This window comes from Ambystoma mexicanum, chromosome 9 (genome assembly GCF_040938575.1).
Source record: "Ambystoma mexicanum isolate Mex_15411 chromosome 9, UKY_AmexF1_1, whole genome shotgun sequence".
Lineage (NCBI taxonomy): Eukaryota > Metazoa > Chordata > Amphibia > Caudata > Ambystomatidae > Ambystoma > Ambystoma mexicanum.
In genome coordinates this window covers 1,160,605,058-1,160,749,236 of record NC_090931.1, presented here as the reverse complement: position 1 = coordinate 1,160,749,236, position 144,179 = coordinate 1,160,605,058, and positions in this window count along the sequence as shown.

Sequence of the window (144,179 nt, the reverse complement as noted above, 5' to 3'; positions counted from 1 at the left end):
GCCACATGCCCTTTCCCCTCCCATGCGCAGCGGCCGTGCGTGTGGTTGGGGATGTGGGGGCACCACCATGTCCACCGGTAAGCCATGCCGTATTGCAATGTTGTGCAGGACACATGCTGCCACACAATGATCCGGCACACTACTGGGCGTGCATATAGTAGTTGTCCACCAAAACGGTCAAGGGAGCGGAAGCGTGACTTGAGAACTCCGAATGTGCACTCCACTATGACCCTGGTTGCAATATGGGCTGCGTTGTATCTTACCTGGGTGGTGTGGTGGGGTTCCGTATTGGCGCCATCATGTAGGTGCTCAGAGGGTAGGCACTGTCCCCTGGTAAGGTGATAATGGTTGTCATTAGTTGGGTTTGTGTATTTGTCTGTGTGTGACATGAATGCATGTGCACAGGCATTTGTACTCACCTAGAAGCCATGTGTTGCCTTGCTTCCCAGCTTCAAGGTCCCGGTTCAGGGCTGACATTCTAAATATGAAACTATCATGGGTGGACCCTGGACAGTTAGCATAGACAGAGGTGATGATTCCCTTGGCATCGCATACCACCTGCACGTTGATGGAATGCCAGTGCTTGCGGTTTCGATAGATGTGCTCAGTGGCCCTAGGTGGACGTAGGGCCACATGGGTGCAATCTATGGCACCAAGCACTTTGGGGAAGTGTGCCACCCTGTAGAAGTCCAGGGTCACGGCCTGCTTTTCTGCAGATGTTCTGGGCATTTATATGTGCCTGTGGACTGAGGGGCGCGCAGTGATGATTTCCAACACTTGGTGTAGTCAAAGTGACTGCGTGGGCTGTGAGACGCCCCCCACTATGGCAGTTGTCCGCTGAAATGATCGAGTGGCCAAAAAATGCAGTACATTGAGCACCTTCTCCAAGGGGCTCAATGCTTGGAAGCACAGGGTGGGTGATGTTAGTTAATCCTCCCACTCCCTGATTAGCTCTAGGATGATATGAGGTGGAAACCTATACCTGCCATAGACCTGGTCATCAGGCATCCCAAAAAGGCTGGTCCTGGGCAAAAAAAAGTGGGGTCTGGCTATTCTCCTCCTCCTGTGGTGTCCCACTATCACTGCTGCGAAGAACGGGACATTCATTGTAGCTGTATATGCTTGTTTGTTGTTTGCGCACACTTTTATGCTGTGCGGGGGCGCTTCCACCTGCTTTCATGTGGCGGACGTAATTTTCCCTATTCGATTCCATGAATACGTGTTGTTGACTAGCATGTGGGCGTTGCGTGCGTTTCCCAGCGGTACTTCCCACATTACGCCTACATTTTCACACGTTGGTCCCCATTCCCCATGTTCTGCCCCATTTTTAGGTGTGTGCGTGAGAAGTTGTGCACGTTCCCCCGTTCCTGGGAAAAACACACGCAGCCCCTTCCATGAATCGCATATGTGCGATTTGCACGCGTGCGCCGGCTTTTTCACGCTTGGGTCATCAGGCATCCCAAAAAGGCTGGTCCTGGGCAAAATAATGCGGGGTCTGGCTATTCTCCTCCTCCTGTGGTGTCCCACTATCACTGCTGCGAAGAAAGGGACATTCATCGTAGCTGTATATGCTTGTTTGCGCACACTTTTATGCTGCGCGGGGGCGCTTCCGCCTGCTTTCATGTGGCGGACGTAATTGTGCGTGTGCGTGTGTTTTGACGTGAGCGGGTTTTCCCTATTCGATTCCATGAATACATGTTGTTGACTAGCATGTGGGCGTTGCGTGTGTTTCCCAGCGGTACTTCCCACATTACGCCTACATTTTCACACGTTGGTCCGCATTCCCCGTGTTCTGCCCCGTTTTTAGGTGTGTGCGTGAGAAGTTGTGCACTTTCCCCCGTGCTTGGGAAAAACACGCGCCACCCCTTCCATGAATCACACATGTGCGATTTGCACGCGTGCGCCGGCTTTTTCACGCTTGCGCCACAAATTTTGCCGCACATTTATTCCATGAATTACCCCCTAAAAGTTCTTTAAGTCAGCCACGTATGAGGGGTCAGAAATGCAAGGTTACCAACTGCTAGTCATTTTCTCAGTATTTGACATTTTATTAATGATAGAAAATGCAAAGAAACCTAAATAAGCCTACTCTACCAGGGAGTTCCCTACCTAGTCTAGGTTCTAACAGAAAATCTCCCAGCATACACAAAACTGGCCCTCACACTAAACAACAAAACATTCAATGCAAAACAGTATAAATACATGATTATCAAATATCCAGTGACATGGACAATTTACACTTGTCCTAGGTAGATACCTTTCCCATGAATATCCAAATAAAATCCCTACCAAGGCAAATAAAAGTCTTGAATCAATCCTTGAAAGTTCCAAAAACAAAACAAAAGTTCACCCAAACACAAATCCACTGGTAAGAGTTTTTTCTCCGTTTTTTGAAAGATTCTGATTCCAATTTCCACAAGGAAAACAGCACCAATGGTAATCCTGATTAACCTCCTTCCAGCAATGATCAGGGTGAGCCCAGAAGTAATGTGAACCACTATTTTATTCCATTCACCATATTTAAAAACAGTTATGGTTAAACAAACAAACTTGACCTCCGATACATCACACACTCCTCCTGAAATCTTTCCTGACGTAACAGATTGTTAGAGATATGTTCACCACCATAGGAAACTCCATTAAATCAGACTCCCCTACAAATCCCCTGTTGTGGGGAAGGCTGTCTTAAACACAGCTCCTTACAAATACTAATAAGGCCACAACACAGTCGTGCCAACAACCCAACAACAATACAGTGTTTATCTACACCACTGTTGACTGGGCTGATTGACTGAGCATGTATACTATTACACAGCCCCAAGACAATGAAAAGGGGTCATTCTTCATTGATAGAAATTACTTCCTGCAGAATGTGCTGATAAGCAATGTTCATTGCTTGTATATATGTACTGTACATTGTATCTTTTCCTATGTCACATGTTAAATTGTTTGTTTACCCATAACCGATTTTAATGGTGAATGGAATAAAATAGTGGGTCACATTACTTCCGCGCTCACCCTGCTCATTTTTGATATATATTCACCCTTCCTCCTGGATACATCAGGAAATTGCCAGTTTCCCCTTTAGCCATTATAACCTACTTCCAGGACAGACTTGTCAAAAGTTCCATTGAAAGTACCACTTCTGCTTCAACAATTGTTCATCATTTTATAGCCTCTGTAGCGTCTTTGGTGTAACTGTTCTAGCATGTACCCAATATGCCTTGCATATCTGATTTCTTAAATTCATGTACTACAATGCCTACATTTTTCCATGTTCCTCATCACGCTTACTTACCATTGTGAACATATGTGTGTCTATTACATTGCATTTCCCACTACGATCTGTGACTACAACACATGGACCTGTCTAGTGCCTAGACTCATTAGCGAAGTTAGAACCTATCAATAGCTGTTTTACCTCTATCCTACTCCAGTGCCCAAATCGAGTGACTGCCTACTGTGCAGCCTTGGGATCTGGTGCTCTCAGCCTACCTACCTGAGACAAAGCGACAAAGTATATGGTATAACATCCTCTACTCCATCAGAATGCATTTTAGCACGACTCTATCAACATACATCCCACTGCTGTTATTACAATTAATACTGGTAACTATGGACCAATTTAAACATGTATCCTGCCCTACTCTCCATAGAAACTCTAGGCTCTGTGCTAGACTCTCCACCCTCTACGAACCACAGTTACCTAGCAATGTCTATTTGAACCCCCGCACCATCCTCAAAAACCAGACTAGGAGCCCAATGCATCCTAAACCCCAACTACCTGTTAGCACCTTAACGAAAGAACCCATCCTGGTTAACTCTAACACCAATTGTCTACCTAAAATAACCTCCATAATAGGAGCACTGATCAATGCTAGATCAGTCATGGCCCACGCCACTGAAATAGCCGACCTCCTTACATCAGATAACCATGACCTTCTAGCAGTCACAGAAACCTGGTTACATGATGCAGCAGGTCCAGCCCTCTCCCTAGAAATACCCAAAGAGTACCAACTACTAAGACTAGACCGCCCGAACACCAGAGGTGGTGGTTTAGCCATCATCGCCAAATCCAACCTGAATGTAAGGTTAACAACACTGCCCAGCCTAAAATCCTGCGAACTCCTGACCGCTAAATTACTGATATCCCCATGCCAAACTCTATCTATCTCATTTACAGGCCACCAGGGACCCTAGGCCCATTTGAAGAGGAATTATCCAGCCTCTTAGCGAGTAACACAAAAAAGGCATCCCAGACAATGATCCTTGGTGATCTTAACCTAGGTCTTAACGACCAAGATGACAAACAAGCGCAAGTTATTGCTATCATGCTTGAGGGACACGGCCTCACCCAAAAAGTTCTCACCACCACCCACGACAAAGGGAGAATATTGGACTGGGTAGCCACTTCCAACTGCCCCACCACTATCACCAAAATTACACCCCAGCCTTGGACTGACCACTTCCTCATTAATTTCTAACTAACATTTAACAAGATGATGCCAGAATTGAAAAAATAATGGCACCATCTGTTCCCACTAGACCCAGAAAAAAACATCACACCTGACTATATCTTACCCCTGCTCCTCCCAACCATCAATGCCTTGCCAATTGATTCTGACCCAGACACCATGGTCAAAATATACAACGACACCATGGCCATAGCCTTGGATACCGTTGTCATGATGCCTACCCCCGGGGAACCAGACCAGGTCCAGCAACCCCAGAAGCAGGCATCAAGTTATTTTGAGCAAGCCCAAAAACCCCTGCTAGGGGCTGTTTGGGTGTGGTCCTGGCGCCTATGGTGCCAGGCTCATATTGAGAGTCAGTCCTGGCGCCATAGGCGCCAGGCTCATAGAGTAGAACTTACCTGATGCAGACCATGCTGCAAGCTTACCTGATGCAGACCATGCTGCAAAGCTCCAAGCCAAATGAGGCTTGGAAGGGACTATTTTACCTAGGGACTATATTTTACTTGGGTGGAGCTGGGAAGGAATACCTACCTGGGACTACTTTGGAGGCTATTTAAGAGCAGCACACGCTTCGCGTTATTCTGCATCCAGCAGCGTAACATTCACTGTGCCTGCAAGCCTGCATCCAGTCTTCTGCCACGCCCGCCTCAAGTCTGCAGCTCCTAGAAAAAGGGAGGAACAGAAGGAGAAGAGGTTAGAATAAGAGCAAAACCTTCGATCCTAACTGAATTTCAGATCCACCGCGCCTTCGAGCTGGAAGAAAGAAGCATTTTACATGCGCCGCCTCGCCTGCTGCAGCGCGGCGCTGAACTCACCGGCCTTCGCAGCATCCTCACGATCCACCGCATCCTTCTGCACGTTGCCGCCGCACTCTGGCACCTAAGGGGAACACAAGAACAGCAAAGGTGAGCCAAGGGAATAAACAGAGGCAATAGTAACTACCCCCATAGACCTACCTGATTACCGCCGGGGGTACTATTCCTCTTCATGGGTCGGCACAGTCTTCATTGCATCCTCGCCGTACCCCGGCCCCTAAGGGGAACAAAAGGGACAACAAGGTGAGACAAAGTGACAAAAAAGGGGAACTGTTCTCACCACAATAGACTTACCTAATTTTACCGCCGGAGGCATTATTCCCCAAACTTCATATTTTCTCTCCACACCTGAATAAGGGAGCAAGCAACAGGTTACATTCTGGCCTTATTTTATTGAACTGTGTAGGATAAGCCAAATCCTTACCTGAACTTCGTCAGCTACCACGAGGAACTCTTTGCTGGGGTCAAGCTGCAAACTGCAAGGAATCGGACATGAGTGAAAGTCAGACATGTGAACTCTTTCAAACTACATACTTTTCGGAGTCAATATTGTTCTGGAACTCACCAATTCCTTCGAGCCAGTGAGGCAACTGGTTATCAACGCGCTCCTGCGCTCAATGCAGGATGGAGAGCTCATCTTTTCAAACCATCAGGTGAGACTATAAGACGGGACATCAAAGGTGATCTGTGGGGAGAACAGCGGGGGTGGGGGGATTTACTCTCAACTCCATGGGTGGTTAATCCCCTTTCTCCATTTGCAGAAGAATATTCCTATGGGCCAAGCAAACAAAGCTAGGTGGGCCATTCCAGTCCGTCGTCTCAGCCCTACGCGTCACATTGGTGGAGACTGCAGCTGTCCAGTTCAGATCGACGCCTCTGTGGGAGCCAGGTGAGCGTAACAACCGTTGTCCCACTGAAGAACTGTAAAAGTAAACAACAATCCCACCTCAATACCTGGTTCACCCCTCACCTAAAAGAACTGAGATTGGAAAAAGGAAGCTTGAAACTGTATGGCAACACACCCCTCCAGCTGAAAACAAACTTAAATTCAAACTATGCACTACTAACTACAAGAAAGCAATCATCCAAGCTAAAAAAGATGTCTATAATGATAGAATCTCCAAAGCATGTTCCAATACAAAGGAATTATTTGCAATCCTGCAAAAACTTGAATCCCCCATACCACCACCCAATAACGTACCCAAAGACAAGCAATGGTGTACCAATATCCAAAATGCCCTCGCAAATAAAGTGAAAACACTACCATCAAAAATAACCATAAAAAAACCTTGCTCCCTCTCAGCAAAACTCCCAGCACGCCCACGCCCAAACCTAGCCTAACACCCTTCAAATTCGCTAAAGTTTCCACCCATGAAACTGAAAAAATCATTGCCTCACTAAAACCATCCAATTGCAAAGGCGATTACTGCCCAACCTAGATAATTAAGGATCCTGCCAGAGACCTTGCCCCCTTCATCACCAAACTCATCAATGCCTCCTTCTCATCTAGCACCATCCCAAGCAGCTTAAAAGAGTCCTGGGTTTTCCCCTAGCTAAAAAAAAACAAACCCTAGACCCTTCCATCCCACCAACTATAGGCCCATCACTACTTTCCCTTTCCTCCTGAAGATAATTGACAGAGTTGCCTATCTCCAACTCCAAAAACACCTGGAGACTAACAAACTCCTTGGCACACGTCAATCAGGCTTTAGACCTCAGAACGGCACTGAGACCGCACTTATAGATCTTAAAGCCCAAATCGACGAGCTCAACGACAAAGGAAACACAGCTATGCTACTCCTCCTTGATCTGTCGACATCTTTCGACCTGGTGGACCACACAGTACTCTGCAACCACATATCGTCAGCAGCCCACTTCTCAAGTGAAGGTATAGCCTGGGTCCAGTCTTTTCTCGATAATTGAAGCATGCAAGTCTTCTCCACCTTAGACTCTGCAGACCCTATCCAGACAACATATGGAGTCCCACAGGGCTCCTGTGTCTTGCCAACGATGTACAATATCTTTACTAAACCTCTATTCGACAAATTATGCAGATGACACCCAGATCCTCATCTCCCTTTCGGGCAATTTCACTACGGATACAGCTTTAGTAAACAAAACTTACACCCTCATTCAGGCATAGATGGCAACCTCTGCCTGAATGACGAAAAAACAGAGATTCTTATTCTAGGCTCACCCAACAATCTAAAAAAAACTTGATTTCAACTACAGCTACTTCAATATCAACGGCAATATACTCCCCATCGCCAAAGAGGTGAAGACCCTTGGTTTCTATCTGGACTCCACTTTGTCCCTAAGGAAACAAGTGAACTCCCTGGCCTCATCTACTGCCTATACTGGTAAACTTATTAAAGCATGCAGACCCTTCCTCTCACCAGCTAGCTGCATTATCCTAGCCAATGCACTGATCCTCTCAAAACTGGATTACTGCAATGCACTCTATGCAGGTGCAAATAAATACATCATTAATAAACTTCAAACCTTGCAAAACAACGCGCTCAGTACGGCTCTGAACCTCCCAGCCAGAAAGCACATTTTGAATCTGCGTAAAAACTACAACTGGCTAAAAATCAGCGATAGGATCACCTTCAAAACTGTCACACTAGCATTAAAATGCCTGAACAATGCATCCCCCCCATACCTTAGGGATAGAATAATAAGAAAAACCACTGCACGACCAACCAGAACAGCCAACTCTTTCTGCCTCCAAACCCCTAGAATCCGACAAAAAAAAAACAGGAGGCAATAGCTTCCCTGTGCAAGCAGCCCAGTATTGGAACGCCCTACCAGTTGAACTAAGAAGGGACCAGCCCTACAACAGCTTCAGGCACCAAACCCGCACCTGGCTTCGATGTAATGACCTTTGAAACCTGCAACCCTGTACATTGTGATCTGATGCCATACGTACCCCTCCACTCTCACATGTAAAAATGTACATAATGTACTTACTGTTTATAATATGTTACCCTCTATCCTTACATGTAAAGAATGTACATAATGTAATTACTGTATATAATATATTATACCAACAACCTGTAATCTGCAACCTGTAACCAAGTTCTAAGTATTCTTGTTATTTTGTGCGCCCAGCTACCATAGGGTTTTCTGGGCCCTTATAAATAAACAAACACACAAACAAACTTGTCAGGATGCTTCTTCTGAGGGTGTTGCTTTAGTTTTGAGAGCTCCCTTCTGCTAATGGCACTGTGGAAGCAGGCTCCTTTGCTTCACAGTGTACTACTGCTTCAACAACCTTCAATCAATCAAATGTCCTCTGGCAATACTACCAGCAACCAAAGTTCTGTTAGCTCTGCTGGAACTTGGTACTATACAGATTTATTAGGCAACTTAAAGACAAGACTCTTTTTCCTCCACAGGTAGGCAAGGCATTCTTCCTTCCTATGCCATGAGAAAGGGGCAGCCGTGTTGCCTTGTCTGTCGGTCTTTCAGCAACCACTGAAATCTGCCTTGATTTCTAGACTGACTCTCTCTCTCATCTCCAACAGTCTCCGCTTTACAGATTGTTGATTAATTCTTTTCATAAGCACAGCTCCCTTCCTCAGTTTTATGTACACCTTCCTGGTTCAAGCAGTTACCCAAATATATTGCCACTCTTCCACCCTTTGAAGACCCTGTCACACTTGTATCAGAGGACACTGGATTGTAACAACATTGACAACTTCAAAATATAGGTGGCTTTTATCTTAATAGGGTTGTTTCATGTTAGAAAGGATGATGCCTACTGGCTTGGATGTTGCTTGCTCTTCTTGCTATTTCAACAACTTCTACAACTACAACGTACCTGTTCTGTATTTTACAAGATTCAGGTTTCACAATGGAAAAAGATTTAGGTACACACAATGACACTTTGATAGACAATCACACTTCAAAGAACTGTAAAGTCTGGCGTTCCCTTTTCATTCATACAGAATGCTGCTTTAACATGGATCAGAAATGATATTAATTTGTATGCGACCTTTCATTGATGTAAGAGTTCCTGTAACAATTTGAGAAAGTCAGCTTCTACCGTTTGAGTGATTACAAAGAATGTTCTCCCTCTTAATTGGGGACACGTACGCAATCTCTGGTAAGGTTATTCAATGTAACAATGGAACATAAAAGGGTTTTCTTATACACACAAGCACTTTGACTTGTGTTAAACATATGTGGAGTACATTTTCTTTGTTGTAAAGACTTCCCATGGCAATGAACAATTGTGACTTGCTCTTACTTCGACACAAGTTCCATTTGAGCTGGTTACAGTTACTGGCAAGTAGTTTTCAATTAATTGGAGTACAGAGCTTCACTCACCAGCTCCAAAAACACTGTGGTTGCGGGTGGCTTCCACTTCCTGACTTTTCTTCCTGCTACTACCACTTCAGGCACTCTTGGGACCCACGCCCCTATGCAGCACAGGTGTCTCTGATCCATCCTGGACCTCAGAGAGTCTCCTTCTCTTCTACTTCCCTCGGATTACTTCTACACATGGGCGTCGGGTAGCTGCACAACCTCAGCTCTGCAGTCACAGCTATTAGGTGCAACTGGGGAAAACGTTAACTTCAACAATTCCCTTCCAGTGCAGCCACAAACATACAGGGTTTGTGAACAAAGCTCCAACTCAGAACTTGCAGGTGAAATCTGCTCTTCTCTCATCCGAGCATCCTTAAGTAGTCACACTTCCTTGTGAACTGACAGCCTCATGCTCTTCTCCTTTTGCTACCAGTTCCAACCTTACAGATCCTGCTCCAGCTCCTTTGTACTTCTCCTTCCTGCAGCAGCCTTTTATTCCCCTCAGGTGGTGCAATTGACTTCAGGTGCAGGCCTTTAGAGTTAATTACCTGGCACTTGCAATGGCTATTAGGCTTACTTGTCTTTCCTTTCCTTCTGCGTGCCTCCTCAGCCCTCTTCTTCATCATAGTGCCTGAGGGATTCTGGGATGTAGTTGATTTTGAGGAAATGTGTCTTTTGCCACATCTTTAACAATTATAAGGTGGTTTTAATTCCCTTATCAATTTTAAGAGAGGGATTGTGAGTTTTAGTCTTATTAGAGACATATGGTATAGAAAAGACAACACTTCCTTCATTCCCTTTTGTGTACCCTTAGCATTGAGGGCAAGGTTTATTTTCAGGGATGCATAGGACCAGTTCTGCAGATCTAATATATTGAAGAGTTACAACCTTGGAGCTTACCAAGTCCGTCTTCCTAGAAGGGTGATATACATTAAAGTGGCAATAAGCCGAAACCTCCTCTGACCTATTGGTAAGAGTATCCCTTTCATAGGAAAAATACTGTGCCTTGTAGGATTATAGGAGAAAATGAAATGACATTTTTCCCTCCTTTCTGTCCATTTCCATTTGAGAAACCTTATTTATCTCTCCATATTCAGACGTCCTTAGGAGTGTGGCTACTGTTTGCCCTTCCATCCGTGGATCATCAGAGTTCACACTACAATCCTCCAAATGAATACGCGTATAAATATCACATGATAATCTGTAATTTTCTAATTTTGGACATTGGTGGGTATTTGGCATGGTACCAATCTTTTTAACTTCCTCAAAAATCTGTGGCTCAAAGAACTCTTCAGGTGATTGATCGGTACCCTCCTTTTGAGTACTTATTCTTTTTGCGTGTTTTTTATTAGCATCTTGATTGTTTAGGGAAGGCGTTTTAACATCCACACTTACTCCCTGATCCATTATTTTACCAATGCATGAGTTGTCTTTCTTAAATCTGTCTCTTTGTTCTTTTGGAATTTCATGTTTTTCTTGTTTTCCTTTTTAATTTGTGTACATTTCCAACATTTGATTTAAATCCAGGTTAAAACAAACCTCTTTTTTAGATGTTTTTGCAATTTCTGCCTCATGTTCATTTGCCGGTATTTTCATTTTTAAATCATTAAGCATCTCAGAGTCATTATACAAAACCAGATCAGGGAAATCTGTCTTTTTATTATTGCAGGTGTCATAAATATTTAGTCACTTATTATTGGAAGCCACCCGGTCACTAATATGTCCTTCTGCCCCCTCCTTTGATGGCTGTTTTTGGCCCATGCAGAGCTTTCCTATGTGTTCAGCCAACATTTTTACTTGGGCCTCAAGACACTGGAATCTTTCCATCTCTCTAGAATCTTCTCTGTGCGGCCTATGCCGATATTGGTTATCAGCTCCCTGGTTAAATTTATTCCGATATCTCTCAGGAGAGTGATTCCTATTGGAGTTGTTTCTGAACTCTTGATTCATGTGGGGCGGGGAGCAGGGTGTACCTATCCTTTGGTTGTAATCCCCTGGCGGAGGTGATTAATTGTATTGAGGTGGGGTATAATTCATACTCTGCCTCATGTCCTGTCTCTGATTTTGTGAGTATTGTCCCCTTTGCTGATTCCCATTTTCAGTAAATCGATCCACATACCGGGGTCTATCCTGGTTGCCATATATCATGGTGTTGGGGTCAAATCTACTCTGTGTCCCCGATGTATGGTAGGGACCATTACTTCTTTGATCCTGGTTTTGTCCATGATTATTGTTCATACCTGACATATCATGCCGATATCCTGCCCAGGGCCTGTCTCCTAGGTACCTAAGGCTAATGTAGCTCTCCCTATTACTAGGATCATGTGACTGAAACATTGGTGCAGAGGGTGGCAACCTCTGATGATTACCCCTCTGTTCGGGTGTCACATTATTTTTGCCTGGACTTTGAGCAGACACAAGTGACATTTTAGCTGATCTGATCTCTATTACTGTTGAAGAGGATTCTTTAGATTTTGGTCTAGTATTTTTCATTTTATCACTCTCTCTACCCTGACGGTATAGCACTTCATATAGCTTTATACTTTGGTGCACAATCCACTCAAGGGACTTCTCACGATCAAATTTGCAGACTAACTGTGATATAATGTCTTTCTGCAACCCATAGAAATAGGCAGTTTTAAACTCATTGGAATTGGCATCAAAAGATACATCAAAGTGAGAAAAAGCTCTTTTTAAGTCTTGCAAAAATTGGTGAGGGGACATATTTGGCCCAGCCGTAATCATGTATGCAACTTTTGTTGCTTCCTGTAATGACTGGAATGGAGAAAAATTATGTCTAATCTCTTTTTCAAACTCTGCCCATGTCATGTTTTGCTGTTCATTTAATCCTCTGATGATACTGGCTATGGGAGCATCCAGAGTTAAGTGGAAGTATTGTCTATATTGTTCCTTAGGTATATGGAGAGCTTTAAATATATTGTGCACCACTTCTAAGTGGTCCTCTATACAGCACTCCCCTCCATTTTTGAATGGTTTGATCGGAGCCTTGATTGATTTTATTATCTTGATAGGACTACTTGGCGCTATGTTTGGGATTGCACTACTTTGTGATTCAACCCTTGTTTCAGGCGCATGGGATTGTTGGCGGCCCCAATGGGTGTGTCAAACCCCCCCAAGGCGCTTCAAACCAATCTCAGGCACCGGCACATCCACTAGGGCACTATCTCCCTGTGTAGAAATAAAATGCACCTCAATTCCATTGAATGTGGTGCCTTGTCGTTTGTCCTGGGACCTGGAAGCCGATCTGCCTCCTTACGCAAGTAATTATTTTCATCACCCATCTTATTAATCATATTTTGCATATCGCTCATTTGCATTTGGTATTCTTTAAGCTCTTTATCTCTCTTGTCTCTTCCTTGAAACATTTTAGTTATTTCGTGTTCAACATTCTGAAGCTCACCTTCTTTCTCAAAATGTTCTTTTTGTAAAATTTGCATTTCCAAAATAACTTTGTCTTTATCTTGTCTAATATGATCTATCAATCCTTTCAAGTGTTTTAATTATTGCTCACTATCCTCAAACTGTTTCTTCCTTTGGGGCAATTGAGTATCGCGTTCTTTACACTTTGGCTGCATGTCCTTTTGACATACCTCCAGTTCTGCTCTTAACGTTTCCTCCTGTTCACTAGCTCCTTCTAGTTCAACTTTTAATCTGCTAATCAGCGAGGCATCATTTTCTTGCATTCGCAGAGAACTATTTAAAATGAACAATGTCTTGGCACATAGCCATATCAGACAATCTTTCTCTGCATGCTTATCAGCAGCATTTAACAATCTTAGAAGACAGATGTGAATTATGCTGCCTTCTGCAAAAATGTTGTCCAATGGTTCTTTCTGTACTTCCCTGTAGATACGGTCATGCCACTCTATGTCGTTATTTGATGACCACGTCCCATGTGCATATAATTTTTCCTCCAGATATTGTACCAACTCGGGGGATGTGGCCTCCATTTGAGACATTCTGACATTCACTTCCGGTTTCACAATGCTCTTATAAAATGAGTTCCCTTTAATGCACGTATGGTAGTGTGGAACACACTTGCCATGCCCAGTAGATGCTCTACAGTCACTTTCCCGGCCAACACACTATTATTTGTAGGAAATGTTGTCTTTTTGGTTTAAATTCAGGATTTGGCAGTATTTTCTTACTGTAAAAATATTGGTGGTAATTTGGCGGTATAGTAGTCTTACATTTAAAGTGGACCTGGTATCATACTATTTTAGTGACCCTACCTTGTTAGCTTGTATTGGTGGTATTTTTAGCAGTATCTTGCTTTGCGGTATTTCAGTTATCTTATTCCTGTGGTATAGTGGTGAGCATGTTTTTTTTTATACTATAACCCCATTATAAAAACAAACCTTTCCTTTCCATTAGAATATTTTCTATTTGCCTGTAGAGAGCCTACATCTCATAGTACCCAATTAGTTTATTCATAGCACCACCTACAGTTTGTGGCTGGTGTTAATGGTTTATGTACATCCAGTAAACTATGTGCCGGATTAGGGACTCCTTCTCATCAGCATGCAAGGAAGGAAACATTCATCGCACTGCACACAACTTTCTACTTTGTATGTGTCTATTACTGACTTTCTCTTTTTGCTATTTTAGTTACACTGGTAAATTGGTAAATGCACTACTGCATCCATATGAACCCCTCTTTTTTATTGCATGCCATTTACAAGTCACCAAATCTTACCATGTTATTTACAGCATCATCTGCAAAATAAAAGAACACAACAGAACAAGCAGGTATTTTGCAAACATGAATTGATGTTCCCACACTTTGAATATAGAGAGAAATAAACATACAATGATTTCTAACTTCTCTGCACTGCAAAAATCCTAGCCACACACGCACGGCATACAATTTAATCCTCACTTGGCACAAATCTCTTACCAGGGCCAGTAATCTGATTCCCGCACGACCTTTCTGTCTTTTGCAAATCCAGTGTCAGTGCGAAACTCCTCCGTAAATATGTGTGGGGGAGCACCAACTGATTAGATTCAGTCAGCGCTCGACCCACTTTAGACAACCCCATCCGTCCATCTCCTGAACCCAGCATGCACTGCCAACCCTCCCCCTTTCTCTTTCTTAGGAAAAGTTTTACTCAGCCCTTTATTGACGTGGCTTGTCTGCCTACAATTCCTACCAATCATAATGAAAACAATATGCTCTGTGCCAGTCTTCATTTTCAAAACAATGAAATCTTCATATCCAAAGTAACTGTTTTGTTTTTGCTTCCTGCATCTTGCATATTTTTTGTTCTCCACGAGCTGAAGAAAACGCTGGTGCTCATTTCCTCATGTAAAAATGAATTTTAAACAATGCACCCAACACATGTACTGTACCTCATTTTGCATAGAAGACTACATTATCATGTAAGAACTTAGTACTTTATTTAGGTATGTAATGTTAGTCTGTTATGTATTCTAATGTAGTCTTCACACATAAAGTATACATTGTGCACCTCATTATTTTAACCTGGCAGCACACTATGTTTTTCTCTGTGTGCTCTGAATATCTGCAGTTTCAAACTAGGCCTGGCTGTGTACTTTGTATGATAGCAATAAAGATATATATTATATACTGGCAAAAACAAAAATTATATGCTGCCAAAAATACTATACATGTCCTTACAGCCTTATCCCATGGAAATATCTCTCCACTATCCTGTGCCTTGTCTCCATCCAGGTGATCCTCCCGGAGTACACCCCCCTCCCATTATTGGGATCAGGAAGTGTCTGCCCTCTCCTGGCCACCTGGGAAGAGACTTTAGCCAGGGCTTTGGTGAGGGATCCACTTGGTTCCTCACACACTGTAACTCATAGTGATATATGCAGGTATCAGTGATTCTGAACTAGAAGAGGCCCGATGTTAGCCTATTGTGGAACATAAAAAATATAGAGTTAGAATATAAGGGTAGCCTGTGTATTGCACTAGAAAATCTGATGACTCCTGTATTCCATGCTTAGAAGATGGTAAAAGATAGCTGGTCTATTTGTGCTTAGGATAACCTATCTATAGTGCCTAGATTTAGCATATGAGGGTAGGTTGTCGTCTTCACACTGTCCACCAGATCACATGGCAAGATCAAAGTTAAGCTCCACCAGAGTTTAAGGTATTTATAAATAGATTACACTGGTGGACATCTGCCGCAGGCATGGCTATCCATCCATACACTTTAGAATGCAGCTACAACTATGACATATTCAGTCCAGCTGGATACGTAACAGTGTCACCCTTATACTAGACTTGCTTCAACAACTCTCATTAGAATACATTGACAATCTATGACAATTTTTGGTCTTGCTGGGCACAGAATGATTCTGTTGCACTAGTGCTATGGTATGACCTACCTCAGTACACGTCCACATGCCTTACCTTTTGGGGTGCTTACTTGAGCCTAGCCAGCCCACCTAATTCCTAATCTTGTCAAAATGCATTTACTGAGAATTTTGCCATACCTGGACTTTGGTCCCAGAGTGTGTTCCTACCATAAAGTGCGCAGAGGCCATATAAATGGGAGAAGCCGCTATATGAATGACAACTACAATGGAATGCAATAGCGATGTTTGTAATATAGAAATTATTCAAAAGCAAATCATTATATTGAACAATTGCATTCTTGATAAATGATGAATAGTTCTGGTCTTGAGAACCTGGGATGGGTGAACCACGTATTTAAGCAGAGGAAATACAACAGCAGAGTATTATTTTATGTTGTCACCTGTTTCAAATTACAGATGAGAAGTACTCTTTTCCTCAGCCATCATTTTTTGGGACTGGAGCAGGCATCTGTTTGTGGGTTATTTATGCATTTTGCTGATCTGTGAAATGATGTACTTTATAGATTCCTGTATCCTGAGCAATTATCAGTTCCAATAATCTAGTATCATCATACTTGAGACTAAAGGAGTAACCACATATTTCAGAAAGAAGTTTTAAGGTCTTAACTATCAGTATTGACATGTCAAAAAATATATGCAAATGCACAAATGAGGACTTGATCAAATTCTCTAGGAGATTGATCCTCAGTGCACATTAAGTTTGTAATGGTTTATTGAGAACCCACCATCAACACAGGGGGTTACTTCCCTCCCCACTCAAGTGGCTACGCGACAAACTGTTTAACAGATTATTTTCTTTTGCCCAATCTCAGACACATATCATTGCCCTTGGATCCCTCTCCCCCGAGCTAATAATGAGCCAAGTACCAGGCTGGTGTACAGGAAATGTATTGATATTTATTTAACTTAACAGTAATAGAAATCAGCTCAAAAATGTCAAACACCACTTTATCTGTGGCATAACGCAATCAACTTCTCATAACACAAATAAATGACAAACGTGAGTTAAAAAGAAACAATCACAATTCTTTACTTTCTGCACATTTCACTTCACAAAATAATTACACTGATCAATAACAAAGGCACTTATCATGTAATGTTGTGTGATTTTGAAGATTGGTCATTATGATTTTGCCCACACTTTTGGTTTAAAATAAACACAGGGTGATGTATCGGATTGTTTTTTACACCCCCCCACCCCCTTGCTTTGGTCTATGTTGGGAAGTCAGGCAGAAAAATTGGAATGCTTTGGGGAATTTTGGATTTCAGACCCCTCTTACTGAAAGGCCTGTGTTGGGGAAGCTGCATAAAAAGGTTCGACTGACTTAAGAACAAAGACACCCCTCTTGCTTAAAGAGGTCGTGGTCAGCTGGACAACAAAGATTACCCAATTAAATTATAGGCTATTATTTTCAGTGCACACTCGGAAGTGAACTTTGTTAATTTAGAATTTTAACAAAATTCACCCTGTAGTGTTTGCACAAATGGGGAATTAATTAAAGGAATATTTTTGGTTAAATAGGCTAAGGATCTGCACAGTTTTGCCCCCCTACCCATTATAAAGGGAAAGGATTGAAGGCAAGCAGACTCCCCCACCTTTTGGTTTCCCAGGGCTCAGTTCGACTTATATAGCAAGTCTCTGGTTAACATTCAGGAAAGCCAGCTGCATCTACGGACACTCTGGAAAGATAGGGCAGGCGTCTGGTCACTCCACTCTCAAAGATGGCCTCCCGCTCTCCACCATAGGACCCAGTCAGCTTTGAGGCCTTGCTAGAGATAGATAGCTCCACCCTCAGCAATCTCCTCTGGAGTCTTATGGTAACTTTCAGCAGTGTTCCTGATGGTCTGTCTCCTGCCTGTCTGTCTTTCAGTCTCCTCCCTGTCCTAGTGCAGTCCCCCAATATAGCAGCAATATACCACCAGTTTTACAATCTTGGGGAATTACTCTGCAATAATGTCTGCCACTAGGATTGGACAGGTACCCATCTCTCTCCTCCCAAACCCAGCCTCCACGTCAGAATTGGTTTAGGGGTCTGGAGCAAAATAAGACAATTCTCATTTGTAATATCCCTTTGTTCTCCTTTCAATGTTTTGGAAAAAAAATAGTTATGTATCACAACTTCATAATTTTACTAGCAACTGGCATACAAACATATTTTCTGATTCAGCTAATCATGGAGAATTAGATAAGCCGACCACCAAATCGGTACCATGTAGCACGGTCACGTGGCACCTTTCTGCCATTTCCATTAAAAGCACAACAATTATAAATATGTAAGTTATTATGCATATCCCTAATTTCATTTCCACCCACTAACCAACTCTCACATTTGGAACATGTTTAAATCAGCAAGAAAGACAACTTAGATAGCCATTACAGTTCCATGAGTCACAGGTAGATGAATTTAATATGCCCCAAATCGCCTGGAAATTACATAAAAAATGGTACATAGATGAAAACAATCCATCTGATGATGGCTGAGAAAAATGCCTAAATGATAATAGTTCTTTTAAATTAATTGTGAATCTTCATGTGAGACAAACAGCCCTCCACCTGCCACCTGGCCATTTGTCTTCAGTGGGTCAGCCTGTGATGAGAGTATTTTTTTTATCAGTCTCCTTTGTGTTGGAAGATTGTTCTTTGAATTGGGCGTGCCCATTTTCACACATATTAGTCATGCTTCAGCCAAGAGCAACTTTTTCTTGTAGTCAATGCTTTCAGAGCCAGCAGGTCTGGAGGACGCTGAATTTCGACACCTTTAGCAGGACATTTTTTTCCGGTTGGTCATTAGTGACATCCTGGCTGGGAGTGGAAGATTTCCTTGTGAAGCTTTGCCCACAGACAGCAAAAGGGTATGCCTGGGGCCAACATGTTCCATGAAGACAACGTGGCTCTTCAAATGCCAAATGTCATTGGAGTTTTGTAGGTGAAACATAATATGCATTGCTTTTTGTCAACCTGAATATCATGTTTTGTTTCGCTGGCATTTTTCTGAGAGCAGTGATACTTTCTTTTCACTGTTTAAAACAGCTTTCATTTGCACACATCTGTGCAGGATGTTTTTGATTTAAATGTTTAGAAAACCTGTATTCCATGTGACAGGGATCTTTGATTCCTCAATTTTTTGCAAATTAAAATGCTACTTAAACATTGGTAATGACAGATAGGCCCCCTTCCACACAGATATTTCATTTTACTTGAAAAACAAAAACAGAGGTCAGGCCGTTTTTGTTTCAGTGTTTAAAATCTTGCTATTCATGTGGAAGGGACTTCTGTTTGGGGCTTTTAGATACACCCCAAATGCACCCGCCCCCTGTTCTTGACTCTTTGTTGAGAAAGATCAGAGCAGAGTGAGGTTTCATTAGGTGTAATTTCCTTCATCTGCCCTTCCATCTGAGGGTTGGGGGTATGGCATGGCACCCCCTTTTCTTCCTTTATTTGGGTTAAAGGGAATGGCACGGCACACCTTTTCTTCCTTCCTTTGCAGGTCCCTGGGGTTCTCACTGGATGCCACTCTTTCCTCTAGGCTGGAAGTTAAAGAGGTTAGTTCTCTAATAAAAGATAGAAAGAGAGTTTCAGTACTTTTTACACACATATTTCCATAGAACTTACAACAACAACATCAATATACAATTACAACCTGACATTTTCACCATTTCACAAAACACATTTTATTTATTTTCTGCATTTGTACAATAACATCAAGTAAATTACTCCCTGGTTGAGGTTGACCCATTTCTCTTCTGTCTGTTCTCCTTTTGGGATGTGGATCTTGTAAGCAACAGGTGATATTGCATTTACAATTTCAAAGGCACCATGCCAAGATGGCTGGAATTTCTGTTCTTTGGCCTGATTCCTTTGAGAATTGTACAGGTAACCTGTGTCACATATTTCATACTCTTTCTTGGTGGTCTTTAGATCATAGTATGTCTTCATTCCTTCAGCTGACCTTTCTAAATTGCACTGAGCATAAGCAAAAGCATGCTCAAGGTGATTCCTTGAATTTTCAATGTACTCATGAGTAGTGGATGCATTTATCAGTGTTTGCTCCTGAGTCCTATTGAGCAGATGCTGTGGTAACACCATTTTCATCCGATCATGAGCACATATGGAGTCATCTTTGTTGCAGAAGATGCTGTAGACCTAATAGCCATCAGGACAAGCAGCAATAGGATTTCCCAACTGGGTCCAGAATCTGCCACAAACTTCTTTAAGATACTCACAATTGTTTTATTGTGTCTCTCTACCTCCCACTTGAGGCCAGGCGGAAGGCAATGTGGAATTTTATTTTTACCCCCAGAATCTTCCACATCTTCGCCATCATCTCAGTAGTAAAATTACTTCTTCGTTCTGACTCAATCCTTTGTGGGAGGCTGAAATGAGAGAAGCTGTGGTTGATTATTAATGCACCAACCATCTCTGCCTTAAAATTTCGGAACTGGAATACATTCAACCCACTTCGTGAACAAGCATGTCACAGTCAACATGTATTTGTTTCCTCTAGAGGAGCAAATCACTTCCCCAATGAAATCAACTTGCAAATCTGACCAATTCAGTGTCATTCCCCTTTTTTGTAGTAGACCTCTGTGTGTGAGCGAACTGGGTTGGAATTGAACACACACAAGACACCCATTTAGGTAAGTGTTGAGGTCCTGGCCGATGTGTGGCCAATAGGCAACCTCACACAAGATTTCTAATGTCATATGAAAACCCCTATGATTGGCAGTGGCCACGTAATGGGCGTGGTTCAACATCAGACTTTGGAATGAGGTAGGTACCACCTACTGGTCACTGCCAGAGGGGCTCTCCTCACCAACAAACCATCTTGGATCTGGAAGATCTTGGAAAACTTCATCAACAACCGGAGATCCTCTTTACCGGCATAATCCGACTCTGTTAGAGGAAAGCTTCCAGGGTCCTCAATGTGTCAATACAATTCCCCAATGATGGGGTCCTATTTCTGTGCAGTGGTCAAATTTGCATCAGGGGTATCTTTACTCCACTGGGCCATTGAGAATCCGCTGTTAGCCCGAGCTTGTGACCTGGTGACAGCTGCCATTTGGATTTCACCTAGCAGGGATTCCTATTTCTATGAAATCTGTAGGAATAGGGGTTCTGAATTTTAACAGTTAGGTTCATCATTTTAGCATGTACATGTTAGTGTGGATTTGAACTCATTACTGGACTCAAGAGTGCGAGTCTCAGGCAGAAATAAATAGATGCGAATGCACAGAGCACATGCTTGAAATTGAACTTTGCTTTGGGATGATATTTCAATGAACTAAACATGCTGAAACAAAAAAAAAATTAAAGATACATTCTACTGAAAACCATGTTTTGTATTAGGGAAGGAAGCACACGAAACATGTATCTTTTGCTCTCCAGCAATGAAATCATGTGCCATTTCAGTGGAATAACCTGCTCAAGGGGAGGTATGTTCCTTGCTTGGCAAAGGGGTTTATCAAAAAGGGTTTTGATGCAGACTAGCATTCATTCATCTTGGGGCACTGGGAGACGAAGGAACAGAGGGATGGCTAGGCAGATGGAATTCAGTGCAGGCAAGCTGTCTGATGCTGAATCTGTCCTGATGTGGGTTGACCCTGTGTAGGCAGGCGTAAAGATTGGGGAAGATTTCCATGCCAAAATGAATCAGAAATACAGCCAACAAATCTAAGTATATATGTAGTTAAGTGAGGGGCTTCTGTTGTGAATGATACCCGGTAGTTTATGTTAAGTAGTTAACTTCATTTTAGGTGCTGTTTATTTTTAACAGGCATGTAATCCTGTGTTTATATTTCTCAAAGTCATACTCTGTCCTTTAACGTGTATTCTCTTGCCAGATTTCACGATGCCAAGCAATCTGCACAGATAAAGCGCTGAAAGCTATTGCAAGAAGATATGAAATATAATGTGGGCATAAGTGTCATTCTGTGTAACTTGCATATTTCTATTTCATGATAAAAAAAGATTCAAAAGTAATTTAGCAATTTGAGATAGGACCAATTGTACTTGCGCTTTCACTCCTTTTGGTCTGTTGGATAAAAAACACAATTTGAAACTTTCTTTTTTTTGTTCCTCCGCAAGTTTTTGTTGTAAATATGTGCTGTTTTTTTTCCTTGTTGAAAGAAATAGTTAAATTGTTAAATTGTTACGTAGTGTGGTATTGTACATAAGGTACCACAGGAGGGGATAATCCATCTATCCATAGTGTACCAAGCCCAGGATGTTGTTTGTTGTTAGTGACCCTGGTAAAAATAATTATTAGGCAGTAATCGGAAATAAGTATCACCACTATAAGAATACCCCAACAGGTTACCGCAATATATTGCCAAAGATGCCAAATGCCACCAAATACCACCATAATAAAAAATACCATGAAGTAATAGATCTAACCCCAAAATATATCTGACAAATTCCCCTGCAGAGCTCTGGTTTTAGCTAGTTGGTCCTCCAGGTAATTCCCAGTCATATCTGGTCCCTCTATCTCGGAATGACCTCTTATCTACTTCCAATAGATGGTCATCTCATTGGAGGTCACCAGATCGTCAATTGATTGGATCAGTTTGGCATGCTTTAGGGGTTAACTGTTGGCACAAAGCATGGCTTGATTCTTCCAGTTAATCAGTTGCTCCACAATCCCATTCCTGACATAATAAGAGTCAGTGATTATGACCAATTCAATGAGTTGTCAGTACACTGCAGTGAGGATGGCTTGATAAACAGCCATCAACTCTGCAACCTGACTACTTTGGGGTCGTATTTTATAACCAGAAGAGGGTTCTGTGGTATCCTTCACCCATGCATTCCCAATGCCAGCCACCAGTTCTTTTTCCCTGTTGTTATCAACATGGTTGGAGCACCCAACGGTTTAAACTGTGGGTATCCTCTCACACGTGTCTTGTTCATAGACCTTGTGTGGGGAAGTTAAGTACGCCTCCATGTTGTTGTTGGTAATTAGACTTTTGTCCTTGGGACCATATTTTTTAGCACAATCATGCAAGTCCGCCAACTCTTGAGCTAGGGGACTCTTCTTGTTTTGGCCAGATCTGACCTCCACAAGAAAGCCTTGCATGGACAGAATCCAGGAAGTAATTCTGGAATTACTATCATTCCCGGCCTGGATTCTGTCCCTTTGTAGATACTGCAATGGTTGGTGAGGCTTCTCGACAATGATGTGCTCCTACTGTATGAATTGGCAGTTATTTTTCAGAGCCCACACCGTTGCCAATAGTGCTTTGTCGCAGTCATTGAGGACAAAGTCTTGCTTGCGTATGAGATTACTTTGTCATGCTTTTGGTACAATACCTCTGTTAGGAAAGTATCTGAGAACCCCATCTCCAAAAATAACTCCTTGTTCTTTATGGGGTCAGCCAAACAAGGAGCCTGGGAAAGGCTTCCTTTCAGTTGTTTAACTGCCTTGGATTGTACTGGTCTTCTCTACTCACGGGTACTGTCCAGTAATGGTTGGTGGGGTCAGTGGCATTGTACACCTTTGACCCTTGGGTCTGGATCAGTCCCTGATCCATGTAGGGAAGGGGCCATCTTGACATTTGGACCCATTTGTTCCACTCCATCAGATCTGCACATAGAATCCATTTGCCGTTTGGTTTGAGTATCCCTATTACCGGGTTGTTGAAGGTAAAGTGGATCGGACTAATTCTCCCACAGGATTCTAAATTCTTAATAATCTCTGTGATTGTCTCCATGGAGGCAAGAGGTAACTGATATTGTTTCACTATTACGGGAGCCATCTCAGGGTCCATGGGAATGGTGATTCAATGAATGGATGTGCATCCACAGTTATATGAGTCCACTGAAAAGATATCTTGGAATGCCAGTAAGCCTGTTCTAGCTTTTTTCTTTGTTCCTCGGTCTTACAGGCATCAGCAAGATTGATCCTTCCTCAGCCATCTGCTTGAAACCTAAAAAGAAAATAGGCTTGGCAATTTCAACACTATCCTCCAGTTGGGTGGAGAGATCTCTAGTAATGGTGTTGACCTGAACAGGGGATTCAAAGTAATGTTCCTTGATTCTGAACACTACCTCCTCCTAATGTCACAAGTCACCTCATCCACACTGTAGGGGCAAGAAGAGTACACCAGGAAATTCCCCCCATGCCTAGTAAAAATCTTTTCTGGTGGAATACTGCTGTTGATGTCAAAACAATTGTTTGGGATTAGTCCCATGAGTTTATTACCTAAATCAATAGAATAATATTGGGCATCAACCGCCATTCAAATAAAGGTGTCTACACACAAAGTGATACTTTAAGCGTCGTTGTTATCCACCAATATTCAAATGATGATGTGTTCTAGGTCTAATAGAGGTGTCAGATTTAAATATAACCCTTGTTGTTGTAGGTGGGAATTATTGAATTATATATGTAGCCTGATGTTTGAGGCTGTGTCCTCGCTTAATTTTGAGAGGAAGAGTAAATTGTTGCACCTGTCCTGGAATGGGAACCTCTTCTCACACTTGAACTTCTACTGCATAAGTCAGCAATTGAGCTGACCAGAATGCTTTATCAATTTTGTCCAAGCCCATGATGTCACTCCCCAGTCAAGGCCAGGCTGTATTATTAATTAGGTCCAAATTGATTGCAAATCGGTTGAGAATGCCAGTTCCCAGACAAAAGGCGGAAAGGACATCTCTCACGACCCAACAATTATGGTCTATGCTTTGTTGCCAATGGAAATGTTAGCGTATACCTGCTAGGCAGGAGATGTTTGGAATTTGTGGTTTCCAGACCTATTTACCATTTGTCAATCAAATTATATGTGGCAATGGTCTCATCTTTTGGGAGTTTCCTGAATAATTCTTTGCTGATGAAGCTCCTTCCATTATTCAGGCATACCCTAGCAAGCACAAATTCCTCCTCCTCATTTTCCTGAAAGGGGAAAAACAACTGCTCGGCCTTTTTCTGAATGTCTGTTAGACTTTGAGCAGACTCTTCTTTGTCTGGTTTCATGGGATTCAACGTTTCCTCTGATTTAGGACTACTATACATTTTAGGGGATTCCCTTCCAGTGTGGATTGCCACTTTAAACTGGGAGGAAGGTTGATGTTTAAGAATGGAGAAGGGTTTCCATCACCAACCTACAAAGATGACAGTGATGTCTGGGATTTGGTTATTTTTTAAATGGTACTCTACATTCTGAGAGCATTGATCAATTATGTGACAGGTTTACATAATTGGTACTCATTTTTTATTTAATAGGGTGGTTAGTTTGGGTGGTTAGTTTGAGTCCACAGGACCTTGTTTACACAGCCGAGCAGAGGTGATAACCTCCTCAGAAGATCATTCCCCAGAGAAAAAAGGTGTGCCCTCTGGAGTCACAACGATCACCAGATGTTTCAGCTGGTGCTGTCCAATATCTATGTCCAGATCTGCAGTCCCTTCAACAGAAATATGATTCCCGTTGAAATTTTGGAGTTGTCTGGGAAGTGGTGAGAGTGGAATTTGATGGCCCTCTCTCTGTCCTGAGTTTATTTGGTCAAAGGGACCTTTTGACAGGAGGATGGCTTGGGATCCAGTATCCACCAGAGCTGAAAATTCACACTGACCTTGCACCTTCACTGGTACATAAAGTCATCCTTCTTTCTCCTCCAATGTTCAAAGAAAGTGTGACTTATTTGACAGACCGGTGGCCATTTTCTTAATATTGAAGTCAGGCAGTGTGTGATCCTGGGCAAATTACTGTGTCACAGTTAGGGAATTTGAAAAACAACTTAGCAGCTCGCAATGGGAGATGTTGGGGAATCCTCCTTTTTCCCGGCTCCTTGGCTGTCCCCCGTTACCTGGCAACAGTTCTCAGAATCTGTTTGGGGAATGGAAACCCCCTTCGTTTCACTTCTGTGTGGCTCACATTGTTGGGGTTGAATAGTTTCTGGTTCTGGGCCAGTCTGCATAATTACCTGGTCCAGCTCAGGGTCTTTTGAGACCCATTTTTCTTTGGGAGGGATCACCCATTTTTGAAAGAGGAGGTCTTCTTACCTGAATCCTCCAGGGATTATTCTCTTTCAAAGAGCATAGTTCCTCTCCAAAGTGGGCTCTTCTTACGCCTCTCTTGTACTTACCCTTTGCTCTTTGGGTTCTAATATTTTGCGGGTTGAAGACACTCTTTCAGGCTGAGAGGTTTTTAGGGGTTCTGTCTGGTGAGAAAGGAAGCTTCCTCTATGGCTTGGCCCTCTGGAGGTGGGGGCCCTCCACGCGGGCCCCCACCTCCAGAACCTGTGGTCCCCTCCCATCATTTCCCCCCTGGGGTATCTGACCTGGGTGTTAGGAAATTCTGGGAAGCAGGGTTAGGTTGAGGGTTGGACTGAGCCTTCAGCATGTGCCCCAGGTCATTAGTCAATTGCTTGAACTGTCTCTCCAGTTGCAAGACGTTGTCGGGTCATAGGGAGGTCTCAAGTCATACTTCTGCTGCTCCTGAAAGAGGTAACTATCCCTTCTCCCGGAGTCGGTCGGGTACTGAAAATTCCACCCATGATTTTCCACCCTGAATCTCCCGTCTTCCGTTTTAAGGAATTTCTTGTCCTGGAACCAGGGAGAGAGAGGAGGATTGTTTTGGAAGTTCTGGTTTGAGGGGTATCTGGGGAAAAAGTTCAGATTGGGAAGTGGAGTGATACTTCTCTCCTGAGGGAAGTTTGGAGGGAAGTTTCCCGGGTCAATACTTACCTGATTAGTTCCCCTCCCTTTGGCCTGGTTAGTGTATACGTACCCCCGGATTGGTTTAGTACCCTTATGCCTTGGATTTATATAGGTGGCAGGGTCAGAGGGATCATTGTTCTGGGCCCCCACCTGACTGCCATTCAATTGGGCGGGGTTGAGAGATTCCTTCTGCTTTCCATTTTGCTTGTTGGCAGGAGGGTTACTTTTAGCCCCCCCATCTCCAGATCAAATGGAGGGGTCATTTCTACCTCTGCCATCTTTGCCATCTTTTCAGCAGCACGAGTATTAGATAATTTTAGGGTTTTGGCAGTATTTTTACTTTCAGCAGGCTTTTGGACTGCATAAAAAATGGTGGCCTTTTCAATCACCCAATCCAGGGACCTATGCTTGTGAAAGTCACGCACCAACTGAGTCATTATGTATTTGGGGAGAGTAAGGAAATATATAGTTATGAACTCCCTACTATTGGTGTTCACCCGCCGGGAAGTCTGAGCAAATGCCCGTTTCAACTCCTGGACAAACTCCCTATGCGCCTGATGTTCCCCATACTGCAAGTTATAAGCAGCCTTGCGGGCCTCTTGTGGGCTCCTATGGGTGGAAATCTTTTTCAGAATGGTGGCCTTATAAATGCACCATCCATGATGATACTGGTCCTCCAATCCTGCAAAGAAACTGGAGTACTCAGGTGAGAACATCCATTTAGCAAATGCTATACAATTCACATCATTACTGATCTGGAATGATGCCATCATCATCTCATAAAGTTCTAGGTGCTCCCATACCGAATACTTGGCATTGCTGTGGTATGGGTTCAGGAAGTTCTTTATGGCTTTGATTTGTCTTATTGGGTCTTTCACAAACCACTTGCCCTGCTTCACTGTCTTTTTCTTTCTATGCACCTGAGTCAATTCACCTTCTGACTCAGAACTGCTACTGGTACTCCCTTCCCTGTCTTCTAGGCACTCCCTATCTCTATGAGACTGGGATTATCTCCCAGAACTATGGGGTATGGACTCCTCTTGCCTGGATCAAAGTGAACTCTCATTTTACCTAAGGTCCAAAGTAAATAGCACAGATATGTTTTAGGATGAAAGCGGAACTGTTAGCTCATGATGAGAAAGCTTGAACGTGTGCTGTGCTTCGTACTCTTACCTTGTCCCGTGCTCAAAATGTGGACAAGGGAAACCCGACTACTGCATCTTCACTTATTATTTGTGAACACTCCTTTTTTGTTGAAGGGACTGCAGATCTGGACATAGAAATTGGACAGCACCAGCTGAAACATCTGGTGATCGTTGTGACCAATGGGCAGTGCTCATGGCTTGCAGGCATGGCCAGTCTCTACAATCCATGGAGCATGTGCTTCGGCCATGCCGCATACCCTAATAAGCAAATCAGAGTAGACAGTTTTTCTTACCGAGGGCTAGACCCATTGCCCAGCACCATAGTTATATCACTATTTATATACTTAGACACTTTTAAAAAAAGTAAAACACAGGACAGACTTGCAAAACCATGCTTTCAGGTCCTTCCTGATGTTCCTCATGCACGTTTGCTGCAATCCCATCCAGCAAATCGGGTTGTAGCTATGAGCAAATTTGTTCCCCATTCAAACCTACAGCAAATCGGGTTGTAGCTATGAGCACATTTTTTCCCCATTCAAACCTATCCCGATTTTGAAAAAAACCTTACCACATAGCCAGTCCCTGGGGGCCATGCTCACTTTTACCCCATTGCTAGCCCTTCATAGCTATGGTCAGTGGCCATGGCCACAGTCTATATCTCAGTCACCAAAGGTATATCACTATTTTGTGTAGCTACATTATAACACTTTTCAAAAAACTAAAACACAGACACATTTGCAAAACCTTGCCTTTGGGCCCTTGCCAATGCTCCTCACACCAAGTTTGCTGCAAACCAGTCAATTTTTTTTTAAAGGGCTAACATGTATATACAAAAACTTGTCATATAACTTAGCCACCACTTGACAAATCGATTCAGACTTTGCACACACATTCAAGGTAGGGCATACGAATGCCATGCAAACTTTTGAGTAGATTTTTAAAACGGCACCAAAGTTATAAGCCATCTAAAAATGTCAAGATCCCCCTCTAACTCTATCCCATCTTGGCAAAATCCCACCAGACTTTGAAAAACATTTAAACTTGGGTCCAACATCTTTTTGCAAATTTGTATGCAGATTCCTCAAACAACACCATATTTATAAGACGTTCAATCTTTTTGGGACATCCTCTCTAATGTTGCCTGCTCATGGCAAAACAGCACCAATTTGAGCAGAAGCATTCAAGGTTGTATCTAAAATGATATTCCAAAATGACATCCAGTTTCATTGACTGGCGCTCAAGTTCTAAGTCATCCAAAAACTGCTTTTCAACAACCATATAATGCAGAAATACATATGGATATCCTCAAACTATTGTCAAGTTTGCAAACACTCTGCAATAGCCCCAACCATCTGAGATGTTTGCAGACTTCGGAGAAGAAAAAACACCTGATGTTTGGCTTTTTTATGGCCATATGCCATCCCATCATCATTGCCCCTGTACTCGCCATGGATTGTTTCATTAGTTTGACAATTGTACTGTTGTGTTTTTTAGTATGTTAGTACCACGATGTTTGCGCACTATGGGCGCAGTTGGAGAATCCAACATGGTGTCCGTTTCAGATGTTTTGACTCACCTCACGTTTTTAGTTGACCAATCAGCTGGTTCATTCAATGTTCATGAACATCACACAGCTCTTTGTTTGGTCCAGAAGTTTCCGGGGACACTAAATCAGGAAGTGAGTCTGCGGACTGGACGCAGATATAACTCATTTATTTTTGTCTACTTTTTGTCAATTGTAAAAATATCTACTGCATGGATTTACAGCAAACTTGGAAAAGCACGCTTTTGGGACCAAGCTGCAAGCTTGGTGTAAATGCATCCAGCGGTTTGGGCTGTAGGCATGAGCAAAAAATGTTTTCCATTATGTCAATGAAGATGTTTAAAGTTTTGGGAACCCCCCTATAAAAATAGTAGTTCCCTTATTGATTATATCCTCATTTCTGGACCCAACTGGGAGCAAGTTCTTGACTTTGTAGTGGATGATAGGACAGAAAGTGACCAATTCCCTCTTATTATGAGATTCATTGGGGACAATGGCCCTCATTCCGAGTATGGTGGTAGTCATGGCGCTTTTTCCGCCATGACTGCCTCCCATACCAGTACCGATTCCGGTTTGGTACAATGGGGACTTAACGGTCCATTCCGACCTTGGAGGGACCGGTAAGTCCCCATTTACCAAACCATTCCCCTTTCCCATTTGAGCCCCCATAGGGCTCAATGGGAATGGGGAGGGCTCAAATAACGGGCCGGCATATCCCGAGACAGTTATTTTCGCCCAGGTCCCTTAACGGGTCCCGTCCTTAACACCTGGTCAGACCAGGCATTAAGGAAGGGACCCGCTAAGGGACCTCGTAGTAGGGCAGTAAGGGATTACGGCAACGGTCTCCTTACTGGTGCCGGTATCCCTTACCGCCCTACTCGGAATGAGGGCCAATATGCGATTAGGTATCTCTAGTACACAGGCAAATTTGCAATCCGTGGAGGTCTTTGGACATGCCAGGAAATCAGTAAAATGGTCTAACTATTTAAGACCCGATCTGAAGCATAACCTTTATTGCGCAGTTCTTGAAAATCTTCAATTTATCTGCAATATGGACAACAATGAATTGGAAATCCTCAGTGAATATGACAAACTGGCTGCTGAGTTAATTCCATTTGGCTCATTCCCTGTTGAAAAAAAAATAAAGTATCTGCCATACCCAGATCAGGCTAGTATGATCAAGCCTGTTAGTGCTAAAGCTAAAATGATCGAATGCTCAAAATCTGCGCTGGGAATTGACAGATCAAAACTTTGGACTCGTTGTGCACAATATAAGAGCTTGTTGGCTATTAAGAAGAAAGAGCTTGTCCAATGGAAATGGTCTGCCCTCTTGAACACCAACCAAACAAGAGACTATGTACTTTTTTGGAAATTGGTGTCCGATAGAGATTTTAGTAGTGATCACGGATTGCATTGTTGTGTTAGTGAGGATGACTGGTGGTCACATTTTTCAAATGTATACCAGGATTCTACCCAACAATTTACCCTGTCAGCCCAGGTTTTCCCTCCAGACACTGGATTATTTTCAGTGTCAGTTGAGGAGGTAGCGATATCCCTGAACCCCCTGAAGAGTGGAAAGGCCGCCGGTCCTGATATAATTCCTATTGATTTGCTAAAAGAGGAGGTGGTGATCTGTGCACCGGTTTTAACTAAAGTATTCAATGCCATATTACATTGAGAGAGGCAGGGATTCGCCAGACAGCAGTGGCAGAAATGTTCTTGAGCCAATGTGGCAATTTGCCTGCAATCTCTGCAACTGCACGTTTTATACACAGGGCCTGGCTATTAATAAGGAGGAGTTTGGGGATGAATGGAGGTAGTTCTGAAGCTCGATGATGTGGGCGAGGCTGCGAGATTCTCTTTTATTTTTATTTTTCTATCCTTGTCCCACACTGCTATGCTATCATCTGAGTGAAGAATTTCTGATGATTTTTATAGGTCTAAGTTTCACACAATGTATCAGTGGATTGTACTAGTTTTATCTATTCTTAAATTTGTCTTGATTATAACCTAATTATTTTTACAAGGTCTATGTTTTTGTTTGTACTGTATGTGTTGGGGGACATTTCACCACATGTTGTTGCATTTTAGATGTACTTTTATGGCTTTCTGGCCAAATAAAGTTTTTATGTATGTATGATTCGTCAAACTGCGCCAAAGTTACAAGCCGCCCAAAAATTGCTCTTTCTATGGGTTGAGCAACTTAACCATAACTACAGGGCTGCTTTCACAGGCCATATAATATGGGCCAAATTTACTAACCACAACCTTTTCATGTATATATTATGTGAAAAGCCATTTAGTCGTGCATGTAGTGCAAGATCCGTCCAGATTTGCACATTTACCAAGTCAGACACAGCAAAAAAGTGGAAACTACAGCTTGCCTACATTTTGACGTAAGTCACTCCTGATTCACTAAGAAAAAGCATCTACTTGTTAAAATCCCCAATATGATTTCCATCAGTGGAATACACGCCATCATAAGTAAATGTGTCAAGGAAAAATTAAGTCAAACATGACAAACATGTGCACATTCCATGTAGAGCCAACCAGGGCAGAGAAAGACTGGAAACCAAAGCACTTATCCGGGTCATAGCTAGTGCAATCTTTTCAAAGGCAACCAAATTAGTATCCAATTGTGAGGCTGCAGCAGATGATTGCATCGGGATGTGGGACCCTGCCAAGGGAACCCACCAATTGGTAAGCTAAAGGATTGATACAATCACACTGTGCATGCACACAGATGATAATTTTGCGGCTGAAACAATTGAGAAAGACATTCCGCACTTGCAGAGTTATATTCGAGAACTGAGATTTACACAACGCACTGGCGATCACTATAGAGTGTATTAGTACCTACCCCACAGCAATGGGCATCACAAGACGTTTACGCCTGAGAAAAAGACCTATGGTCGAAACACGTATCGGCAGTAACCAACATACCTATCTTTCTGATAAAAAAAAAACTTTTTGTGTACACGCGCAGTGTGATTGTATCAATCCATTAGCATGTGCACATGCCACTCACAAATAATATTCCAGTGTACCCCCATACTTTTGCCAAACATCCCTATCGTGACCCTGCAAATCAACTTGCGTACCTGCGTTGCGCACCACACTTAAACACCATCATGGTTTAACTTATTTTACTCCACACACATCGCCCACGATATGAATTTGCTTGGTAAATACACTCCAACATACACTCTCGGGGAATCACACTCACTGAGACATACAACAACCCCTACTCACCCATCAAAACAGACAGACCCTGAAAAGAATGGACACCACCACCAAAAACACCCACCAAAAATGGTCACCCACCAACATGCCCAGATGTCAGAGGGTACACTGCATATAAGCCCATAATCTGTGTCCCAGAAAGATATAAACACCCCAGAAAGCGCCCAACTGGCACGTGCACCTTGCATGTCATAACCTCTGACTGCGAGAGTGTGGCATTGAATAGCAGAATGTCTGTCAAATCTCACATCAATGTCTGGAGCCCTTGGATCATGTCAGCATGGCCAACACAAGTCAAGAAAGACACAGCAGGAACACGACATACACATCACACACTGAATAACACATATTGAAACATACACCATGACACAAATACACAAAATGCACCCAGCGACATGACCACACATGCCACCACATCAATACTCTCTATATACTCTGAGAATCCAAAGGGTGTCTCATCGGCTAGTCCCTTGGGATCTGTCATCCAGGTGGCCGGGGCACGGCTATCACTATTGGATCCAGACCTTGGCGGTGGACCAGTGCAGGAGGATAACCTGGATGAGGTGTCCCTAGGGAGTGGGAGTGGGGCACCTGGAGGAGGTACACGGTATTCCTGTACCCATTTCCCCGTAGAACACCCTCATTCCATGTACTATTGCAGAACTTTATCCCCCCCTTCCCTACACACACTCTGCTGCACGGACAAAGCGCTTCAAGGAAAGACAGACTCACATACAACCAGTCCGTTTTACATGTCCCAACATCAGGATCAAGCAGAGTCAGGATCTTAACATTAATGACTCGCACCTGAATCCTGTTACCTTTCCGCACTGGGATAAAAGGCAGAGCATGAGGGCACCCGAAGAGCAAGACCAGAAAGACAACCAAAGCAAGCAAGACAAGCAGAACGGAAGGGCAGGAAATCCCGGGAAGGTGACACCAATATGGAAGCAGAGCAGATGGGAAAAGGAGGTGAACAAAAGGTTGTGGTCCTATCAGCTGCGAGGTGAAAATCGCTACAGAATCCCAAAGGGGAAACTCCCTGCCACTGCAGAAGGTCACGGCAGAACCTCCTTCATGTACGGCATGAGGACTTGAAAGGAGGCTAGCCTCGCTGGATCAGAAGCCTTGACGAAACTGAAGGTTTTTGATAAACTGTATCAGCCGCTGCAGGTGAGTGAAAAGGGAGACTAGGTTGTGATGGTGAAAGAAAAGGATATTAACGTTTGCAGTGCTCATTCGGTTTGGGAAACCATGAGCAAAACTACATTGTAGCAAGAATGAAGAATGCCAAGATTGTGCATGTGAGACAAGTCACGAGAGAAAATAAGTGAAAGGATGCGAATAGTCAAAGTGGTTATACGAGGAGAAAGTCTAGGGCACAAGCGCCCAAACAGTCGGAAGTCTTTGACAAGTAGTGAAAGGAACTGCAGATACCGGAAGGCCTCGGGAGTGGAGGCCGGTATAGACCTTTGATCTGTATCCAGTATTGTGGGTTGCACGTAGGATGGCAGCCGTGAGAAAGAAAAGCTTGATTGTGAAAAGTAAATGCAATTGCTACAACATAACAGAGTGGTCCAGCGAGACGTGATTGCCTATCAGAAGTCTCTATATTGAACTGGCAAGTACATAAAAGTGAAAGCATGAAAGATTGTAAAGAAACAAGTGTGATGCTGGCAGTTTGAAGGCTTGCGCCCGATTGAGGGAAGCTAGAACTGCCTACAGAGGAATGTCTGATCCCAGAGGAGGGGGACCTGAGTGAACCGTACAGAGGAATGTCCAAGCCTGGTTGAGGGGCACCTGAGTGAACCAGTGAATGTGACCCAAATATGTGTTTAAAAAGACGATAAGAATTCCTGAATACTATAAGCTAGTAGAACCCATTATAGTTAACTGAACTGTGATTTGCAGGCTAAAGTTAACCCGACGGAGGGATTCCAATTGAAAGCAAGGGGAAGTGACTCTCTTATTTTGATAATTTGACTGAACAGGGGTGTAAAGATGAAGGTGAACCCAATGAAGGGGTATCCTCCATGGTGAGGGATTGGGCAAAGTCTTGTGTTTCCAGGCAAAAGAGATAGATTTGAGGCATCCTGCCTTTTCGGAAGAAATGGCTTCCTGATCCCTATAGACTTAAGGGTTGCTCAAAGTCATGCCACTGTTCTGCCTTGTCCCGTGATGCAAAGTGGGGAAGGGAGTGTATTAGTTCAGCAGTCCTGAACTGCTGAAACCCTGTTGGACATTTTAATTTGCATTCCACTCTTTTGTTATACATATCATTGTTCCTCACCCTTTGGTTAGATAGAGTAAGGATTTGGAAATTGGATTATTAGTATAGGCAATTTTGTTGACACAATACCACTAAGAGAGCGTTTGTTTTACTTTGATGGTTGTAGCTTGCTCGAATCCGAGATTTAGGTTTAAATTAGGCATTTTTCTCAGCCATATACTGTTTATTAGTAGCCGGCAAGAGTCAAGCAGAATGCAACACGCATTCTGATTGGCTTTCGCCGGGTCCTTACCCGGCCGACAATCCTTTGATTCTCAACCGGGATTCCAGCTGCCTCGTCCTCGGCGGGGGGCGTGGCAGCCCCTCAGCCAATGAGGAGGCTCGAAGCGGGGCCATCCCCGCTCCAAGCCTCCCCACGGCTGAGAGGATGCCTTCGTCCCTCGCTGGGGACTCAGGTAAGCTTTTCTTTTCTTTTTCTTCCCTTCCCTCCCTCCTCCCTGCCCTCCCCACCCCATGTACCTGCTTGCTCCTGCATCCCCAGTGGGAGACGATAGCAGCCTCCAGCAGTGTGGAGACTGGGAGCGGGGCCATCCTCGCTCCGTGCCTCCACACGGTTGGAAGCTTCCATCGTCCCCCGCCGGGGATGCAGGTAGGTTTTTTTTTTTTCCTCGCTTTGCTCTGGCCTATAACTATGGGCCCCGGGGCGTTACCTGAGTCGGTAATGACCCCGCCGCTCGGGTCATATTGCTTAAATAAACACCCTTGTATTGTACTCCTTGTGTCTGTCGTGCTTCGGATAACCATATCTTCCTTACAATACACAATCAGCAAACAAGGGGCGCTGACCATGTGGTGGACCCAACACCTGCACACTCACTCAACCAACCCAGTACACATGGTTGCCACTACCAAACTGAATGACACACCCTTATCATATCAATTAGTGTCAAAAGCCTCAACCTCTACCTCTGAAAATCAATATGAACCACCACACCAGGGGCCACATTTGCTGCTTAGGTCATGGTGTTCTGAAAGATGAAAGCTGCAAAGAAGCTCTGTCACAAGATGAACTTCACCAAAAGAGAGATGGATCTGATGGTTGAGTTCACCCGCAGCAACCAGACCACCATCATCTTGACACACAGACACTGCAACTGTCATGATCGCAGGAGTCAATACCCAGTTAGACCCTTCCATGGCCCATGTCTCCCACTCCATCAGGACACAATAGAACACCAAGAATAGGGGAAGTGGGGAGGACTGGACATCATTGCTGTGTGGCTGGCACCAGCAACAAGCTCATCCGCAACATGGTACTGAATAGCCATTCCAAGATGGCCACCTCAGAGTACACTCACATGGAAACCAGCTACCATTCATACAACAATTGTCAGAGCAGGCTTCATATGCTCTGCAACCAGGGAGTGTCCCAGGGCTATAAAAACCACACCCACAGGCTCACTCACTGCTTTGCAGTGCATCCACTCTTCAGTAAGCAGCTAAATGCCTCGTCCTGACCTATGCCTGCAAGGAAAAACCTGGAAAGAACTCAAAGGAGATGACAACAGGAAGCAGCACACATGTGCTGCATCAGTGAAAGCCAGCCAAAATAGCCAAGAACAGAGAATACAGCAGGATGCAGCATGCCCTCCTCGTGCTAGCAGGTCAGCTAAAGAAACAAGAAAGGGAAAGGCCTCCAAGGATGAGTAAGTAGGCGCCACATTAAGGGAGAAAGCAAAAGGAAAACAAAAGAAAGCAACAGCTGGTAAGCACTTGACGCATTGTAAGAGCGTCAGGACTGGGATACTTACTAGAGTTGCTCACCACAGTGGGCTCCAGCCACACTGCCTCCCGCAAGCACCACCGACCGGTGACCTGCAAGGCGAGAGAGGACTAAAGTGCACTTGCACCCATTCAGCTAGGAACAGAACACAAGGAGCCAAACCCACAAAAGACTTTCTACAGAAAGGCAACAAGGCAAGACAAACACAGATACTGAAAAAAAACCTTTCCACAGGCAAGACAAACATAGAAACTGAACCCAGAGAAGGAGGGTTCTCACACCCAGCTGCATGTGTGTCGCAGCAGGTCTGGACCACAGGGATCAGTGAAACAACTGGAACTGGTGCAAGGCTCCGCTGAGACACATGTTACTGTGAGATCAGTACTTCCCCAGCTGGCAGTGGGAGTGGGTGAGGAGTGAGGGAGGCAGCCAATATGATAGTAACTGCCCCCCTTGTTTTAGGTGTCCGTAATCTGAGCCAATGTAACATACTCATCAACATTCCCGCTCACATTTATTTATTTAATTATTGTTTTTTTATATAACGCTTATACACAGGTGAAGTGCTTCAAAGCGCTTGAAGGTGGGAAGGTAACAAGGGAATGCAGTAATCATTCTTAGGCCTTGAAAATTCTGAATATTCTAAACAGAAAAACCAGCATACTAGGCTTGGCGACATTTCTCGTAGTGAAAGTCAATGAAGTGGTAAAGATGAAACCAAGCTTGAAATGAGGGAAGGAAAAATGGTAGGGGGGCAGAATAGATGAACAAACTGGTCTTAGTACATTTTGGTCATGCATACGTACAGTTGGAGGTGCAGAGATGTGGAGGGGACGGTGGGGGGGGTTCTACGTGATTTCGGCAACCTATTTTTGGTCGTGGTACTTTTCATCGCCGGATTTTACATCTCCAGAAACCCTGTTTTTGTTTTTTTTTTTATTCAGGGGGGGATCCCCCCAGACCACCCCCTTACTATTATAATAATACCCCAACCCCAACAAAACATCCCCCAAAATAAAAAAATTAAAAAACTGGGTTTCTGGCGATGTAAAATCCGGCGATGAAAAGTACCACGACCAAAAATAGGTTGGTGAAATGCGTGTATACCGGTGGGGGGAACCTAAAGAGTCTGATCCAGCAGGGCCCTGGGTTAAGTGCAGAGAGGATGCCCTGCTCAAGGGGCATACGCTGAAAGTGCAGTAATGTTGAACAAGTGCAGGGGCCAAAGTGAACAATGATTGCAACTGTTTCCAAGGGAACACAATCTGAACACACAAAATTCATCAACCATACACTTTTCATGTACTCTAGTGGCCAATGGTGCAAAGAACATGCCACAGAACCACACCAACACACAGAAACACATACTAATGTTGCTTTCACATACTCCACTGATTGCCAAAGTCAGCATCAGTATGTCCACGGGGGTCAATCATACATGGATGACAACAGTAGGTTGATGGTGCAATGGGAACATGCCTGAGGACCCGATGCATGCCAGTAAATAGCAACATGCCTCAACAGTAGTGTTGCAACTTTGTATCCATCATTAGCATGTGACAGACGACATGTCTCCTTTTCTTTCCACTACCCAGTCATGGACTATAGAGGAAGGGCCCCCTGCAAAATGATCTGGCAAATTTGAGGAGGGAGAAGAATACCTACCTGTCTTTAGCTAGGAGGACAAAGAGAAGGAGGACTGGGGGACCACATCTCCCCCACAGAGATCGACCGTGGTGCCAAATCACCTTCTACCAACAGGTAAATGGGTCTCCAAATTTCCCCTACAGCAGAGGAGGCAAGGCCAGAGATGCCGCTGGCTGAGGACAGCATGCCCCTCTTGCAGGTGGAGGAATACCATGATGGCATCAGCCATTGAGATTCCACACACCTGCCCTTGCAAGATAGTGCCTCATCCATGTAGTGCCCAGGTACCTCGGCCACAGCCACTTCTGCCATCAAAACCCACCCTCAGGCTACACATCCCCTGCTGCACCCTGCCGAGCCATCGGGGTTGGAGCAGCATGAGTGGCTCTGTGTCTACCTGGATCAGCAGCAGCTGAGGCTCATGCCAGTGGCCGAGGTAGGGTTCAACATAACTCAGGAACTCGAAGGCATGTCCAGTCAACTTGATGCCATTAATAAAACTTGCATGGCCATCCTCCGAGAAAAAATCATCCTGGGTAGCACCATGAAGACTGTAACTGGGGCATTTTTAGGAGTGTCTGGCAGATTTATTTGATGTGCTGCTGCAGTGGCACGATGCACTGACGAGGAGAGCTGAGATGGTGTACAGGGCTGTGCAAGTAAATGGCACCTGCATCATTTGCTACAACCTGTCTGCAAGCCAGCCACTTGCCAGAGCTCCATTCAGCTACTAAACCACAGGTCAAACTCTGATGTAGGAGTCCCAAGAAGTGGCCCCCAACTCCTACATCAGACTCATCTCACTCCTCTGCTCCTACAACCTTCCGTCTCCAACCCCACACCCCACTGCCCCACATTCCACCAAATCTTGAAACCCTTACACCGCATACCACTACACACCCCTGCACCACACACACTTGCACACAAATAATATATTTATTGCACTGAACAAAACAAATCATCATCACAAATACTTGTCTGTCGCGACTTGCAACAGGCAAAGGCTTACAATGCCCATGAATGGAGGGAAGTTCTAACTGTGGATGGTGTGTCCTGGGGCGAGACACATTGTGAAAATGTGAGCAAGTTGATACATCCCACACGTACACTTCTCATTACACATCACTACACATCAATTTGCAGCAACGCTATGGTCCTTGTACTTGCAGTTGTCATGTATCCATACAACACATCCACGCATCAGTGTTGTGACATCAAATGCTGTGCAGTATTCCAGTCTCATCCCATGTCGAGCAGAATGATTATACTGAACACTGGTATATACACATGGTCCATGCACATGGGCTGAGCAAGCGCCATTGCATATGCAGGAGTGACTAAACAGAGTCTATCATTCACCTCAGGTGACCATGCCACATACAATGTACCACTACATGCAGTCGACACATTAAATATGCTATGTTATCTGAATTTATAGCACGCACTTTCGCCCAAGGGAATCTTGGCACAAGGAAAAGTAAGGATACAGCCAGCTACAGTGGCCCTAAAATAGGAAGGTTTTCAGCGCGTGTCTAAACTGTAGGTGGTTCACAGTGCCTGTGAGGGCCGATGATAGCCCATTCCAAAATTTGCTGGCTGCATATGAGAAAGCGCGGCCGCCCACATGGGCCAAGCAGCACTTTCAAATTACAACTAGATTGGCATTACTTGAATGAAGTAACCGTCCCGGGGGGAATTATAGTGGGGGAATTTATCCTGAAGATAGTCCAGCCCCTGCCTAAAAAAGGCACAATGCACCAGGCACAAAGATTTAAATTTGATCCTCTGGCCCACCGGGAGCCAGTGAGGAGACCGAAGCACAGGACATATATAGGCTCCATAGGGGGAGTTGATTGCCACCCTAGCTGCTAGATTTTGCAGCAGTTGTAAACTGTGTATCAACCCCAAAAGTTGTGCTAATAGAGTGCATTACAGTAGTCAATCCGACTTATAATTAATGAAGCTACACTCGGAGGAGAAAGTGTCCAGTCTTGCACACAGCGCTAACTTGAGGTGACGTTGATAGGTCAGATGACAGAAGGATCCCTAAGTTTCTAACCACCTTCACTGGGACAGGGAGCTCACCCAAGATGGGGGGTCAGAAGGAAGAAGATCACACAGCCGTAGCAGAGGGAGAGCCCACCATATAATTCTGGTCTTGTCCCCATTCAGCTTCAGCCAGTTCTCACTCATCCAATTCCCCACTGATGACAAACACTCCTGCAGCTCATGGCTGCAATCACTTGGTCCCCATCAAGTCGGACAGGATCTGAGTGTCGTCAGCATAGGAATAACAGCGAAAGCTATGAGAACAGATGAGGCGAATCAGAGGCTAATATAGATGTTGAAAAGCATGGGGGACACTGCTGAACCCTGTAGAACACCACAAAATAGTCTGCGAGAAACAGATAGGAAAGGAGGTAGAGAGAATGACTGACTCCTGTCAGTGAGGACAGATACGAACCAGGCCAGGATGGGCCCAGAGTGGCCTGCTGTCTGCAGGCGAGATAACAGGATGGAGTGGTCGGCTGTGTTGAATGCTGCAGACAGATCTAACATAATCATGGCACCCACTTTGCCCTGATCCACCAGCATGGTATCGACCATCGATACCAAGACACTCACCGTACCCCGTTCAGGTCAAAACCTCGATTGAAAGGAGTAAAAAAATAATGAAGATTCTAGAAAAGAAGAGTGAAGGGGCGCTATCAGAGACTCTATAAATTTCATGAAAAAAGGAAGAAGATAAATAGGGCAAAAGTTAGCCAACACTGATGCATCGAGGGAGGGTTTCTTTAGAAGTGGAATCACAACAGCTTGCTTCAACTCGGCGGGATCGTACCCACTCGACAAGTAGAATTCACTGCCTCCATGACCGAAGAGATCATGGCAGGCATGGTTGTTTTAAAAGTGGCCAATGGGATGAGGTCAGGCTGGGTTGCAGACTAAATGTGCCCCACTGCCTGCAAGACTTCATTGGTTGAGAATTCGGGAAACTTGATCCATCCCGTACTGTCGGTAGCAGCTGTTTCGCAGGTTAAACCCATAGCTGCTTACAGCATGGAATGTTATTACAAATGTCCACCACCTTAGTATAGAAAAAATCAGAGAGTCACAGAATGTTTGCGATGCCCGTACATTAGGGGAGAAACGGGTGGCCGGAGAAAAAAGTTATTTGGATTGATTAAGAGCTTGCTCAACCTTACCAGTGCAATAAGTTTGTTCAGCTATCACTACGTCCTTATGATATATTTTAACAAAATGCAGAAAGGAGGCCTTTTCCGCAGATCCATGCGCACAGCGCCATTTGCACTATGCCTGTCTAACTGTCTAACTCGCCTGTCTAACTCGCAAGTGAGAAGCTTTAAATCAATGAGTGAAACTTGGCTCGGACTGGCATTTACGTGCCTGAACTAATTTAAGCGGGTCTTCATGATTAGCAACATCGAATAGGATGCCTGAAAGTGAGGAGATGTCGTAATCACTGCAGCCCTGCAACAAGCAGTGAGGACAGACTGCCTCTGATGGTGAGGTGAAGAAAGTAAATAAAGACTGCGCTAACCGAGCACAATCCTTAGAGCAGAGCACAACTGAGTCCAGGCACCCTCTGCCACAAGTCAGCCTACAAGGAAATCATGCCAAACTGTAAAAACAAAAAGAAATTAAAATAAAGGAATATAAAATATCAGTGCTAACTGGTAGCGTTAGTGTGTGTAGGCAGCGCACAGTCACGCGCCGTAGCCGTGAGTAGTATCTAGAGCAATTAAAAGGAAACTAAATATATGGGTCATAAAAGCATTAAAGCAAAAAGGTTGAGTGCACAGCTTGCGGTCACACCTTCAAATCCGCCAGTACATGAACAAATATGTGACATACTCACCTATCTCTGGTCCATGACACATGTGCATACATGGAATCTCTGGTCCTGGCATATCGAAAACACACACATGTAACACAGATAATGCCAAAGTCACACAAACATGTGTCACGCGCAGAAAACTAGGACCACAATGTGTGCAGACCGGACTCACAGACATTCAGCAGTCCATGAGTCAGCAAACCCTTCAACACAGGATGTCACTCAATGGAAATGTCATGATTCCGGACATTCATTATCTTGCCTGTGTCTGATGGGAATCATGTACATGACATTTGCACAGTCAGAGCTAACACACCCAGCCACCACTGACAGTCAGCCCCCCGAGAGAATGCAATGCCTATCATGGCAGGCATCCACACTAGTGGACTAAGTCTGCTGCACACAATTTATCATGGACTGGTGACAATCTATGTAATGACTCATAGGAAAACATGGCATATGCAGATACACGCTAGTGGCCGGCCATTTTCAAGTTACCGCATATCACAAAAGTGCCCATGTATGTACCACCGCACATACTTGAATGACAGGGCCAAACTGTCTCCAGCATGTGAACATGTTCCACTGTACAAGGCACTTTCCTGACAGTTCAGTGCATGCTACTAAAACCACTGTTTCCAAGTAGAAGAAGCATAAACAGTGGTACAAACACATGACAATGCTGCCTTGTGTGACCTTGTGCATCTGCATGTGTGCATGTGAATGCTTCCATCCTTGCTTGGTACAGTCCAAGCTCCCTGCCGGCATCACTCCTGGTACATGTGTGGAAGCCATGAATGCACCCAGGCAGAGGCGTATTTCCCATCACCTCATGGCGCAACTTTCATCTCAGTCTGGCGCCATGACAGTCTGATCATGAGGATCAGGGGCAGACAGACGCCACTAAAGATGCAAGTTTTTCAACCACCAGAGGAATATGTTTGGTGGGTGCACCACAAGCTCGCAGAAAACCACCAAACAAACTGGCACTGGTGCACCCTGCTGAGTGCTACGTTCAAACTGCCGCGGCTGAGAACAACAACAGCACTCTAACACAAATCCTCCCCTGACTCTGGACGAGGAAGAGGGAGAAGAGGGTGACTTCCAACCATATGTTAATGTTAATGTTAAAGGACATTTGTACCGTGCACTATCACCACCGTAGTGGTGCCTTGACACTCTGGCGGTTCTGAAAGAGGAGGGGAGGTTGAGTTAGTGGGAGGAAGCAAAAGTGCAAGAGAGCAGTGATGTGCTGTTGGCAGCCTCAGCCCGGTGGGTCCGTTGGCTGGGCCTGGGGTGTTTGAGGCCGGTAGTCGTCGTGTACTGTTGTGCAAGGCTATGTGTGTTTTTGTTTTGTTGATGCAATGTAGTGAAGTTTGTGCGGTTTGTTGTGCTGTAGGTTTTGGTTGTGTTTGGTTTGGAGTTTGAGAGGTGTATGCAGAAAGGGAAATTGTTATGGGAACTGTGGCGTCCCCAGTCGGGAAGGCACTCCTGCCTCGCTGTCAGCCATTACTGCTCCCACCATGCAGTCGGCACTTACCACCTTGAACCCCACCACAGAGCAGGATGACAGTCCATCTTCCAGGACTGACTCATCCAACAGGGGTTGGAGGTGCTGAGGGCAGAGGTGCTCAGTAAATATGGACACCTCACAGGTCGCAGCTCACTTCACACCGAGGTGCTGCATGGGCCACATCCTGGGCTACGATCGCACATCACATCAGCATGCCTTGGGTCTACAGGCACAATGCAAAGGAGATGCAGTAGTGCTGGGACAACCTCATGTGGGTTACTGACATAATGGCATGGAAGATGCGGGAGGCAGGCCTGAAGATCCATTGTAGCCCATGCTGCAGGGCTGCATCAGTCCCCTGGAACTCTTGATTTGTCCAAAGGACCCCCTGTGTGTTGGGGGTTACTGGCGACCCCCCAGCGCTGTCCACAAGCACCGACTCCCCCAAGGACTCAGCCGCACACGTCCTTGTGGTTCGGGCTTCCCGGTCGCTCTGCGTGGCCGGCAAACACCCTGTTTATTTATACTGCATGCGGCGGCGTGCAACGTTACGCCACCGCGTGCGCTCACCGTCATCGGGCAGCGCCACACTCCTCCTTTTTCGGGAGGACAAACAACAAACATTAAACAACTATACTCTGCAAACCAAAACACTGTCTATAAAAACTTCACATGTCCCGTTCTGAAAACCCCTTTATTAACATCCACCCGAGTCCCCTTACTTAACCGTTCCCATTGTCAGGATGATCAGATACCTGTCCCAAAATGTAATCACTGAGGTGAGCAGGTTTCCCTCGCCCAGTCCTCTGGGGGTACCTCCTACTCACCTCTGGCACGGGTGATCGGTCCACAGGCATTCCCCGGACCGGGGACTCGGGCATACATGGTGATTCTCCTTCATCATCAGGGACGACCTCCAGGTCCGGATCAGGGGGTGGATCAGTCCTGGGATCCCGCAGCTTCTTAAAGAAACTCATGTTGCGAGTTACCTCAGACCGGCCATCTGATGCAGTCACCATGGATCCCTTGACCGCAACAACGTCCAACGGCTCCGGTTCGTACGGTAGGGAGAGCTTCCCATGGGGATGTCTATTTCGAATGAGGACCTCATCACCCGGCTCCAGCCGCTGTGGGCGAAGTCCCCTCCGAAGGTTCTCTTGCTCAATCCTTATTTGCCGGTCAGCCTCGACCTGTTGATTGTCAATCAACCCCGGTTCTTTCTCTCCCACCTCCGGCAGTAGCCCCCGAGGGCACCGCTTGAACAACGCCTCAGGTGGGGCCACTCCCGTGGATGCATGCGGTGTGGTAAGATACACCCTCAAGAACTGATAGAGGGCTCTTTAGAGGGACTGTCCTTGGCCCTGGGCGATCCGAAATGTCTTATTCAAGGTTCTCATCATCCGTTTTGCCTCACCATTTGCTCTCGGCCAGAGAGGCGAGATCTTCCTGTGCACCACCCCGTAGCTCTCCATCAGTTCAGCAAACCGTTCACTCTGGAACGGCGCCCCGTTGTCCGAGCACACCGTATGTGGGAAACCATGGGCTGCAAACACCTTTTCCACAGCCATCACGACATGCTCAAACGCCACTGACTCTACGAACTCCACCTCGGGGTTCCTCGAGTATTCGTCAACCAGCACGAGGAAGTGGGTGCCCATCGTGGTGGAGCCAAAGTCTGCATGAACGACCTCCCACGGGTGCGTCCCTCAAGGCATCGCCTCTATGACAAGTTCCCGCTGCAGGGGTGATGCCGCCTGACACCAGACGCAGGCTGCCACAAAATTGTCCACCTTCTGCTCCAATTCCAGGAACCACACTTTCAGCCTTAAGCGTGCTTTGGTCTTGGCCGCGCCCTGGTGACCACAGTGTGCAAGGGCGATCACCTCCCCCACCTTAGACTGGGGCACCACAATTCGATCTCCCCGGAGTAGGAGGCCGGATGTTGAGAACGACAGCTCTTCCCAGACCTTTCATAACTGCTCCAGTCCAGTTCTGGCCTCCTGGGTGCGCCCCGCTAGGGCCTCCAGCACCGACTTCCAGGTTCCCTGCTGCATGGATTGCCTCAGTATCCTGAAACACTCGTCCTCTGCTGCAGCTGTCTCGAGTTCCTTTAAGGGCATGGTATTCGGGATGGCCGCCTCCACCACCACCCGGACATGCTCTTCGGCCTCCTCCGCACAGATGTCATAGTCCTCCGCTCCAGGCGCCCCCGGGTGTCTAGAGAGATAGTCTGCTGTATTGTTCGCCCCCGGCCGATACACCAGGGTGACGCCATATTCCAAAAGGGTGAGTATCCATCTCTCAATTCGTGCTGGAGGCTTGGAGGATGGACCCGCCAGAATGGGAATCAACGGTTTATGATCCATCACCACCGTCACCGGGCGTCCAAGAACGTAGAGCCGGAAGTGCCTGCAGCCCCAGAGTACAGCTCGTGCCTCGCGCTCAATCTGCGAGTATCGCTGCTCCACCTCCGAAAGCGCCTTGCTGGCGTATGCCACCGGGCGGACACCCCCATCATGTTTGATCTGTGTCAGCACGGCGCCCAAACCAAACGGACTGGCGTCGACAATGATCTCCGACAACGCAGGATCAAAGAAGGCCATGGTGTCCTCAGCTGCCAGGGTGCCCCTGATGTCGTCAAAGGCCGCTTGTTCAAGTGGGCCCCAGTTCCAGATGGTGTCTTTTCTTGTCAGCACCCTGAGCAGTTCCGACCTGGAGGCAAGGTTCTGGATGAATCGTCCACAGTAGGTAACCATGCCCAGGAAACTCCTCACATCCGACACGGATTCTGGAGGCTGCACCTTTCCGATGTCCTGACCTTCTTAGGATCAGGTGACACCCCCCTCCTTAAACACAAATCCAAAGAATTCTATTGATGGTCGCAGAAATTCACACTTCTCCTTGTGCAGGGTGAGGCCCAGGGTGTGCAGTCTCTCAAACGTCTTCGCCAGGTGTCTCAAATGGTCTACCTCTGTTCTGGCAAACACCAAGATGTCATTGCTGATATTCAGGACGCCCTCCAGATCTGCTAGGGTGCCCCTGATAATGTTTTGAAACACCTCTGCCGCCGAGGACACCCCGAAGCTCAGTCTTTTGTAACGGTACAGACCTTGGTGGGTGGTAAAGGTAGTAATGTACCTCGACTCAGGGTGTAGGACGACCTGGTGATAGCCCGCTCGGAGGTCCAACTTTGAAAAGAAACGAGCGCCTTGTACCTCGGCAATGATGTCATCTATCGTCGGAGTGAGGTGTCTTTCTCTTTTGATTGCTTTGTTCGGCAACCTCATGTTCAGACAGATCCGGACGGAATCAGGTTGTTTGGGTTTTCGTGCCACCACGATTGGTGATACCCAGGGAGTTGGACCCTCCACCTTCTCTATGATGTCGAAATTGACCAAGTTGTCCAGCTCCTTGTCGACATGTTCACGGAGATGAAACGGTACCCTGCGATGCTTCAGGGCGATGGCCTGCACGGATTCATCAATGTGCAGCCTCACCGGATCGCCAGCCATCTCTCCAATCCCTTTGAATAGTGCGGCATATTTCTCCAGAAAGTCATTGATATCCTCTAGATAGATGGAGTATGCAAAGCTGACGATGCCAAGGGCCTCCGCCGCTGCACAACTCAGCAAGGTGTTGTTGCTCACTGGTGTCACATAGAACCGTGCAGTGATTTGGGCTCCATCGTGCTCCACCTTTGCCACGAAGATGCCGTCTAATGGGATGGGGGCAATGCCGCCAAACGCGAAGATGCGGGCCTTGGGTGCGGCCAATTTGGGAGGCCGGTCCATGGCGTCATGGTGTCCACGGGCCATCACGTTGACAGATGCCCCCGTGTCTACCAGGACCGGAACTGGAGAATGGTTTACCTCCACCACACATCGTGGCTGTCTCCGGTTCCTTCCTTTCAGGACCTCCACACTTGAGACAAAAAAAATGTTCTCTTCCTCATCTTCGTCAGCCTCCTCTGCCTGAACATCCTCTTCACCCTGGTCTACTTGAGCGACGTTGGGCGGTCGACCTTGGCGATTGAAGATGGGCCGGGCGGGGCCTCACGGCACCAGCACAGGCATCGCCGCCTTGCACACTCTTGAGAAATGGTCTGGTAGCCCACACCGTCCACAAGTATTTTCCGGCCGCAGGGCATTCCGTTGGGTGGGGCAGGTCGTAGCCACACTTCTGGCAAGACTCACCCACCCTCCCAGCTCTGTCTCGGGGGCCACCGCCAGGACTTCTGGTGCCCCTGCCACCACGCCACATCGCGCACACCTCCTCGGTTTTGATGGAGCACGACCCAGCCTCCATTCTCGCTGCCCTCGCCTCGGACACCTCATGGCACCTACCCAGTTCAAGGATGCATGGGAGTGTGATTCCAGCCTCCCTTAGCACTTGTCGCCTGAGCTTTCCTGAAGAACACGCCTGTATGAGCATGGTCCTGATCATATCTTCAGCATCACCCCATGCGCAGGCCAACGACAGGCGCCTAAGGCGTCCATAAAAAGTGCCCAGAGTCTCGTCCTCCTTCTGTTTGGCGGATAGCATCACAAAGCGCTCATAGTCCGCGTTGGCTAGAGGTAGAAAATGCTCTTGAAGGGCATCCTTCACCTGACCATAGGACCCATCCCCCGGCGGAAGAGACTCAAAAATTTCCTGAACTGAGGGCCCTGCTGAATATAACATGGTCGCCAGTCTAGAGTCATCATCAGTGACTTGAGCGGCTCGAAAGTACATGTCCAGGTGGTCGCCCCACCTCTTCCATCTGGGCCCCAAGCTGGAAGGTGGGCCCGACACATCATACTCCGGAATGGGCTGCAGGGCCGCCTGTGCACGAGGTTGGGCCATGGCTGTAGGGATTTGCTGGAGAACGGGTACCACCGCTGGCTGCACAGGAGGTAGCGGACCTGCTGGCTGCACAGGAGGTAGCGGACCTGGAGGACCTGCCTGCCCACCCAGAGGCTGCTGCACCTGCAGTCCTGCTGCTGCTGCTGGTGCACCGTCTTGATCCTCAGTGTCACTCATGAGCTAGAGCGCACAGGCACCCCCAGTGTGGGAGATGGGGGCCGCAACTCGGACTCAAAACACCACCCTGGAGGACAAACAGTCACTGCCACACACCTCTGTGATGATGAAGAGGATGGAGATGGTTCCAGCCTGATGAAACACATTAAAGTCACTGCAACACACTTCTGTGATGATGAAGAGGATATAGATGGTTCCAGCCTGATGAAGAAGCATTAAAGTCACTGCAGCACACCTCCGTGATGATGAAGAGGATGAAGAAGGCTCCAGCCCTCGACTATTCTAAAAATTGAGGCAAGAAGAACAATGGGCTATGCAGGCCCAGCCATGTCAGCCCTCCTCCTTGCTTGCACTCGACGTAGGAGACCCAAGAAAATGAGTGTGTATGTATAGCTGCCTGCTATCATAAGTTCCAAAAATTTGGTCTGGATTCCCTTCAGAGGCCAAACCGGAGCCTCATGAAGTTCCACGGCCTGGAAGACAAAATGGCCGCCAGCCGCGTGGGTGACGCACTACCCGCGGCCTGAAAAGAAGTCGTGATCCGACCTCGTTTCGGTGAAAAAATTGTATCAAAAATGATCACCGCCGGGCCCGGGCCTCGTCTCCCCCACTTGTCGCCACTGTTGGGGGTTACTGGCGCCCCCCACCGCTGTCCGCAAGCCGCGACTCCCCCAAGGACTCAGCCGCACACGTCTTTGTGGTTCGGGCTTCCCGGTCGCTCTGCGTGGCTGGGAAACACCCTGTTTATTTATACTGCACGAGATGGCATGCAACGTCACGACACCACGTGCACGCCCCATCATGGGGCAGCACCACACTGTGCATCCTCAGGCCTCTGCATATGCCTGGTAGGTGTTCTCAGAGGTATCCACCTGGATGTGTGTGCCACATGCATGTTCACTGCACCTCCGACCAAGATAGCGCTGGTTTGGTATCCGCATGTGAAAATGTGTCTGGAATGTGTTGCCTGTGAAGACATTTTGTGTCCTCCATATGGTTGTGCTGTATGTCCCTATGTGTGAGCATTGCCTCATCTGTCCCTTTCTCTTCTTGCAGCCTCTGCTTCCATGAACTCATTGCTGAGGATGATGTATGTGTGACACTTCATGTTGTGTCAGAGCTGCAAACCATCCACAGGATGCACAGAAGGAGGAGAATGGCATAGGTGGAGACATCTGAGGTGGAGGCTCCAGGTGAGGCATGAGGTGGCACAGGAGTGGCTGCAGACAGGGAATATGGAGCCATGTAATATCAAAGGGACTACTGTAGATCAATATGCTGTGGCTCATGTGCCTCCTCCTGCTCCACGTGCCACCACCCCATTCTTCCATGTGTCTGCCAGCCAGCTGCATGAGGCCAGCTCTACTTCCTGGAATGATTCATTCACTTGTTCCCCTGTGATTCCTGCCCACCTTTAGGAGTTTGAGCAAGCACTAGTGTGCCTGGAATGTACCCCTCCTACTGCTCTGCATGGGACATGTCAATGCCTTGCGACACCTACTGGGGAGGGATCCACACTGTTGGATTCGATATCTGGACCATTTGTGCTGGCCTCCTCTTTCCAACCTATGGAGGTAATTGTGCCTAACCCAGCGACCGCTGGCACTGGACCTTCAGTGGACCAACCAGAAGCCACCTTGAGGTGGTATTTTGGCCTTCAATGCACAGTTGCTAAAGGTCCTGAATAAGGTGTTAAGGGAGGTGAGGGAAGCAGAGGTGACACAGTTACTGAAACAGATGGCTGTCAGGGATGAGGTTTCAGGTGTGAGGCCCAAGGTGAGGGAGCGGGGGCAGTTGTGAATTGAGGGAAGCTTTAAGTGTCCTCCAAGAACATATGTTGCTGCCACAGACTTGTAGTCATACGCTGCACAACAGGGGGTGCATAGTTAAGGTGGACTTGCTTGAAATGTGATTGTTGAATTTCAGGGGTTTTGTTGTGGTAAATCTAATCACCTTAAATCCCTCTTAACCAAGGATTATTTTTCCACTGAATGTCACAAGTTTTTTTGCTATGTATTTGACAAGTTAAATCTGATCACCTTAACTTTCTCCCCAAAAATGTTTTTCCACTGAATTTGAAGGGTTTTGTTATAGTAAAGTTCATTTGGGGCCCACTAGACATGGCCTTTGGTCATGGCCAGTGGTCACAACCTTTAGCTGCGGGCACTGTCCATGTTGCCCTGGCAGGTTTCTTTGGAGCCATTACCCAGGGTCTTCGGCCATGGCCAGTGGCCTCACGTTTCAGCCGTGGCCACTGTATATGTGCAACATTAGGTTTCTTGCACCAATATGTTTCTTTGGGGTCCACGAACCATGGCCTACGGCCGTGGCCACTGTACATGTTACACCAATAGGGTTCTTTGGGGCCCATTAGCTATGGCCATTGAGCATGGAGAGAGGCCTCTGGTGCATCCCAGGCAACTATACATTTTGCACCAATACATTTCTTGGGGGCCACTATCCATAGTTTTGGTTGTGGCCGCTGTACATATCACACCAATAGGCTTTGGCTGTGCCCAATGTACATGATGCACGAATAGGATTCACTTGAGCCTACTAGTCATGACCTTCAGCCATGGTCACTGTACATGCTGCACAAATAGGCTTCTTTGGGGCTACTAGTCATTGCCTTAAGCCATGGGCAGTGGCACAGAGACCCATGTGTCCATGCCTAGTAGATGTTATCATTCTAGCATTAACATTTCTTTTTTTTATTTACCCTTTTCTGATTCTGGCAGTATTTCCCCAGTATTACCCCGATAGTGAGAAAAACAAAAAAGTCCCCTGATATTACCCCAATAATGTTAACAAACTGCACATTGGCCAGCAATGCACTCTCCATACCTGTGGTATTCCCCCGGTATTACCCTGGAACTGCAAAAACTCTTGCAATATCAAAAATGCTTCCCTGCCCTCACAGGCACTGACCAAGTGCCCCCTCCTCATTCCATTGTCCCCCCCAAACCCCTCAGTTGTGTTTCCCTCCCTAACCCTCTCCTGTTACCCCCTATCACTCTTTGTTTCACATGAAGCAGTTTCATTCCCTATCACGTCTTCCGATGTAGCATGGGTAATCTAGTGGGAGTCCCTCAGTATTACCATGATCATTAAAAAATGTCCAAACTTTACATGATGTCCTCTTCCCCCTTCCCACCTCGAGCATGATCTAATTTAATCCTGTTTCGTCATGCAAATAGCTTTTTTGCACTTTTATTTTCACATTCCACAGGTATTACTGCAGTAATTGCTTTCATGGAGAAAGAAAATGGTGGATTTTATTTCTGAAAAGTCTCTCTGCTGCAAACCACCATGTGAGATATACCTATATATTTGGGAGAAAGGAGCACCCTCTTCCCCATCAAATATTTTGAAAACTACTGGACAGAATAATCCCGATCCTGCCGCTAGAAATTAATTCAATGCTTTGTTCCCAAGTTATTTTTTATTTGGTCCAATTCCGTCTACGTATTTTGACGCTTTGGCTTGACAAAATGTTTACTTTTTTTCTGTGGGAAAATGAATGGTAGCAGGCCAAAATCAGTGTCTGGTTGTCGTCTTAATAACTTTTTGAATTTTTTAAGAACTTTTTCGAAAAAACGTCTAGTCGGGGGGGACCCATGATAAAACTTTTGTTTGGAAAATATCAGTAGTATTCATTGCTTTATTTCCCCTTCTTCATGCAATTACTGAAATCACACAATTTTGCATTATGCCCACATCCCTCTTCCTCATACCACTACACCAGAGGTCTACATCCTCTTTCTCTAAAAAATACTTTAGACCACAGCTCCCATTATCTATACATTCATCTTCCACATCCCACTTTGCATGTATAATCTATATTATTACCCTACAACATATCTTCCTCATCCCAGTAAGCAATATTAATCTATATCATTATGCGTATAGCATTCTCCCTCATGTGGCTTCACTAATAGCAGTGCATTAATTTCTGTATTTCCCCCTTCCTCATAGCATTAAAGAAATTGCACTAGTTTGCATTATCCCACATTCATCTTCCTCATACCACTACACCAGATGTCTAAGACCTCTTACTCTGCTAATATTTCCACAGTTCCCAATAACTATAAATTCCTCTTCCACATTCCTCTTCACATGTATGTTCTATATTACTACCCCAACACCCCTCTTTCTCATCCCAATACCTAATATGAATCCATATAATTATCCATACACCATTATTCATCCAGCCAGTAAAATAACACCAATCCAAATTATTACTTGCATATTCATGTTCATCATCCTATTACTTTTTGGAAGTCCATATGCCTTATTCCACTATTTAATATTAACACATATATTTACTCATGCAACGCTTCTACAACATTAAAGTACGCACTTTATTTTGCCCAGCAGATTGAATAGAATACCTACTAAAACTGATCTCTATAGAAAACAAAGAAATGATCGAGCAGATAAAAATAAAAGAAAGTCATATACTCACCCTCCACTAAAACAATGTATAGAAAATGTACAATCAAAGAACAAGTAACTCTACTCTTATAAAGTACAATAGCAGTCACCACTAACAAAATATTGCTTCTGCATCAAAACCTGTGCATAGTAATAACATGTGTCTGAAAATGAACCTCATATCTAGCAATTTCAATCTAGATACAATGAAACATTAAAAAAAAATCAATTTTGCAAAAGAAATGTCCTGGAGCAGAGCACTTAGCAATCTCATAAAAAGATCTGAGATGTCACATTCCTCACTTCAAATTTGCCAAAGAAAACTGTTCCTTGTAGCTTTGAATGACAGTGCATTCAAACTAAAAAGTAAACTATTTATATTAGTTTTAAACAGAAAAGAACCACTAACTAAATTAATAAAATAAACTACAAAAAAACCTTCTAAACCAGCGTAGTGTGAACATAGATAACTTTTTGAAGCTCTGTCCAGGTGAATGGTTTGGCACCAGTAGCAGAGAAATGCACTGTAAAGAACAATCATACAACCAACAAGCAAACCCAATTGCCACTGATACTAACAGAAGAGGCCATGAAATAGTAGGGTAGACCAATATGGCAAAAGAAATATGAAATGTAAAATCTTCTCCAACAAACTTTCAACCAAATGCTCGTCAAGTACACACAGGTTGTCAAATGTACAAATGGAACTGCAGCTCAATATGCAATGTGTGCCAACAGTCATTCAAATGTTTATAACAATTCCTCGATCAATGTGTTAAAATAAAAGACAAAAGAAAAACAATTTTACAAAACATGGACTCCTGTACAGTGTCCATCCACACTTTACTATGAGGAATGCATTTCAGGAACAGTTTGTAAAATCACCTGCCATCATATAGAAATGTTAGCAACACACCATTCTACCATACAAAACCTTGTGTATACTTTGTACTATGCAAAACATCCTGCTTTAGAATTAAAAACAATCAATGATAATCTCCTCTATGGAACAGCAAAAGAAGTGTTAAGACAAATAGAAGACTAACAAAGTAAATTATTTTGGAATGGAAGAATAATTAGAAAGCACAGTTAACTTGTAAAATCACAGTTAACTTGCAAAATATTAACCAACAACGTTCACACACTGACCTTCTTACAAACACATTAAAAATAGAAATAGCAAGGTTTGACAACATGTCTGCTGAAATTCCAGACAAAGTATGTGCCTGTTGTCAGTGAACTTTCTTTCTTCATGGAACAACACTATTATTGTTCCTATCTATAAGACAGGGCATAGAAACAACCCCAGTAGCTATCACCCAGTTGCTCTGATAGATTCAATGAGAAATGTATTAACTAAATTGGTGTTAAAATATTTGTCTGACTGGTCTCAGAGAAACTATATATTTCACATCCTTCAAACAGGGTTCAAAAAAAGGCTTCAGACCTCATTGAATTGGCTAGTTTTTACCTTGCATTATTGGCATTCTCTAAGAAATAGAAAGTGCCCATTGTATGTTGCAACCTTAGATATGTCGGCTGCCTTTGACAAAGTAGATAGAGAAATACTCTCATTATGGAAGATTTTCCACTTGCTCTGCAGAAGGCCACCACCTTCCCTCATGAACTGGGACCTCTGGAAGTAGGATGGTTGTCTCATGGAGACAAACTTGTCCTCTTAGATTTGACACCAATTGGGCTCCAAAAGGCATTGAATGTAACAGAGTGGTCCGCTACATAAAACAAAGTAGTAAAAACCCCCTACAAACCGCAAGTCCAGATATATAACAGAGTGAGCAAGTACACACATATTTCTTGAACCATCAATAAGAAACCTATTAGGGCGGTCCAAACTTGTGTCTACTTGGGGCTCACCTTTTCATCATGCTGCCCTCTTTCCATGATTAAAGAAAAAGTGACTGTAAAACTGGAGACCCTGATCGTTCAGATGAAGCTTATAAATGCAAAATAATGCTGCTATACGCTAGGGCCATTGCTGCAATTTTACAAGTGAAGGTTGCTCCTAAGATTCTCGATGGACTTGAATGTCTGCCTATTTCCATCAAGAATTGGTTGTATTAATTTGAGGGCTGGCTTTAGAGAGCTGCTTTGGGGCTCCCTATGTTGGTTCCTTTAACAGTGATTTGGTGGGAACCAGGCATTTTGTATATGTTATATACCTATAAATATAATAGACTAAGATTGTTTATGAAGGTTAAAGAGACCAATGGCACCTCTTTATTTAGTAAAGTAAGTGCAACATACAAGTTGTCTGTTGATGCCTTCATAGTCAACTTTATGGAAGGATGTGAAACACTCTTGGAGGAAGCCTCTGTGGACTGCAAGAACAGTCCTATGTCCTTAAAATCGAAATTGAAAGAATGGGATATGATTGAAAACTGGGAGATGATACAGAATTATATGTTATATGAGGATTTTTGAACAAACTCTATCACTTTGAGGCCTTCACGCTCCACCTTCTAAAATCTCCTTCTAGAACATTCAGAACGGCTATGCTGAAGTTTAAACTTAACTGCATGCTAACTCTAGAAGTATTAGGCCTGAGAATTGGTTTAGTTTTGAAAGAAGAATATGACTCTGTAAACCTCAACAGCAACCCTTTGACATTTGTTTTTAGTTTGTGAAATGCTGATTGACCAACTTGTGTATTTTTTATTTTGTATTTTGGAAGGTTTGTACACTATACCAATGCAGTTTTTAGTGGTAATCTGTGGGCATGTTTGATGAAAGGAAAAACATTGGGCCTCATTACGAGGTAGGAGGTAAGGGATTACCGGCACCGGTAAGGGTGCCCTTGCCGGTAATCCCTTTCATCCATATTCCGAGGTCCCTTAGCGGGTCCCTTCCTTAACGCCTGGTCTGACCAGGTGTTAAGGATGGGACCCGCTAAGGCACTTCAGAGCTAATAACGGTACCACAAATTGCGGTACGGTTATTAGCTACTTCCCCATTCCCATTGAGCCCTATGGGGGCTCAATTGGGAATGGGGAATGGTTCTCAGAATGGGGACTTACCGGGTCCTCCGAGGTTGGAATGGCCCGGTAAGTACCTATTCCGAGTACCCGGACCTGGTATGCAGTAAGGGGGTAGCCATGGTGCTAATAGCACCATGGCTACCTCCTACCTCGTAATGAGGCCCAATGTTTTCAGATTTCCCATACAGTCCTGTACCTGTTAAATTATCTGAAGCATTATAGGACCTTCACTCTCTATTTGACAGAACTTTGATACTAATGTTGTACAATTTTTGTCAAAGGGTTTTGTCATCTGGGTATGTCATCCTAGAGGTCTTTTTGCTCAGTTGTCTCAGCTTTGGTGAGAAAGACTGTGACATAACTTGCAACTGCAGTTGAATTGTCTGCAATTTCTTGAATGTCTATGTTAGCAATCAACAAGACTGCAATGATAGGATTGTAATCATTGATGTTTCATCTCTGTAGAGGAAGAGTCAAATACCCCTACCAGAAGATCTGCCCCCATGTTGCCTATATGTTTAGAACCGGAAATTGCAACATGAGCAGTACCAGTGAGGATGCCTATGCCGCAAATAATTCTTGAGACACGGTATCCACTGAGAAAACCTTATATGCATTCACGAAGAAATAATGGTCTTCTGGATTGAGTCCCAGAAGAAGAATGAAAATAAACAAGAAAGAGGACTGGTGACATCATGTGAAACAGAACTAACACACCCAGAAAAGACACAAATGAAGAAAGAACATGAACATTCTGTAAGATCTGAGGATGAGGTGTCGAAGTTAAGCAACATTTCGGGATCAAAGTGAAGATGCTCATGCAAAGAAACACTGAAGAAAATGCAAAGTCATTACTTGAATAGTTTGTGGCAATTCCCCAATGGATATACATAGGAATGTATAGAATCTGGATGTTCCACAATGCACTTTAGCAAACTTGAACCCTGTGAATGGAAAGGGCTTGAGTGTGGCGCAGTTGGAAGATCACTGATGGTGAAGGAGAATTCAAAAAAGGCTGGTGGCCCAGCACCAAGAGTCATGGCGAAAGTGCGCCTGGTCGTCTGTCAGCTACATGAAAGTGAGAAAGAAACAGACTTCTGTTTGAGGTGGAATGAAAAATCACTGAAGGCATCAAAAGTTCATCATTTAATAGTATTATATGCAATGAAGAGCTTGAAAACAGGGTCTCCAGTCACATGGTCAGATCGAACTAGACTTTGGGTCAAGCTACACTGAAACCAGAACATAAGACCATGCCACACTCCCTTTTATTCTCAGGCACAGTGAGGTTCTACAAGGCCAAGTTCAAAGCCTAATTGAATGGCAGACTGCAAGAGTGATGATAGATGTTAGGCGTATTGGGTGGGGAGGCATGACCAGGCTGAACCTCCTACCACCCGGAGTAATAAGCTTGCGTGCTGTTGGCAAATGGAATATTCCAGAAGGGTACAAGCATGCCAACAAATGATAGAGGGCCACATATCAAAGAGCCCTATAGTTTGTGTAACCAATATGTTGTCGTGTATTTTGTGACGATGAAGATGACTTGCACTAGAGGGGGGCTTAGTTGCCCAGCTGCTATTAGAGACCCAATCACAACCTCCACCAGTATGGAACGTATACCTAGTTGTTTCCATTAAGCTTATCACATCCCCAAGTAGGTTTTCTCAGTTTGCCACGTAGTGTGACGTGAATGATGATGAATTGTTGCTATAAATGTGTGTTTTTTCATGGAATATGTTGAGAGAGAAATTGAGCAAACATTTGTTGATGTCCGTTGTAACTCCCTGTTTTAGATACTTGTTAATAAAACAGTATTAAGATTTGAATTGGTTTGATTATTGATGTATGAGTAAGTTCTGCATCCCCATCCATCTCTAAGTATTGCTACCTCGTCTTAAAGGGTCCCAGGTCCGGGGCTTCACGTGGTAGCAGAGGTAGGATGGTTAAAGACCCATCAACCCAGTAGGTTTTTCAGTGTCTCTGAATATCGGATGTCCTCTGTAATTTAGCTGGAGGACCACAATGCTTCCTGTGGATAGCAGCCGAAAAAGTTCTTGCAAGACATAAAAAGATAGGTGGGACAGGTCCCTCTTTCATAAAATTCCCTCCTGGTTTCCACAAGGATTTGAGCGGACCGAAGGCGATGGTGGCCGGTTGAGGAGGAGACAATCTAGAGGGTCAAGAGCTGAAAAGCGACTAGTGAGTAGATTGAGAAAGGTGGGGAAAACATATGAGCATTGAGTGGGGGAAGTGATAATGGGAAGAAAGTAACAGAGGGTTGGTGGGGTATTTAGTTAATGACGAAGAACATCACATAGAGGTATATATATGACAAGGAGCATCACAGATAAGCCCATAATCCTACGTTCAAGGAATTGTTAAGCTCACCTGGTCTCTGTGGGGGAATTAGGACACGGTTCAGCCCTCCTTGGAACTGGCCCCCCTGGGTCAGACTTCATTCCCTGATCCTGTGTTGTGGACTGCTCTGGTTGCTGATACTGCTTCTGCGAGAATACGAGAGGCTGTGAGAATGCTGTGATATGGCTGTGGTTTTCCTCAAACCTTTCTTCCCAGAATGTGGTGAGCATGCGTTTTCCCATATAGTCTCACCTGTTTATTTATGAGGGTCAGCTCTCCATCCTGCTTCTCAAGTGCAGGGGTGCCTTTAAATAGACGTAGTTTCTTCACTGGTCCATGTGCGTGGCAGCCTAGACCAGCTGTGACTGAACCACTTCTCAGGTAAGTGTTCTTCAACAATTATTATTGTCCGTAATCTTTTGCAATGTCTTTTTCGTGATTATGGTTTGTATCCCTTGTAATGTCTTTCCTTCTCCCCAATAGGTGATGAGAGGCCCAGTGGAGCCGTGGTGGTGGAAGCGAGCCCGAATGGAGTCCTGAGGAGTTTACAATGTCCCAAATAGATGGTAAGTTTGGTTCTAAGGTTCACCGCGAGGATTGTATAGCGTGAAACCTTAGCGTAATGTCTTTATGCTGTTTCTAACCTTATTGTCCTTTTCTCCTGCAGAGATGACCTGGCGAAGTCAGACGGGACACAAATATCTGAAGATCTGCTGGCTGGTGATGGAAGACTGGATTTATTGAGGATGCCGGCCGAGACAAGCTCTCGCATAAGTGTTGTAAATCTGGAACAGGTAAGGATGCGCTCTGACTGCGGTGACTGCTAGGAACAGGTAAAATGCGCTACAGGTGATGGTATTGCTGGAGTCAGGTAAGATACGCTTCAGGCGATGGCAGATTGTATTGCTGGAAATAGGTAAACTGCGCTTCTGGCGATGGTATTGCTTGAATAAAGTAAGATGCGCTTCTGGCGATGGTATTGCTGGAATTAAGTAAGATGAGCTTCAGGTGATGGTATCACTGGAATCAAGTAAGAAGCCCTTCAGGCAGCGGTGAGCGTTACGCTGCAGTGAGCAAACTAACGCTAAGTGCTGGCATGCTGGCGTGACAGGCTTAAATAGCCTGGTCCCAGCCATGCCCCTTTGCTCCACCTTGTAGCCCCACCCTGCCACTCCCAGTAGATGCTGCACGTGCAGCCCAATGTAATCCTATGGCCACCCCTGACCTGGATGCATGTGGGGGCCATGCAGGAGAGTAAATAAAACGTGCACTGGAATAAAAGTGTGCCAAGCACATTTTCCCATGAGCCTGGTGCCAAAGGCACCCGGACTGGGTCCAACTGGACCCTTTATGTGATGGAGCTTGTCGTCCTTGCTCTGCGGCCAAGACATCACTCCCCCTCAAGGCCCCTCTCACGGGCCCTCCCCCTCCTGGTCCTGGTGTGGTGGGGTTCTTCCGATGGAATTGTTTGATTAGACGTGAGGCATGGACAAATTCACTAGGTTCCCATGTAAGGTCATGAGGTCCATAATCTTTCCAGTCTATAAGATAATACAGTTTAGATCACGCTATCTTGGAATCCAGAATGGTTTACTTCGTATTCTGGTTCCCCTCCTATGATGTCGGGCTCGAGTGGTACTTCAATCCGAGTATCTGGTTTCATTGGTTTCAAGAGAGAAACATGGAACACCTGATGAATTTGCATGTTAGCTTGTAAATCCAATTTCATGGCAGCAGGGTTAATGATGGCTTTGATGGGGTAAGGTCCTAGGTACCTGGGACGGAAGGCTCGGGGTCCTTTCAAGGTAATGTTCTTGGACGCCAAACAAACCTTATCCCTGATTGATAATGCGGAGCCTCCCTTCGGTGCCGGTCTGCAAATATTTTCTGTTGTTCTTTGGCTCTGGTCTGATTTTCTTCTGCTTCTTTAAGGGTTCGAGTGATAGTCTTGTGCAATGCAATAACTGCTGGCATATCCAATTCGTCAAGTGAATCAAAAGCAGACGTTCGAGGATGCCGACCTTGCACTGTGTAGAATGGGGTTTGCCCGGTACTAGTGTGGACAGAGTTATTTTAGGCAAAATCGGTCAACCAGAGCATATTTTTCCAGGACTCCTCAGTTTGTTGCAACATACACCTTAGGTATTGCTCCAAGGTCTGGTTGGTCCTTTTGGTTTGGCCATCGGTTTGGGGATGATGACTCGTGGATAGCTGGAGGTCAATTTTGACTATTTAGCAGCATCTCTGTCAGAGCGCTGAGACGAATTGTGTTTTGCGATCCGAAATCAATACCGATGGGAAACCATGTAACTTGACAATTTACTCCAAAAACACAGTGGCAAGGGTGGAAGCAGTGGGAAGCCCCTTTAATGGAATTAAATGGGCCATCTTGGAGAATAAGTCTACAGTAACCAGTATCGTATTAAACCTGTTGCAGGGAGGACGGTTGGTGATAAAGTCCATAGACAGCGTATGCCATGGTGCTGGTGGTACAGTCAAGGGACGTAGTAACCGTGCAGGACTTAACTTCTGAGATTTGTGTTGTGCGCAGACCCGACAGGTTGCAAATAATTGGGCAATGTCTTTTCTCCATGTTGGCTACCAATTGCTCTTTTGAATTTTGGCCCTAGTCTTGGCAATCCCAGGATGTCCTTCCACTAATGATTCATGGTAATTTGCTATTATCTGATCTTGCATTTTCTTGTCCTGAATATATAGGGCCTCATCACGACCTTGGCGCTGACAGAATGAAGGGGGCCGGTACGGGACCAGCCCCCTTCATTCCGTCAGGGCTAATTACAAGGTTCCCTTTGCGGGACCCGGATCAGATGTCTGGTAAAACCAAACGTCTTTTCCGGGTCTTGCGAGGGGAAGATGGAGGTAACAACGGGACACTTGTAATGTGCCCATTGTTACCTCCCTCCCCATTCCCATTGAGCCCTCTGCAAGGAGGATTTACCAGGTCCTCCTATGTTGGAATGACCCGGCAAGTCCCCATTGCAGGAACCCGGTAATGGAGCCTGGTTTGGAGGCAGCCATGGTGCTAATAGCACCTTGGCTACCTCCAAACACATAATGAGGCCCATAGTCTTCCTTGAAAATAGGGTAGATCATCCTTGATGGAGTATTGGTCTCCCCTAGCTAACCACGCCTGTTGCGCCGTTTGGTTTATCTGAGATAGGAGATTGTATTTTTAAGTCCTCCCAACAGGCGGTTGTGGCGATTTGGTTCTGAATCCATTCTTCTGGAAAAATGGCCACTGACTCAGATGTTGCGAAAGCTTCTTTGTCCACACCCATGTGTGATAGGGCGTCTGCTTTCCCATTGCGCACTCCAGGTCCGTAAGTAATGACAAAATCATATTCTGCAATGAAAAGAGAACAGCGAAGCTGGCATGAAGATTGGGCTGTAGGTGCCTTCAAGTATAGCAGATTGCAGTGATCTGTGATAACCGTGACTGAGTGTCTTGCTCCCAGAAGATAGTGTCTCCATGTTTTGAAGGCTCCTTTGATTGCCTAACAGTTCCTTGTCAGTGATTGCATAGTTTAATTCAGGTGTGGAAAACGTACAGGACCAAAATGCTATGGGATGTAGTTGTCCCGTGTCCGCGTCCCTTTGAGACAATACTGCTCCCATGGCTATGCTGGAGGCGTCTGTTTCGACCACATATGGCAGGTCAGGTTGGGGGTGCCAAAGAACTGGTGCTGAGGTGAAGGCAAGTTTCCGCTCCTGAAAGGCTTTTTCTGCCTCGGGGACCAGAGGAATTTCTTATTTTTTTTCAGTAGGGAGGTGATTGATAAACTATTTGTGAAAACCTAGGAATAAACCGTCGATAGAAGTTGGCAAATCCGAGCACATTTTGTACTCCTTTTGTGGATTTTGGTGACTGCTACTGAAGGATAGCATCCACCTTGCGTGTGTCCATGTGAACTACTTGTGGGGTAAGCATGAAGCCCATAAATTCAACTTCTGTGACATTGAAGAAACATTTTTCCAATTTGGCAAACAACCGGTGCTGACAAAGCTTTTCCAGAACTGCTCTTACATGGCCAACGTGATTCTCCTTGGACGTAGAGTAAATAAGAATGTCATCAATGTAAACGAGTATGCAAACGTCCAAAAATGTGTGAAGCACATCGTTCAAGAAGAATTGGAACACCGCCGGGGCATTACATAATCCAAAGGACATGACCTGATAATCAAAAAGTCCATATTTGGTTTGGAATGCCGTCTTCCACTTGTGTCCCTTTTTAACTCTCAGAAGATGGTAGGCTCCTTGTAGGTCCAGTTTTGTGTAGATTTGAGCATTCTTCACCTTATCTAGCAGCTCCGGGATGAGTGGCAGGGGGTATCTGTTCTTTACTGTGATTTTGTTCACTGCTCTATAATCTATACAAGTTCTTAAGTCGCCCTCTTTCTTTGGAACGAAAAAGAGAGCCAAAGAGGCAGGGGAATTAGATGGGCGGATTAAACCGTTAGCTAGGTACTGATCCAGGTAACACTTTAGATGCTGGTTTTCTTGCTCTGTTAGAGTGTAAATTCGACTGAAGGGGATTTGTGCTCCGAACACAAGATCAATCTGGCAGTCGTAAGGTCTGTGTGGGGGCAAGGTGTTTGCTTGCTCCTTTTGGAACACATCCTGGTAATCCAGATATTCAGGGTGTAGAGACCCAGAGAGCCCCAGTATAGATTTCTTGTTAAGTTCCTGGCTCTTCACACTTTTGTGATAGCATATGTTAGTGCATTCTTGGGGAAAGTTCAGCACTCGTGTTTGCCAGTTGATCCTAGGGTTATGGGTTTCCAGTCACAGCGTTCCTAGGATCACCTGGAACTGAGGAGACCCAATAAGATCAAAAGAGATGTCTTCCCAATGACCATCCTGACACATTAGCATGACTTTTTTGGTATGTTACGTCACTGGTCCGGATGACAACTGAGAACCATCCACCGAGGTGACGTTTCTGATTTTAGCTTTTGCTGGAGGGGAAGCCCTATTCGTGTAGCCAGATCTTGATCAATATAATTTCCCATTGCTCCGCTATCAATATGTCTTCAAGGCATGCACCTTTGTCGGTTGTTGGTGGTTGACCAAAAGTACCGGGATGACCAGATGTGAGGTCTGTACAGATTCCTTCTTTTCACTCGACAAGTGGACTCCTAAGCTTGTCGGGTGTTGGAATTTTATGGGTTTTGTTCCTTTTCATCGTTGCCATTGTCCGTTGCACCTACTATCCTTTTGGGGGGTTTAATTGGGCATTCCCAGAGGAAATGTCCTGCTCTTCTGCAGTATAAACAGAGTTGTTGTTGTCGCCTCTTTTCTCTCTCCACCTTGGAGATAGGATCCCGTAATCCTCTGATTGCATTGGCTCGGTTGATTCATGGGTTTTGATTGGATTGTCCCGGGGTCACATATAGACCTACCTTGCTTCAGTTCTTGTGCAATCCATTTTTCGATTCTGCAACCTGTGGTCAAGCTGCGCCGTCAGATTGATGTACTCCGCACAACCTTCAGAAGGGTTGGCCACTTGGGCTAGCACATCCTTTAGCTCCCCACGCAATCCCTGCTAAAAGAGTGTGGTCCTTTTCTCTTCTGGCCAGTTTGTCTGTGCTACAAGACGATTAAAGGTTGCAATATAGGTCAGCAGATCTTGGTTTCCCTGCCTGAGTGACAATAGTTTGTTATCCAGGGCTTGTCCTTGGGTGTGCCTAGCAAACAATTTTTCCATTTCCCGTTGGAATTCTCCAATGTTTCGGAGTAGAGGATCATCCTGGTTTACTAATGGTATCGACCACTCTGCTGCACTGCCTCCCAAATATGAAAGAACAAAGGCGACTCTTGTGCTATCATTAGGAAAAGCCCAGGTCGACACAGAAAGTGAAGGCAACATTGGTTCATGAATATAGCATACTTATTAGGATAGCTGGTAAAACGTTTGGGCGGGGCCAATGGCACTGCTCCTGGAAGTACCACTTGAACTGGTGGCTATGGCAGCATCATAGGAGGTTGTGCAATCCCCGGTAATGGAACCTGACCGGCGTGCGTCTGAAGCATCTGTCTTGCCAAGTCTTCAGTTCGTTCTTGGACTACAATAAGGTCCCTTCTCAGGGCATTGGTTTCTTGTCTGGAGGCATGAACTTCGGCCCTCAGTTCCCCTAGTAGTTGGGCCAACTGGTCAGTTTCCTAGGTCTCCATAACGCCCAGGCAGAGATTCAGAGAGGGTTCAAGTTCTGTTATGCTCACCTGGTCTCTGCGGGGGCGTTGCGGCATGGTTGCAGCCCTCCTTTGAACTGGCTCCCCTGGGTCAGACTTCTTTCCCTGCTCCTGCGTTGTGGACTGCTCTGGTTGCTGATACTGCTCCTGCAAGAATATGAGAGGCCATGAGAATGCTGTGATATGGCTTTGGTTTCCCTCAAACCCTTATTTCCTGAATGTGGTCAACATGCAAATCCCATATAGTCTCACCTGTTTATTTATGAGGGTGAGCTCTCTGTCCTGCTTCTCAAGTGCAGGGGTGCCTTTAAATTGACCTAGTTTCTTCACTGGTTCTGTGTGCCTGGCAGCCCAGGCCAGCTGTGACTGAACCACTTCTCAGGTAAGTGTTCCTCAACAATGATTATTGTCCGTAATCTTTTGCAATGTCTTTTTCCGTGATTATTGTTCGTAGCCCTTGCAATGTCTTTCCTTCTCCCCAATAGGTGGTGAGAAGCCCAGCCGAGCTGCAGTGTTGGAAGCGAGCCCCAATGGAGTCCTGAGGAGTTTACAATGTCCCAAATAGATGGTAAGTTTGGTTCTAAGGTCCAGCGCGAGGATTGTGTAGCGTGCGTCCTTAGCATAATATCTTTATGATGTTTCTAACCTTGTTGTACTTTTCTCCTGCAGGGATGACCTGGCAAATTCAGACGGGATGCAGCTATCCGAAGATCTGCCACCGGGTGATGGAAGACTGGAATCGTGAGGATGCTGGCCAAGATGAGCTCCCGCGTAAGTGTTGGAAATCCGGAACAGGTAAGGATGCGCTCTGACTGCGGTGACTGCTAGGAACAGGTAAGATTTCCTGCAGGCGATGGTCTTGCTGGAGTCAGGTAAGATGCGCTTCAGGTGATTGCAGATAGTATTGCTGGAAACAGGTAAGATGCACTTCTGGCAATGGTATTGCTGGAATCAGGTAAGATGCGCTTCTGACAATGGTATTGCTGGAATCAGATAAGGTGAGCTTCAGACGATGGTATCACTGGAATCAGGTAAGAAGTGCTTCAGGCGGTGGTGAGCGTTATGCTGCTATGAGCAGACTAACGTGAAGCGCTTGCATGCGGGCGGGGCAAGCTTAAATAGCCTGGTCTCACCCATGCCCCTTTGCTCCACCCTCTGGCCCCACTCTGCCACTCCCAGAAGATGTTGCACGTGCAGCCCAATGTAATCCTATGGCCACACCCGACCTGGATGCACGTGGGGGCCTTGTGGGGGAGGAAATAACATGTGCACTGGAATAAAAGGGTGCATAGCACACTTTCTCATGCGCCTGGCACCAAAGGCGCCAGGACTGGGTCCAACTGGACCCTTTATGTGATGGAGCTTGTGGTCCTTGTTCTGTGGCCATGACAGGAAGTTTAGAAGAAATTATTTCAAAATCCAAGTGGATAAATAGCTGACAAGCAAACAAGGTTTGCTGAAGGAAGAGACCTATGTTGGGGCCAGCTAGTTTGTCTGTTTGTGTATTGCATGTATTTTATTTATAAAGGAAATAATGAGATCTTGAAGAGCGACAAGTGATAGATTGTATTAAGAGCAGCGAGAGTACATTATTTATTTATTTAGTCATTGATGGTATTGACTGAATAGGTAGACTGAAGTAAATTGAGACATAGAAGTTTGAAGCTATGACAACTGGTGCACGCTCATATTTCATTGTTTTTCTGAAAAGTATTTCTGTGTAAAATAATGGCAAATATTAACAGTCGATTAAGGCTTGTCATGATGGAGGATGATACTCACTTATGCACCTATGCAAACAGCTGCCAAAACACACACCCAAACTTAAGCAATATAGTGCAGAATGGGTATAGGGCACAGCAGATAAAATGTTCATGCCATGGCCACAAGGGGAATCACTATCAAAAGCAGTTTGGCAGCACATGACTACATATTTGCATGCTGCATACACAGGAATGAAATTGGAGAAAAGGTTTGCTCGCCTTGAGCTTTGAATGATGTATCAGGAGGAATGGGAAGACTTGCCTTCTGAAGACTGGGTGCTTACCCAGTGTAGAGAGGGGGATGTTGAGCCTTCTGTTCCCCCTACTGTGTCTGAAGTAAATGGCGATAGTACAAAAGATGAAGGATTGTATCCATTGAGGGAACTTAAAGCAGTGACAGGATACAGTAATCCGATACAGGAAACACCTGCGTATGGCAGTGACGAGAGCCCAGAAAGATCTCCAGAGAAGGACGTGATCTCTAAAGTCCCACGGGACAAAGATAAATGTAAACGGCCAAGTATGACCCTTGACATAAAATGGATAATTAAGAGATGGAAAGGAGACAAAGACAAAGCTGACGAGATAACGTTCATGCAGAACAAATGGATGGGTGATCAGATACTGCTCAAACTTGATGGTAAGAGCATTGAGGAAGTAAGGCAAGGGGAAGATCAAGATGAGCAAGATAAAAAATATGGAATGAGAGAAACAGTTGAAATAAGACGAGTATAAAAGAAAGAGTAGACAAAGACGAGAACAGATGTATCTGGAAGAACAGCTGAGCAAGGAAGAAAGAGAAGCAGAACAAAGAAAATACGACAACAGGCAAAGAGCAATCGAAGAACGAGATAAGTTAGAAAAGAAGAGAGAAGAGGAGGAAGAACAGAAATTAAGGGATAAAGAATGCAAAGACAAAGAGACAAAGAGGTGCATAAGGCAAATGAAAGAAGAGAAGCGAAAAAACAGAAAGAAGACAGGGTTAGTGAGTAAGCAAAAAAAAAGGGAATTGTATGAATAAATGGAAGGAAACAGAAGACAGAGGCACGCAACATTGATTGCATCTAGAAAGAGCTAATGGAACCAAGTCAAGTAGCATTATGGGAAGACATAGTGGCGTTTCTCCTGTCACAAGAAGTGAAGCCAAGACCATCCAGGGTAAACCTAGAGGAGAATTTTGTGATAGGAAGTATCAGAGACAGAATCAAGAAGGCTTATCAGGAGATGAAGACAAAAAGTGAATCATGAAACTGAGGGAAAGATGATCGATATGAAATTGCCCAGTCACAAGGCAAGGATGGAAGCTGGTCTAGTCTCGAGCACAGAGCCTTGTTCTTGGACAGGCTGACTCTAAATAGAGATGAGAAAATGACAGCCATATTAGTTGGGGACAAGATATGTCAGATGAAGACAGGGACAGTGGGGAGGAGGGTGTTAGTGCATGCAGTCCCAAGGGATGTTTTCAGACAGAAACGAAAGTAAGGTGGTCGGATTTAGACCGGCCAAAAGAAAGGATGCCAGAGTCTATGGCTTACCCAGAGCAACCTAAAAGACAATCTCATAGTGAGAGATGGGAATCGCCACCATATGTGAGCAGACTGTGGTCATTACCAGGAAGAAGGAAATCAGGAAACATTGTCCCCACTATGGATAGGCAGACGATGGGACTCGATTGCGATTTTGGGATTTCGCAATTCCTCTTGTTAGAAAAAGGTGGAGCCCGATGGCAGTATATCCCATGGTCCAGGTGGACAAAGACAATTTAAGATGCACATTTCCCAGCTTAACGGTGGGCAGGGAAATGGATTTTTGAATTGTAAAAAATGACAGGAGGGAATACCTTGGCTATAGGGGACATTAAGGGTCTTCTAGCAGCTATCCTCGGGGAAAGGGCTGATGAGATTTAGACGAGAGCAGGATACTCAAGTGTCACAGCCCAGAACACAGTGCACAATGGAGCGCTGTTTAATAATTGCAGAGCAGCAGTCTGGAAAGCACTTAGAGTACAATACCCTGATACGTCAGATATGAGTGCAATTATGGCACGTAAGATGCAGGAAGGCAGGGATCCGCTTGCTTACATTCAGAATTTTCAGGAGCAGTGGTCATTGGAAACTCAAGATCCATAGGGAAAATCAATACCTGTATTCTATCATTTTCGATGTCAGGTATAGCCAGAACAGGTACAGAGACAGCTCAAGAAGTTGGTGGGTATGGAAGCAAAGCCAAGGCCAGAAATACAGCTGACCATTGTGCACCATTGCCGATTGTTGCAAGAAAAAAAATCAGAAAAGGGAAGATGCTAGGAAGCTTGTGGAAGCTAAGCTAGCACAGAAGAAACTGTCCAAATATGCTATAGAATGGGCAATGTTGTCCATTGCAGAGGGGCTGGAGCAGCGCAAGTACCAGGGGTCCTGCAGGAAAATAATTAGCGGCAGTCGGATCAAGGAGGGAATGGATGTGTGCTGAGAGGCAGGGGAACAGGTTTCAGAGGAAGGGGAGGCTTTCAGAATAATAGGGGAAGCTTCCAGAATAACCAAGGTGGCTTTCAGAATGTGCAGAACGATAATCAAGGCATGCAGGGAGGGCAGATTAGAAGACTCCCCCCTGTGTGTTGGACATGTCAAATGACAGAACACATTGCACGAACATGTGGGAGCCAAGGGTGTTACAGAATGGGCAATTGTCAAGAGGGGGGACAGCTTATCCTCCAGCATATAGCCCACAAAATAGGGATGGGTTTGCCCAAGATCAGACAGTGTATCAAGGACACGTGCTGCAAATGCAACAGACTTTGCAAAAACAGCAAGCAACATTGAATCCGCCACAAGGGCAGTCACATCATGCACCCATGCAGATACAGCAGAGTGCAATCACAGGACAGTTATTGACTCCTGGAGTAGGGGGTGTCACTATCGCTGGAGGGAATCCTTTTACAGGCACGGAAATAAGCATGTACCCACAATAGGACAGCTCACAGGGTGACTTGATTTGTTCAGGGCTATCGGTGACAACAAATCCTCAAGAACCAAGGGATGATGTTTCTATAGGAGGCAAATCCTTTTCTTTTTTAGTAGACACTAGAATGTGATATGTCTGTCAAGACAGACACCAGTTAACATTGTAGGCTGAGGTATAATGATGAAGCTAAATATGACAATTTCCTTCATTGATGAATGTATAGTGTGTTCCACGCAAGGAATACACAATATAAGTATCAGTGAATGTATCATGGCATTTACCAGACAAGTAGCTTTGCGAGAAACACCATGAGAGCCAGACGTTTTTCATTATGGGGTATTGATTTTGTTAACATGGCTACCTGGTTTAGTGGCCATGATTATGAGAATCCCTGATAATTTTTTGTTCAGGCCACAGATATCTATGGACGGAGAGGGGGCACAAGTTTTTCCCCTAGAATTGAGGCAGCCATAGTGCAAGGGGAATTGGCCATGCTCGAAGGATTTGATGATGAGGGCAGGCCATGGAGAACCGTGATTGCCATTGGGGAAAGGTACAGATTGACTGATGTCACTGAGAAGGATATGTTTAAAGATGACTGGTCAGACGATGAAGTGGTGTTCAAAATTAGCATTACTTAATGGATCAGGATAGAAAGAAGAGAGATCCCACAGCGAATGGTTATAGTGCGGCAGCGCCCTGCATTTTTTTATGAGGACCTGGAAAAAGTTCCAACCTCTTTATGGACTACGGGTCCCTATGACGTAGGTCTGTTAAAGAGGGTGGGAGAAGTCAAGATTAAGTTGAAACCAGGAGCAATTTTACCTCAAGCAAGGCAGTTTCCTATGCCTCGAGAGGCAGACAAGGGCATTTTTAAGGCTATATCGGCCATGATGGTACAAGGCATTTTGGTGACGTCAGAGTCACCATGTAATACTGCAGTGTATCCGATAAAAAAAATCGAAGGGTGGGTCATGGCGTTTAATTCAGGTCATGAGGCTGATTAACCAGATTGTAGAGGCAGAGTTTCTTCTAGTTCCGAATCCTGCACCAATTTTATGCAGTATTCCCCCAGAAGCACAATATTTTACGGAGATTCACTGCATTTTTCTCAATCCCATTTCACAAAGATTCCCAAGATGTTACGTTATTTACGTTTCGTCAGAATAAGCTAAAAAGCACACGTTTTGCCCAGGGGTATTGTGAGTCTCCATCAATCTTTAATAGGGCCCTGTAGATCGACCAAAGCAATATTGATTTACCAAGTGTTGTGCTGCAATACGTAGATGATAGTTTAGTCTGGAGCACAACAGAGGAAGAGTTCAGATGAGATTTGATTCAGCTGATGATTATTCTAGCAGACAAAGGATACAAAGTGGACAACAAGAACATGCTGGATTGTCAGGAAGAGGTTTTATGCATAGGTCAGTTAATTTCACATGAAGGAAAGAAAGTTACACCTGAAAGAGCAATTATGAAAACGTCAAAACCGCACACAATAAAGCAAATGCAACAGTTTCTGGGAATGTGTAATTAATGTCAGAGCATGGGTATTTGATTATAGTTCACACACGAGACCCCTTAAGAAAGCACAGGTGAATAAGGAAAACATTGAATGGACTGAGGAGATGGAGGAAGGATTTATGAATTGAAAAAAGCAAGTTGTACAGCTCCAGTTTTAGGAATTCCCAATTATTCTGAGGACTTCTTTTTGTTTTCGCACACACATGGAACAGTTATGACAGCAGTACTCACACAGAGAAACACATTTGGTTACCAATCCTTAGCATATTATACCCAGTTAGGAGTGGTCACTTCCCTTGTGAACAATCGCTGGCAGTAGCCACATTCGCTATCGAGATGTCTGCAAGTATGGTGATGGGGTGTTCAATAACCTTATTTGTTATGCATACATTATTTGCTATTTTGGAGAAACCTAAGGGTCCACTGATATCTCAGAGGGCTTCTGCATATGAGGTAGTTATATCAAATCCAGCGATCAAAACAGTCAGATGTTAAATGGTGAATCCTGCAACATTTGTAGCCGAACCATTGGCAGTGGATGAACAAGTGCATGATTTATTAGGATTGTATGAAATGAAGACCTTGAAAACGTGGTCTCCAGTCACATGGTCAGGTCAAAATAGACCTTGGGTCGAGCTAACCCAAAACCAGAAGATAAGACCATGCCACACTTCCTTTTATTCTCAGGCACAGTGAGCTTCTACAAGGCCAAGTACTGAATGGCAGACCGCAGGAGTGATGATAGATATTGGTTTAATTGGGTGGGGAGGCATGACCAGGCCGAAACTTCTAGCAGCTGGGGTAACCAGCTTGCATGCTGCTAGCAAGTGGAATATTCCAAAAGCGTACAAGCGTGCCAACCAATGAGAGAGGGTTATGTAACAAAGAGCCCTATAGTTTGTGTAACCAATAGATCGTCATGTAGTTTGTGACGATGAAGATGACTTGCACTTGAGGAGGGTTTAGTTGTCCCCCTGATGTTAGAGACCCAATCACAACCTCTGTCAGTATCAAACATATACCTAGATGTTTTCTTTAAGCCTATCACATCCACAAGTAAGGTTTTCTTAGTTTGCCACATTGTGTGACATCAATGATGACAAACTTTTGCTATAAATGTGTGTTTTTTCATGTAATACGTTGAGAGAGAAATTGAGCGAACGTCTGTTGATGTCCGTTGTAACTCCCTGTTTTAGATAATTGTTGATAAAACAGTTCTAAGTTTTGCCAACTTCCTATGTCGTTTGATTATTGATGTTTGAGTGTGTTCTGCATCCCCATCCATCTCTAAGGCTACCTCATCTTAAAAAGTCCCAGGTCCCGGGGTTCATCTCTTTTAATGTTGTATGTGTTTTTGGGAGGTTTGCCTTTTACACTATGCCTAACAGAAGTCATTCAGCTATTTAATTGATCTTTGGTACGCATTGCTCTAGAGAATCCAAAACAACATTTTGTGCAGTATTTCTCTTTGTTTTTGTATTGACTTTGGCAGCATTTTCCACACGTATGTCATTGAAAATGTAACATTTGTGTCCATAGGTCATTATGTTTGTCTTTTGAAGGCATGTCAGAGGTAATGTACTTTTCAATAAATTGTAAAACAGTGTCACCAGTGTCATTACAAAATGTGAGAGCAGTTTAATCCCCAATAGCATGTGGCTTTGAGGTGATCCTCTGGACTGATATTGTTTCCTCCAAAAGAAATGTTCTACTTCTAAACGTGGAGGTCACTTTTTTATTACAGATGTAGTGTAACATGGCAATAAAACAAAGGTAAAAATATCTTGAGACATTTACAGGATCGAGATAACAGAGTTCTCCTGCACTTTTTAGGCCTATTTCTTCTTTTATTTTGGTTTGCAGTAATAAGGATGTCATGAAAGGCATCCCATTGATATTCTGCACAATTTAGAGTAACAAACCATATTTAGAGGTCTAGATTCCTTAACATGCAGCATACATCAGAATGACGTTGGAACCAGTATTCTTTCATACCAAGCATATTTGCTAAGGGTTTTGTAATTCTTGATTCCAAACCTTCATGTTTGTCATGTATCTTTTGAAGATTGCTTCCAGTCCCGGTGTGGGGGAGTCATGCTCTTGAGGAGCTCCCAAGAGCTACCGAGAGTTCCTGGAAAGTTATATGCCGTTGAGCTGCCATAGAGGAAAAAAGGCTGAAGTGTATGGACCCCGAGGCTATGGCCTCACAAGTCTGCATCTTCGGCCTGTGCAAGTGGGGTTACAGTCCAGATAAGAAAGAGGTGGGTCAGTTGGAGGTGGTGGCCACAGCAAAAGCCTGCAGCAAGAGCGATACAAGCAGCCACAAGGGGGCCATCCCCGTTGATACTGGTAAAAGAGAGCTGCAGCCACGGGTAGAAGGGCAGTGGCCCTCTGGTGCCGTTATACCGGCAAAAAACTTCCATTAAAGAGCAAAGTGTTTCCACAGGCTCCACGTTCAAGGTGGGTCGGTAGCTTGGAAGCGGGAGTCTATACCCCTGATGGGGTCTTTTCTCCTGCGCACCGGGCCAACATTTTATTTTGCTACTTGCTCTCATCTTGTGCAGCCATACCCGGAACAAGATGGGCACCTCCAACATGGCCACCGTGATCAGTCTCTCCAGCAGCTTATCCCTGTATCCTGGCTGCGAGGACCGCGTGATTGTATGGGCTTCTGTCTTCATCAGCGACAGACCCGAGAGCTAGCAGGCGAACATCGTCCCCTTCAAAGGGTTTTAACTATCCCTGTCTGAAATAGGAGGGAGCGGTGTGAGCCCCCCCTCGCCTGTGCCTTTAATAGCTAAGAGAGAGCCAGCCCCAAGGACCAAGGCCCGCATGAAGGCCTCTATCAGACTCTATCTGGCGCTGGAGAGAGCCCCTGCATGTGGCCAGTCTTACTGTTCTCTGGCCCACGCTGCACAATGATCAAACTATCTCGACCCCTGCATTTTGGGACCTTTCAAAATGTGCTGCTACTTCGGACCAGTAACTCCACCGTGGATCACCTGCTCCTGCACCACAACCTGGTTGCATGCTGAATCCTGCTTCCCTTACACTAGACCCTGACTATAACCTGGATCTTCTTCCAACTTGATATGTGTATTTGCCAACATTACACATAGCCTGCTTTCTTCTTCCTGCTAGTGCCAAACCCATAATTCCTCTTCAAGAGCACCGGTATTATTTCATCCTCCTCTCTGTTGTGTTTCAAGTACTTTTTGGCAATTTTGAATCCAGGTACACTTTAATATCACTGCATCTTTCATTTTGTGTTGTTTCTAGTGCTTCTTGGCACTTTCGAAACCCGGTGTGCTTTAATATCAATGTATCCTCCATTTTATGCTGTTTCTAGTGCTTTTTGGGAATTTTGAATCCATGTGTGCTTTAATAACATTGCATCCTCATGTTATTCTGTTTCTAGTGCTTTTTGGCAATTTCAAGCCCAGGTGTGCTTTAAAATCACTGCATCCTACATTTTGTGCTGTTTTTAGAGCTTTTTGGCAATTTTGAATCTGGATGTGCTTTTCATTCTGTGCACTGTCTTTATTCTGTTGCTTAACCCCCTCTCTGTCGCCTGGTGGATAGAACTATTGGTGAGTTCCTGTATACTGTTCAGCTTGCCTCCCTATCTCTCACCCCCCTCTTTACCCACATGGCACTCTCCATCTCTCCTATCTATTTCAGCTACTATTCTATCACTTATCCCACCTCTCTCATGTCTGGGAGAAAAAGCTGAAAAAAGCTGAAATAAGCTCTCCTGGACTCTAATCAAGGTCTACCTATCGCTGACACCTACGTCAATTCCACTTCCAGACAGACTTTTACAGACATTCTCTTCTCTGTCCCTTCCTCTAACCTAGGGATCCCCCATCTGGTCTCCACTCTTTCTTCTTTCTCCTCCTCACTCATTAATGGTGGAACTAGGTGGGAAGTGCTCCTTGCATACTTCTCATCCTCCAGGTGCATCATTGATGTCTATTATTAATGTCTATCACAATAGCACTATCATGGACTAAGGCTCTCAACTTACACTTCTTCTTGACCAGCACGTGCCTTCTCTCTTAAACTTCCTCCCTTTTACTGCTAACCCTTCTTTCTCTCCTCTCACTTCTCCACCACTATCGATGGGAGTACCATACCCCTGTAAACACCCTCGGAAAACCTTCAAAGGTGGCAACCAGCACTACCTAGCTATTCTGAATGCTCGCTATGCTGCCAAACACTCCTCTGACATCAGACTCCTTCTCGAAGGCTTTGACCTGGACTTCCTCGCTCTTACCAAGATGTGGTTTAATGCCAGCTCTGTAACTTCTCTTCACAATCTCCTTCTTGAGGGCCACAAAATACTCTCCAAACTCAGACCCAAAAGGACTGGAGGTGCAGTGGCCTTGAACTCCAGAGAGAGGGTCCCTGCTTCCATCATTCCTAATCAATCCTAATCCTCGTTTGAATGCCTCTTCTGCAGTCTTGGGGTCTCACTTACTCTCTCTCTCTCTCACCCTCTCAGCTATCTACAGACCACCTGGCCCTATCTCCCTCTTCCTCGCTGAATGGGCCGACCTTGCCTCCTGCCTCTCAACCTCTTCCTACAAACTCCTCCTCCTTGGTGACTTCAACATCCACCTCGCTCTCTTGAATCTTCCACCTCTCATTTTGGTTCCTCTGAGACTCTCTCTCTCTCACTATTCTTCCTTCCGGCCCGACTCACTCTGCTGGCCACACCCTTGATGCCCTCATCTCTAGTGACAACCTATCTCTAATCCGGTCACCATCCTGCTCTCCTGGTCTGACCACTCTCTCCTCTCCTTCCACCTGGGGTCCTGTGGCCCTCTATCCAAGCCCTTCCTGCACTTCCAGCCTCCTTCGCAGTCATTCGACTGATGAAGCGAGTGTCAGTTGCTGCTTTTGCCTCCACCTTCATCCCCCTCCGACCCCCGCCTCTGACTCTGTCCTTGCTAACTTGCACCTTGCCATCTCTAACACCCTTAACATCCTTGCCCCTGCCGTGAGGATCCCGCTAAAACCTGCCACCAGGAACAACAGCTGGTACGTCTCTGATCCAGCATCTCAGAAACACAAGTGCAGAGTTGCTGAATGGGCAGACGTTGGGCTTATCCTTTGACAAACTGGGTTGCCACCTGCTCCAAAGGCAATATCGCTTTGCTATCTGCTCCAAGAAACAGGCCCACATCCAAGCCTGCATCTCTGGATCTACTAACAACATGCCTGAACATTTCAAAATCTGCAAGGAGCTTTCCAATCGACTCACAATCCTCAGCTCTCTCCTTCCTTCCCAGGATCTCTGTGCTGCCCTGGCCTCCCATTTCACATCAAACACTAAGGACGCTCTGTTCTCACTCACCTCCACCCCCATATCCCTTCCCACACCTTCTCCCCTAGCTCCCTTGGCCCCCCTCCTCCCAACCTCCCACTCTCCTAAACTCATTTAAAATCTGGTCTTCCCCCAACTGACCCTCCACACTGATCTTGTTGGTTGCCTCCATGACAATCAATGTGGATTCCAGGCATCCATAGGCATGGAAACTGCTCTCCTGATCACCCGTGAAACCATGCTTGCAAATCTCGATTCAAATTCTCCTGCTGTTCTCATTTTCCTCAATCGCTCCTGTGCCTTTGACATGGTCAACCATCTCATCCTCATAAAACGACTCTGTGACACCCTCTGCATCACTGACCGGGCACTGGATTAGCTGACCTCTTTCCTCACTAACCACCCTTCCAGCTGCAACTGGGCCCTTTCTCTTCCACCACCACACTCTCTAGCTGTGGCATCTCCCAGGGTTCTATCCTATCGCCATGGCTCTTCAATATCTAGTTTGCACCTCTCGGCCACCTGCTCTCCCCCTTCTCTCCTCATTTACAGTGTTAATGCTGATGACACACAGCTTTCCTTCACACTTCCCTCTACTTCCCCCTCTTCATCCCCTCTCATCCCTGACTGTCCACCACTCAGGCATGGTGTGCAGCGAATGACCTCTGTCTCAATGTTAGTAAGATCGCGATTCTCTTCATCAGGATACCTGTGCCCTATTTTCCTCCCACCTTCTTGCCATCCTCTTTGGGCCCCTTACCCCTTCCATCTTGTGAGGCCAAAAACGTTGAGGTCATCTTCGACTCTGCTAGCTCCTTCACGCCTCACATCATGGACCTTACTAAGAAGTCCCACTTCCAGCTCCAACTCCTCAAAGGCATTATTCCTTCCCCTACAAGCTCAGTGTCTCCAGAGCTCTGGTCCTTTCCATGCTGGACTACTGCAACAGCCTGTTTCTCAATCTCCCCTTTCCTCCCTTCACTCCCTACAGCTGATCCAGAATAGGTCTGCAAAGATGTATCCTTGGCCTCAAGCTGAGGAACCATATCTCTTCAGCTGTAAAATCTCTCAACTGGCTCCCGGTGGCTGCAAAGATCAAATGCAAGACCTTCTGCATCATCCACAAAGCCTTCTGGGCCCTCGTCCACGCTATCTCCAACTTTCCCTCCTTGAATACTCCCCTGCTAGAGCCTTATGCTCCTCTAATTCCAATTCTCTGACTGTCAAATGCTTTTCCAAGCAGAGAGTGGGAGCAGATCTCTCTCCTCGACTGATGTCTCCTTTTGGAAGAGCCTCCCTGCCCTTCTCAGACTTGAGTCGGACCACCTTAAGTTCCAGAAACTGCTCAAAGCTCTGCTCTTCTCTACCTCTTTGCCTCCCCTGCTACTCACTCCATCCACTGCTGCTGTGACTGCCTGTTCCCCCATGAATCTAAGTGGATGCCAGGCCCTTCCTCCAGGTCAATACCAGCACCCGCCCACTGCACTGCTGACCCCTGCTTGGTGACTCTACATACTACTCTAGAGTCACCTATACTAGCACTTAGCCTGAGGTTTGTCCCCTTGGCTCCCCTGAGCGCTTCCCTACCAGCCCCCCCCCCCAGCACTTGTCCACCCTCTGCTCTCCTCCCAACCCTTCCCCCCTGCACTTCTCACAATGCACTTGCACGGCCAAATCCCACCAGGCCTAGTAGGGCCATGATTGTATATTACTGTTTTTGCCATTTTTATTATTTCCCCTGTTCCCTTCCCATTTACCCCTGTGACGCTTTGAAACATAATTCTGTTGTATAAAACACCTTACAAATGCTCAATAAAATAAAAATAAAATAAAAACGAGTTCAATAACTGAAATGTTTAAAAAGTCTGTGACTGTTTTTAGTGTGTGTACAACTCTGTAAAGTAGAGTTGCTAGTTCACTTCCAAACAAGTTATGGAAAATGTATTGAGCATTTTGCAGTATCTTTGATTTTCAGAATACTTTAGTAGAGAACGGTATTCTGATGCATTGATTTTTATGAGTCTTTCATTGTGTCTTCTTCCTTTTCAAGTCGGGAATAGTAGAGGAAAACAACCTGTTCTAAACTTTTTTCCATATACAGATTGGAGACCCTTTGTCTTGATGCATTTGATAAGTTTCTAATGTGTCTTCCATGGTTTCTCTGGAATGTAGTGGGTGAATTGTATACTGTTAAAGAATGTTGTCTGTCGTGATATAATCAACACGTTAAAATTGACCAGTTTGTGGTGTATCTTCATATATTTCTGTTGGTTTTTAAGTGTTCTTCTATGATTATATCTTTGCAGTATTCATTGTTTCGTTTAAGATACTATAAAACTTCTTTAACTTTGTTCAAGTCAACTAGTTGTTGCCACATTTTTGTGTCTTTTGTTGGAACACCAGTAAGTAGTGCAATCAAAGATTGATGTACTGGTTGTCCTATTCCTAGTGTTCCCACATTTTCATTAAGGTCTAATGGTAAGTTGATTACCTTTGCATAAATGCATTTGAGTAATTCTGGTGGATGCAAATTGGCAATCTTGGGCTGCAGATGTAATATAGCTTGGAATGGGTGTACTGCATGAATTATGATACTCTAACATAGATTAAGTTGTTAGAGAGCATTTGGAAGTGGAAATATTTCTAAGTAATTATTGATAGCTTGAGATGACAGTTGGTTATCATTAAGGTTATTATTTATTATGTGCAAACTATTAAGGAATCTGTTAGTTAATATTCTGCTGCTAGATACAAGGCCACTGGAACCAATGTGATTCCTATTTGTCTTCTATCTTGTAGGACATATCTACCAGTTTTTATTTTTTAAATGTGTTATTAATGTTCATTGGATAAATATTAAAATGTTCACATTTAAAAACACATAATATGCACCAGTAACAGGATTTAAATATTCCAAGAACTATTATCCTAAGTTAAAATGTTCGAAAAAAATTACTATTTCAAAATATAAAAAGTCTAGTTTAAGATCACAATTAAGATTGTTAGGGCAACACTAATAAAACTGCATAACATTATATTTCCTATCACAATTTATAACAGTCATTCTAGTTCTTGAAACAACAGTAACAAATTACTCATTCTATATATCCAACATAATTTGGGAAAGTGCTTGAACATCCCCCAGTTGTTCCAAAATAACATCCCAAAAATTAACCAGGGAAATGGATGATGACAATGGGCCTCATTACGAGTTTGGAGGTAGCCATGGAGCTATCAGCTCCAGGGCTGCCCCCAAACCAGGCTCCTTTTCCGGGTTCCTGCAATGGGGACTTACCCGGTCATTCCGACATAGGAGGACCGGGTAAGTCCTCCTTGCAGGAACCATTCCCCATTCCCATTTGAGCCCCCATAGGGCTCAATGGGAATGGGGATGGAGATAACAACGGGCACAATATAAGTGCCCCATTGTTACCTCCCTCTTCCCATCGCGGGACCCGGAAAGGATGCCTGGTTTTACCAGGTGTCCGATTTGGGTCCCGCGATGGGAAGCTCGTAATCAGCCCTGATGGAATGAAGGGGGCTGGTCCCATACCAGCCCCCTTCATTCCGTCAGCAGTGACTCAGCACCTGCCTCGTAATGAGGCCTCATGACGCGTTTCAATCTGCATTCAAGGCAAATGAAAGCAGTGTGACCAATTACAATTTTAAATGGTAAAAAGACAAGTTAGACACTGAACGCCAACAAGAGGAAGACATCTGCAGGCCGATTCATGGAATAATTAGCGCGGCGCAAGTGGCCAAAAACGTGCGATTCGCAGTGGAATAGCGAAAATCGCAGTGCAAGTGCGAAAATCGCACGAATAGCAGCGCACATCGATTCATGGAAGGCCGTGCGTGAGAAAACCATCGGATGTGTGCTAAAAAAGTGCGCGGCGCACGTTGGCGCACAGGCTATCTAACGGCGTGCGCCAGGTCACAGCGAAAATCGCACAGGCCACAGCGAAAATAGCACATAGCGCGGCACACACAACAAAAGTAGGCGGAACACGGGGCGTAACACTCGGAATGGGGAACAGCTTGCCAAAATGTGGGCATCACGGGGGAAGTACAGGGTGCAAGTGCGCGGAACGCCGACACGCTCGCCTACAACACGTATTCATGGAATCGAATAGGGCAAAAAAGCGCACGGTCAAACCAGCGCACAGGCACAAACACGACCGCCACAAGAAAGCAGGCGGTAGCGTCTCTGCGCCTGTAATAAATGTGCGCCAAAAGGTGCGCCAACAAATAGCACCTATGTACAGCATGATGAATGTCCTATACTGTGGCCCTCCAGGACAAATGACGTGCAAAGGGGTACCCACAAACACGGACACCCGCTGACTGAAAAATAACGTGTGCGTGTATTCGGGGGTGCGCGGGAGCTTTCACACGCGATTTGGCTGGGTACGTGGATCTCAGGGGTGCGCGGGAAGTCTCACACGCGATTTGGCAGGGTATGTGGATTTCAGGGGTGCGCGGGAAGTTCCACACGCGATTTGGCCGGGTACGTGCGCGAGAATTTCCGCATGTGACTTGGCTGGGTACGTGGATCTCAGGGGTGCGCGGGAAGTCTCAAACGCGATTTGGCAGGGTACGTGGATTTCAGGGGTGCGCGGGAAGTTCCACACGCGATTTGGCGGGGTACGTGCGCGGGAATTTCCACACGCGACTTGGCTGGGTACGTGGATTTCAGGGGTGCGCGGGAAGTTCCACACGCGATTTGGCCGGGTACGTGCGCGAGAATTTCCGCATGTGACTTGGCTGGGTACGTGGATCTCAGGGGTGCGCGGGAAGTCTCAAACGCAATTTGGCAGGGTACGTGGATTTCAGGGGTGCGCGGGAAGTTCCACACGCGATTTGGCGGGGTACGTGCGCGGGAATTTCCACACGCGATTTGGCAGGGTACGTGGATTTCAGGGGTGCGTGGGAAGTTCCAAATGCGATTTGGCCGGGTACGTGCGTGGGAATTTCCACACGCGACTTGGCTGGGTACGTGGGTTTCAGGGGTGCGCGGGAAGTCCCACACGCGATTTGGCAGGGTACGTGGACTTCAGGGGTGCGCGGGAAGTTCCACATGTGATTTGGCCGGGTACGTGCGCGGGAATTTCCACACGCGATTTGGCTGGGTATGTGTATTTCAGGGGTACACGGGAAATTCTACACGCGATTTGGCTATGTGCTCCCAGGTATTCCCTGTACACCCTCCAGGGCCCCTGCAGGCAGCCGACACCACAGGGGACTACCCTGCACACCTGCTCATGTCACCCAGCACCCCTACCCCCCAGCATCCAGGGGCACCCTCCACCAGGCCCCCACTCATGGCCCCTATCACCCCCACCCCCCAGCAGTGCAGGGGCAGCACCACCAGGCCCCCACTCATGTCCCCCTGCACCCCCACCCCCCAGCATCCAGGGGCACCCTCCACCAGGCCCCCACTTATGGCCCCTATCACCCCCACCCCCCAGCAGTGCAGGGGCAGCACCGCCAGGCCCCCACTCATGTCTCCCACCACCCCCACCCCCCAGCAGTGCAGGGGCAGCCTCCACCAGGCCCCCACCCATGTCTCCCACCACCCCCACCCCCCAGCCACCATGGGCAGCCCCCACCAGGCCCCAACTCATGTCTCCCACCCACCCCCACCCCCCAGCCACCATGGGCAGCCCAAACCAGGCCCCCACTCATGTCTCCCACCCACCATGGGCAGCCCCCACAAGGCCCCCACTCATGTCTCCCACCCACCCTCACCCCCCAGCCACCATGGGCACCCTCCACCAGGCCCCCACTCATGTCCCCCTGCACCCCCACCCCCCAGCATCCAGGGGCACCCTCCACCAGGCCCCCACTCATGTCCCCCTGCACCCCCACCCCCCAGCATCCAGGGGCACCCTCCAGCGGGCCCCCACTTATGGCCCCTATCACCCCCACCCCCCAGCAGTGCAGGGGCAGCACCACCAGGCCCCCACTCATGTCTCCCACCACCCCCCACCCCCACCCCCCAGCAGTGCAGGGGCAGCACCACCAGGCCCCCACTTATGTCTCCCACCACCCCCACCGCCCAGCCACCATGGGCACCCTCCACCAGGCCCCCACTCATGTCTCCCACCACCCCCACCCCCCAGCAGTGCAGGGGCAGCCTCCACCAGGCCCCCACTCATGTCTCCCACCAGCCCGACCCCCCAGCAGTGCAGGGGCACCCTCCACCAGGCCCCCACTTATGGCCCCTATCACCCCCACCCCCCAGCAGTGCAGGGGCAGCACCGCCAGGCCCCCACTCATGTCTCCCACCACCCCCACCCCCCAGCAGTGCAGGGGCAGCCTCCACCAGGCCCCCACCCATGTCTCCCACCACCCCACCCCCCAGCCACCATGGGCAGCCCCCACCAGGCCCCAACTCATGTCTCCCACCCACCCCCACCCCCCAGCCACCATGGGCAGCCCAAACCAGGCCCCCACTCATGTCTCCCACCCACCATGGGCAGCCCCCACAAGGCCCCCACTCATGTCTCCCACCCACCCCCACCCCCCAGCCACCATGGGCACCCTCCACCAGGCCCCCACTCATGTCCCCCTGCACCCCCACCCCCCAGCATCCAGGGGCACCCTCCACCAGGCCCCCACTCATGTCCCCCTGCACCCCCACCCCCCAGCATCCAGGGGCACCCTCCAGCGGGCCCCCACTTATGGCCCCTATCACCCCCACCCCCCAGCAGTGCAGGGGCAGCACCACCAGGCCCCCACTCATGTCTCCCACCACCCCCCACCCCCACCCCCCAGCAGTGCAGGGGCAGCACCACCAGGCCCCCACTTATGTCTCCCACCACCCCCACCGCCCAGCCACCATGGGCACCCTCCACCAGGCCCCCACTCATGTCTCCCACCACCCCCACCCCCCAGCAGTGCAGGGGCAGCCTCCACCAGGCCCCCACTCATGTCTCCCACCAGCCCGACCCCCCAGCAGTGCAGGGGCACCCTCCACCAGGCCCCCACTCATGTCCCCCTGCACCCCCACCCCCCAGCATCCAGGGGCACCCTCCAGCAGGCCCCCACTTATGACCCCTATCACCCCCACCCCCCAGCAGTGCAGGGGCAGCACCACCAGGCCCCCACTCATGTCTCCCACCACCCCGACCCCCCAGCAGTGCAGGGGCAGCACCACCAGGCCCCCACTCATGTCTCCCACCACCCCCACCCCCCAGCAGTGCAGGGGCAGCCTCCACCAGGCTCCCACTCATGTCTCCCACCACCCCCACCCCCCAGCATCCAGGGGCACCCTCCACCAGGCCCCCACTCATGGCCCCTATCACCCCCACCCCCCAGCAGTGCAGGGGCAGCTCCACCAGGCCCCCACTCATGTCCAACTCATGTCTCCCACCACCCCCATCCCCCAGCATCCAGGGGCACCCTCCACCAGGCCCCCACTCATGTCCCCCTGCACCCCCACCCCCCAGCATCCAGGGGCACCCTCCAGCAGGCCCCCACTTATGGCCACTATCACCCCCACCCCCCAGCAGTGCAGGGGCAGAACCACCAGGCCCCCACTCATGTCTTCCACCACCCCCACCCCCCAGCAGTGCAGGGGCAGCCTCCACCAGGCCCCCACTCATGTCTCCCACCACCCCCACCCCCCAGCAGTGCAGGGGCAGCCTCCACCAGGCCCCCACTCATGTCCCTCTGCACCCAGGTCCTCACAATCCCCAATCATGTGCGTTATGGTCAGCCTCCACAGCCAAAAGGCCCTACCAAGTAACCCATTCACCCACATGGAAATGGAAATTACATGTTACACCCCCAATGTTCATAAAGCAAATGAACCCATGTCCGTCACACACAATGGTTGCAATTGAATGGGAAAACACCCAACATGACATGCATGAAACCAATGAGATGATACCACACAGTGAAGTATGAAAACAAAATTGTATTAAAAAAAATGGAATGCAAATGAAATGAAACAAACTACAATGGCAATGAAAAAAAGATAAGCTGTATGTCCGTCCAAAAAAATCAAAACTACAAATCCAAATCCAAAAAAATGTTGTCCAAAGTCACATTAAAAATAAAAATCAATCTGAGAGAGAAAAATAAATGCAAAGACCATTGCTCCATGGAGAATAAATAAATAAAAAAAAAAAAAACAATCCAATGAAGAACTATGTACAAAACATCCAAGGGTCCATGAGCCCAACTGAACAAAGGAAACCTACAAAAAACCCTAACTAAAATGCAACTATATACAAAAAGTGGAGCCGTGTCCGTCGACTCCAAATCATAAGAAGAAACAAAGGAAACCTAAAACTAAAGAACTATATACAAAGGCGGCGGGCAAGTCCAGCGGCTCACTCCGTGGTGTTCCGGGCCAGGGCATAATCAAACTCCTCGTCTATGTCCCGGAGGCGGTCCTGTTCCATGGCCCCGAGGGTCCGCAGGGACGACGCCATCTGCTCCTGCAACCCCCTGCGGATTGCCTCGAGGCACTCGGCCCGCCTCAGGGCCCTCCGCATGGAGTTCTCTGCCCTGACCATTGTGAGCCGCGCCTCTTCCGTCCGCCGCCGCTCCGCACCTATCTGCTGGCCCAACCGCAGCCACACGGAAGACACTTCCTGTCCTGGGTCCTCCTGCCCTCCGGCCGATGCCTGCCCCTCCGATGTTGATGGCCCTGAGCCATGATGCCTCCCACGTTGACTCTGCTGCTGCCTCCGACGCAACTGCCTCTGCCAGCACGACGGCATCCAGGCTGATGGAATCCACGGACGCGTCGTGCACGTGCCCTGCCTGATGATGCCGGCACATCCTCCATCTGCTGGGGTACAGTTGCTGTGGTGTCCACCCCTGCTGGACCTCCGACTCCCGACTGTGGCAGGGATGGGATCCCCACCGAGCTGGCTACATTGGTCAGGGCAGGTCCACAGGGGGCCCTGGTGGCATCTGGGGCAGAAGACGGCAAGGAGAACGACCGGCGTATAGCCTCCACAGAGGAGGAGAGGGCCGCCAGATTGGCCGACACATGCAGGAAACCCGCGAACATGGAAGATCCCAATTGGGCCACGTCTGCACAGTGCTCTTCGTGATGACGTGCGTGCTCCTCCCGGGAAGAACGCAAGTCATCACGAATTGCACCTGCGCGCATCGTGACCCCAATCAGGAACTTCACCATACGGCCACGGGTCCCCTCGTCCGCAGGTGGAGGGGAGTCAGGTGACATGGACATCCCCTCTACCTGCGGACGGGCCATGGACGGGGCATCCCTGCTGGTGCATGGTGGTGCACTCACAGGGTCAGGGACAGCGACATGCACAGGCCCCTCCACGGTGACCTGTGCGCCTCCTGCCACTGCCCCAGGACTGCACCACTTGCACCAGCAGGGATGCCCCCACCAGGCCCCATGTGTGCCTCAGTGGCGGCCTCCTCCTCCTCTGTGGAAACCACCAACCTGGATGGCTCCTCACCGTCTTCCGCTGTAGCAGGCCCCTGTGGGGTCTCACCCACCCCTTCCGTTGCAGCCGTGGGGGCATCCCCGCCGCCTTGCTCCACAGCGCCGTCTCCGCCCTCTTCTTCACTAGCCGCTGCGTAGAGGGAGACATAGAACACAAGCATCAGGGTACTGTTCAATGGTCCCCTAGGGTCAGTCCAGGCAAAACACACACAGTAACAGGCATGGTGCATGCCATGGACATTTCCATATATGTCCAATGGACTCTTGAAACATACAATGATATGGAACTCACATGCATCATGGGTCATGCCTATCACATGCACACACTTCACCTCAGTCACCTCAGTCACATCCATCTGGCCTCATACACCCCAAACACAGCGGATACAAGGATAACTAGGCTGTATCAGTGAATCTGTGCTTTGTCACACACATGTGTCTTGCATCCATGGCATTCACAAGTCACAGACACGCAGGTCAGGCACACAGACATGGCTACCATATATGTACCTGGCATCAGCACCCATCCCTCACCCCCACCCATGTCCAGGAACAGAGGCATGCTCTCATGTGTAAAATCTGCATAGGGCTCCCCATGTCGCATTTAAACACATGCAACAACCATGTGGTTCACACATCACTGGTCGCACATGCATTACCATGATGTCCCTGCACACATACATGCATACATGGCCTATGTCACACATACAGGCAAGTATCAGACAACCAGCACACCGCAACATGCCCTGTCTCACACAGCAATGCTTGGCCACTTACCGCTCAACTCCAGACGGATCTCACTCTCAAGGATCTGGGCGTGGAGCGCTGGGCGTACGCGTTCCAGGACCCTCATCTGGATGGAACTCATGCGGCCCCGGCCCCCCTCCACGAGGCGCCAGGCCTTCACGAGGGTCCTGGACCTCAAGTCCTCCCAACGCTTCTTGATCTTCTGGACGTCGCGGGTTGCCACCCCCTCCGCGTTGATGGCAACCACACAGTCGGCCCAGATCCTCTCCCGTCCTTCCTTGCTGGCGCGGGACGATCCAAAGAGGGCATCATACTGCCCCAGGACATGCACCACCAGGACACCAACTTCGGTGGCAGTGAAGGTGGTGCCCCTCTGCCCCTCTGGCCTGGGGTTGCCACTGGTTCCAGATGTGGAAGTGCCCGACATGGCAACCCCAGAGGCAGGAGTGGGTGGGCAACTGGGTCCTGGGGCTGGGCTGTGGAGCGATGTTATCCCAGTCGAGAGTCTTCTGTTCCAGCAGGGGTGACACAGCAACTGGACCCCTGCAGATGGCTGATGTGCAGGCACCAAATGGCAGGGCACGGTGGCAGCAGGCAGGCAGGCAGGCAGGCAGGCAGCAGCAGCAGATGGCACGTGGGAGGCTGCTCGGGGCACTGGGGGCAGTAATTCGGCCTTCTGAGCAGGAGTGTGGTCTTCCGTGTGTTTTCGCGTGGCCAGCTTGATACGGAGTGATTTGGCACGTGAAAATCCTGCACGTCAGCGTGAAATTCGAGGAAAGGCCCTTAGCGCGTAAGCACGTCAGCACGCATACGCAATTCTATTGGACCAAAGGCCCTCAGCGCGTAAGCGGGTCTGTGACGTGACCCGCATGGGTGTTTCCCTCATAGCACGTGATGACGGAGCACACGTGGAAAGACTGCACGTCAGAGTGTCATTGCGTGTAATTGGACAAAAGTGCGCGTACATGCGATTGGCCTATGTACGTGTATTTCAGGGGTGCGCGGGCACTTATACACGCGAGTACATCAGCGCACGTGTATTCCGGGGTGCGCGGGAATTTCCACATGCTATTGGCCTGGCTACTGGAATTCAGGGGTGCGCGGGAAGTTTCACACGCGAGTACATCAGTGCACGTGTATTCCGGGGTGCGCGGGAATTTCCACACGCTATTGGCCTGGGTACTGGATTTCAGGGGTGTTTGGGAAGTTTCACACACTCGCCTACAACACGCGCAAAGAAACACGTACGCCAGTAGGAAGCAGGCATACGTCGACCCACGACGCATACATTTGCACGCAAAAAAATAACAAGCTCAGACGCCAGGATGAATATACCGTTCCTAGCAGCAGTGGCCGTGGGCTACCAAAGGAGGAGGAGGAAGATAGTCAGGGCCAGAATATTCACACCCAGAACCAGCCTTTTCGGGATGCCTGATGACCAGGTGTATGGGAGGTACAGGTTTCCACCACACATAATACTGGACCTGGTTTGTGAGTGGGAGGATGACCTCACATCACCCACCCTGTGCTCCCAAGCACTCAGCCCCCTGGAGAAGGTCCTCAATGTACTGCACTTCTTAGCCACTGGATCATTTCAGCGGACAAGTGCCATAGTGGGTGGGGTGTCACAGGCCACGCAGTCACGCTGCCTACACCAGGTCTTGAACATCATCACTGCACGCCCATCAGTCCGCAGACACATATACCTGCCCAGAACACCTGCAGAAAGGCATGCTGCCGCCCTGGATTTTTCCTGTGTGGCACGATTCCCCAAAGTGCTAGGTGCCATCGACTGCACCCATGTGGCTCTACGTCCCCCCAGTTCATCTGAGCACATCTATAGGAACCGCAAGCACTGACATTCCATCAACGTGCAGGTAGTATCTAATGCCAAGGGAATCATCACCTCAGTATATGTCAACTATCCCGGGTCCACCCACGACAGCTTCATTTACCGAATGTCCACTCTAAGCCGGGACCTAGAAGCTGGGCGGCATGGCGATACATGGCTGCTTGGTGAGTATGAAGGCCACTGCACATGCATGCATGTCAGATACTGAGCAAGGTCACAACCCCACCAATGATACCAATCACCACCTCCACAGCGGTAAGATATAACACAGCCCACATTGCAACCCGGGGCATAGTGGAGCGCACATTCGGAGTGCTTAAGTCACGCTTTCGCTCCCTTGACCATTCTGGCGGGCAGCTGTTATACGCTCCCCCAGTAGTGTGCAGGATCATCGTGGCAGCATGTGTCCTGCACAACGTTGCAACACGCCGGGGCCTGGCCGTGGACATGGTGGTGCCCCCACATCCCCAACCACATGCACGCCCGCTGCGCATGGGAGGGGAAAGGGCACGGGGGGAGGCAGCCCGTACACAGCTAGTGGCTAATTACTTCACATAGAAATCACACCCCTGTGGAGTGCACACTGCCCTGGCAAATACCATCTGACAATCAATGATGACTCAACCTGACACTGATGCTGAATGTCTGGAGAATCAACCATCAAAACCATATCGGCCTGAGATTGTTCACCTGGAAGTGTTACAATGTGTGCATCCCTACCTACACAGACACCACCAATGCAGTTTCGTGAAAAAACACATTCATGCAGCTAGAATGAATACCCACTTGCAAAATGCAACATGAGGACAGTGCCATGTCACCCAGCCCATCCCCAGCACCGCCACAGACACACCGTGCCATGTCATGCTATGTGCAGGTAAACAAAGTAATCCGCACAACATGACACAAGTGTCACAATGTACAGTGTCCCTAATTGAAACTCGCGACACCTGAAATGCTCACAGTAATACAGGGCCAACAACACACTTGAGCAGGTATTTAGCAATAACACTTATCAGCTACTGACCCTCAAAACTACCATTAACATGACATTACGAATGTAAGGAATTAGTAGTCTCACCACCTGGAAATGCCCGCACTCCCACCACTTCCAACTGTACAGTGTAGCCGCCATGTAGAGTTGTAGGTGCACTGCTGCCAACATGGACCCCATCTCCAAAGTAGAGGGCCTTGTGTAGACATGAGCAAATGACCTGCAAATTAGGAGGTAGACACGGATGATGAGTTACACACAAATGCAACATGCAGTGTACAACACAACAGCAATATGCACTAGGAATGTATACACAGTATTGACTAGACTACCCACACATGTAGTGGGAGTCCAATGTCACCATGTACGTCAATGTCACTTGGGCACACCCTTTGCAAGCCCATGGTTGCACTATGGGAGGCAGCCCACGCAAGGCCCTAGTCTGTTCCTCCATGGCTGCAAGCATGCGGGTGTGGTAGGTCTCGTTCTGGAGGATGGGTGTGCGGAGGTCCCCATGCAACAACTCACGGGATGCCCGGACCTCCGCCCTAGTTGCCTGCATCTCAGCTGAGAGCGTACAGGTGAGACGCTCCAGCTGCTGTTCTGTCCTTCGGTTTGTTGAAGCCTCAAGCTCAACAAGAGTCATCCTGAGGTTAAGGAGTTCCAGCCTCAGGGCTTCCCTGTGGCCCTGGGACTCTATGGAGATGGCTTCCTGCAGAGTCGCCAGTGCCGCCCGCCTGTCCCTGTTGGACGCCAACATGTCCTCCCTGTGTGACTGGCAGATGGAGTCAGTTGCCTGCTGTAGTCGCTCCATCAGCCTTTCGGGGGGGACAATGGAAGTGGCCACCCTATCCATGGCCTGAGCCATCATCTCTGATGATGCTGCCTGTTGGGTTGCCATACCATAAATGGATTGCTCCCATGCGGTATTGCCAGGTGGCGTACTGCCACCACGTCGGCGGGCACCACACCTGTCTGGAGCAAGGCGAACTGCGCCTTGCTGTGCCGGCACTGCCTGAGGCTGCAGGACTGCATTCCCCCTATGATCTGCTGGCCCAGGAACAGGATCAGATGTCGCGGAGTGTGACCCTGCATCCGTAACCACCAAAGGCGTAGCTGGCAACACTGACATCCCCATTGAGGGTTCTGACCCTGGTGCAGGTGGGTGGGACAGAACAGAATCCCTCCCAGGAACACTCAGCTGCGACGGCACGTAGGTCTCATCATCCGAATCAACACCTGAGTACAGCTCGGGGGAGGTGCAGCCAGAGACACCCCTTGAGAGCACGACCTGCAGCAGTTGTGGGTTCTCACCCACCACCACACCACGTCCCTCACTGGTGGTCGGTCGGCTCTCGGACCCCTCCTGGGTCTGCACCATCTCCACAACCCCAGCAGTATCAGGTGCGTCTTCCCCTGCAAAGACATAAAAGCAAACAAATGGAAACAGGCATTAGCACCATGGCACACAATGAGGGCTGAGAAGCAACAGAACCAGTACTTGATTGACACATGTCCCACATGACTAAAACCCTCCCATGCATGCACCCTCACTGCATATGAAGGGCAGGCAAATGGCACACACTGATGACACCAAGATGGAAGATGAACACATTTTCTGCATGCTGCCTGGCAGTGGCATCACACATTGGCCTGTGATTGCCAGGTGAAATACACATGCCATCACACAGATGGCATGTACCATTGCTATTGAGTGAAGATGGGGAGGAAGTCAGCACTTATTCATTCAGTCCAGTTCCCTCATGTAATAGCTTTTCTAATTCAAACAGGTCTGATTTTTCACCTGGAGCTGCCAGTCCAAAATGGTCCGATTGCAAAGGGACATGTCTAAACAAATGATATCCAGGTAACAAAGTCACTCCACTTTACCATAGCCATGTCAGACATGTGACTAGAGGACTGAGAAATGCCTAGTAAAAGTGGCGGAATGCAAACAATCTGCCTGAATGAACAGAGAAAAATAAGCAACACTGTTGTGGCAAGATGACACTTCAAGGGCAACTGGCGTGCTGTTGGGCTAGATGTCTACTGTTGGCAGAAGGGATACTGCTATGGCCAAATGCTGCTGCGCAGAATGTATTGCATGAAGCACATGGGTGACCCAAACGACTCAGGTGCACACACCCTCACCTGGCACACAAACAGAAGCCCTCACACACACACCATGCACATGGATGACACACACATGCATGTGCACTCACCGGACAATGCCTTATAATCAGGCAGATCTCCCACGCCTTGGATCTGTTCCTCCGTGACGTAGGTCCCAGCGACTGACTCATGTGGAGTGAGTTCCATGTCTTCTACTGGAGACCCACCTCCAGTCACTAGAGTTGCGGCATGACTTGAGGCCAGCTTATTCTTTGCCCTGTGCTTTAGGTCATTCCAGCGCTTATAGCAATCATTGGCTGTGCGCCTCACGATTCCAAGGGCACTTACGATGTCTGCAACGGTCTGCCAGTGTGCCTGGCGTTGTGCAGGTGTGGTCTTGGATCCGGCAACAATGACCATCTCGTTATCATGTGCGGACACATACTCAACAAGTGCATTCAGTTCGGCATCCGTGAAGCTGGGCGTCCTCGACGGGCCGGACTGTGTAGCCGTGTCTGGGGCATCAGCCTGTGCCGGACGAGCACTCTTCCTCTTCCACTTGGAAGGTGGTGGTGATCCTGAGTGTCCTATGCCGCTCTGGACACTAGGGACAGGAGCCCTGGTGGACTCTGTATCAGGAGTGTGGGATTGCATACTCAGCATGGGAGTTGGTGCAGGCATTGGCTCAAGTGTAATGGTGTCAGGGGGAATGTCAGCAGGATGGACTAGGACCGACACTGTCCTGGCTGGGTGTGTGAGAGCTGGGGTGGATGGAGCCGCAGCTGCCCCTGCAGCCTCTCCATCCTGCCTACTTGGGGCAGCAGATGACCTTGCTGCCCCTGATCCACGTGGCCTGATGACATCAACGTGCACCAGCGCACGTGTCATAGGCCTGCTGACCTGGAAGTCAGCCATGGAGTCAGCCAGGTCTGGTGCCACAATGGGCTGGTCCAACAAGGGCTGAGCATGGATGGTGTCAGCCACATCAGCCTCAACCAGGGGGGGCGGGGGGGATTATGGGTGCCCTTGACTGGTCCTCCACACATGGGGGGACAGGGTCACCCTGCAAGTAACGACCACGTCCCCTACTGGATCCACCACGGCCACCACTTGTGGCTCGTCCACCTTTGCCACCCTTACGGATTCCTCGCCTCCCAACCATGGCACTGATGTTAATGTGCGTATGGGAGTGGCTGTAAACTATTGTCCTGGGCAATTTGGGGTCAAAGGGGTTGGGTACCAGATGGTAATTGTACCCTAGTGCTCTAGCAAGGCTGAATGTGACCCCTGGGGAAAGATGACGGGTCACGCAACGCACAGGAAGCCCAAAAAAGGGAGATGACGTGCACGCAACCCCTCCTAGACCACGTGTGCAGAAAAAAAAACCTGCACTACGCTGTGGCACCCAGTAACACAAGAATGAACGTATGCGTGTCACACGCAGCCTAGAATTACCTCTGAAGGGGTAGGCTACACACGGGGCAAGCACACATGTTAGATACGTGCGTGACTCACCATCTGCCAGGAAAAAGAGCGTGAAAAAGAAGCGCGTTTGCGCGTTGGCAACACCCCCGCCAAAAGAAGAATTGTACGCTGTCTGAGGAGACATGACAACAGTAGAAGGGAACGCTGTTTGAGGGAACAGGCCGAGGAAAACCAGAAAAAGAGAAAAAAGAGAAAAAGCTGTCGGAGGTAACAGGGAGTACGAACTTGAAACGCCGTGAAGGAAATCGCGTGTGAAACGACAAGAAGTACAGATTTCACCCACTCGCTCTCCACGAAAAGCACGTACAAGGAAATGGTGTTCTACACGTACCTTTTATGCAGGCCCACACGTCCAGCGTCACTTCCGTGTGTACGCGCTAGGGCCATTTCCACCAATTACACGCTTTGTCACTTCCGCGTGTAGGGCCATTTCCACCAATTACACGCTTTGTCACTTCCGCGTGTACGCGCTAGGGCCATTTTCACCAATTACACGCTTTGTCACTTCCGCGTGTAGGGCCATTTCCACCAATTACACGCTTTGTCACTTCCGCGTGTAGGGCCATTTCCACCAATTACACGCTTTGTCACTTCCGCGTGTACGCGCTAAGGCCATTTCCACCAATTACACGCTTTGACACTCGGACGTGTCTTTCATTTTTTTAACATGCAACATGTCAAACGTGTGCCATATTCAACGTGCACGTGACTTCATAGACCCGCATACGCTGGTGGCTTTTAGGCCAATGAATGTACAGACGTATGCTGACGCGCTTACGCGCTAAGGGCCTTTCCTCGAATTACACGCAGACGTGCTGGATTTTCACGTGCAAAATCACTCCGTATCAAGCAGGCCACGCGTTCACACACAGAAGACCACGCTCCTGCCCAGAAGTCCGAATTACTGCCCCCCAGAGCCAGAGGTGCTGTTGCTGTGACCACCCCTGCTGGAACCGAAGACTCCCGACTGCTTTTCCATCGCCCCACAGCCCAGCCCCAGGACCCAGTTGCCCACCCACTCCTGCCTCTGGGGTTACCATGTCGGGCACTGCAACATCTGGCACCAGTGGCAACCCCCGGCCAAGGAGGCAGAGGGGCACCAGCTTCACTGCCACCGAAGTTGGTGTCCTGGTGGAGCATGTCCTGGGGCAGTATGATGCCCTCTTCGGATGGTTGCGCGCCGACAAGGAAGGAAGGACTCGGATCTGGATGGACATCGTGACTGCCATCAACGCGGAGGAGGTGGCAGTCCGCTACTACGAACGTGTCAGGAAACGCTGGGAGGACTTCAGGTCCAGGACCCTCAACAAGGCCCGGCGCCTCCTGAAGGCAGCGGATGCTAAGGGGCACCGGGGCCACTTGTCGTAAGATCAGATGAGGGTCCTGAAACGCATATCCCCAGCGCTCCACATCCAGGTCCTTGAGAAGCAGACCCGTCTGGAGTCGAGCGGTAAGTGTACATGCATACTGATTGTAAGCTGTGCGTGTGGTGGTGTGCCAGGAGTGTGCAGGTTGAACATGTATTTTTATGTGGCCAAGTAGGGGGGGTGTACAGGGCCGTGAGGGTGACACATGCGAGGGGTCTCATGTGTGACACATGGATGGTGCTTGTGTGTGTGGGCTTGCATGGCACAGGATGTGGAGAAATGATTGTCAGGTGTGACATGGATGTCGATCAAAACACTGCGACAGTTGGCGGAGGTGTACACATGCATGCAAGTTTGGTGTTGTGTGTGCATGTGTAGTGTACTCCCTATGTTGCATGTGATGTGTGGATGACCTTTGGCTGCTCATGCTGTTGTATGTGAATGGATGGAGCTGGCTGTTGCAATATGGCTGTGGTATGGCTCATGTGTGCAAGTTGAAATGACATGTGTGTTGGGGATTGTGATGCCATGTCTGAGGTTTACCAATGCCACTCATGTATAACTGTCATGTGTGTATGTGTCCATTGTACAGTGCCCTGATGCCTGTGTTTTCTTTCTCCCTGTCTGCAGCGTCAACTGATGAAGAGGGCGGAGAAGGTGCTGTAGAGCACAGCGGCAGGGGTCGCACCACCAGCCGGAGACGCAAGGCCCGGATCCCCTCCCAGGTTCTGATCTCGTCGGGGAGTGAGGAGTCCGGTGCCGTGTCCAAGGCTGCAGCTGCCGAGGGGAGGTCCAAGAGGTGGAGGTTGGGGTTGGACTCCTCGGCAGCAGAAGGGGCAGCTGGGACCCCACAGGGCCCAACGGAGAAAGATGGCACGGAGTCATCCAGGTTGGTGGGGGGTTTGGAGGAGGAGGAGGCTGTGCAAGCGACAGAGGCGGGGTCTGGAGGTGGGGATTCCACTGGTGCTAGTGGTGCAGTGCAGGATCTGGGACAGCAGGCAGCACAGGCCCCCGCGGAGGTGCCTGTGTGCAATCCTGTCCCTGCTCCTGTCACTGCATCATCTTGCACCAGCGAGGATGCCTACCTCCAGACCCGTTCTCAGGGAGGGGATTGGCTTACAACACCTGGCCTTCCTCTCCCTGCGGATGTGGCTATCCTGCACCAGGTTGAGCCTGTCCAAGGTGGGGTGGCGTTGCGTCAACGGGCATGCGAGCTGACCTGCAGTCTTTTCATGATGAGTCTGCACGTCTTCTTGCATGGCTCGTTGACTGCTTTGACCCACTGGGACAGCTCACCAGGGCTGGATTCCTCCGTTTCCTGGACCTTGTTCCGACCCCCTCCTCGACGGAACCCCCTATGCCCCAGTCGTCCTCCATGCCATCTTCCCACCCATGTGTCACCTGGGTGCCCTGTGGAGCTGCCTCCGACCGTGCGGCCAGGCTGGTGGACAACAGATCCCTGCTACAGTCGGACGTCCAGCAGGGGTGGCCACATCAACGACTGCACCCCAGCTGGAGGAGGATGTGCAGGCACCATCGGACAGGGCACATGGACAGCAGCAGCTGCAGCAGCAGGAGGCTGTAGGTGGGAGCCACCATAGCTCGGGGCCTTCAACATCGGAGGGGAAGGCATCGGCCGGAGGGCAGGAGGACCCTGGACGGGAAGTGTCTTCCGTGTGGCAGCGGTTGGGCCACGCCATAGATGCGGAGCGGTGGCTGGCGGAAGAGGCGCGGCTCACGATGGTCAGGGCGGAGAACTCCATGCGGAGGGCCCTGAGGCGGGCCGAGTGCCTTGAGGCAATCCGCAGGGAGTTGGAGGTGAACATGTCGGCGTCCCTGCGGAACCTCGGGGCCATGGAACAGGACCACCTCCGGGACATAGACGAGGAGTTCGATGACACCCTGGCCCGGAACACCACTAAGTGAGCCGCTGGACTGGCCCGCCACCATTGTATATAGTTATTTAGTGATAGGTTTCCTTTATAGTTTATTTTTATTTGGAGTCGACGGACACTGCTCCACCTTTTGTATATAGTTCCATTTTAGATTTTTAGATTTTAGATTAGAATTTAGGACATTTTTTTACTATGAATATTTTTACCCATGGAGCAATGTTTTTCTATTTCTTTTTTCCCTTCATTTCCTTTTTATGGACTTGAACTTTGGAAGAAATTTTTTTGGATTATCATTTATTGATTTTAATTTGAAAAGGGACAGCCAGATTAATTTTGTTTTTTTTTTTACTTGTGTATTTTGTTTAATTTTGATTGCCATTACTGTTGTTATTAATACATTATTTGGATTTTTTAATTCTTCAATGTGTGATTTCATCTCATTGTTTTCATGCATGTCATGATATGGGTTTTCAGGTTCACTTGCAACCATTGTGTGTGTGTGAGACACATGTGTTGATTTACATTGTTTCCATTGGAGTAGTATCATGGGTGCATGTAATACTTGGTTGTGTCTTTGGGCTGTGGTGAGGCCCATGCTTGAGGATTGTCAGGGCCTGTGGGCAGGGGGACATGAGTGGGGGCCTGGTGGAGGCTGCCCATGGTGGCTGGGAGGTGGGGGTGGGTGGGAGACATGGGTGGGAGCCTGGTGGAGGGTGCCCCACACTGCAGGGGGTGTGGGGGTGGTGGGAGACATGAGTGGGGGCCTGGTGGGGGCTGCCCATGGTGGCTGGGGGGTGGGGGTGGTGGGAGACATGGGTGGGAGCCTGGTGGGGGCTGCCCATGGTGGCTGGGTGGTGGGGGTGGTGGGAGACATGGGTGGGGGCCTGGTGGGGGCTGCCCATGGTGGCTGGGGGGTGGGGGTGGTGGAAGACATGAGTGGGGGCCTGGTGGAGGCTGTCCCTGCACTGCTGGGGGGGTGGGGGTGGGTGGGAGACATGAGTGGGGGCCTGGTGAGGGCTGCCCATGGTGGCTGGGGGGTGGGGGTGGTGGGAGACATCGGTGGGAGCATGGTGGGGGCTGCCCATGGTGGCTGGGGGGTGGGGGTGGTGGGAGACATGGGTGGTGGCCTGGTGGGGGCTGCCCATGGTGGCTGGGGGGTGGGGGTGGTGGGAGACATGGGTGGGGGCCTGGTGGGGGCTGCCCATGGTGGCTGGGGGTGGGGGTGGTGGGAGACATGAGTGGGGGCCTGGTGGAGGCTGCCCATGGTGGCTGGGGGGGTGGGAGGCATGGGTGGGAGCCTGGTGGGGGAGCCCATGGTGGCTGGGGGGTGGGGGTGGTGTCAGACATGTGTGGGGCCTGGTGGGGGCTCCCCATGGTAGCTGGGGGGTGGGGGGTGGTAGACATGGGTGGGAGCCTGGTGGGGGCTGCCCATGGTGGCTGGGGGGTGGGGGTGGTGGGAGACATGGGTGGTGGCCTGGTGGAGGGTGCCCCACACTGCTGGGGGGGTGGGGGTGGTGGGAGACATGAGTGGGGGCCTGGTGGGGGATGCCCATGGTGGCTGGGGGGTGGGGGTGGTGGGAGACATGGGTGGGAGCCTGGTGGGGGCTGCCCATGGTGGCTGGGGGGTGGGGGTGGTGGGAGACATGGGTGGGGGCCTGGTGGAGGGTGCCCCACACTGCTGGGGGGGTGGGGGGGTGGGAGACATGAGTGGGGGCCTGGTGGAGGCTGCCCATGTTGGCTAGGGGGGTGGGTGTGGGTGGGAGACATGATTGGAGGCCTGGTGGGGGCTGCCCATGGTGGCTGAGGGTGGGGGTGGGTGGGAGACATGCCTGGTGGAGGGTGCCCCACACTGCTGGGGGAGGGTGGGGGCTGGGAGACATGAGCAGGTGTGCAGGGTAGTCCCCTGTTTTGTGGGCTGCCTGCAGGGGCCATGGAGGGTGTACAGGGTACACCTGTGAGGACCCACCCAGCCTTATCGCGTGTGATTATTCCCGCGCACCCCTGTAATACACGTACCCAGCCAAATCGCGTGTGATAATTCCCGCGCACCCCTGTAAAACACTTACCCAGCCAAATCGCGTGTGATTATTCCCGCGCACCTCTGTAATACACGTACCCTGGCTAATCGCGTGTAAAACTTCACGCGTATCCCTGTCATACACGTACCCAGCCAAATCGCGTGTGAAAATTCCCACGTACCCCTGTAATACACGTACCCTGTCTAATCGCGTGTTTAACTTCACGCGTACCCCTGTCATACACGTACCCTGGCTAATCGCATGTAAAACTTCCCGCGTACCCCTGATATGAACGTTACCCGCTTTGCGTTCCTTGTTTGGCAGCCCTATCAACTGGTCCAGGGTTAGCGCAGCCCTTTGCGATGATTTAGCGATTTTGATGGCTTTTCCTTGCGCAAGGGCGTTCTTGGGGGCATTACTGGCGCTGCTGTAGGGTCGCTGCCATACTCTGCGCCACGGCTGGTTTGGGAGCCTAAAATCCATGAATACGCTGTGCGCGGAAATCGGTTTTGGCGCACGCGCCTGGCGCAGACAATCGCACGCGGACACTCTGCGCCAGCCGCTTGCAACACTTTTCTGCGAAATTCTATGAATTACCCTGCTGAACATTAAGACACTCCTGAAGGGGGTAAACCATCTCTTATTTTTGTTTTTTCCTTCTCGCTCCGCACTCTCCTTTTGTTCCCCCTTCCATGTACTTCTCCCCGTTCCCCCTCTACCCTGCACTTGCGCGTTCTCAATGTCACTGGGCCTAGTAAGATTGATGTTTTTGTTCTTCCCTGTTCCCCTTCCCTTGCCTTGTCGCGCTTTGAAACACTTGTGTATGAACACGATAGAAATAAAATATCAATATCAAATATCAATTACAGGAAGCCAAGAACTAATTGGATAACCACTTGTTCAAAATGAAATAGAAATATTAATGAATGAAGTAGAAAACCCCATGTATCAATAAAAAGAACATTTGTCAGTGCTCAAATCACTGTTAAATGATTCCTTAATTACATTACACTTAAAACATTCCATCATCTAATTACTCAATACATACTTACTTCCACTATACTAATTTCTACGCATAAACAATGCGTCTCCGTTTCATAAACATCACTGTCTGAAAAAAGGAGAACAAGTTGAACAAGATGTACATTTTATTAACAGAACATATACAAAATGTGTTTTTCAATCCACCTTGAATTTTTTCCCCATGGCCTAATAATTACAATATGCTACTACAACAACAGTTTGTCGTGCACAAATGTTGCAGATAACATTGTACATCCAATCTACTACTTATGAGGGTAAACAAAAGTACATTTATGAATAAACCCATATATATGTATATCTTCCATGTCATGTTCTGCAGCTAACTATATTTTCTTTTCTTTACAGAAAAAAAGAAACCCAGAAGTTTTGCTTATTACCCAGCATCAAACAATAAAGTATTTACCACATGTACTGAGATTACTACTATAGTCAGAACCCCAAAACTCCCATGGTGGCTCTGTCATTACGAGAGGTCACATTGTCAAAACTACATAACTACTAAACAACAACTAAGTGCACTAGTCTACTTATGACCACTCGCCACATTGTTGCAACATTAAACCCAAAATAAACATATTGTTGTGGACATGGCCAATTGCCAAACTGTTCAGGGCATGGCCTGTTACTATTACTACTACTAATATATCCACACTCTATGCAGCCATGCCCTGAACAATCTGGCCACTCACCATTGCCACAACAATTTGTACTTTAACTTCCACTGCTACTATATTAAACTCCAAAAGTACCTCTAAGCATTGGCCACACAATTAAATCTACTTAACTATTAAACCCAAGGTAAGCATACTATTAGCACCACAGCCAGTGGAGTTTGATTGATTAAACTCAAAGTTATCATTCTATTCTGGCAGGCCATTCCCTGAGCAATCTGGCAACTGGCCTTGGCCACAACAATATTTACAGTGGCTAATACTACTGCATTAATAATCACACTCCAAAAGACTTATTCAGCCTCTAGCCAGGGTTCACATTCTTCCAACTACATAACTATTAGTCCAAAGAGAAGCACACTGTTCTCTCCATAGTCATTGGCCAGATTATTGGGGCATTAAACCCAAAGGAAGCACATGGGCCTCATTACAAGCATGTTGGTCCGGAAATAAGGGTGCTAGTAGCAATGTACAGCCACCCTTTCAGGGCCCTCAAACTATGAGTATGCCTGCAGGGGGTGTTGCACCAGCCCCTGCAGCCATGGTCGTAATAGAAGCACCGGCCATGTTACCAATGGTGCCAGTGCTTCCGTGTCCCATTCAAATGGAGTCCTCTGGGACTCTATGGGATTGGGGACTTACACTTTCCTCCACCTAATATCCTGGAGCTGCCAGGACTTGTAATGTCCCAGTGGCACTGGGATATCAGGTGGTGGAACAGTGTTATGAGTTCTGCAGCAACCAGCATGTAGCACTGGTGGGTTACTACCAAACCCGTAATGAGGCCCATGCTCTTGTAACCATGCCCTAAACAATTTGGCTATAGCCACAGTGACACTTACTAGTTCCAGCCAAGGTAAAACTCATTAGTTCAATTACATAAGTATTAAACACAAATTAATAATTGTTGTAGCATATTACAAACCACCACCATTCTCAAAAGATGTCCGTGGACACGTATTGCTGTCCTTGTTGGCCGCAGACAGTAAAAATGACCGCGAACACCGTGATATCCCTGAAGATATTTTTACACACTATAACACATACTTGTTTCCCTTTCTTTTTCCCCCATCCTCCCCAGCAGACTTTCATCCTCAATATAACCAGAAATGTATAATTTAGAGCTTTTTTATAACGTCTGCAGACTAAGGGCACAGTATGTAAATCACAAATGACTTCCATTTCAAAACTATTCAAGCTCCTCAAATTGGAAAATTGACCAATCAGCATCCACATACGAGGTCTGAAAACCTTCTGTGGCTCTCTGATTGGTTCACAGGCATCAGCAGAATCATTGTTTTGTAGCATAGAACATAACACCACCATTGTCAATAGATGTCTTCAGACATGTATTGCTGTCCGTGTTGGACGAAATTGGTCAACATTACTGCAAACATGGTGACAAACCTGCACCACACAATAATACATACATTTTTTATATACTTTTGTCCCCCAACATCCCCAGACACTGTTTCATCGTCAAAATAACAAGAAATGTCTCTTTCAGGGCCTTTTTATGATGCAATGTCAGCGGACTGAGGGAGAAGTTAGCTAATCCAACATGTCGTTCATTTGAAACGATGTCCATAAACTTTTTCTGTGACTCTCTGGTTTGTCCACAAGCGTCCACAGACACCAAATCAGGAAGTTCAGCCACTGCTCCTTGTGCAAGTTTGGTGCAAATCCATTGCGCATTTTTTCACCATGGAATTGTTTTCCATTCCTGTATGTTCATAAATTCAAAGGATTTGCCACCCTATAACTTTGTCCTCTCTTGGCGAAACTACACAAAACCTTGCAAATTAATTCAGAGGCGGCTATATACATTTTTGCAAAGTTTAGTGAGGATTCATCGAACTGCGCTCTAAAGCTACCCCAGACCCTGCCACATATATATAAATGTATATATTTTGAAAGGAGGAGAAATCCCCTCAGAGATTGGCACAGCACTCACAGAACTCTTCCTTTGCTCCGCTGACATGCAAAGTAAGGCCAAAGCAATCATTTCTGTTTACCACCAGTTTTGTTTTAATATTTATGCATCACCAGAAAGGACGTTTGCAAGCCAAATGATGCGTTTCACTACCAGGGCTTTTTCATATATATATTATAGTGTGGCTGCCGCTGCACTATAGTTAAGTTGAGTATCAAGTTCCATAGGAAACCCGAAAATGTAAGTTCTAATATCTTTTGACTTGCATGATGGATTTAGCTGATATTTTGCTAACAAAACATTTCTCATGACCTCCCCACCCCCACAGACTGCATATTTTGGGAAAAATGTGTTAAAAAATGTAAAAGTTATTAGGAAAGCAAAAACAAATACAGTTTTTAGCCTTCTCCCATTGATTTCCCCATAGAGAAAGAGTCCATGTACGAGACAAACCTGCCCTAAACATCCCCCGCAACCACCACATTTCAGAATCCAGAATTAACCTAAAGTGGCTACCTGTCAAGCAGAGAATCTCACTCAAAACACTTGCCCTCACGCACAAATGCTTTGCTAACAAGGCCCTATCTACCTCTGTAGTCGGCTGTCTCGCCACTCGACCTCCCGTCCTCTAAGAATTGCCCAGACCCACTGCCTACGATCCCTAGGTTCAAACTGCAAAAAGCGGGGGGCACTAGCTTCCCTGTCCTAGCCTCTAAGCTATGGAACTCCCTCCCCGTTACTATCAGAGCCGAAGACTCTTTCAACACATTCAAGTCCAAAACCAAAACATGCTCTTGTCTTACATACTCTGGCCCGCTGACCTCCGTTATTATTTTCTGTACACCCTATGGGTATATCCACTGCAAAGCCTTAGCGACACTGCAATCATTGTAATGTATGTAGATAGAAACTCTGTCATTATTTGGTTAATGTAATTTTTATGTCTGTACATATGCATTAATGTAATGTAACTCTTATGTCTGTATATATGCATTATTGTAACTTTGTACAAATTTCGCCCTGATGTCTCCGGGCCTGATGGTTTGCGCGTTATAAATAAAACAAATTCAAATACAAATACAACTTGTTCAATAATCGTTGACTCTGTTTTTGAGAGCGATCTGCGGTTGTTCTGCCAAGTTGTTGTTAAAAATATTTGATGAAGAAGGGGGTGCACCGTTCTCCCACAATTATACATATACCTTCCATGTTGCATTGCATCAGAGATACTAAGAGGCGCACACAGAAATGAAAAACCATCATTTTTTCCCCAGAATTCTATTGTAAACAACTTTTCACTTGCTGGGTGGATTTAGATGAAAACAGTAAGTTTGTCAAGGTCCCCCAAAACTTCAAACATTGGGAACATGCTATAAAATGACTCATTTATTTAAAAAAAAAAAAAACACCACAGTTTCACAGTTTTCAGCCCATTCATTTTCCCATAGAGAAAATGTGAAATTTCTGAACAGCTGCAGCATGAACACCACTGGGCAGAATTGAAACAAATAAGAAACAACTTGGGCACAAAGTGTTGACTTAAATTTCTTGATTGGTTTGGGGTAAATCCATATAGTAGTTTTTAAAATGTTTGTCAGAGAATGGAGGTGTGCCCGATCCTTAAACCTTTATATAGCTCTTGGTGTTTTTTACAGCAGAGAGGCTGAGCAAGGCCAATAAATAACCCCTGACTTGCTGGATGGATTGGAATGACATTTTCTAAATAAACAATTTGTCAAGAGCTCCAATAAACTAGCCATATTGGTAGCAATTAGATAGAAATTGAAAAGGACATTAAGAAAAAATAAAAACTCTGATTTCAGCCCACTGACATTAATTTTCCCATAGACAAAAAGTGCAGTTTCTGAACAGCCAAAGCATGAAAACCACTTGGTGGATTTGTACCAAATAAGAAACAATATGGGCACAAATCGTTGACTTAATTTCCTTGCCAGGTTTGTGGTAAATCCATCCAGTAGTTTTTAAAATAATCGACAGATAAGGGGGTGCGCCCTGCACCTTAAAACCTTGCTATCCATTGTGGTGCTTGGCAGCAGAGATGCTGATATAGGGCCTGATCACGACTTTGGCGGTAATGCTGGCGGTATTACCGCTGGTGGTATTAGCCCTACCGCCGAACTCCCCGGCGCTAATAGCGCCGGATCACGAGTTAGGCGGTAATGTAATTCCCCATTCCCCATTGAGCCCATTCGGGAATGCCCCATTCCCCATTGGGCTCAATGGGGAAAATTCACGCTCTTACCTCCGGCGGATTTACCGCTGGCGATTATAGCATGAATTATTGGCGGATTTCCCCGCAGCCAAGAGCTGGGGGTGAAATCTGCCGAAGTCCTGATTTGACAGACTCTTAAATCCGGCAGTAATAGCGCGACCGCCGGATTTAAGGGTTACCGCCAAAGTCGTGATGAGGCCCATAGTCTAATAACTTTTGACTTGCTGCATGGATTTGAATGACATTGGGGTCATTACGAGTGAGGCGTTAAGGGGTTAACGGTGCCAGCAAAGGTGCTGGTGCCGTCAACCCCTTAACGCCTCAATGCGAGGCTGCTCGCAGGAACCCACTAAGGGCGCCTGGTTTTACCAGGCGCCCTTAGCGGGTCCTGCGAGCAGACCAGGGTGCTAACAACGGGCCTGTTATTAACGGGCCCGTTATTAGCACCCTCCCCATTCCCATTGAGCCCTATGGGGGCTCGAATGGGAATGGGGATGTACCGGGTCCAGGTTCCTTGAAAGAGGAATTACCGGGTCCTTCAAGGTGGAATGGCGAGGAACTCGGACCCGGTAGCCGGTAAGGGGGTAGCTAATAGCGGCATGGCTACCTCCAAACTTGTAATGACCCCCATTGTCTAAACCAAAGTTTTGTCAGGCCCACAACCCCACAAAACTGGATGTTTTGGGAACAATTCCTCAAATAATTTATTTAAAAGTTATTAAGAACACATAAAAACACAGTTTTCTGCTTACTTCCATTTGTTTTTCCATGTAGAAAAAGTTAAGTTTTCCGAAAGCTGTGCATGACACTGCTTGAAAAATGTGGGCCAAATAAGAAACAATTTGGGCACAAAGCATTAATTTAACTGACTGGTTTGGGCTTAATCCATCAAATAGTTTTTAAAATATTCAACAGAAAAGGGGGTGCCCCTGTTCCTTAAAACCTTTATAATGGTATCTGCACTTTGCAGCAGAGAGGCTGAGAGAGGCTAATAACTTTTGACTTGCTGGCTGGATTTGGATGAAATCTTCTAAACAAAAAAATTCCTAAGGCAACCCCAAACTGGAAATTTGGGGAATAATTAATTATGAAATTAAAAGGTTATTAATAAAAAACATAAAAATGCAGTATTCACAGTACTCCCATTAATTTTCACATAGAGAAAATATGCCGTTTTTGAACAGCCAGTTAGGAGTAGAAAATGTTCAGTTTATCAGGGGAAAATCACGTGAATCTCACGAGAATAAGTGGCAATGCCGCAAAATGTGCGGCGCACAACTTGATGAGTGATAGGGGTAATAGGAAAGTGTTAGGGAGGCAAAAATCAAGTGAGTGGAGCTTGGGCACCTATAAAGTATAAGGGGGGCACATGTTGAGTGCCTATGAGGACATGGAAACCTTTCTAATTCTGAGCAATTGCCCCATTATCGCGGGAAGCAGCGAACCGCCACTCTACCGCAGGAATTTGTTATTGGAAATTATTACTGTGAAATTATCATGGGAATAAGGTGTTAGAAGAAAAAGGTTTAACATCTACAGTGCCTACATCCACTGGACACGGGGTAATGGGTGTTTGGTAGCAAATTAATGGTGTGACATTGCCATTGACCATGGATAGTGGGCCCAAAAGAAAGATATTGGTCCAACATGTACAGAGGTCACGGCTGAAGGGCATAGCTAGTGAGACCTCAATAAACTTTGCAACATGCTAGGCCTTGGACAGTGGCCAGGGCTGAAGGCATGGCTAGTGAGCCCACAAGAAAACAAATGGCAGAAAATGAACAGTGGCCACAGCAAAGATATAGCAAAATCTTTGCAATTCAGTGAAAAACCCTTAAGAGAGAGTTAAGGTGATCAGATTTAACACAACAAAACCTCTGAAGTTTAGCACTCACATTTCAATCAAGTCCACCTCGAGAAGAAAATAAGTCACACAAACCAAAGAGTGATCGAGGGTAAGGGCCAGGAGAGGGCAAGGGAGGGGAAAAAGCAATTGAAGGGAGTGGGTGGATCATGGAAAGAAGAGGGAAGCACTTGGTGAGTGCTGGTGAGGAGAGGGAAGAGTTATGGAATTTAAAGCTTTATCGGGGGACTAGAGGGTGAATCCTGCGGGCATGGATAGTTCAATGCAGCTGTATGTGTGGTTTGCTGCCATTATTGGGGGAATATTGGGGGAATCAGGTGAGAATGTGGAGAGAGTGAAATAAAAAATGTAACTTTACACTTGCACTTATCCTAGGCAGGGCAATGGGTCTCTGTGCCAAAGGTCCTGGCTAGTGGACCCCAGAGAAACCTATCGGTGTAACATGAAATGTACGCTGTCCAAGGCCAAAGTCCATGGATAGTGGGCTCTGATAACAACGATTGGTGTATCATGTACATTGTCCATGACTGAAGGCCGTGGCCACTGGCCATGGCCAAAGACCGCAGCTATTGAGGCCAAAGAAACCTATTGGTACAACAAGTACAGTGTCCACGGCTGAAGGCCATGGCTAGTGGGCCCAAATAAATCTATTGGTAGATCCTGTACAGTGGCCATGACTGAAAGCTGATGTCAGTGGCCATGGCCAAAGCCAAAGACCATGGCTAGTTGCCCCCAAAGAAACCTATCGGTTCAACATGTACTGTGTCAGAAAGCTGTGTCCACTGACCATTTCTAAAGGTTTTTTGCATTAAATTTGATCACCTCAAATCTCTCTTAACCTTGCACTAATAAAAACGTATGAAATTCAGTGAAAACTCTTTGTTATAGGGATGTTATGGTTAAGTTGCACTAAAAAGAAACTATGGAATGCAGTGAAAAAATGTTGTTAAAGGAATGTTATGGTTAAGTTGCTCTAATAAAAACTATGAAATTCACCAAAAAAACCTTTGTTAAAGGGATACATGTTTGAGTTGCACTCAAAGAAACCTATGAAATTCATTGAAGAAACATTATTAGAGGTTGCAAGGTAAAATTGAAAGACCACACAAATTCACCAGTTATGGTCCGCTATGCAGCCATAACTCAAAACACCACCATGCACTGCTAAGACTAAAACCCGGTATAACAAAGATGACATCACAAATTGATGAAATCATTGATGACATCACATATCTGGGATGTTTGCTTGTGTTCAGTGGCAGTGAGAATTTTAAGCAGAGGACTCGATTTGGTCATACTGAATTGAAAGCATGATGCACATTTCTGAAGGTGCAATATATGTAGACCTTATCCTTGTGCTTTGTTCTTAAGGTACTTTCCTTAGGGTTTCACCTGAGCTCATGGTGCACATACATGGAGCAATAAGCAGAACCAAGACAGACAATATATTTTGTACAAATAATGATGAACTGTAATCTTAGTGTCATATTCAATTCAGGGTATTTGTTTACTCCTTACTAGAGTTTCCGTGTATGTGACTCAGATTTGTTTGCCTTGATGCATTCCATAGATATATTTTTTACTAACACATGTCAATGTTAATGTTGAAGGTATTTATACTGTGCACCGTCACCGCCAGAGTGGTCCCCAGGTGCTCTGGGGGATCTGAAAAGGAGGGTGTGAAAAAAGGGGAGAGTGTGGGGTTTCGAAGGGTGTAGTGGGAATAGGAAAGTGAGAGTTGTGATGTCCTGTTGGGAGCGTCAGTTCCATTTGTACCGTTCGCTGAGCTTAAGTGCGGTTTTTGGGTCGGTGGAAATTATCATGTGCTGTTGTGACAGGTTATGTGTTGTTAGTCTGTTGTTGCAATATGGTGAAGTACGTGCAGATTGCTGTGCAGAAAGGTGGTTTTGTGAGTTTCTGTATGGGAAGTGTATGCAGAAAGTTGAGGTTTTAGAGTTGGGGTGGCAGGTTTTTCTAACCTCTTTGTCTTTGATAGTGAGAAAAAAAGGCCTAGGTTTCACAAAATGATACACAATGAGAAAAATACACCTAGATTTTAGAATTCCTAGATAGTGGGAGAAAGGCCTAGGTTTCACAAAATGGTATAGAATCAGAAAGCACACCTAGGGTGTCATCCCAAGGTGGGCGGTAAGGGATATCGGGCAGCGGTAAGGAGACCGGTGCCGGTAAACCCTTACCGTCCTATTACAATGTCCCTTAGAGGGTCCCACCAGGAACGGCTGGTCTGACCAGCCGATGTGGATGGGACCCGTTAAGGGACCAGGGCGCAAATAACGGGCTTGCCATTCGCAAGCCCGTTATTTGCACGCTCCCCATTCCCATTGAGCCCTATGAGGGCTCAAATGGGAATGGGGAATGGAATTTTCAATGAGGTCTTACCTGTCCCGCAAAGTTCAGACTATGCGGGTAAGTCCCCATTGAACTATACCGGTGTGGGACCCGTTATTGATGGCAGTCATGGCGCAAATAGCACCATGACTACCACCAACCTCGGAATGAGGGCCCTAGTTTTGAGAATTCCTGGATAGTGGGAGAAAAGGCATAGGTTTCACAAAATGGTAAACAATGAGAAGAACACACCTAGATTTGAGAATTCCTAGTTAGTGGGATCAATGCCAAGGTTCCACAAAATGGTAGGCAATCAGAAAGCACATCTAGATTTGAGAATTCCTGGATAGTGAGTGAAAAGGCGTGGGTTTCACAAAATGGTAGACAATGAGAAAATACACCTAGATTTGAGATTCCTAGATGTTAATGTTAAAGGATTGCATTATTATTACTGGAGTCGTCCCCTTGCGGATCTGAAATGAAAAGAGGGTTCGGATGGGTTAGTAGGACTGAGCGGGAGAAGAGCAAGAGAGCTGTGATGTGCTGTTGGCAACATCAGTTCGGTTAACAACATTTGCAGAGCTTAGTTTTGCTTTTCAGTTGGTTGCCATCATGTGCTGTCGTGCAAGACTACATGCGGTTTGTTTTGCTGTTGCAGTGTGTGAAATGCATGTGGTGTGTTGTGATTGGAGGAATGATTGTGATAGGTTTGAGCATGAGAGGTGTATGCAGAGGGGTGAGATTTTTAGGAGGGTTTGTTAAAGGCATCCTATCTAGATGTGGCACATGTTAAACTTCCCAATTCTATGTAGATGCGACTCATGCTAATCTTCACAGTTCTATCAAGATATGACTAAATCTAATCTTTACAGTTCTATCTAGATGCAACTCATGCTAATCTCCAACAGTCTATTTGGATGCGAGTCATGCTAATCTCCTCAATTCTATCTCAATGGTATGCATGCTGATCTTCACAATTCTATCTAGATGAGATGCAAGGTTACCTTCACAATGCTATCTATATGTGACACAAGGTTATCTTCACGTTCTATCTAGATGAGATGAGTGATTATCTTTGCAATTCTGTGCGGATGTGGTGCATGTTAGTCAATTCACAATGCTATCACATGCCTACATGCTCCAATACAAACTGTGGGTGGGCGACATCATTTACATGATGCAATGTGTGGTTAATGTACACAATGAAGCTTGTATTTTATACTGGCCAAACATATCAGATAACACATATTCTTTTTCTATGGTCCATGCTGCAGCCATTGCTTAGGCCTATGTATTATTAGATTGTTGTATTAACAACACACCTTCTGTAGAATGTTTATATTTCAGTATGTACATATTGTGATTCATGGAGTAGTTTATGAGAGGTCTCCTGATCACCCGTCATATGTTGCTAGCAACACTCTAAACAGACCCGCTTGTAGGTACTTTCCATTCGAAATGATTGATGCCATATGTGATGTTATCAGTGATGTCATCAATGATGCCCTTTTTGATGTTATCGTTGATGTCCTGGTTTTTATTCTTAGCAGTACATGGTGGTGGTTAGCTTACCATAACAAGTGCATTACGTAGCAACCATAATGTCCATTTCACAAAGGTTTTTCTGTGAATTTCATTGGTTTTTATTATGTTATGTTAAAGGTTCTTATACCTAAGTGGTTTGTTGATGCTCTGGTAGATCTGTAAAGCAAGAGGGTAGGGTGGGATAAGTTAGTAGGGCTGAGCGGGAGAACGCATGAGAGCTGTGATGTGCTGTTGGCAGCTTCAGTTCAGTTTACACTGTTCGCTGAGCGTAAGTGTGTTTTTTGGTTGGTAGCCATCATGTGCTGTTGGGTGAGGCTATGTGTGGTTTGTTTTGTTGTCATGGTGTAGTGAAGTGCATGCAGTATGTTTTGCTGCAGAGGTATGGCTGTGTTTCAATCAGAGTTTGAGAGGTACATGCAGAAGGGTGAGTTTTTAGTAGGGTTGGTTAGTGTCAGTACCCTTTTCAACCCATGCTGTTCTGGTTAACTGTGGCCCATACCCCTGTCCCACCTAGATTTGAGACACTTGCCAGGTGGGAAAAATGCTAACATTTGAGCTACAGCAACAGGTAGAAACTGCCCATGCTTGGGATACCTAGCAAGTGGGAATAAAGAGGTCTACACTTGAGCTACAGCAGTAGGTAGTGGAACCTAACCATAAGGTACCTTTATCAATTTGTTTTCAGTGGATTTCATAGGTTTTTATTAGTGCAATTTAAACATAAGGTCCCTTTAGCAATGTTATTTTAATGAATTTGAAAGGTTTTTATAAGTGAAAATGATTCATGATGCTACACGTTATTAATAATTCCTCTTTTAACATATGTGAAAGGACAAAAAACCTCCTTTAACAAACATACTTCTTGCCACTCATACTGTTATGTGTTGTTTTCAGCAGCGCATGCTGGGGATGTAAGTCATGGATGAATCACCTAAGGCATGCGGCTAGCCCATGACCCCAGCCCAAAACCACCCCTGTTTTCCACTACACCTAGCCTTCATCCTAGTCCACTGTCCACTATACCCCCATAGTGTGACCAATGGCCAGTTATCATGGCATGCAGATTTGGTCACTGTCCACAATTCCTAGGGCATGGGCTTTGGCCAGGCCACAGTCCCCAATAAGCAAATCAGTCTAGACCTTTGTCCTTGCCAAGGACCAGACCCACTGCCCAGGCACCAAACTTATATCTATATTTTTTTTAACATAAATGTTGCCACTTTGAAAAAAAACTATTTATGTTTCATGCTACACATTCTCATATGTTGTTACACAATGCACTTACATACGGAGATGTAAAATGAATAGGAGTGCATAGTAATTTGTATCATTAAAAAAGCAGCATAGCTCTATGGGGAATGGGTGATATGTTTTGTTGAGTAGCAGTAGTAGTGATTAATTTGAAGGTCCCTTTTCAAATCATACTGGCTAATTTGCAACAAGTTTTTCAGGGTCGCCATCATTTGAAAAGAGACGTAGTCCCCTTTTGATTACCATGGCAGTGGCATTTTTTTTTCCTGATGGGAGATGCTCTCCACTTGAGCACATCTCCATTTAGGAATTTAAAAAAAGATAATTATCCGCACCTCAGGCAAATCCTGGGGTGCAAATAACTGTTATGCCTGTAGTGACGGGTGGAACACAAGGTTTTACATCCCGCAGCCTTGACTGAGGACAATGTTTTGCTTGGCCCTACAAAGCCCTGGCTGACAGGTCATTAAACCCTGTCTCTGCGGGTGTAAAATGTATATTATATATTGAAAATGTAAAGAAACACAATGTGTGACCTTCACCATCCCATTTTTCTTTTATACCGTTTTCTTTTTTGTAAGATGCCATCAAGAAAGCAACAACAACGTGCCATAAGGAAGGATAGTCTGAAGGGAAGTAAACTTGTGGAATGTAATATTTTAAAAAGTAGTATTGTTAAATCTGTCTGTAGAATTCCTGTAGATAATACAATAATATCTGTTATCGATAATACTTTTCATATTCTGCAATTTAAAATAGGAGATATGCCAACAGAGTATATTGATGGAACTGAGAATGTTTTTCTTGAAACTAAGAAAAATAAATCAAATGTGTTACTATCTAGTAAAAATAGAAAGATGTTTCAAAGAGAAGGTAGCCAATGTGCTATCAATTTGAAACACAGAAATAAAGATATATATATAAGAAAATGCATCACTCAAGTTTTTACAAATCTTTGGAGAAGTGTGAAACCACACTCTAGATGTGTAGTGAAGCATTTTGTGCAAAAGAAAAAAGTAGAAGTAATAATTAAAAAAGCTTTTGATATGAAAAGAAAACGGTTCATTTTTGTATTGAATAAACTTAGGAAATTACTTAAGGTACTACACCATTCTATAAAAATATAGAAACAGTTCATGTACTTACACGTGACAACTTTTGTGACATGTTTGGTTGAGAGTGGAAACACACTTCTCATATAGAAAGATGTTTTAATTAGGACATTTACATTCAAGGAACGCATGTTCCTGTATTTACTGATGAGCTTGGAGGTAGCTATGAAGTCCAAAATGGTGTGATTTCTAAACAAGAAGAAATAATATGGTGTGATAATACAGAAATGGAAACTGTAGGTCAGTCAAACATTTCAAGACACGTTTCAATCTGCTACAGGCACCCAGAGCTGCCACTTTTGAATTTCCATCCAGTCCTTGAACAGCTGACACACCCATTTGCCTGCCTACTCTCCTGAAATTTTTTTGCACAAGATTGTAGGACCACTTCTGGTCAAGTGGATCTATTTGAGGCATTGACTAGACCCATTCCCTGTCTGTTCTAAACCTGACTTGAGTCGATCACTGCTACAGTATCACACCTCATTGCACACACTCAACATCCGCGATCCATTGTGACCAACCAACTCAACTTGACTTGACACACTGCAAAGTGCCTAGGACCCTAGATTGATGTTTGTGCACCACAAGAACAAGACTAAGAGGTTTTTGAAATTGTTCTGTTTCCCGGTTCCATGGGCTCATCGGTAGCCCCTTCTGCAACCAACTTGTTTGTAGAATCATTTGAGAAAAGTGTAATCTATAGCCCCTCCAATACTTTTCTAAACCATCTTCAGATTTGGAGGCGCTATATAGATGACATTCTAATTATATGGGACAGTGATGCAACCACGTTCAAAAGTTTTAAAGAGTGGTTAAATGGACAGAACCCGTTCTTAAAATTTACGGCAACTACCAGTACAACTGCAATTAACTTTCTCGATATCACAATATGGGCAGACAACAGCGACAACACACTCAAAGTGAAACCGTATCATAAACCAACGGATCGGAATTCCCTTTTACAGTATGACAGCTGCCATCCTAGCCACATCAGGAAGAATTAGCCAGTAGGCCAATTCCTACGTCTTAAGAGAAACAGCTCTAGTACTGCAGCCTTTGACGAAGAAGCAGCAACCCTAAGTTTGAAGTTGCGAATAAGAGGATATCTAATAAGATCGTTAAGCAAACTCATAAACGAGCAAAGAATAATAATAGAGAGACCCTCTTAGAATATCGCAACAAACCACAAGACAATGACCAAATTGTATTTGTCAGTACATTTAACACACTTTTGAATAAAGTGAATGTCATCATTAAGCAGAACTGGCACATTTTAGACTCTGGTAAATGTCCCATTATAAAACCACTTTGTGCGTTTAAGAGAGGTCCAAATATTAAAGACCTGGTTACCAGAAATGACATCTCAGTTCAATCACCCCAGTTGACGTTGACTGAGTCCTGGGTTATGCCAAAACCCATCGGACAAACACCTTGTGGCCATTGCAGTTGCTGCTCCAGCACAAAGCGCACAAAGGAAGTTTACTTAGGTTTAAGAAAACCCTGGCAACAAAGACAGTTTACTAACTGCAACTCACAGATGGTAGTTTTTGTGATTTGGTGTCCTTGACCTAAATGTACATCGGAATGACAGAAAGGAAAATCAAAACAAGGATCACAGAACATAAGAGCTGCATTAGAAACAAGAACATAACAGCCCCCATGGTGGGACATTTTTTGTCCATGGACCATACTCCTGAATCTTTTACATGAAGTGTACTGTCACAAATGCATCACAAAGAAAACACAGCGGCAAACAAGAAAAGATTATTTGACACAGAACAAAGACTTATATACCTTTGCAATTGGTAGAGACAGGTCTTAATGAATTCATTGATTGGAATAAACTGTGAAGGGCAGTGAGTGCAGTGCCCTTAGACTTGTCCCCTGTTAGGTATGTTATAGAGCTGATCTTCTTAGAACTAGTATTGTTGACTTTTCAAGTTCACAATTTGATTGAAATGATAAGATCCTGCGATATTTTCCAGTATGAACACCTTTTTTTCCATGCACAAAATGTATTCCGAAATAGAAGAGCTCGCATTTACTAATTGCGAGACTAGCATACTGTAATTAATACATCTCTATCATCACAACAAGTTTTACTAAGACTAAAGTGGTCTAAAGAAATAAAATATCACATACTGGTGGCACAGAAACATCGCGATGGAGTTTCGGACTCACGGTTAACAACATAAGAAGAACAGCGTTGATACTCGACTCCTTTTTAGATGGCTCCTGCAATAAAAACTAACGGGCACTGGAGGTCCTTTTTTAGTTTTCATGTCCCGTTCGAACTTGCATATTTAATCGGATGTGCCACGACGTCAAGCTGTCATGTGGTCTTGATGCAGCCGTCGACTGAGAAGAGACCGGGAGAGCGAGAAAACACAGCGAAGCAACCACGCTGTAAGTATTTTAACAAACACGCACAAGCGTTATGCAACGTTCATAGCTGCTTGAGAGACGCGGTTTTTTAGGCCGCCTTGGTTTAATCTGTGTCAGTAAGAGTCCGCTCTCTTTTTTGTTATGCAATTTCCTTAGGCGGAGTGACGGATGTGCATTATTTCAGCACAGCATATTCCAATCCATGTCAGTACACGTTGCTACAGTCACGGCTGTCTATGTCACCCTCGAACGAGTGCTATGTAAGCACAAGGGAACCTAACAAGAGGTAAGCACCTTTTTCATATACTAGATTTTTCCCAGCAGCCACAGTCTAAATGACAAGTGTGAGTCCTTTGTATTTTTCTGTGTAGTTCGTTAAAACTGCGATTAACATAAACAAGGCCCTTCATTGGGGTCCACTTTGCGCTGAATTGGTGATGCACCTGGTCATAACCATGACTTTAGAAATCCTAAATACAAACGAGGGAGCACACTATCAATAGTTCATTGTACTCTCCATATAGCACTTTTTTATTGTAGAAATAAGTGGAACATAGAAGGTTTATTGCTCTGACTTATTGTTTACACGTTGATAAACATACCTCAAAGTAAAGTTGTTGTCAAGATAAAATACATTTAGTTATTTCCCAACCACCACTGACTAGGTTTCCTGTTGCCTCCTTCCGTTCCAGAGAGAAAACCTCCTTTTCAGGCTGATTTTGCGACTACCCCTGCTACAATTCAGAAATTGGCAGTGGGTAAGCCTTTAATCTGTAAATAGTCTTAAAGGCAGAAAAACTACTATTTTTAGTGTTTGTTTTGTTGGTATACAACTGATTCGCCCTGTTGTGTTCCCTCCCTTCTCTTAGGTTGGAACTTCACAGTAAAAGAAGCCACCTTTACTGAGCTACCCGCCATCCTTTGCATCTAGTTTCACAGAATGTATACGGAATTTCTCTAGTAATTGACATGCTACCAGATGTTTGTAATACCACCCCCTGAAGAATGTCCCGTTACTTATCCTTTTTAAGGTCAATGGGAATGAAACATGTCGGGCTAATGTTTTTGTGAGAATGTTGTCACAAGTATAACAAGGCACTAATAGCTGTTACGTACTTAGAACCATTGTAAGTGTCTCAGTATTCAAAAAGAGATTTCAGAGCAGACACCAAATGTGTGTTTTACCTTAGATGCTAATGTTACTTTGTTTCATGTTACGTGTGTTTTTCAGTATACAATGTTTGTTTCATTTTGTAATTCTAACAGTAACTGCAGAGAGAAATACTTTGTGTCTGTAGGAATTGTTTTTCTGTCTTTTCATTTTTATGGTATAAATTTCTATTTCACTTGTATACAGACATTTTTCTCAGGTCCTATTTTAGGACTGTCTTTCTAAACAAACTTCTTCTTTTTTTGCAAACTTCTTTTGCTGATTTTGTTTTTTTGTTGTCCAGCACATTAAGATTTGAGATGGTTGTTATACTGTCTTTTAAAAAATGTTTTTTTTTAAAAAAGGTTTTAATCCAAATGTAATAATAAAATAAAAAGAGATATTTATATTTTTGCAACCAAGATTGTGGGTGTCATTTGTTGCAAATGAGCAGGTAAATTCATAATGTCTCCCCATAGATGAGCTCAGCTCTTAACGGGTAAGTTTCTCAGAGGAGTTAAGACCCTTTGTTTGTAAATTAAACATTATGTATTGGGCGCTGTCTTAAACCTCTGTTTCCAAAAAAAAACAGTCCTCTGTAAGTTTTATAGTTTCCAGCGCGGTATCCCCGTAGGACTCTGTTTTCAGCTCCTGAAGTGGGCCTCGCGGTCAATTTGAGAGGAGTGTTTGTTTCTCGGAAGGGTGCTGTTGACAGGCCTCTTTTGGTGGCGAGTTGGGAGTCACAGTACCAACAGAATCTAGTTAATTGCTTTCCTTGTAAATGCAATATTTGTAAATAATAGGAATAACCTTGCCATTGGTAAAAGTAGAATTAGAATAGTGGTCCTGTATGTGAGTTGGACGTGGCTCAGCAGCCACTGTATCAGTTTAGAAATATGAGTGCTGAAAAAGTGATTAATCTTGACGACAAATATGTTGAAGAACTATTGGCCAGAGCCTCCATTTTCTCAGAGGAAGGAGAAGGCTCACTGATCTCTAATCTTAGTAACTGGGACAAACTTTTACAAATTAAAAAACGCCTCATTAGGACAGAGTTGCATGGCTCTATCAATATAGAGTACCTAAGAGCAGGTACCCTCCCACAAGGACTGATTGTCCATAACGAACCCCGGTTGTTTTTGGACAGCAAAGAATTTGGTATAAAATGGAGCTATATTGGCAATAAGTGTGGGAGGGACTGGCTTATTCTCATTATAGACACAGCCAGTGAGATGTCCATTAAAATCTCAAAGGATCTCTCAGAGATGGAAGGCGAAATAAAGAAACTGGTCCCTTTAGAAACCTTTAAACGTAGGTTAGAAGAGATCATGAAAGAAATGGTAGATTTTAAAGAATATACCACAAGAGAAAGAATAAAAAGGATGAAAAAAGACCTTACATATTTCGCATGAGAAACCATTCAAGTAAACCCAAGAAGGGCATGACCCCTCGAAAAACCAAACAGTACAATTCCAAAAACAACAGAGAGTTCATTTTGGGAACACCTCTTTCTCATCAGGATCCTCTGGAGAGGATAGCTTTTCGAACCTTAGAGCCCAGAGGAAAAGCAGTCGCCCTGCTAGACAACAAGGCAGAAGGAGACGAACAACAGTAGAGGGCAGAATTACAACAGATCCTCCAGAGGTAGACAAGGACCACCACCACAAAGACAGCATTTTTTAGAGGAGGAAACACACAACGAGGGCTGGGATTATGCACCTCGCCAACTGATGAGCACCAGGGGTTATTAGTGAATCTGTCAAATTACATCCCGACCCCCACAGAAGAAAAACTGTTGAATAAAGGCCTAGGGTTTGTGCAGACCACAAGCTATGATGGCTTTAGGATGAGAACTGAGATCCATCAATTATTCCGCAAAATCCACCTCAAACAGTTTTTAACAGATAAGAGTTATGAAGATGAAAATAACGCAGTGGCTTAAAAAATGCCTCTGATTTTCATCCACCTTTCTCGAGTTTAACACGAGAAGCAATAGTGTTTGAAAAAAGGGTTCTATCTGAATTAAAACTACTTGAAAAGAATAACATCAACACTAATTTCTATCAAAATTTAACACGGGACGAACGAAAAGCTTTACGACAACTAAAAAGCAATAAACAAATAATAAAAAGAAAGGCTGATAAAGGAGGGGCAATTGTGCTACTCAACCGTGACTTTTACATTTCGGAATGTACTAGACAGCTAGATGATACATCATTCTACAAGAAAATACAGGAAGACCCGACACCACATTTGCAAATAACAATTGAAGAAAAAACAATGAAAGTTCTGGAAAGAGATTGGATCTGTAAACAGGAGTATGATTTTCTAATAGCAAAAAAACGTCCATACCCACATTTTACATCCTGCCAAAGATCCACAAATCTTTACTTGCCCCTCCAGGCCGCCCAATCGTGTCTGGTGTGGGTTCACTTTTAGAGCTCCTTTCAAAATTTGCGGACAAATACTTAAAACCGTTTGTACTTGAGATGTACTCATATATACAAGATACTACAGAAGTCATAACTTTAATCGAGAACTACCCTTTTGACAACAAGCGGCAAATACTAGTAAGTCTCGATATAGTATCTCTGTACATGTACATTCCGCAGGATCTCACTCTCAAAGTGCTGGAAGAAGTGCTCCTCGAGAAGAGAATGGAAGGAGAGTGTCTGAACAGCTTTATACTCTGGTGTGCGTCAATGTCCCTAAAAGAAAACTTTTTCAGTTTCAATCAGCAACTTTTTCAGCAAGTACATGGAACGGCGATGGGCTCGTAGCCCCTTCTGCAGCCAACTTGTTTGTAGAATCATTTGAAAAAAGCGTAATCTTTAGCCCCTCCAATCCTTTTCTAAACCATCTTCAGATTTGGAGGCGCTATATAGATAACATTCTAATTATATGGGACGGTGATGCAACCACGTTCGAAGGTTTTAAAGAGTGATAAATGTACAGAACCCATTCCTAAAAGTTACGGCAACTACCAGTACAACTGCAATTAACTTTCTTGATATCACAATATGGGCAGACAATGGCGACTACACACTCAAAGTGAAACTGTATCATAAACCAACGGATCAGAATTCCCTTTTACAGTATGACAGCTGCCATCCTAGCCACATCAGGAAGAATTTGCCAGCAGGCCAATTCCTACGTCTTAAGAGAAACAGCTCGAATACTGCAGCCTTTGAAGAAGAAGCAGCAACCCTAAGTTTGAAGTTGCGAATAAGAGGATATCCTAATAAGATCGTTAAGCGTGCTCATACATGAGCAAAGAATAATAATAGAGAAGCCCCCTTAGAATATCGCAACAAACCACAAGACAATGACCAAATTGTATTTGTCAGTACATTTAACACACTTTCGAATAAAGTGAATGCCATCATTAAGCGGAACTGGCACATTTTAGACTGTGGTAAATGTTCCATTAAAAAACCACTTTGTGCGTTTACGAGAGGTCCAAATATTAAAGACCTGGTTACTAGAAATGACATCTCAGTTCAATCACCCCAGTTGACGTTGACTGAGTCCTGGGATATGCCGAAACCCATCGGCCATACACCATGTGGCCATTGCAGTTGCTGCTCCAGCACGAAGTGCTCAAAGGAAATTGACTTAGGTTTAAGAAACCCTGGCAACAAAGACAGTTTACTAACTGCAACTCACAGATGGTAGTTTATGTGATTTGGTGTCCTTGCCCTAAAATGTGCATTGGAATGACAGAAAGGAAAATCAAAACAAGGATCACAGAACATAAAAGCTGCATTAGAAACAAGAACATAACAGCCCCCATGGTGGGACATTTTTTGTCCATGGACCATACTCCTGAATCTTTTACATGGAGTATACTGTCACAAATGCATCACAAAGAAAACACAGCGGCAAACAAGAAAAGATTATTTGACACAGAACAAAGACTAATATACCTTTGCAACTCGGTAGAGACAGGTCTCAATGAATTCATTGATTGGAATAAACTGTGAAGGGCAGTGAGTGCAGTGCCCTTAGACTTGCCCCCTGTTAGGCATGTTATAGAGCTGATCTTCTTAGAACTAGTATTGTCAACTTTTCAAGTTCACAATTTGATTGAAATGATAAGATCCTGCGATACTTTCCAGTATGAACACCTTTTTTTCCATGCACAAAATGTATTCCGAAATAGAAGAGCTTGCATTTACTAATTGAGAGACTAGTATACTTTAATTAATACATCTCTATCATCACACCAAGTTTTACTAAGACTAAAGTGGTCTAAAGAAATAAAATATCACATTCTGGTGGCACAGAGACATGGCGATGGAGTTTCCGACTCACGGTTAACAACGTAAGAAGAACAGCGTTGATACTCGACTCCTTTTTAGATGGCTCCTGCAATAAAATCTAACGGGCACTGGAGGTCCTTTTTTAGTTTTCATGTCCCGTTCGAACTTGCATATTTAATCGGACGTGCCACGACGTCAAGCTGTCACGTGGTCTTGATGCAGACCGTCGACTGAGAAGAGACCGGGAGAGCGAGAAAACACAGAGAAGCAACCATGCTGTAGGTATTTTAACAAACACACACGAGCGTTATGCAACGTTCATAGCCACTTGAGAGACGTGGTTTTTGAGGCCGCCTTGGTCTTAATCTGTGTCAGTAAGAGTCTGCTCTCTTTTTTGTTGTGCCATTTCCTTAGACGGAGTGACGGAGGTGCATTATTTCAGCACGGTGTATTCCAATCCATGTCCGTACACGTTGCTACAGCCACGGCTGTCTATGTCACCCTCGAACGAGTGCTATGTAAGCACAAAGGAGCCTAACAAGAGGTTAGCACCTTTTTCATATACTAGATTTTTCCCAGCAGCCACAGTCTAAATGACCAGTGTGAGTCCTTTGTATTTTTCTGTGTAGTTCGTTAAAACTGCGATTAACATAAACAAGGCCCTTCATTGGGGTCCACTTTGCGCTGCATTGGTGACGCACCTGGTCATAACCATGACTTTAGAAATCCTAAATACAAATGAGCAAACACACTATCAATGGCTCATTGTACTCTCCATATAGCACTTTTTTATTGTAGAAATAAGTGGAACATAGAAGGTTTATTGCTCTGACTTGTTGTTTATACTTTGATAACCATACCTCAAAGTAAAGTTGTTGTCAAGATAAAATACATTTAGTTATTTCCCAACCACCACTGACTAGGTATCCTGTTGCCTCCTTCCTTTCCAGAGAGAAAACCTCCTTTTCAGGCTGATTTTGCGACTACCCCTGCTACTATTCATATGTTGACAGTGAGATAAGCCTTTAATCTGTAAATATTCTTAAAGGCATACAAACTACTATTTTTAGTGTTTGTTTTGATGGTATACAACTGATATAAGCCCTGTTGTGTTCCCTCCCTTCCCTTAGGTTGGAACTTCACAGTAAAAGAATCCACCTTTAAAGAGCTACCCTTCCTCCTTTGCATCAGGTTTCACAGAATGTATTCGGAATTTCTCTAGTAATTGACATGCTACCTGATTTTTGTATTACCACCCCCTGAAAACTTTCCCGTTACTTATCCTTTTTAAGGTCAATGGGAATGAAACATGTCGGGCTAATGTTTTTGTGAGAATGCTGTCACAAGTATAACAAGGCACTAATAGCTGCTACATACTTAGAACCATTGTAAGTGTCTCAGTATTCAAAAAGAGATTTCAGAGCAGACACCAAATGTGTGTTTTACCTTAGATGCTAATGTTACTTTGTTTCATGTCACGTGTGTTTTTCAGTATGCAATTGTTTGTTTCATTTTGTAATTCTAACAGTAACTACAGAGAGAAATACTTTGTGTATGTAGGAATAGTTTTTCTGTCTTTTCATTTTTATGGTATAAATTTCTATTTGACTAGTATACAGAAACTTTTCTCAGGTCCTATTTTAGGACTGTCTTTCGAAAAAAAAAAAAAAAGGTTTTAATCCGAATGTAATAATAAAATAAAAAGAGATATTTAAATTTTTGCAACCAAGATTGTGGGTGTCATTTGTTGCAATTGAGGAGGTGAGTTCATAATGTCTCCCCATAGATGAGTTCAGATCTTAATGGGTGAGTTTCTGAGAGGAGTTAAGACCCTTTGTTTGTAAATTAATCATTTTGTATTGGGTGCTGTTTTAAACCTCTGTTTCCAAAAAAAAAACAGTCCTCTGTAAGTTTTATAGTTCCCGGTTCCATGTATTCTATACTTATTGGACCTTGGTTTGACATTCCTTTAGTTCGGTTCCACAGTAATTTTGTTGTTGGTCTCACATCGCTCTTAAGAGTCTATCCTGCCCTTGGGACATTCTTCCTTAAAGAGGTGAAGTGCAATGCCTGTCAGACTGTGACTGTTTCACCTTTATGATTGGGATCACAGCTGGTTTAACTGTAGGGTGGGGCTGAGCAGTCATCCATGTACTCCTGCAGAGCAACAGTCATTTTGCCACAAGAACAAGAGAAGTGATGCAGGACACCGGACATCACAACACAGCTCTGAGTCTTGCTCCAAGCATTGCAAGAATATCATGTGTGTTGGTGGTTTCCATGCAGATTTTGCTTATCTGTAGTTGTGTAGGAATATGCCACGTGATGTGATTAGGCAGAAATGTGCAAACTCAAGATGTGGCTCCACTTGTGTTCTAAGATTAAAAAATGTTCCATTAGGAAGTATGGAGTTCAAATGTGACTAACAAAATGTATCTCATGTATGTTTGATATGTATTGTCTAAAGCACTATAAAAAGCCAATGAATTCAAATTCAGGCCTGCCATTTCTTCTGGAATTAGGTACCCTGTGAGATTCCAAGTCTGCATGTGTCCAAATTGAATACAACACAGGCTACTCTGGGTGGTGTGTATGTCATCTGAAAGTAGAACAAACAAAGGGTAGTTTGCAGGGATTGCAAGTTATGTCATGTCCGGTCGTACATACAAGAAAACAGTACTGGCTTTTAGGTTGAAATCATATTTGGATCATATTACAGTGTTTTACATTCAGAATGACGTGCGCTACACATGCTCTGACTTATGGAACATGTTCTAAAACTCTGCTTCGGCATTGTTAGAATATTCATATTCAGCATTTACCTTGTACACATGTTACATTTTACATGTTAAGGCAGGGGTGAAAACATACACACGTTTAAATTCTGACAGGGCCTTTTCTTAACTCATGTTATTTAGTCGGATGATGTTGACATGTATTATTTAAACACGTTGTAAAGCTACTGGTACTAACTGGGATGAAGTTAAGTGTGCTACTTTGACTGCCACATGTCTTCCTAGTATCTATGAGTGCTTGAGTGTTTTCCATTGAAATTATTGCATCTTCACATAAAGTTCCAGACACCCTATTTAGCAATATAATCTACCAAGACAAGGAATGTTTGTGTACAGGTGGGTTATAAATGCTATATCATATCATATCATATCATATCTAGAAATTGAATCACAAAGTAAATGTCAATAACTTCCTTTTAGACATGCAAAATCGTATTATGTAGCACTTCAAATCCTTTATCTCATAAAATTCAATAACACGTATATGGCCTTGTAAAACAATGACTGGAATCAGGTGCCTTCACCACCCAGTCTATTTTGTAGTTTGCCCTGAAAGTTCAGTAGTAAAACTCAAGAGATTTGTTTCAACATCAGTTTGTTTTCTGGTACAATAGAAGAACACGTGGTTGAATTCCGTATAGTAGAATTGTTAATTAAAACTGTACTATAGCTCATAATAGTTAAAACCTTTGGCTGTTTCATGGGATCATGCTAAAGGAAATTATCTGATCAAATTAATGATCTGCTTTGCTTGTGGAGACCCCTTCTCTAGGTGCACTGATAACCTGTGCAAAACACCCTTTTCAGAACTTCAGGCTGCACAGAACACAAAGTTGTATTGCATCAGTCAGTAACAAATCAAGGCAATGGCTGAGTGTTTTGCTAATTGTTAATATAAAATCATGAAATATTATCAAACTTACCGAATTCTGAAAGTTATTTCTTTGTGTCTTTAAATTATCAAAATGTGATGTTGTATGCAATTCCATCGATGCTCAGTGCTCTCATGAAAACTTCTATTGGTAAATTAAAAATGAAATGAGCATAAACAACTTTAACAGTGTAGAGGAGCAAATGACAATGGCGCAGGGTTTGCATTCCAGGAATAGGAGCACTGGACAGCGAGCGAAGAGGGAATATGCACGAATAATTATGCAATAGTGCTTGAGGGCAAGTATGGTCTTCCCTACAGGTATCTCTGCCTCCCGCCTATTATATACCTATGGCGGTGCCTTTTCAAGGCGTGTCTGGTAATGACTTACCAGCAAATGTGCTAGCATGTCCTGCATGCCAATCTCTTTATGTTTCAAAATACACTGCACCTTCAGAAAAGGACTGCTAACAGCTTGAGAGCGGCTAGTATGGAATTACATCCACCAGGCATACACATTAAACGGTAACAGTGATACATACACCGGGAACATAAATAGTTATTGTGCTACAAAATATTGATATTTTCAACACCGGAGATGAAACTTCAAGCCCTAAACAGCATCCTGACACATCAAAAGTATTTGATCTTCAGAAAAGGAATTAAATGTGAATCTGGGAGTGAAATTAGAATGCTGTTAGAATGCACCTTCTTTTTCTCCAACTTGCTTTTTTGATTTTTAATGCTACTGCTTGATTGCAGGTGGGCTGTACTGAACATGTTTAAACCAACACATGTAATTGATTCATATACACATGTAATGCATGATCATTTTAGCCCTGGAGTGAGATCAACCTGTACTCTATGATTTAGTTTATAACTCAAACACATGTCATTCTCATTACTTGAGAGGAAAGATGCAAAGAACACACATTCAAGCGAGCAAATGCACTGCTTAGTTAAAAGGCTGCACCTTTGAAAACAACAGAACGCAAATCCCCTTAGATCCTATTAAAACAACGATTCACATATGGTGTGTCTTTGGTAATACCAGACTAACACAACGCTCTCTTCTCTTACTAGCCCTTTGTGGTGCAAAGGGAAATTAAAACTCGATCGGGTCTATCTCTAGACAGTAAATGGACAGTGTAAGGCTGGGCTAAATAGGCTCCTTTTTTCCTGCACAGATAGTCACCAGTGCATACCAAATAAGATGTAAAATGAATTATGGCAGGTTAGTGAACTTTTTTCTGTTAGAGAGAAGGGAAGAAAGAGAGAGCGAGGTGGGGAGGGAAGGAGATGCAGTTATAGGGAGGGTTTGAATGATACATGTTATATTTTTAACAATGGTGGTAAGAAGTTCCAATATCGGGGAGAGAAGCGAGTAATTGAGCAGAGTTGGAAGCAGCAGAGAGTGTTGCTGGTAGGAATAGAAATTACATAGGAGTTGGAGATAGAGGATGTGAGGTGATGAGTAGCAGGATTTAGAGGAAGCAAAGAAGGGTTCAAGTACAACATGGACGGATTCATGAGCTAATTGGTGAAATATAAATAGTGAACTGTGGTGCATACATAGCCATCCAATGTGAAAGCATTGGGCAGAGGAGACAAGTTTGGGAGGGTGTAAGGAATTGTACTTACAAGGTTACATTTTTATGTTTAGTGGAATACAGATGTAAAGCAGGCACTATAGAAGCAGGGGTCTGCAACCTGTGGCTCTCCAGATGTTTTGAACTACAACCCCTATGAATCCACACAATTAACTATCCTGGCTAGGGCTGATGGGAAGTTTAGTCCAAAAGATCTGGAGAGCCAAAGGTTGCAGACACCTGCATGCTTGAACAATAGTCAATGTGTCTGAGTACATGAGTGGACATCCATGTTTTGGTGGAATTGTAGGTGAGGCAAGTCCAATTTTCCCTTATGTTCATAAGATTTAATTTTGCAGGTGTAGCAGCTGATGTGATGAACTGTTGAGTTCGAGTTTGCTGTCAAAGAGGATCCATTGGTTGCAAGGCTTGGAGGATGTTCTGTGAGGGTGTAGGGGAAAGGATAAGCGACAGAGGAGGAGAGATTCTGGAGTACAGGAGAGGAAAGGGGCGACGATTAGGATGTCAATATAAAAAAGTGGTAAGAGAAACCAAAGGAGGATATGAGCTTGCAAAGTGATGCAATGTAGAGGGTTAGGAATGCCGGGTAGGGAACCGAGCCGTTGAAGCCTCATAAGGGGAATGTTTGGGCTATGTGATGCTTAGGGTTTTAATTAAATAGTTGTGTAAAGTGGCACTCAAGGTAAGACCATTCCTGTGAAATTTCTGAATCTTGAACCTTGTTTGTCACTCGTTTTTAAGAAGTATTTAGCTGCTACAGATGCTGATCTCGGGCTAAAAGATCGGTAAATGAACAAAAGAAGGTAAATACCACCAGCTCCGATGGTACTAAACCTCTGTGCACACTTTATAGCCAACAACTTTTGCTTAGGGGTTTAATGACATGCAGAGAAAATGCTGAGAAAATGGCCCAATGTAAGGAAGAATTCCAGAAAAGGGCCTAGTAATTGGTGCTGATGTTGGTTCATGCAGTTACACCAGTGCCCCTAGAGCCATCTAACCAGACCCTGGCCTCCGGCTTTAACTGCCAGTGTCTTTATTCATGTGACCCAAGGGTTCCAGCCTGTTTTGAATCATTTTGGCAGTTTGTGTCTGTGTTTTGTGAGGATTTTACAAATTGTTTCTTCTGATGGGGTGCCTGTCCATTGTCCCATGGATTGCAGTTAGTAATACATATGCACCCTGAACAATAAACACTTGGTCAGATGTTTTCAGCTTGTTTGGGGTCATTTTGGAGGGGTTTGTCTGTGTTTTAAGTGGAATGTATACATCTTTTCCTCTTCAGGGGTGCCTGTCCATAGTCAGTAGTTTCCAGGGCATGCAGTTAGAAATCCATGGGCATCATGTACAGCAGGCACATGGTAATATGTTTCCAGTTGTTTGGGGTCATTTTGAGGTTTTTATCTGTGTTTTAAGTGGATTTTACAAATATTTTTTCTGCTGATTCAGCTTCTAGAGAGGGCTGCCTTGGGGGTGTAGTCCTTTGTTTATATCTGTTCCTTTTCCCCCTCTCTTTCGATGTTGGTAGCAATTGGCTGAGGGAGTCAGAGGTGCCTGTTCCTTGTCTGTAGCATTCCCTGACTTTCATTTAGTAATCCATCGGAACCCTGTACAGCAAGCACCTGGCAATATGTTTCTAGCCTGTTTGGGTCATTTTCGGGTGTTGTATCTGTGGTTTATGTGGAATTTACAAATAGGTTTTTTTCTACTGCAGTGCCTGTCCATAGCTAGTAGATTCCTTGCCTTGCAGATTGAAATCCATAGGAACTCTGTACATCAAACACCTGGTAATAATTTTCCAGCAAGTATGGGGTTATTATTTTTTTTTCTCTGTGTGTTAAGTGGATTGTACACATCATATTCTTCTGCTGTTTCAACTTCTAGTGAGTATGATTTGACCGCAGTCAATTCTGCCGCAAATCCAATTTTGGTGCAGGCAAAATCATACCAATCCCCCACTCGCTCCTCCCAATACATCCCACCTCCCCCCACTTACCTTTTATCGTCTGCTTTCCATCTGACCCTGCGGCGTCAGTTAAGTCCCTGCAACCCGGGTCAGAACTGACGCTGCATGGTACCTTACCCTGTTTTTTTTTTAAGTCCTCCACTTCCAATGTCCCCAAAGTGGGGACACCCCTGCAAACTCTGTTCCCATTATAGCGAGAAAGGGGAGTGGGGGACACCCCCAGAGCCCCTCTTCCCCTTGTTTGCTATAATGGAACTGTATGGCCCATTTGACCACATTTCTGGTTGACGATAATTTCGTACAGTTTAAATTCGGTCAAATGGACCATATGGTCAAAACATTCAGACAAATTGGCCAATACCGAGAGGAATGTTTGAGATATAGTCCTTTGTTTGTCTCTGTGCCCTTTTCCTCTTTCCTTCCATGTTGATAGCAATTTCCTGAGGGAGGCAGGGGTGCCTGTCAATTGTCTGTAGCTTTCCCTGGTTTGCAGTTATTTTTCCATAGACATCCTGTACAGCAAACACCTGGTAAGATGTTTCCAGCCTCTTTGGGGTCATTTTGTGGGGTTTTATCCATGTTATAAGTACATTTTACAAATCGTTTTCTCTGCTGGTTCATCTTCTAGAGAGGAATGCCTTGGGGGTATAGTCCTTTATTTGTTTCTGTTCCTTTTTCCTCTCTTCTCCCATGTTAATAGCAATGGGATGAGGGAGTCACGGGTGCCTGTTCATTGTCTGTAGCTTTCCCTGGCTTGCAGTTAGTAATCCATAGGCATCCTGTATAGCATGCACCTCATAAGATATCTCCAAACCTGTTTGAGGTCATTTCATTTTTTTTTTTTTTTATCTGTGTTTTAAGTTGATATTACAAATCATTTATTCTGCTGGTTCAACTTCTAGAAAGGACTGCCTTGGGGTGTAGTACTTTGTTTCTTTCTGTTCCTTTTACCTCTCTCTTGTCATGTTGATAGCAATTGACTGAGGGAGTCAGGGGTGCCTGTCCATTGTCTGTAGTTTTCACTAGCTTGCAGTTAGTAATCCATAGGCATCCTGTACAGCAAGCATCTGGTAAGGTGTTTCCAGTCTGTTGGGGGTAATTCTGTTTTTTTTAAAATTTAAATCCGTGTTTACATAGAATTTTGAAGATTAGCCATGTGTCACATTTAGAGAGATGTGTGAAGAATAGCCTTATGTCACATTTAGATAGAATTGTGATTAGCCATGCGTCATATTTACATAGATTTGTGAAGATTAGACATGTGCCACATTTAGATAGATGGGCGAAGAATAGCCATGTGTCACACTTAGAAAGATTTGCAAAGAATAGCCATGCGTCACATTTACACAGAACTGTGAAGAATAGCCATGCGCCACATCTAGAAAGAATGTTGAAGATTAGCCTAGGTGTGCTCTGATCAAGGCATGCTACCCTGATCTGCCTGGGAATTGATGCCATGAACTCCTTCGCCCGTGGCGCAGTATCAAGTATTCCTGGGTTGGACTTGCTATTTTGTCTCTTGCAGATATGTACTACACTCTCCTATCAGATGAGTTCCCTAGCACTCTTATTTCTTAGAAGGGGCAATGTTATGATATAATTCAGCAATTCAAACCATAAACTATGACAATAATACCCAGCCACCTGCTATAAATAATTACCCGGAGCCAGAAATTTGACCCACTGGCACTTATAACCGAGCTTCGGCAATGGATTGACTCTGTTCCACCTCAATGGAATACGCTCTGCAAACAGGCAAGGAATCTGGAAAGGCAAGCTCCTGCAAGTGACATCGAGTCATTAATGTCATTAAGCCTGTCATTAATACTCTAAACACAAACCAGATCAGGAACACTTTAACCCCTGGTGCATATACCACTGCCAGTTCTGACACACCACTTACATCATGGCATGATCTGTTTCTTGACCTTCAGGCTCACAATGTACTGGTCTTCATACCAAGGATGAACTTGTATGTCCGATAGAAGTGAACTGAAGCAAATACACACTGAGAAGGTGTCATCCTATAAGCAATCTGCAGACCCAACAAGACACAGGGATGACCATAGTGGCTGTTGCTGATCCATGGTTACACTGAACACCAGTAATCGAATCTAGCTAATACTCGTACGTCTGACAGAACAGAACTGGATGTAACTGTAGAATGAGACTGTACTTTCCAATAAACAATAGCATACTCAACAAATGTAGCTATACCCCTTGATCAATTTCAGCCTAGCTGCAAACATACCTACACACCTCCATGAACACCTTAACAGTATTTAGAATGGAGATATACCCCATTAAAGAATAAGCCTAGCTGTAGACATAATCTCATACACAAGCACCACCACTGTCAGAATACAAACTCGGAGGTCAATGGCATTGCAGCACACATTCTACTGACCTCACACATCCACTGCACCATGACTAGCATTAGAATGCAGCTACATACCAAATAGACCACACTGGCTGCACACTTACTGAGTGCCCCCCCCCCAGCTCTATTTACTACTCTACTATCTCACCGTTGCACTACAGTCCCTGAGGGTGTTCAACCTTCCGCGTTTTGAGATCATACCAATGGCATATAAGACGCTATACAAATGGACAATAACATAACATATGGGAGCCCTTCATGTTGGTATTGTGCTCCAGTTTCGGGAGTAGATCCCTCTGCATGTGTTGCGCTAATGGGCTTTCACCATTTACAGGTTCTGCAAGAAGCAGTTTTCTGTTATATGCTTTGAATGCCTGGGATCAGATTACTTTGCACCAGACAATTTGTGAGACTTGTGTGCATTTTCTGATACAGTGTCTAGGCAGAAGATGTAAGGTGCATGAAGAGCTGTTCTGCAGAACCCGTCTAGAACCATATTAAGCCTTGGTCAAGGTAGAGAATTGTAAGTTAAAACAATGTCCTGTTTTTGCTATTCCCCACTGGACCTAGGGGGTCGGGGGGGAAGCCACATGACTGTAAGATGAGTGAGTATGGTCATACTGGTGACGTCGAGAGGATTCCTCTTTGGGCGCACTATGGTGTATACAAAGTGGGCTTGGATGGACCTAACATTAGGATAAATTCATAGGTGTCAACTTGTACCTCAAAGGTACATTTTGTCACAGCAGCTAATACTACAGATACATTTTCTGATGGCCTTGCACCTATCACCGGATTGCACTCAAACGTTCCCTGAAAATCAATTACCAGGGTCTGAGTTCAGGACTGCCATGACAGGAAGACATAGTTTGCAAGCATTCAAAAAAAAATACTCTGTGGTTTACTCATGAGGTTTAATTTAAAAAAATGCAATTGTCAAAGAAAGAAGCAAACACTGTAAACGCCTGAAAATGGTTATAGTAAAGCACAATGGGTTTCATTCCACGTGTGGCGATATGTGGAAAATGTAGCAGTAAGGGAATTACTGTCAATATTACCACTCTGCCAAATTAAGGATCAGACAAAATGTGCTTTAATCCTGCCGGCAGAATTAGCCCTGGTGGAATTACCTGTAGTGGAATTACTTCTGCAAGCCAGCAGAAATTCCACTGGTGCTAAATCCAGCAGTAAAATTAGCACCTGAAATAAATTTAAAAATAGTAATTTTACTGCATTACAAATATAAATACCACAGAAATAATGCCAGAAATGGGTGGTAATTCATCAACAAATGAGCTCAGTTAAATGCATCCAAGTAAATAGAGCCAGGTAAAGACAATTAACCCACCGGTACCTCCCAATTGACTCAGCAGGGTATGTGAGGGAAACCCCCCCAAACTCACTTCCAACACCATGTAGCCCATGGCAATTGCTAACTTTGGAATCCAAGGACTTCTACTCTAAATTGACCTACAAGGGATTGCACACCAGCAGCAATAAATCAACCCTACAGGGTGAAGGCAGAGGAGACATGTGGCAACGAGGGCTCCCATGCCGTCAGACCATCGTCCTGGACACTGACAGATGCAGAGTTGATAACAATGTATTGCCTCAACCAGCAAACCATTGCAGACCTCCTTACCCTTACCACCCGGACATTGAGAGTGCAATCAATATACTAACAGCCATACCACTGCTACTGAAGCTGGTATCAGTCCTGCACCTTTGTGCCACAGGCAAATATCAGATGGTCAGCATGCTGCATGCGATGAGGGCCAAATGTTATGCCATTGCCCATTTGCCCAGTTTAATAGTAGCTCTAGACTGCACAAACATGGAATTGGTGGTACCCCAGGTATCACAGAGCATGTTCTCCAAAACAGGAAAGAAATTAGTATTCCCTAAATGTGCAATGTACATGTGACACTGACCTCACTGTGACCTACTGCTGAACCTGTTTCCCTGGTTCAAGGCATGACCCACAGAGGACAGCACGCTTGGATTCTGGGTATGTGTCTGTAAAGGTGAATGTGGAAGTGCATTTGGGGATGCCAAGGATACACCATGCATATGTAGCACAAAGGAACCAGGGCACATGCCATGTGCCCTGCACACTAAAGCGGACTGTCTGAAGGGACCATAAGTCCCAGAGTAAATAAGACACCATAACTGAAAATGAATTTTAGTGGTAGAGCGCAGCATATCCTACCACTGAGATGTGATAAAGGATCCGAGGTGACCACCAATGAAAGCAGAAAGGAATGACACCACCATTTCCAGTACCAGACACTGTCCGGAGACATACAATATGCCAGTCAAACAAAATGCCATAGGCACACATCAAATACACCACAATGAACAAGAAAAAGGCAGAACAGGCCACAATATGCTAAGTACCCATTGAGATGTGCAGGGATCACTCTGAAATGTAGACCAATTGGGTATATATTTATGATGCAGAGAAAGATGGGCAAAAGTCATTGTACATTGACAAATGCAAGTAAAACACACCCCAATGGCACTGGAGTTTACTTAAAAGACTGCATGGAAGTGAAAAGCATGCATCGCTTAGTCAGGATGGGGAAGTATGACCATTACGTATGTGCAAGCGAACCAGTCTCATTCCATTTACGGGTGACTCTCGCTGCCCACTTCTACCATGGTTCATGACCCCAATAAAGAACCCTGGGATGCCACAAGAGATTGCCTACAATGAGGCACACAGGAGAACCAGGGTGTGCATAGAGTGTACATTTGGACTTCTCAAAGGAAGGTTCCAGTGTCTCCACCAGAAAGGAGGGCCCCTTATGTACAGTCCAGAGAAGGTTGGGAAGATAGTCGGTGTGTGTGATGCTGCATAATATGTGCATCAAGAAGGATGTTCCATTGCGTGCTGAGGAGGACATGGCACTGGCAGACTGAGAGGAGGAGGAGGAGACATGTGCTGTGTTGGGTGTTCTGACCCACGTTTGGACTATTATGCTACAACATTTGGTGCTGTGGGCTTAGGAAATCCAAGATGGCCGAAAAAGCCCACATGTGCGCCAGAATCTATGAAAACCGTGCAGTTTGTGCGCACACCAAAATGGTCGCCTGACTTGCCACCCCCCGGTGCGAGTGTGCTGGGTCAGAAGAGCCATGAGTGAAATGGGGTGCCAAAGAGAAAAACAGCAGTGCCTGTTCGCTAGAAAGCACTTTAAAAATCACCCTTTGTTTCTCTGAAGGCAAGCTCAGAATGCCCATTTCAAACATTGCAGAATATCCAACAATCTCACTGAACACCAGCAGACATTTGACAGAATAAAGTCTTGTGGGCATACAAAATCTGGAAAGAGGATGAGCCTAAAATAATGTTCATAGCAAAATTGGCTGAGCTATGGATTTCAGCAGTTTAAGTAAATTTGGACTGAAAGACACTAAAAATCTAAATGTTTAAAAGAAATGAGTGACCTACTTTCGAGCCTCACATAGGTTTCAATTGTTTAAATGTCATAGTTTTAAACTTAGAATCAGCATTCTAGCTGCATGTGTAAAAATTGTTAGTTTATTTGAATGCAGAAAACTGGGTAACTAGAAGTGACATTAGCTGGGGCCTGGCTTAAGGAACTGAATTCTGCCTGACATCTACCCCCACAGGAGTTAAAACCTGCTCAGCCACTCTTCCCCTTGCCAAAAGGAGTTGTCACCTCTCTGATTAGATTAGGGGTGGAGCAGCTACAGGGAGTTGAACAAAGGCCTATCCTGGGCCCAGGCAGATGGTTTATTAGGGTAGTCGTAAATGGCTTCCTTTTGAACAATGGGCCTTCCAGGGCCCAGGCAGATGGTTTATTAGGGGGACCGTAAAATAGCTTCCTCTTGGCAGAAGCTGGGAGGGGCAGGGTCTCTGAGCTTGGCAGAAACTGGATAAACTGGTTTCTACACCATGTGACCTGGGAAACCACACCCCTTTGGGGCTAGAACATAAATCTAAAAAGATGGATCATTCATAGAGCGGACTTGTGAAAATTTTATAAGTGATATCATTATTCTTGTGATTTTTCTGTGCACATTTGAAGACGTGTTAGGACCCGGTGGTATGTTCAGGGGGGGTTTTAGCGGAAAAGAGAATATTACTCTAAATGTATGTATGTTAAAAAATCTGACACTCCACAACCTAATGCCCACATGCTTTGCGAACATTTGTGTAAATGCGGGGACAAATCCAATATTGGTAACCCGACCAAAAAGTGAAATATGTTGCCATTTTTGAACCCAAGCCCCCAGGAAGAGCAGAGTTTGAACAGGGGATACCTCATGTGATATGTGATGGGTGCATGTAATTTCAAACCACTGTGTATCTATGAAATATGTCTTTAGGTCAAATATAGATTGTGTGTAAAGTTGACAGGGGTGGGTTCTCTGTATCATAAACAGACCTCATCATGATGACACTTCATTTCATTCCCCCAATCAAGGGGAAGAGGAGGAAGTGGCCAATGACAAGTGGAGAGGGGCAGGGCCTAGAAAGCTAGCCTCTCCACCCACTTTCAAAACACATAAAAGCAGACAGTCAGGACAGATAGACAAGCTATTCCATCTGCTGCGGGACGCTCTGCCGGGAAAATCCATACTTTACCTCCATCAACCTCCAGAGAGCCAACACAGAGACTCCAATCTATCCACCTTCAGAGACCAAGACTTTACTTCAGAATGGGTAGCAGAGAGGTCAACTACAAGCTAAATCCCTCTTTTGCAGGCCTCAAATCATTGTAAACTATTCACAGCCAGGCGAGCTGTTTGAATTCTTTGCAAGAACTCTTGCCATTTGCCAGAAAGCAATGTTGTATCCAGAGAAAGCTGTGCAGAAAGATCCAGAAGCAGTGCTGTACCCAGAGAAAGCAGAGCAGTATCCAGAACCAGAGGCCAGAGATCCAGAGTGACCCAGACCGCTGTTAGCAGAACCAGAGAGCTGACTCAGATCACTGTGAAGTGCCGAGACCAGAACCGGAGTCCAGTCCGAAAACCTGACCAGATCCGTGGCGAGGCCTATTTCTAAATATATTGTGAGTACCTAGCAGAACTGTGCAGAACCAATCTCTTAGTTAAAATAATATAATTCAATCTATTTTAATCTAACCAGAACTGCCTCCTGTCACCTGTCATTTGCAAAGCTGTCACTTGTCATTTTCTAGCTGCAAGCTGTAACCTGTCGCTTTGAACTTTTAAAATTTCAAATCCGAAAAACTACCTTTATTTAATCGTCCGTATCTCTGGAACCGTTTGGGCTAGGAACTTGGTTTAACTTTCCTCTGGAAGCTTAGAATCTCAGCTTTTCAACAAGCCTAGAAGCGACTACTCCTCATACTTTTGCCGTAATCACGATTCTCGCACTTGCGAATTTTACCGCGATTTGCAATTTGGTTAAAAATCCAGCCACGTGTGAAAACAGCAGCTTCATTGCTTTCCTTTGCCAAAAATTCGTTTAACCTGCTAGTTACTCCTAGATCCTTGCTAAAGTGAGCCTGAACTCATCCCAAGTCTATTTCACTCACCCTGAACCTCCTAAAGGGAATTAAAACCATTTTCAGCATATTTCTCACTGCATTGTCACCATATTCAAAGCATTTTGCCTGTGTTTCAAAACTCCTATCTGTTGTATAAGCTGCTGGGGGGGAATTGAACTGAATTCTATTTGATTGCATTCCTAAGAACTGTGTCATCTTCATCTCCTTACAGTGCATAAAAGGGGGGGTGAATTGTCCAAGAAAGTGATTACATTGTCTTTTGCTGAAATCCTATCAAGTTATTTTCTGTACTGCATTTCATTCCACATTGCATCCATTTGAAACCATAAAAGTATTGTTGCTATCGTATCCATCCTATAACCACTCATCATTGATTATAAAGAAGTGTGCTAGTGCCGGACTATCCATTATTGATTACTGCTCAGATTAAGTGTGATATTCAATTATTAATTTATTATAAAGTGTGATATATATATATATTGTTTAAATTATCAAATAAACCGTTTAAACTTGCAAAACAGAACTACTTCGTGGCTCAGTGGGGTCAGGGGGATTCCAAGAGAGGGGTGTTAAATAGGGGTAGTCATCCAGAACGCATGAACTGGACGTAAAGATATATCAATAAGGGTTTCCATTCAGTATCCCAGACTAGGCATTGACTTAGCTGTAGTGTTGAATTGAATCCTCTTACAAATTGGGGGCTCGAGCCGGACGTTGGGGTTAGATCTATCACTTGTGCAGATTAATACAGCGTGCCAGCTGACCACATACACATATCCGGTCGGATTAACACAATGTGTTACGCTGTAAAGCACTCCTCAAAGGAACGCTCTAAGGAAAAGGTCTGTTTTGCAAAAATAAAATACAAACTTCTGTAAGTCAGGACAGAGACCAATCTCTAGAATGACGACCTTGGTAGATATGAAAATAGCCAGAGAACACTTCTTACATAAGCTATTTGTGAGAGGTGAGTGGACTCATCAGGACCAAACGGTCTGGTTGCAGGCAATCGCGCAACAGGTCACTGAAACAGGGTCAGATACATGGGGAGATCAGGGTCCCCTACATGTGGCCCTGAGTGAACTATACATGGCCCCGAAGGCCAAGGATGAGCACCACAAGATTGCCAGGGTAGCGGCATATTTATATTTACATATGGGAGCCATGCAGGACAAATGTGCTGAAGGCCAAGATCTGGCGAGTAGGCAACTGCTGGCATTACAGAAGGCCCAATCTGATCTGGACTCTTCTGAGCAGAGGCTGCTCAGGAGCCAGGAGTCAGAAAATGACAGCAGACGGTACATCACTAAAATAAAGGAGGATATGGATGTGCTGCAACAGGAAAAGGCGGACCAGGATACCAGATTTCTGGCCTTGCAGAAGGAGTACCAAGAAGGTTTGGACTCCCTACTGCAGAGCCAGAAAAAGCTGGAGCAACAGTTAGACTTCAATAGGGCATGTGCTGAGCAGGTAGTCACCCTGCAAAGCCACCTAGATAGGGAGAAGGCAGAGAGCAATAAACTGATTTTGAAAGACCTGGATACCCAGGCAGAGTTTGACCAGGAGCGCCAGAAAACTGGTGCCTTCCAAAGGCAAAGGGATGACCTGGCGGCACAGATGCAGGCTCTTAGTCAGGAAAGGGATACCTTAGGCCAGGAAGTCTGCCACTTAAAAAGGAAAATGGAAGAAAATCACCTGGCCCTCCAGGGACTGGGTGACCTCCAAAAAGAACACCAGAACTTGTTAGAGCACACCAGGAAGGTGGAGGATGCTCTGGCAAGAAAGGAGCAGGCCAATAGGGACACAGCTCAGGAGGTAACCCTCCTGCAGCAAAGACTGGCCCAGTGCTCCAGGACCAATCAGGAAACGCAGAGAGAGAATGAGGCTCTCTGCCAGCACAATGATAGGCTCCAACAACAGGTAGCGATGCAGGAGAGACTGATAGAGTCTAGTAAGGCCTTAACTGAGGAGCTGAAGGCGCAGGCTCTTGCATTGCAACAGGGAGCAGGGGCGGATAGAGACCATGTTCGCTGGGAAAGGGAAACTCCTGAGCATAACCTCAGGAGCCCTAGTACCAGAGGCATTTATCTTTCTCAGTCCCTGGACTCTGCCACCCCCCTGTCCCCTGGCGCACATGAGCACCGGGCCACAGGGATGGCAGAATACTATCCAGCCAGAAGCATGGGGCTCATAGGCCAGTACCTCCCAGGAATGGATGGGCGGGCATCCGGGTATGGGCACCCAAGCACAGTGCAATTTAGTGGGGAACCCCAGGAGAATAGGCCCATTAAGGGCATCCTGAAAACTTCTGCCCAGTTAGGTCAGTGGGGGGGTACCCATCAAATCCTGGCAGCAAGGAGGAATCTGAAGACTCCTCTGAACGGCGCAGGATACAGGAGACCAGGTCCCCACATTCTGCCAGCCATTCCCAGGCTCGCAGAATCCGGGAAAACCTGGAAGATCAGACAGGAACCTCTGGGAGCAGTGCCTCTGAGTCAGAGGATGAATGGACCAGGGTTACCCGAACCAAAAAGGCCAATAAGGCAAAAAGGGCCTTTCTTAAGGACTCATTGAAACATATTAAGGCAATAAGGAGTGTCATCACGCCTTATCACAAGAACGCCAGGTATTCTGTTTGGGAACACTTGGAGCTCTATGAGCAAATGATGGAGACTTTCCATTTGAAGGACAGCAGTAGCTGCATCCAGTACGTCAAATGCACATTCTCCCGAGAATACTCCAGTTTCTTTGCGGGGCTGGAGGACCAAAATCATTTAAGATGGTCCACCTATAAGGCGGCCATCTTGAAACATTTTTCTGTTCACAGAAATCCTCAAGAGGCTCGCAAGGCAGCCTACAATTTGCAATGTGGGGAGGATCAGGCCCCACAAGAATTCGTGCAAGAACTGAAACGTGCCTTTGCGCAGACCACCAGAAGGGTGCGCACAGACAGCAGAGAATTTGTCAACACATTTTTCCATGCCTTGCCCAAATATATAATGACCCAGCTCGTGAGAGATTTTCATGAGAAAAGATCTTTAGACTGGGTCATTGAAAAGGCTACCCGGATCTATGAGGTGCAGAAGCCCATAGAAAATAAAAGCAATACCCATAAAAATCCCAAAACCAACAGCACCCCTGCTGCTGCCAAGGTGGCAGAGGTAAAGGTCAGAAGGTCCTCGGGCCAGTCACAGACAGGGAGTGAAAGAGGTAGTCCCACAAATGAGGTCCCTCGCTCTCCTGACTATGCAAGTCCCCGTTACAAGGGAAACAGACCAATCCTGGGTTATGTGTGGACTCCTCCAGCCCAAGGGGGGGGATCCAGCCAAGCACCTGACCCGGGGAACTTCCCTCCTAACTTCCCCAAGGAGGGCAGAAATTCTCCAAATCCTGGGCAGAACTTTTTCCCCAGGTATCCACCCAATTTCCAGCCCCAAAATCATCCATCCTTCTTTCCCCAATTCCCTGAGCCCAGACAACCTAATCCGGGAGAGGGGAGGCCAAGGGCGGAGGGGTACCAAAACCTTCCCAACCAGGGGTACTACCAGAGAAGGGATAGCTACCCTTCCCGGGATCAGCCCAGGGGAGAAAATAGAGCCCCGTATCAGCCTGAGCGGGTTTCCCAGTTAGAGCGCTAGGTCCAAAATATGGCACGGGATCTGGGTCACATACTGAGGGCTCAGCAGAACCCTCAGAAGAGCATGCCACCGCAGAATGCCCCAAACTCTGGACCTGGTACTCCAGAACAATGACGGGGGCAGCACCCCGATAACACACCGGTTCCCAGGGAGGAGGCACAAGGGGAAGGGGGGTGTAAAGCCTTGGAGGAAGCTTCCTTCCCAACTTGTAAACAGCCCCTGGAAACCCAGGAACCGTAAACAAAATCTCCTGCCCCTGAAAGCCCGCCTCCCAAGGAGCAGAGGGGGGGTAGGAGAAACAAAGGACCCAAACAGACCCACTTTGTGGAGGAGGTACAGGTCTTCCAATTTGAGGGAGAGGGATCCTCAGAAGATCCTGGGAAAAGGATCTTCTCCTTCAGAGATGGGGGAACTCCTCCCAAGGAAAAATGGGTCCCAAGGGATGTCAATTCAGACTGGGGAGATATGGAGACTGAGCTACCGCCGCCCATCATCTCATCCCAGAACCCACAATACCGAAATCCCCTGGTTCAAACCCATCCTGGTGACTGCCTCCAAAGGGGGGGGGGGGCGGCCCAGAACCGGAAGCAGGGGAACCCACAATGGCTCTGATCTCCAGTTGCCCACTTTTTCTTTCAGATTCCCAAGGCTCTCCACAGAATTCTGCCCAAATTTCCTCTCTTGCAATGTCCAAAACCATAAAGTTAGCCCACCAGTTGTCCAAAAATGTGCATTATCTGTGCCCCCTTGAGGAGAAGGAGGGAAGATATTATGCCCCGGTACAAGTACAGGGGCAGGGTACGATTTCAGCGCTGGTGGACACAGGATCTCAAGCTACCCTTCTGTCCAGAAGGGCCTTTGATGAACTGAATGCAGGAAGGGGAGGGAATTACCAAATTCCTCTCACCTCACTTCCTGGACAACTCCAGAACTTTGACGGGAAGGAAATTCCCGTCGAGGGGACGGCAGATTTGGACATTAAAATTGGGTGACACAAGTTGAAACACCCAGTCATAGTTGTGACTCCAGAGGGCACCCCTTGTTTACTAGGGAATGACCTCCTGAGAAGGTTGTCACCCCTAATAGATTGCGTAAACAAGGTCCTCTGGACCCAGACTAGCCGACCCATAAAATTAAAACAGAGTGTCAACCATGTTAGTTTAAACGGCACCTGCCACATGGTTGAACAAAAATCTGACCAAGTAGAATTTCACTTCCAGAACAACCAGATTCCAGTCGTGACAGTAATAGCAGTAGGACAACAGACTGGTGATGGGGGGTCCTCTCTATTTCTGAAAATCAACCTTCCTTCCAGTTTAAGGTGGTATTCCACACTGGAAGGAAACACCCTGAAATTCTTTACCAATCCACAATCAGAAACTCCCACTCCTATAGTCCAGAAAGATGTGAAATCAGCCTGGCTGATATTCAGCAAATTGGAGAGCAGTTGTTCATCCCTGTTCAGTTAAATGAAGGGAAGGACTCTGTTCTCGCTCGAGTGTGTGTGAACAACGGTAAGAGCTTCATCAGCGAAGCCATGTTCCGCCAACTCCCAAAAGATCCAGCCATTCACACATTCAAACTGATAGACAAATGGGAAATGGACCTGGAAGCACCTAATTCCAAACATCTCCTGCCAAGCAGGTGTATGCTCAAAATCTCCATTGGCAACAAGAGCCTAGTCCATAATTGTTGGGTCGTGCGAGACATCACTGCCGCCTTTTACTTAGGCAGTGACATTCTCAATCGCTTTGCCATTAGTTTGGACCTAATAAACTTCAAAGCTTGGTCCCGATTAGCGGATAATCCGATGGGCTTTGATGATCTAGAAAAAGCATTTAGGTCAGCTCAATTGCTACCTTATGCAGTTGAAATTCAGATCAAAGAGGAAGTCACCATCCCAGAAAGGACCCGACAATTCTCCCTGGAAGTGAAAGTTAAAAGAGGACAACATTTGAAAAACCCTGATGCTTATATACATCTAAATGCTTCTCTCCAACAGCAAGGGTTGGGGGTAAACCCAACTCCATTAGTCAACATAGAACATGACACCATTCTAATAGAGGTGGATAACAGCGACTTAAAGAGTATTACTCTAGCCGCAGGCACCATTATTGGAATGGCGGTTGATGACCGACATTTTTCCATCGATTTAGGAAATGAACTGTTAGGACCAAGGACTGTTTTGACAGTAACAGTGAGGACAATACAACACCAGACAGGATGTTTACCCGGCATGGGGGGAACTTCCTGGTGTACACTTCCTGCCCTTATGGTAAGGAAGATGTGACTTGTGACTTCAGGAGGGATGAGGTGATTTTCCAGGTCCATGAGGGTTGCCTTTCCCACCTGAAGCCTCCATTCCAAATCAGCACTCTGCCCAGGGACTTCTCCACCCAGCTGGAGGAGGCCGCTGAGATAGCCAAACCAGAAGTCTTTCCAGGCTTCAGGCAGATGGTGGAAGAGAGAGTCAACCTAGCTGATGCCTGTGTGACTCTGGAACAAAAGCAAAAGTTGAAACAAGTTTTCTTGGATTTCCAAGATCTCTTTGCGGTAGACTCATATGACTGTGGCCGCACCGACATCCACACAACAACAATCCCCACGGACCCTGGCATGACTCCAGTGTTTGTGAAGCAATATTGTTTGCCTCTCGCATCCATGGAGTCCCTTACTGAAATAATTAAGAACCTTGAGTCCCGGGGAATAATCCGTCCAGTTCACAGCACCTTCAATAATCCGGTGCTGGGAATATTGAAGCCAAACGGCCAGTGGAGACTCTGCGCCGACCTCAGGGAGCTCAACAAACGGGTCCATACTTCCCGATGGCCTCTGCCCTACATTGACCAAGGGCTGTCCCAGATCCAGGGGTCACAGGTATTCACTGCAATAGACCTGACCAATGGATACTGGACTGTGCCTGTCAGTAGGGAGGACCAATACAAGCTGGCTTTTACCTTTGGGGGCCAGCAGTACACATGGACCCGGACTCCCTTCGGATACCTCAACTCCGGCAATGAATTCAACATTTTCCTACACAAGGCCATGCCTGACCTGGGTGCAAGGGGTAACCTGGCTTATGTAGATGATGTCCTTATCAAAAGTTCATCTGTGGAGGAACATATAGCGGAGATCCGTTATGTTCTGACGCAGTTGAGGGCCGCCAGAGCAAAACTTTCCTTTCAGAAAGCACAGTGGTGTAGAACCCGTGTTAATTTCCTGGGGCATGAGATTACTCCTCAGGGTCTCTGTCCCCAGGAAAAGAAGGTGGAAGCACTCCTGAAACTAAAAGACCCCACAACTCTGCGGGAACTAAGGAGCCTCCTTGGACTGACTAATTACAGCAGAAAGTTCATTGAGGGCTACGCAGAGATCACCAGACCCCTGATTCATCTCCTGAAGGGGGGGGGGTCAAGTTGGAATGGGGTCCAGAACAAGCCGAGGCGGTAAAACAACTCAAGAGAAGCCTCTCACAAGCGCCTTGCCTAGCTTACCCTGTCAGAAACAAGGAGTTCTTCCTGGAGACGGGGTTCTCTAATACGTGCTTGACGGCAGTATTATACCAAAAGCATGACAAGGTCAATAAAGTAATCTCCTATGCGAGCAAAACTTTATCCTCTATGGAGGAAAAATTCAACGATTGTGAGAAGGCACTCCTGGCAACGGTGTGGGCATTGAAGAATTACCGCCCGTTTATCCAGGTGGAACACATCATAGTGGAGACTTCACACCAGCCTCTGCAATATCTCCAAAGTGATAGAATCCGGGCCGGAAATGTGAGTAATTCCCGAATTACTTCCTGGATTCTGTCAATGCAAGGCTTTCCTGTGGAGGTCAGATATGGCCAAAACAAGAAGAGTCCCCTCGCGCAAGGTCTGGCTGACTTGCATGATTGTGCCAGAGAAAACTGTCTCGAGGACGAAAGTCTAAAAATCAAGGACAACACGGAGGCATACCTTAATTCCCCACACAAAGTCTTTGAAGAGGACAAGTGTGAGGGAATGCCCACTGCCAAACGGCCAGTGGAGACTCTGCGCCGACCTCAGGGAGCTCAACAAACGGGTCCATACTTCCCGATGGCCTCTGCCCTACATTGACCAAGGGCTGTCCCAGATCCAGGGGTCACAGGTATTCACTGCAATAGACCTGACCAATGGATACTGGACTGTGCCTGTCAGTAGGGAGGACCAATACAAGCTGGCTTTTACCTTTGGGGGCCAGCAGTACACATGGACCCGGACTCCCTTCGGATACCTCAACTCCGGCAATGAATTCAACATTTTCCTACACAAGGCCATGCCTGACCTGGGTGCAAGGGGTAACCTGGCTTATGTAGATGATGTCCTCATCAAAAGTTCATCTGTGGAGGAACACATAGCGGAGATCCGTTATGTTCTGACGCAGTTGAGGGCCGCCAGAGCAAAACTTTCCTTTCAGAAAGCACAGTGGTGTAGAACCCGTGTTAATTTCCTGGGGCATGAGATTACTCCTCAGGGTCTCTGTCCCCAGGAAAAGAAGGTGGAAGCACTCCTGAAACTGAAAGACCCCACAACTCTGCGGGAACTAAGGAGCCTCCTTGGACTGACTAATTACAGCAGAAAGTTCATTGAGGGCTACGCAGAGATCACCAGACCCCTGATTCATCTCCTGAAGGGGGGGGTCAAGTTGGAATGGGGTCCAGAACAAGCCGAGGCGGTAAAACAACTCAAGAGAAGCCTCTCACAAGCGCCTTGCCTAGCTTACCCTGTCAGAAACAAGGAGTTCTTCCTGGAGACGGGGTTCTCTAATACGTGCTTGACGGCAGTATTATACCAAAAGCATGACAAGGTCAATAAAGTAATCTCCTATGCGAGCAAAACTTTATCCTCTGTGGAGGAAAAATTCAACGATTGTGAGAAGGCACTCCTGGCAACGGTGTGGGCATTGAAGAATTACCGCCCGTTTATCCAGGTGGAACACATCATAGTGGAGACTCCACACCAGCCTCTGCAATATCTCCAAAGTGATAGAATCCGGGCCGGAAATGTGAGTAATTCCCGAATTACTTCCTGGATTCTGTCAATGCAAGGCTTTCCTGTGGAGGTCAGATATGGCCAAAACAAGAAGAGTCCCCTCGCGCAAGGTCTGGCTGACTTGCATGATTGTGCCAGAGAAAACTGTCTCGAGGACGAAAGTCTAAAAATCAAGGACAACACGGAGGCATACCTTAATTCCCCACACAAAGTCTTTGAAGAGGACAAGTGTGAGGGAATGCCCACTGTCTATGTGGATGGATGCTCTTACCATGTTGACAACAACGGGGAGAAAGAACTGGTGGCCGGCGTAGGGAATGCATGGGTGAATGAGTCCCCAGAACCCTCCGCTGGATACAAAATTGGCCCCCAAAGTAGTCAGATGGCAGAATTGATGGCTGTGCATCAGGCCATCCTCACTGCTGTCCAGCATCAACTCCACAAACTGGTCATAATCACAGATTCGGATTATGTACGGAACAGGTTCGTGGAGCACCTGGTTAATTGGAAAA